At 41.5% G+C, this 122,609-nt stretch overlaps 2 protein-coding genes across 9 annotated transcripts; both read right to left on the bottom strand.

Annotated features, from left to right (window-relative positions):
• Positions 1-1,241: 1,241 nt before the first annotated feature.
• Positions 1,242-54,257, bottom strand: CAMSAP1 (calmodulin regulated spectrin associated protein 1). Of its 5 annotated transcripts, XM_075015779.1 has the most exons (19): positions 52,899-54,257; positions 52,365-52,431; positions 45,437-45,599; positions 32,893-33,155; positions 32,523-32,684; positions 31,319-31,399; positions 25,048-25,189; positions 23,139-23,278; positions 22,961-23,057; positions 20,272-20,449; positions 17,703-17,863; positions 16,333-16,417; positions 13,461-15,900; positions 10,695-10,831; positions 10,390-10,598; positions 10,172-10,274; positions 7,709-7,824; positions 6,749-6,867; positions 1,242-3,387 (listed from the first exon to the last, which is right to left on the bottom strand). In XM_075015779.1, the coding sequence occupies exons 3-19, from the start codon at positions 45,597-45,599 to the stop codon at positions 3,085-3,087; spliced, it is 4,899 nt and encodes a 1,632-aa protein (XP_074871880.1). In that variant the 5' UTR covers positions 52,365-52,431; positions 52,899-54,257; the 3' UTR covers positions 1,242-3,084. The 5 variants fall into 5 exon arrangements, with proteins under 5 accessions (XP_074871880.1, XP_074871879.1, XP_074871883.1 ...); XM_075015778.1 differs by lacking the exons at positions 52,365-52,431; positions 52,899-54,257 and adding an exon at positions 46,342-46,578; XM_075015782.1 differs by lacking the exons at positions 52,365-52,431; positions 52,899-54,257 and adding an exon at positions 46,342-46,578 and having other exon boundaries at positions 17,772-17,863.
• UBAC1 (UBA domain containing 1) lies at positions 54,257-114,364 on the bottom strand. 4 transcript variants are annotated; one of them, XR_012648394.1, is made up of 11 exons: positions 114,063-114,364; positions 107,866-107,986; positions 104,788-104,861; positions 102,834-102,941; positions 101,717-101,819; positions 99,634-99,742; positions 97,424-97,655; positions 87,965-88,051; positions 86,973-87,111; positions 83,831-85,281; positions 54,257-54,284 (listed from the first exon to the last, which is right to left on the bottom strand). XR_012648394.1 is itself a non-coding variant. In XM_075015784.1 (10 exons), the coding sequence occupies exons 1-10, from the start codon at positions 114,198-114,200 to the stop codon at positions 85,166-85,168; spliced, it is 1,227 nt and encodes a 408-aa protein (XP_074871885.1). In that variant the 5' UTR covers positions 114,201-114,364; the 3' UTR covers positions 79,446-85,165. The 4 variants fall into 4 exon arrangements, 1 of the variants encoding a protein (XP_074871885.1); XR_012648393.1 differs by lacking the exon at positions 54,257-54,284 and adding an exon at positions 79,446-82,108; XR_012648395.1 differs by lacking the exon at positions 54,257-54,284 and having other exon boundaries at positions 79,446-83,990; positions 84,084-85,281.
• Positions 114,365-122,609: the final 8,245 nt, after the last annotated feature.

Raw genomic sequence — 122,609 nt, 5'->3', positions numbered from 1 at the left:
GATGAGCCACAGGCAAGCTAACTGCAGCACTTTTGAAGTGCCACAGCCGGTGGCATGCTTATAAGGTGCTGAATATTCATTTCAGTGCCTCATTGGTATTCTTAGATTCGGCTGTTAGCATGGCCATTTCTAATTATTTTGTAAGTGTAGATGTAGCCTATGAGAACAAGACAGTACAGCCATTCTGCAGAAGGGCAGTTCTTTCTGGAATTCTTTGGGGATTATTCTTTCAGCTCTGCTGAAGAAGAAACTGAGGCATGAACAATGAGAAAAAAAGGTCATTAATCCTACAAAGAGTTTCTTCAATGAACAGAAATTTGAATTATTCAGTTAAGATTATAAGGAACAAAAATGTACAATACTGGATGCTAAATTTCTGAAAGGACCCATTTTTAAATTAATTTCAACCTGTAAAACAATCATCAGATTTACTGTACAATCTCAGAAAATTCAATTCTAAATCCAAAGGATCAGGGTTGTGTTTTTGTTTTACTTTTCATATAAAACAGACACCCAACTCAAAATAAACTCACAGATTAACACTGACGACCAGTTGGGGAAAACAGTGCTCCTGAAATTCTGTACGATGAGGGGGAAAAAAAACTCTAAAGTTACTTGAGGAAGCAACAAGGTCCAGTAGACGAAAGACAAGGCTCAATTAGGAGACCTGGGATTTCATTTTTAGCTCTGTCATTGACTACTTGTGTAACCTTGGCATCAATGGCTTAGGCTATGTTTATACTAGGGAAATAAATCCATTTCAGATAGGCAAATACAGTAGCTAGAATTGCATATTATTTATAGGCTTAGTCTCTAGTACAGTCCCATCAACCTCCCTTACTCCACGTTATAGCATGGTGTACAGGGGTCCTGTAGAGATGGATTTTACCAGATGCACAAAAATCGAACTCCAGAAGATCAACCCTCACTGGGTTGATACTCCCAGAAGTATAGATATACCTTTAGTTCCTGTAAGTATCTTATCACCAGTTTACACAAACTAATTTGAAAAGTTTCTTAAATGAAGACATTTTGCTGGAAGCCCCTAATGTGATTTTGGCCAAATGCTATTGTTTTAACAAGTGCAAGAGAACGATACTACGCTAATAACTCTAGCAACTTCTGTCTTATTAGAAACTTCACTACTTGTAAACATAGACTAGCACATCTTTAAAGCTTATGATTAGTTCTTTAACAGAATGTTGCAACAAAAAGGTACACATGAAATAAAAAGGGAAATCAGGTAATGATTTTTATTACATTTCTGTGCTTTGTAAAATAAATATGGTATATAATATCAAACAGTGAGAAACAAAGCGCAAGCATGAAAAGCATGATAACAAAAATTACACACATAATGGTATTTAATACTTAGCACTTTAGAAATCGTAAAGCCTTTAGTTATTTACACGCAACCAGCTATCTAACAAAATGTACAAAGTTGCAGCAGCCTATTTAAAAAGTATTGTGGGGAGGGAAAATTGAGAAGACTGCAATGGAAGACCTTCACTTTGCTCTAACTAGCATTTTATCACATACCCCTTTCCCCACCTTACGTACATGACTCAGTTTGTAACTCTCATTATTTGCAAAGTTTATTAAATAATTACAATGTATTGTATTGTAGAGCTTCAGTTTTATGATCCAGGATTGGAATAGTGCCCTCTGCACTACAAGAGATTTGTTCAAGTAACGCCTCAAATAAAAGTAAACATGTGCAAACCAATGTTACAAACCTACAAAATCCTCAGGTAGTAGTATCAAAATATGGTGTAGTAGGAACATGCTAACGGATAAGTTACATTGTAGCTACAGCACTCTAATTACTTTAAAGCATGGGCATTAAAGGGAAATGCGAGCCTCAACAAATAAAACTGCAAATATACCCCTTTTGCCCACCAAACACAAATTTGATCTGCTGAACACCAAAGATTTTTAAGGTCATAACTCAAGATTTAATATTTCAACATGAAATCAAAGCCATTTTACTTATTTGGGCTTTTGAAACAAATGCAAATTTCTGTTCAAAAACTGCTTTTAAATGAGAAAACAAGCCAATTTAAATATATATTAATATATCACCCCAAATAAGAAAAAAATGTACACACACCATTTTAGAGCATGCTGCTCATTCAGAATAAAGACAGGACAAAGAAAGTAGAATTATATTTCATGACTAATAAAAACATTAAAATTTGTGATCTTTAAGTGCACCATCATATAGGAGTAATGTGTTCAGTGGAAATGTTCTACATCTATCAGAATCTGTTTTTATTAAAGCAAACAACTCATTAAGACACTACCAGAAACTGAAATAATAACTGTGGTCCATTCAGCTTGCCTCAAGTTTCAAATCGGTCATATTCCAGCTAGTAGCACCTGCATACCTCTTCATGATTGTGTTCCAGAAATATTCATCTTTAAATTTGCAAACTTTTTTTTTAAAAAGACAAACTTTGCAATCTTTCAGTGCTTGTAGTGAACAGATACTGTACGTAAACTTTGATCTGAGCAGCATGGGATGGGGCTTTTTCCAGACATCCGAGCACTGAACTTAACGTTGGCAGCAGCTACAGTATAAACAATCTGATATATTACACAGTTCCTCAAAAAAATTCTCAAAAGATGCTTCTCGCAAAAAAACATTTTTCAAAAAACCCTCATCACCCTAGATCTGTTCTCAATTCTTCTACTGAAGTGCAGTGCTTGCCATCATTAAGAGTAACGGGGAAAAGAAGAAATGAGGTGGAGAGAAAAAAAAAAAATTAAATTATTCCCAATTTGTACCGACAGAGAACTTCAAGTAAAAGGAAATCCACTGATTAAAGATCTTGCTACATGCAGTCTCTCATTTGAAAGCCTCAGTAGTTAGCAATAGATGTAACAGCAGATTTATCATTCATAAAAAACACACTGGCATCGTTCCTTCATTCTTATTTACTTGTATCCATGGTTTTTGTTCAGAAGCCTCTTAAAAATAGTTTTATGGTTTTGTACATTTCATACCCAACTGGAGGAAAACGGTAAACATTTCTTCTTTCAACGTAATCCCATTCAGCAATCTTCTCCCCTAAAAATTCAGCGTCATTTATGAGTTTGAGTCTTCTTTGGCACTGCAGGTCGCTTGGCTTGCCACAAATAATTATGAATAGTAAGAGCATCCACGCTCACAGACATGGTTTTAGCTGGAATTAAGTTAAACTGTTTTCTGTCTGAGCTATATTTATAAAGTTTGTCAATCATTTTCTTGTTTATGCTCTTTGGACCTGTTCCAGTCAGCTTGTAGATTTCTTCAGTGTCAGGGTAGTAGCAGTAAAGTGCTCTGAACTGGCAGCCAGCATCACGGAACAAAATAATGTAGTGGTTGGCATCACATTTCTCTAGTTCCTACATTCAAGGAAAGAAACAAAAAAGGAAAAATGCTTAGACTGGTCATAAGACTATCAAATAATACTGGGTACTCATTAAATTAAAAGTATGAAGCTTAAAAGTCAGTTAACATTTATAAATGATATGGAGAAAGGTGGTAAACAGTGAGACGGCAAAATTCAATTATTCTAAACTGTTCAAGATAGTAAAGAACAAAGCACACCGAAGAGCTTCAAAAACATCTCAGAAAAGGGCAAATAACTAAGGCTGATAAATGCACACTGGAAAAATTAATCTCAGCTATACATACAAAACTACGGGGACTAACTTAGCCATAACTACACAAGAGGGAGGTCTTGGAGTCACTGCAGATACTTCTTTGAAAACATCCATTCAATGGGCTGCAGCAATCAAAAAAGCAAACAAACAATGTTAGGAATAATTTAAAAAGTTGATTGAGAATAAGACAAAGATTATCTTATTGCCTTCTATGTAAATCCATGGTATGTCCACATCTTGAATACTGCACATAGATGTGGTCACCACATCTCAAATAAGATCTACTGGCATTGGAAAAGGTTCCAAAAAGGGAAACAAAAATATTACAGGCTTGGAACAGGATGCCATAACAAGAGAGATTAAAGACAGGGGACTTTTCATCTTAGAAAAGAGGAGACGATGGAGGGATGTGATAGAAGCCTAAAATCATGACAGGTGTGGAGAAAGTGAATAAAGAGAAGTTATTTACTTGTTCACGTAACATAAGAACTAGGGGGTCACCAATAAATTAATAGCAGGTTTAAACAAACAAAATGTTTTTCTTCACACAGCTTACAGTCAACCTGTGGAACACCTTGTCAGAGGATGTTGTGAATACCAGGACTTTAACAGGGTTCAGAAAAGAACTAGAAATTCACAGAGGTTAGGTCTGACAATACTTATTAGTTAGGCTGGGTAGGAACGGCGTCCCTAGTATTTGTTTGTCGGAGGCTGGAGATGGATGACAGGAGAGGCCATCCAGCGTTGGCCACTGTCACAGGACAGGATACTGGGCTAGATGGATTTTTGGTCTGACCCCGTATGGTGATTCTTATGAACTTTTGACAAATTAAACACAAACAGTGTTCTATGCTATCTTCCCATGACCTCAGAAGTTGGAATTTTCAGATATAACACTAACACAGAGCACAGGAGATGCTGATCTGCTCTGTAAAAGTGGAATGTATTGGAGGTTAAGAGAATTCAGGATACAGAAAGAACTTTCAACTATTCAAAAAGGACACTCGAGGCTAAAAAACTAACATTCTGGGGACTTGATGACACACTTCCTTATCAACTTTTGCTGCACTTTTGCTTAATTTCACTTTTAACTTGACAATATTAAGTTTAGGGGAAAAAAACTTGAAAAAATTCCTATTGCACAGAATGGGGACAAAAAGAAAAAAGTGCCATCTAATCTATAAAAATCTAATCTCATGATCCAGCTAACTGAATTTCTTCTGTATCAGACATTAAAAGAACAGAAACCCTACACTGCAATGACAACATAGTGCTTAAGATACTGTATACAGTCACTGTAATTGCATCAGACTACAGGGAAGAAAACTGATGTTCTTAGAGCACCTCCTAGTGACTAATGTACAGGGAGCGCTAAATTTTTACTTTGGAGAATGCAATTGCCCGTTTAATATGGAAAGAGAAATCATTAAAAGTGATTTTTTTCTCAAATTAAACAAAATAAGCCTCCTTTGGCACACATCTAGACCAATCACGTTCCATCAGAAGAGCCACAAAATGGAAAAACCATTAAAACAGCATTACAGATTACCTTCTGTGAACACAGGTATGCAAATACTCGAGCATGCCCTGCAGAAACTAGTTTATGATTAAGTAGAAATTCTTGAGAGAAAAAGGGAACTATTTTTCTTATCCACACTGTTAGCAAAAGCAAAAATTGTATTGTATGATGTTGACTGGTACTGGGCACTTCAGTGATATGGACAAGCAACTCCTGTGAAAGCTGTATCAGCCAAAGAAAGCAAAGATGCTAACCAATACAGAAACTCAGAAGAAATTAAAAGATCTCAAAATATTATTTGAATTATTTTACTATAAAAAGAGACTTGTAGGAAGAGTAATAATTCAGAAGACCCTGGTTTGTTTCCTGTTCTTGCATTACCTAGATTATAACATTTTGCTTTGCAACTCATTATCACAGAAAGAATTTCACAGTATTAGAGTCTCCAAATATTTTTATTTTGAATGAATGTGTGGGGTTTTGGTTAACCCCTTTAAATAATGTGCATCTAATTTGTGGGATTATTAAACTCAAACACGATTATGACCATCTGTTTAGTCTGACCTGCCTATTGCAGGTGACAAATTCACACATTAACTCCAGCAACAGATGAACAACTCTTGGCTAAGTTGCTGAAATCTTCAACTCATGATTTAAAGACTTCAAGCTACAGAGAATCTGTCATTTATGCTAGTTTAAACCTGCAAATGACCTGTGCCCCATAGGGCAGAGAATGCTGAAAAATCCCCAGGGTCTCTGCCAATCTGATTTGGGGAAAATTACTTCTTCCTAACCTCTAACTTGTTGACCATTCAGACCCTGATCCATCCTCCAGACAATACAATTCTTGTATGTATATATGTATATCAATTACATCAGGACTTCTGGAAGTGCAGTCTTTGGGCATTTATATTTATTTGCTTTGCACAATAGATTTTTAATTTTTGCAAGACAGTGTACTTAGAACAAACAAAAATGAGTTTAGTTGATAAATCTCAGAAATCAACCAAATCCCAATCCCATGCCAGCAAACCTAGCCCCGATCAGAATTTTAGGACACATTTCCACAAACTGGACCTATACTTCTTTCCTCGTGATAAAAAAAGAGGAGGAAATTTCTTTTTAACTGTTGTCCTTTTGCCTCATCCTTCAAATCCACCTAATTTAGGTTTTTCTTTGACATAATCAATTTAACATTTAAATACTGAAATTCACTTTTCTTTCCTTCAGCCCTACTTTTAAAACTTTACAATACCAAAAACCTCCCACAAAAATGATGCATGTGTTGCCAATGGAAGCATCCACCTTTTAACAAATAAAACTGAAGTTAATTTTCAACTTTCCTAATAGTATAAATAGTAGCACACAGAAAATTCTTCTAAATGCAGACCTGAGGAGGCAGGTGAATGAGGAGGAAGAATGGAAGACCTTGTTAATGAAAACATGTTTGATTGCATACACAGGTTACGGGAACAGCATTCAAAGTAACACACTATTAATGGATTATGAAATATGCATTAAATATTACAGTATACTTCATGTGCATTATTAACAATACAATTTTAATAAGAAACTACTTGCCTCCAGTATTGAATTCTTATGGGGTTCATTCACTTTTCCAGCAAGACAGCAATGGGATATAGCATTATGAATAATTGGTTTGTTTGACTTGCTGCTGGGTTCTTTAAATAATTTTGGACCTAAGAAAGGTAAAAAACAAGTTACTAAATATCATAACTAGGTACATTTAATAACAGTTCTTAACTTTTAGTTCTATTAAATATGCAAAGCTAAGAGCTGCAGTTTCAAACTAATGGAAACAATGGCTTACAAGTTTAGAACACTATCACTTCATTAAGGAAGCAGGAATTTAGAACAATGTAAGTAAAACACGATTTTAAATAAAAATAGTTGTTCAGCATGTACTGAGGGGCTCAACACTCATGCATGGATTCTCTTTTCAGAACATAAACGCAAGGGGGCTCCTCATTTTATCATCTTGTACCTGAATCTTCACTAGAAGCTGGCAAAGTTCTAGTGGGAATTTTAGGTTCCTGGGATTTCCCTACCTTTTTTAGTAATCATTTTCTACTTTAAAATCCTTTTCCTATTCTCTCAGAAACCACAACAGGGAACTAACATTCTGGCCCAGCAACTAACAGTTAGGAAGTTCACAGGTAGTTAGCTACCAAAACTATAAGCTCTGTATTTATACAACAAATTAGCAGAAAGTTTCTCACAAACTTATCACAATAATGTCGACTTTACCTATCTAGTGCAGCAACTCCAAATACTGAAGGATTTTGCACTAATTACAGCAAAGAATAATACATTTATAATGAAACATCTGAAGATTTCCTATATCTAATATTTACCATTTAAATTAGATCACAGGTACTTTTAAAACATTCAAGCATTCTGACACACAAGCTTCCAGAAAGAAGAACTCATCATCACAATGTACTCTACCATTTATTATTTGACTGGCATTATTTAATATTTCTGGGTTAGAAATGATTAACCTACAGTCGAAGCATTTACCTGTGTACTCTGCCACTGAAGCAATTGAAGATGCTGTTGACGCATTTTCCCAATCTCTCTCAGTGTTTCTACTTGGATTCCTGCTCAATATTGGTAAGGATTCCATGGACTCTACTCTGTTGGAGAAAGTATGGATTTCTCAGTTTGAGCTTTTTTGTTAAACAAATAATTTCACATTCACCAGCATTTTCTCTTAATGAGAAAAGCATTTCTTCTCCAACATAACTGCCCCTACCAAAAGAAAGCCAGCTTCTATCATTCCTATTTTTAAAAGATCAATACAAGGTAATGTTCATTATAAAAATTTTTAGATGCAAATAAAACAGATGAGGAATCCCATCCAAATGCCATTTTATGCCTATATATTATTAATCTACTATATATTTAAGTGAGTTTGTCTGTTCAAGAACTCCTCCAAAAAGTAAGAGCTAGGACCACCAAATCCTGTATGCAGCTTCCCCTTATCATAACATTAATGCAAGGTAAGGGTTTAGCTGTGTCAGGAAAAATGGGATACACCTGTAATGGTATTGCTTCTCATAAAACCATACAGAAAAGAGACTAGCACCAGACCAGCAAAAGTGGCTGCTTGTGGATGTACCCCACTCGCCTATACAGGAATGCCCTATGCCTCCCACCCCCCAATTCCCTCTGGGTGGGCAGGGGGGCTGAAGATCCTCCCTTCCTCCCCAAATTCATATGGGGACGTTGCTGACTGTTCCCCTTTATAAGGGAACGAGGGGAATTGCATATTCGCTGCATTCCTCACTCTGGCTGGGGAGTGCAGGGGGCAGATGTACCTGGACCCCCACCTGGGGGACATGCACCCCTCCCCCGAATGTGCCCATTGGAGCTACAGCAGTCATGAGGAGTCACTTCTCCTCAGGGCAGCTTGCACACTGAATACCTCATCCCCAGCCTCAACCTAGAGCAATGATTTAAATGAAGCAAAAACACAACAGAACAAAAACAAGCCACCTCGTAGCACCTTAATAACTAAATTTTATTTATTATTAGGTAATGAGCTTTCATGAGTAAGACCCACTTCTTCAGATTCTGTAGTAGAAATGAGCAAACTGGGTAAATATATATAAGTGAGGGGTGAATAAAAGCGGGGGGGAGGAAAAAGAGGGGATCACCTATCATTAAAAGGACCTCTAGAAAGTGTAAATTAAGTTAAGTGGGACACCTGCCATTCCTGTGAATCTCAAATGTGCGGAAATTGTCCTTGTAATGCATATGATAATTGAGATCTCTGTTAAGTCCTCCTGCCCCAGTTAAATGTGTCAAATTTGCAAATAAATTCCAATCTGGATGTCTAACTTCATAATATGGTGTTAAAATTCCCTTGGACCTAAAGGTAACAGTCTTGGTACATTATTGTATGTCCTGCAAGATTACAGTGTTGCCGTACAGGTTTGTGTGTACTCCAGTTCCTGATGTCTGATTTATGTCTATTCATCCTTTGGTGCAGGGACTGTCCAGTGTGTCCATGTACATGGAAGGGACACTGCTGGCACATGGCATATAATCACCTTAGTGGATGTGTGGGTGCATGGTGTGGCCCTGTCAATTTGTTTCTTTACTTCTCTCAGTGAGTAAAGTTTTACAAATGCATGATAGAGATCTTGTAATTTTCGTCTGTCAGTGGGAGTGGAGAACTCTATACTGGAAAACCATGGACCACTATTCTTACCCACATGCCTCCAGCTTCCATATAGGACATCCCACACAATCCATTTTTTACAGTCAAGCCCTGAGATACAACCATATCTGTTCTAGACAAATACCCAGAAGCCAGCCACTTCATGACAGGCTGCAGAAGGGAAAAAGAACACCACTTGTCATCACTGACAGCCCTCACCTTAAATCCCTACAGTACATTATTGACACAATCTACAACCTATACTGGAATATGATCCCTCACTCTCATAAGCCCTGGGTGACAGGCCTGTTCTCTCCTGCAGCCAGCCAGCCACCCAAACTCCAGAAAATACTCGCTAGCAGCCAGACACCATACCTCAGAAACACTAACCCAGGAACCTATCCCTGCAACTAGCACCACTGCTTGCTGTCTACATATCTATACTAGAGACACCATCACTGGATCTAATCACATCAGCCACACCAACAGGGGCTCATACACCTGTACATCCACTAATGTGATAGATGCCATCATGTGCCATTACCTAACAAATAAAATTATTAGTCTTTAAGGTGCAACAGGACTGCTTTTTTGTAGGTGTGATACTACAGACCAACATGGCTACCCATCAGACTATCAAATGAAGCATGTGCATTTTCATTTTATTTTCCAAAAACCAAAAAATTAAGGACGCAAAACACCACCAGGTAAATCTTCTAGTAACTTTTTAAAAATAAGTTTTAAAGGATTCATTATATCATCAATATTTAATCTCAGTCCCGCCTCACAATATAAGATTTATATTTAGTTGTATTTACCGTTGAGAAGGAGTGCCACCAGAATGTATGCTTTCAGGTTCAGTAGTTGCTGCTGAAGCCAAAGACAGGCTGGATCCCGAATGAGCACTACTCAGATTATCAGCTATAGTGGGGGGTGGGGAAAAAAAAAAAAAGACATGAAATACGATTTTGCTAAAACTCGTTGCAGACTCAAGTGGGAATGGGAAAAAAAAACAAAAAAAAAAAAAAAAACTTACGTGTGGAAGAACACTTTGTTCCTGAATCGTTGTATGACTCCTCTCGATGGACTGATTTTGGCCTAGGTTTTTTGGGTTTTGATTTGGGTTTTCCAAGTCCTTGCTCTTCCAAAATTTGCTGCTGTTTTTTCCTCAGGTATTCTTGTTTGATGAGTTCTCTTCGGGCCTTCTCTTCCTCTTTTCGTATTCTGTCCTCTTCAGCTTTGCGCCTGAAAAGCAAATATGGCTTTTAAAATCTAGAAGTCATTTTCTCATGGAAAAGTTGTAAAATAATTCCTTGCCGTAGCACTTTGTGTCACGTTTACCGGGCTTCATCTCTTTTTTGTTCAACTTCTGCCTCAAGCTGCTGTTTTCGGATCCGAGCCTCTTCAGCTTTCCGCTGCTGTTTTAAAAGAAATGCTGCGCGCTTTTTTGCTAATTCGTCTTCTGCTTTATGCTCATCCTGCAGAATTGAAATTCCACAAAAAGATAAAGTTTTGGTAACACTAATAATCTCCTGGTGTAAAATCGTTTCAAGTTTACATTTTTCCTGACTTCACAACATAAGTTAAGGAGCTATGCACAAAACCATATTTTACTGTTTTTGCTCAGTAAGAAAATCTCATGAAAATTCACATATAGTGGTGACCCAAGGGGGAAAAAAAAAAGAGCCTTATAATCAATATAATTTCATTATTAAATATATATAAGGCATACTACATAAAGCAGGAGATATCAAAAACTGATATCTACTCTGTACAGTGTATTTCCCACATTGGCCAGGATATCCTGTATCAGAATTCTAATCTAAAGAACATACTTACCTGAGACAATTACTACTAAATTATACTCTACCCAGTGAGAAGTCAAATTAGCCTCTCTTTATAGCTAATTTAACTAAAATTGAAAAGGCATTATGAAGTTGCCATGCTTTTGACGAATAGTGGTATACAGAAAAGCAAGCACACACTTAGCAGTTACTTCAAATTTGAACAGCTGCAAAGAACATCTGAAAAATATTTAGCGCTTCTGTAAATATCACATTAATGTAATTCAGCACTAATAACTTGCCCATCCACATTCCAGTGCTAGTGATGAAACAAGGAAGACCTGTTAGTACATTACTTCATTTTAATATCTTTGGAGCAAGAGCCATCTTGTTATGTTTGTACAGTGCCTTGCACAACACATCCTTGGTTAGGACTGAGGCTCCTATGCAGTAACACAATACAAATAATTATAGCTGCTTGGAAAACAATAATTCCCCTTTAGCAGAGGATTTCAAGATATGGTTCTGCTCCAATGTAGAAATTTCTAAATAACCTGTGAAACAAAATTACTGCTCTCTGCTCACCATTATTCTTTTACCTGCCTACCACCCTGACAGCCACAGCTCTGAGGCAGCTCATGTGGTGGGCTGCCCTGCAGCATGGAAACCTTGGGAAGCGAAGGCAGCTGGTGAGCCAGCAGAATAGAATCTAGGCTGCTATGGAACTTGGAGCCTGAAAATCCAGCCCACCATGAAGGCTGCTGGGCAGGTAAGCTGACAAGAAACTAGACAGGTTTTGAAACCTGTCTTGGAGGCAGAGTCCTGTAACAATTGTGTTGAAGTTGGCAAGGTTCTGCCAAATGTTTTAATTTTGACAAACAAGCTAGTTCTGGTCAAAAATGCTTTGCTGACATTTTTACAAGTAATTCTATGCCCTGCCCAACTCAACAGATGAGCTGCAAAAAAACTGCTTCAATACACAAAAGACAGAATTTATGTTTTCAAAAGGCACACACTTGGGAAAAAGAAAAAAAAAAGTCTCCAGAAAATTTAGGATACAAGAAACCAATAAACAAAAGTCTTTTTCTTACTACCAGTCAGTAGATGGAGAAGAAAAACCTGCTCTCCATTCCAGCAGCCTGGACAAGGAAGAAAAAGATGTAAAGCTCCCACTCCTCCTCAATTCACCAGAAGTAGGAGGTAGGTACAAAAAAGTAAGTAAGATTATCAAACTTCTCATTTTCCAGCCGGTGGCCATATGGCACACAAATTTTTTCACCAGTACATGCATTTATATCTGCCAGTAACTACCAATGACCATATCCATCTTTTGTATGTCTGCAAACTCTTGGTGTGTGGTAAATATTTCAAGCTACAGTTATGTCTGGACACCAGCTAGATAGTCAAATTATTCAGAAATGAGAGAGATGAAGTATTTATTCAACCTCGACAATGCTTCTTAGTGCTCTCAGGGTGCAAGACAAAATGGTGATGACAGATTGGTCTTAAATCACCTCCTGGAGAACCCAATTATTTGTTTGATGGGATGTTAAACAAAAAGCAGTTCTTTTTGGTTCAGGTATTCCACAACACACCTTAAACAATAATGCAATTTATGTATTTGGAAGGTATATATCTTTAGCAAGCTTTTAAAATGTTTAAGTATTATTCACATTATTTCAGCCACCATTGTTCAAGTTATATAACCGAAGAGTATCAGATAATGCCTGGAAAATGAATCACCAGTAGTAAATGATAGTATAATATGCCTCCAGTAGCATGGAATCGAGTCATGGAAAAAGATTGCTGAAATTATATCCAGCTTTAACATCACATGATGAAAATCCATCTAATGACTACATAGTGAAAGTGAAATGTATTCAGCCAATCATTTTTTCTATCCCAACATTTGGGAGCAGGATGGTTAATGAGCAACAGTAAGTTACTTTTCTCAAAACATATATGTAATACAAGTAACATTCTTCCCATAGCATGTAATCTTCTAAATATAGAGAGCATATCCTGTGCCTAGCAAGTGATGAAGATTAGAAAATAAAAAATTGGATGAATTCCTGGCCACACTGAAATCAATATGAATTTCGTGATTGACCACAGTTTGGCCAGGATTTTACCAATGAGCTTAAAGAACTCTTTTCTCTACAGAGATCTTTTCACAAGCAGATTATTATCATAAAATTGCACCCACACTGTGGTGAGACAGAGCAAGGGAGTCTCAGGAATAAACAGATCTACTAGAGTCTAAAAATAAACAAATTTCTAATGATGTTTCATATGTATGAAACTGAAAATGTCCTGTGCTTACCTTGAAGAAAAACCCTACCCCAGACTTCTGATCACTTTCATTAATTAGGTCTGTAGAGCTACCCTGGCTTTCAATTTCTCCTTCTTCATCAGGCGCTTTTAAGTCAGATAGGTCAACTTCTATGAGATTAACCTTGCTTCTCAGTGGTTCATCCACAGGTACGTTTTCTTTTCCTGAGCCATCAGAAGAGTTTAGTGCTTCTTCTTTTAAGCTGCTATTCACATCTTTGCTCATTTCAGAGATAATATTTGCATCTTTGGAAGTGGAAAGAACAAATGCCCGTTGATTATTCTCATCATGGCGTCTATAGCTATCGAAGAAAAAGTCAGCTTGAGAACCACTTTCATGGTCTGGACTATTTTCAAAACCAGCTTCTGTTGGTGTCCTGCTTGGATTACTAGATGGAAATGGTCTTAAATGTGGTAATGTTTCTACACTTTGCGTTGGGGTTTTAATACGTGTTGAGTTTTGATGTCTGTCTTTAGCAACTTTCAGTTCACCTGGTCTTCCAGAGCGAGGACCCCGTCCTTGACCGAATCGAGGTGGTTTACGAAGACTGGTCATTCCAGTTGGAGAGAGGGGCTCAACAAAATGAATTGGTGGTTTTACCTTTTGGTCCTGAGAGTTATTTCTTGTACTTGATGATGGTACTGTTGGAGATTTCATAAGCAATTCTTGCTGGTGAGAAATCTTTAATATAGCTTGCTGAAGCGTAGTGATGGTTTCATTTAGTTTTTCAATGGAAAGATCACATTCACTGATATCGACCACATCAGCACCACTACCTTCTAGAAGGGCAGCAGAAATAATCTTGCTTTTTTCTATTTCGTGCATAGCAACAGATTCTTTTGGTTTGTGTAACTCAACAAAAGCTAAATTTTCTTGCATTTTCACCTTTGTTAATTCTTGTGAATCATAAAACATTTCTTCTCTCTCCTCCTCTTTTACGAGAAGCTCCTCAGATTTTGAACTTAAAGAAACATCATCTAAATCATCTCCATTATTCCGAGAGTATTCTTTTGCAAAGTGTTCTGGTTTAATAGGTTGCGGAACATCAACAGCTTTTCCTTTTTTAACAACATGCAAGAAAGCTGCCTTACCCAGCTTTAGTCGTTGCCTGGCAGACAGAGCCTCCATTTTTTTCTTCTGAGCTTCTATTGCTCTTCGCTTTTCCTCCAACTGCATGTGGAGCTGTACCAGTTCAGAAGCCAAGAGAGTGACATTATCTTTATTTTGTCTGGTGGGGCTTTGCTCTCGCTTTTGCTTCCATGTTGTTAATGGTGCTGGGCAGCTCTCTGACCCATCAGGTGTAGTCTTTTGGGAACTACTTGTACTGGACTTTGTTTCATAGCTATTAAGTCTTTGGAGCTTCCGTTCTGCAAAGTTAGTCATTCTGATACTCCCGCTAGTCATGGACACACTGCTAACTTGAGAAATTGTACTCAGACATGGACTTGAACGTCCACTAGCATCATCCTTATCTTCATGTTCTTTTACTTTCATATCCTCTTGTAACTTGGCTGATTCTTCCTCACCTATATATTTAGAGATTACTGGATGGTCATCTATTGCTACCAAATCTTGTTCAGTCACTTCTGTATCCAGATCGGAATCAGAATCTTGTCTCACCATGGTCCACGTGGGACTGGGAACACGTAAATTAGTACTTTTTACATAGCTGACATTGACCTTCCTTGTTACATCTTCATCAGTTTTGGCAGCATGAAGAAAGAATCCTCCGGTGGATTGCTCCTGGGATGAAGGATCTAAACTGCTACTAGCCAACGGTCGAGAAGCTTCTAATCCCATCTCAGAGAGTGTCGCTGCATCTGCAGTACAGGGATCTGCAACTGAGGTGAAATCTGAACTAGAAATTGGAGTAAAAGTCCTGTTGATATCATGGTCACCATGACTGCTATTTGCTTTTTTACGGACAATAGGATGGTGCCCCTCATTTAGCCTTTTTGTTATGAAGCCCCTTTGTTTCCCCTCACCACACTCATCCTCTTTATTGATTATTTGTTTTTCCTTGGCTGGTTTTAGGACTGCAGGCATTAAGGGTTCTAAGTAAAAACTATCTGTTTTGCTTTCCATGGCCTCACTTTGTGGTTTTGAAGACCATGCAGCGCCAATTAGGCTAGGTGCTCTGGATGATGCACTCTGCATTTCAAGGTCATCATGGTCTGGTATTTCATCAGATTTGATTATTGCAATAAGTTCTTCGTCTTCATCCTCAATTTCAACATTGTTCAGCAAGCTTTTCCCATTTGTTTTCGTTGATGAAGGATGAGACTGGTGTTTTGGGGTTAGACTGACAACATTTGAAGCTAGACTGTCTTTGCTGATTGATCTAGCCAGGCTAATGCTATCTCCAGATCCGGGGTCCACATCACTATTTGTTGCATGATGAAGAGCAAAGGGTGTTGGCTGAGACAGAGGCCTAGAAGAGACAGAGCCATTGAAAAGAATCTACTTATAAAAGAGCAAAAAAATTTGCAGCGACTACAACATATGACATCAAAATGTGCACTTAACTTTGAGTCTCCTATATCAAGAGCGATGAGTAATACCAGGTGACAATTTGAGATGCCTTGACCTTAAGAGGGTGGGCAGTGTTTGGCATATTCAGAAGAAATCAGAGTACTTTAAAGGCATTTCAAATCATTACACAAAGATTGAGGCAGCCTAATCACCTCTGAACATGTAGGCCAGTGTGTTTCCGTAAAGTTACCCTCCTACATATGCTTGGATCCAAAGAATTCAGACTACACACTACTGCAGTCAAATTATCATATAATCTAACCAGCCTATAATCCCCTTCCCCCACCCCAGTCTTCTGAACAAAAGGAGGCTCTTACATCAGAGCAGTTACCTGGGTTTTTTCTCTGGCCATGCAAGAACTGGACCTCGTGGCTGCCCGTCAACTCGTGTCAAAGAATTAGAACGATGTCGATGACCTAAAATATTTTTAAATGTTTACTGGAAGCTTTGGAAATGGTATTTTTATATTACCATTACAAAAATATAATTACAACAAACTACATTACCAAGAGATGGCAGCATATGAACAGGTTAAATTTAGTATACTAAACATAGAAAAAGGAAATAAAGGCAAATTCAACATTTAAAACGATCTATGAAAAGTAAAGCTAACATGCAACAAATGTGTGGACCCCAGAGTACACGAACGTAAAGAAATCCTTGATATCAGATACTAAAAAAAGTCATTTGTTTTAATTAAAAATGCTAAACTTGAATATGGGCCTTGAAAAAAGACACTTTTTAAATAATTCAACACATATTAAGACATCAGAACTTTGAATAAATCTGTTTTTATTGACAGCCATTTTATTTCCTAACCTTTTTTAAAAAAAAAATGTTTTCCAAACCTGATAAGCTGCTGCTTGTTCTTTTTTTTGCCAAAAAACTGAAGTTATTTGTCTTAATTTCTTGTACATTAAAGAGCACACTCACTTTAGAAACAAATTATTTTGACAGAACTCTGCTCTCTTAAAATACATTTCTTAAAGCTATCCTAATACCAAGAAATTTATATTGTCAATATTAAATTCTGCAGCAATCTCTAACCACAACAGATACATGACTGCATTTTGACTGGCTGTTTCTGAATGCAATTTCAAATTATTCATTTATGATCCACATAGAGTAACAAATGCAATTAGTCTTTGCAGCTTTCCCCAGAATTTGCTTATAATTGAGTAGATTTAATCGTTAAACTTCCTCTGATTGAGAAGTTAAAAGTTAAATTCAGAGGCAAAATGAAGATTACTACATTACCTAAATAATCAATATCTGTTTGAGACCTCATTCAAAATGTAATAGTGTTTATGCTGACATCACTTATTTAAATATACTACACTAGTTGATTTACCCATATCTGGGGCAAATACTGTAGCATACAAAGTTCTCCACAAATACAGGCTGAACCTTCTAATCCGGGACTTTGCTCCAGCAACATCTCTCGTCTGGCAGGACCATGGTTGTTTCTGGACCAGGGAGCCCTCTCCAGCTGCCACCTGGAAGGGGTGTGAAGGCATGGGAGGGATTGGCAGCTAGGAGAGGAGCCCAGTGGCTAGGTGAAAGAGGTCTGGCAAACTCCCTGGTTTGGGACTGGTCAAGCCTTAAGAGCACTGGGCTAGGGAGGTTCAACCTGTATAAAATGTTCATAAGAATATTTATCTTAGATTCTCTAAATTCAGAAAAACAATTTTCAGATAGTACCATGGATAGGTGATCCAGGGCAGAAAGCACACTGTACATTGTCATACAAATTTGAGATAGAAGGCTTACTGGAGTTCTCTTCCTCTTGCAATGATTTTTGTTGCTTCTGTCTCAAAGGCAGTAATGGATGAGATGGGCTAAAGGCAGGGCTCCCTTTGCCACTAAAAAAAAACAAAAAACACAAAAAACAATCATGAGGAAAAACTCTCTGGGAAGGTAGAAGGAAAGTGACATAATAGGAAAGTTACCTGACAGCAGATACCCTACCATTCTTGCTAAACAAAAATCACGATATTAAAGAACAGGTGAAAGTTATTTTAAGCCAAATATGGAAAATTAAAATCAAGATTTCAGTCTATACTGGAAATCTTCTTACTTATTCACGCACACAGATCTTAACATGCAACTTGTTTAACAATACACCGAAGACAAGAAAGAGGAGAGAGAGAAGACTGAATTATTTTTTATACTTAACACACATCTTTAAAAGTAACCTGGAGCAAAGATTTTACGATTAAGTCTAAAAGAACAGAAAAGCAGCCCAGAGAGGTTTAAGCCAATCAGAGATTCTACATATCCAAAAGAGGCTGTTAAACTGAAGCAGGCATCTATAATGCGTTCTGTGCCAAACTAACATGTCATGAATATGTGAAAATACTATATATGCAGCCACAAACGCTACAGGGTTACACGGCAAAAAAATGAAATGCCATGCTAGAGAAGATTTTTGTGGTTGTTATATCAAAAGACAAAATGAACAGACTATAGGGCTAACATCTACAGTTCTGCTAGCTCAACTTTCAAACTGATAGCGATCTTAAAACCCACTAAATTGTCCACAAACTAATAAGTCAGGGGAAAGACTTGCTTGGCATTGTAGATAGTTTAATGATCCCCTTTGTTTTACATGCAGCAGTTGTGAAAAAAATAAATATGTTAAGACTGCATAGGGATTACAATGGAAAGTAACACTGAAAACAATATATCACTAATATGCCCTCAACTTTTAGATTCCCTGAAAAGAAATATAGGAGTAACAAACAAGGTTAAAAAATGGCAATATAATTTATTAGAGGCATTAAAATAAAGTGTACATATGAGGATAGACTGAAAAGACTAGGATCACTGAGTGAGAAACAAAAATAAAAGAGAAGATAGGATCACTCAGTGTACTCCCCCCCCTTCATTATATATAAAAAAGGAGATATTGATGAATTTGAAAGGCTGCAATGTTAAAACTGAAAAATAAAACACACGACAATTCATCTGTGGGATTCACTTCCAAAATATATAACTGAGGCCAGAAACTTACTCGAATTCTTAAAAAGGATTCAACATTTTACATGAACACTCAGAATATCCATGGCTACGTGAGACAGGATTCAGTAAGGCAATTTTTACACCCTAGGTGTGTCACGATCAACAATCATGTGAACAGATGTTAGTCCTTGACTTTGTCTGGACTAACACCTACCATTCCTAGGCTTGAGCCCAGACTACTTCCTGCTTTCAATCCTCTTCCTTCCATTCTGAATAATGCTATTACCTCACATGAAAGCAGTCCAACAAAGAAGCATCCCCATTTGCTCTAAATCAAGAAGCCAGACCAGCCACTTGAAGAACAGCTAGATAAGCTGCCATTTTTGAAGTGAAAAGGTTTCACCATCACAGGGTTCCCAGTAACCATTAAAACAATTCTAAGTCTTATCAGCATAGAAAGCAAGTGCCAGAACTGAGCTCCAAACTAGACTCGTTTTCTTCCTCAAACGCTTCTCTTGCTTACCGTTCTTTTTCTTCTTCTGTCCGCACAGTGTATTGATTTCAGTTTGGGGTTTTATTTTGATTGTTTTCTATTTGGTCATTCATAGGAAATTACCAGTAATGTTGCCAATCCAGGATAGCTTTCATTTTCAGTTCTACCTAATAAGTAGTCCAGCTTCTAACAGTGTGATACTGCTATCACACACAGGCTGTGGCCACATTTGGCCAAAACTGCAAAATGGCCATGCAAATGACCATTCTGAAGATTACTGATGAAGTGCTGAATTGAATATTCAGTGCCTCGTTACCATTAGGACACTTCCAGCCACGGCACTTCAAAAGTGCTGCTTTCAAACATGTGGGGCTTGGCATTCCTACACAGGGGTCCTTTTCGAAAGGACCCCGTACATTTCAAAAATCCCCTTATTCCTGTCAACGGAGCCGCACCAAGGCACGCGTGTTCGAAAGAGGTGCTTTTGAAGCACCACGGCCAGAAGCATCCTAATGCTAATGAGGCACTGAACAGCCTCACTGGTAATCTTCAAAATGGCTATTTGCATGGCCATTTCAAAGTTTTGGTCAAGTGTAGCCACAGCCATAGTTTTTGTCCCACTCACGCTATGAAGATCACATAGATTACTGTGTCATATTTCCTTAAACTGAGAATTAAGCACATTTAGGATTTGGGTGCAACGACCTGAAACAAACATATATTACAAGATGAGATAATTTAGCAGTAACAGAAATTCCTAGATTACCCATCTGGAAATAGAAGCAAGATGGTAAATCTAGAGACAGAAAGACTTACAGATAGTCAGATTCTTCAGGGTGCAGGTAATACCTGTTGCAAGCTTCTTGGGGTAGCTGAACTGAAGGCTGCAAGTCTGCTGGACTTGTACTAGCCGGACTAGCCATGAAACTTCGTTTAGTTGCATTGGAAATAGGAACAGGTGGACGACTGCTCTTCTGCTGCAACACTGTTTTAGCTGGACATATTTGTGTAAGTGTTAGCATTACTTCAAGTTACAAGTTGAACTTCTCTAGTCTGGCACTCTCAGGACCTGAGCAATGCTAATTGAGAGAATTTGGTGGACGATGGGAAGTCAGTATTATCTAGCAGCATCACCAACACTTCCATTGCTTACTAGCCTCTTGGAAGACATTGGGATAAATTACAGCTAAATAACAGCAAAGAGCTAAACAACAGTAAAGACGACTCAGAGCCAGGACTGGTGGCTATAAACAAACTTTATGGGACTGCAGAAAACTTTTTTTAGATATAATTGGAGATACACATCTCCTAGAGCTAGAAGAGACCTTGGGAGGTCATCTAATCCAGTCCCCTGACCTCTTGGCAGGAACAAGCACCATCCCCAACATCTATTTGTCCCAATCTCTAAATGGCCTCCTCAAGGATTGAACTCACAACCCTGGGTTTGGCAAGCCAATGTGCAAACCACTGACCTATCACTCCCCCCTTGGCCACACCCATGATAAGTAGTTATCTGGCTAACTAAAATCATGCTGAATTATGGACATTACAGGAGTGCTGGACTAGAGAGGTTCAAGACATACAATAAGAATACTAGAAAGCACAAAAACATCTTTTAAGCCTCACTACAGAAGCTCAGATCAAAATATCAATATGCATACAATTTCTCTTTGGTGATATTTGTGATGCAGAATAGTTAAGACACAGAATAATAATTTCATTATTATATATGAAAACTGACACTGTAATGAGAAATCATGAACTATTAGTGAGAGCTAACTGGAATATCGGCTTTTTAATTAAAAATATCTGTCTGTGGATGAAGTACTTATCTCACTATATGTGAGACACATGCCAGCTTGAATCCAGATCTTTAGAAGCAGTAGTATAACACATAGTTACCTAATTTATTTTCCATTATGCTTGGATGCTCAAAGAAAGGTTACAAATTTAAAATTTTAAATAGTAACAGAAGTAATGCAAGAAATTTTGAGAATGAGAAAACTGGCATCAATTTCAATAGCTTCAGCAAAAAGATTAATGCTTCTGTTAAGTTTTAAGAATATGAATTAAAAAAAAACTTATTTTCATCTCATTTTCACTGCAAGTTAATTCAAATGAGTTCTGCTGCACTGCGAAACATTCAGTGTGATCTGATCAGCAGTTAATGAACTGCGCTACCTAAAATATAATCTAAAGTTTCATTCCTACTGCGTTACTAAATTGACTGTCAGTAGCATGCAATTTTCAACCAATACCAACTGACATCCCAGCTAGTTCAAGTTTAAAGAACAACTTGAATTAAGTTATAGATATTTGTGTGAACTTGAGTCTGGTGGTAGGCAACACTTGATTATACCTGAAGTTAACAGAACTAAGGGTATGTCTACACTAGACTAAGGAAGTTAAAAGCAGATATGAAATTTTAGCTATGCAGTTGGCAGAGCTAGAATCCATGTATCTACGCTCAGCAAACTTGTCCGTCTGTACAGGGGATGGTCGACAGGAGGTTTTTCCTGTAGACCTCCCTTAGTCCTTGCATCTCATGCAGAGTACTGGAGTCAACCGTGACCCCGACAGGTTGATTTTGCGTGTTCATACTAGACACATGAAATCAAACCCAGAAGACTGACCTCCAAACAGATAAAAGACAAAGACTGGACCCAATTAAGCAATGTACTAGTGTCTCAATGATAGAAACATGACTGAGAATTTTACATAAAATAACTTCAATTTAACATAGTATATATTGCATCCCAAAAGATCCAAAAATGCTTTAAAACCCAACATCCGAATACCAGGGGTAGCACTTGAAAGAGAGCCATAGGTAAACTCAAGAGAAATGATCTAGTGATCAATTTATTTTCATCATATCTGATCTGATGGTGATCCTATGATGTTTTAATAATTAACGAGTCCTTCTTATTCAAAGACGGGAATTTGCCAGAGGAATAATTTTAAAAAATGTGAAACATGACAGCAGATACTACAGGTTGAACCTCTCTAGTCTGGCACACCTGAGGACCTGACTGGTGTAAATGAGAGAATCTGCCAGACCACAGGAAGTCAATAGCGTCTAGCAACTTTACCAACACTTCTACTCCTTAATGGACTTTTAGTAAACATTTAAGCTAAATAACAGCACAGAACACTGATAGCCAGGATTGGTGGCTGTAAGGAAACTATATAGGACAATGGGAAACTTGGCTACCACCCATGCTAAGTGGTCTTCTCGCTAACTAAAATCATGCTGGATTACAGCTATTGCTGAACGAGAGTATGCTGGACTAGAGAGGCTCCGCCTAGATTATATATCTTTCAATGCAAACCTGGATCTCAAAGCAATTATTTTCCTGAAGATTTAAAAATTTTCACTGAACTTCAAAGACCAAATCTTTTGGAGAAAATAATGCAGTAGACCAAGCAGTTTTAGTAGTTTATATTTGTTTAAACAAACAAACAATGCACAGACTTAATATTTACCAAAAAGTCAAAAATATCTCACCATCTTTTATTTCTTGAATGTCCCTGGGCTGTACAAAGTCTGGCTTGACATTCTCAAACCACCAGAATAGCTCCGCAATGAAAACCATAACATTCGGCTTTAAAAAATAAAAATAGAAGTTTAGTTTAGTGACTTACTACATCTTGCTTTAAAATGTGTATTCAATTACATGTCTCACCTTCAGAACTAAAGGAGCATATAACATGTCCTCCAATGTAAGGTAAAAACATTTGTTTAGATACTCATTTGAAAATTCTCTAAGAAGCTGAATATTATAGAGGCTGTCTGCAATAGAGGTTACCTCCTTCAAACAGATATCTAATGGGGGAGAAAAAAAAAGTCAAGTATTACTCAAACTGTCCTAGTAAACTAAATACTGGTTCACAGTTTGTTTTATAACTACTGTACACAATACGTGCAGAAAAAGTTAGCCTCCAAGCTTCACAGCAGGGACAGAGGAGACTCCAATTCAGAGGACTGCTTGAACCCCTGGCAGGACACTTATGGACTAACAGTAACATTTATCAAACAGATGGACTTTAATCACCTTTGTAGCAGAGCTATGCCTGCTACAATCATCTCTGGAGACAGATTTAACTGGAAGAAGAAAACAGTTTTCAGAATGAAAAGCTGAGAATGTCTTAGACTATGATAACGTGGCACTTTGGAATATGTTAATGAGGTGCATAAACAAACATCCATGCCAACTGAATAAAAGATTTATTGCAAAGGAAAAAGCCACTAATTTAATTTTAAAGCTACGTAATCTCTAATAATGTAGTAAAGCAACAGAACACTTAAAGACTATGTATTTGAGTGTCAGACTTTACAATCTGTTAGCTACATACACTATATACTTTGACAATTATTAAACAAAACAGTCACCATCATACTACCTTTATTTTTCATGTCAAAACTTAAGAGTTTAAAAAATGGAATACGGTCCACATGACTTTTAAAACTTATTTTTAAATATTTGGTAGTTGTATGTTATTATCTATTGAAATGTTACTCTTTACTTTGGACAAACTGATCAAAAGGGAATGAAACTGAGGTAACTAATCCAGGAATTGGATTATTAAAATGGAAGAATCAAGTGAACATATTCTGAAAGTCAAAAGTGTGATTCTCCAATAACTTGAACTTTGTAAAATAATTTAGGATTGTGGAAAGAGAAACCGCTTCCAAACAAAGAAATTTTTATTAAAAATGGAAGTAAAATTGTAAATCATTCCACACGTATGTAAACGATGCCACAAGGTGGAAACTAAAACTGTCAGAAAAAAATTTAACAGTGTTAAACTTAGAAATATGTACAGTTCAATGAAGAAAATAAATCGTGCAGGAAAACAAAACTCAAAAAATAAATCTCAGGGTAGACTGATTTGTATATTCTGAAACATTTAAAAATTATGTTAAGTCTTATTTTCTCCATATACACACATTAAATGTAATCAGCTTATGAATAAATAGCAGAAATATTAAAGATAAAAAGACTAATACATGTATTCCTTTTCTTGAGCACAAAGCCAAATTATTAAAATAACTCCTTTTCACAGAAACACATTCACAGATATTCCTAGATTTGGACAACCCTGCATGAATATAAACCTCTGTAAAAACAATCCACAGATATCCATACCCACAGATGCACAGTGGATAACCGACAAATCTGCATGCTTTAGATCAAAATTTGTATACATCCACATTTGTGTCTGCAAAAATTAGCTGCAGATATCCATGGATATTTATGGATAAGAAAACAGATATCCACAGGTCTGCAGGGTCTGAATGTGTTAGATACTCAACTACAGTAGTTATATTGTTCATAATGCCTTTGGATGCAAAATCATGAGCAAAAATTATGTTTTAGAAGCACCAAATATTGAGTTCATGAAAAAAATTATTTGCCCAGCTTGAAATTAATTTTAAACAGATGAATCACAGGGTTATGCTACATTTTGTTTAATAAATACTACAACTCAGCACAAAAGATGACCAACTGCATATATTATAATTTTTATATCTGACCATGTTTCTAGTTGAATTTTTTACATTAAATAATTTTTAAAAACTTCCTCACATACCATCTAGCTTCATTTGTTCTGGGCAATAATAGTGTATCACAGCTAGAAGAGCGGCACCATCACTGCCATCCTTCATCAGATCTTCAAGTAATGGGAAATAAGGTAACTGCCTGCTTGAAAGATGGTCTCGTCGATAACGCACCTAAACAGAAAACAGGCAGTCATGTTTTGCTACTAACAAGTGAATGTTTTATTGCATAAAACTGAAATTCCTTGTGGTGCATCTTTAGTTTTAATGCATTATATCTATTGTGACAATAATTAAAAATATTAGCCTCTTCCCTCAACAGAAGTCAAGTTTGAATACTATTATATTACTTTTTAACATTTTTCTGTGACATGTGGGAGCATTTCCCAAAACCAAATCTAGCCTACATGGCTATGGCCACACTTGCACCTCTTTCTGGAGAGGCTATGTAATGTGGCACTTTGGAATATGCTAATGAGGCATAATGGCAGCTGCATGCACTTCAAAACTGCTGGTTTTGAAACGCATGCTGCCTGTGTAGCCACGGGCCTTTCAAAATGGCCATTTTGAAAGGCCCGTTCTTCCCATTTGGTTTTGTAGTACACGGGCAGCCTGCGTTTCAAAACCAGCAGTTTTGGAGCATGCGCATCTGCCATTATGCTAATGAGCCACTGCATAATCATAGAAGCACCTCATTGGCATATTCTAAAGTGCCACATTCCCATAGCCCCTCCGAAAGAAGGGCTAGTGTGGCCACAGGCTATACGTTCAGAACCTAAAAACTGAGTAATACAGGCTCCATCCACTTAGAGGCCTGAGTGCAAATAGATCAAATCCAAAAGACAAAGATGACAAGGTCAAACCCACTGAAAACCTGAAAGCCATTATAAAACTTAATCAAGGCCAAGTTGTCAACTTCTCATTTGCCCCGGCCAAAATCAACCCAAACCTCACAGGCAATGACTTATTTATTTTAAATTTCTTTTGAATGGTAACTGAACACTATAGGCATTTTCACCAACACAGTTTTGTGCAGCAGAAAAACAAATTGGGGTGAGATTTTCAAAAGTGCTCAGCAAATTTAGAGGCCACAGAAGCCAATGGCAAAATTCCCAGGGATTCCAACATGACTAATGATGGTGCACTTCTAAAACCCCACCCCTAAAGATTATGGGAAGTACAAGATGACTATTCAAAGTGGTCTAACTACAGACAGTAAAATCACTTGGAAGCACTGCTAGGCAATTTTCCAAAGTAAAAAATTATTAATACTATTAACATTAAATAAGTCACATGTGGATAAGTACCTCAGCAGTTTAGGAGTGTGCGGTTTAAGTTCTAGCTGATTAATGGAATGACATTACAAATGAGTACAAACTATGAATCTTAGCAGAAATCTTTTATAAGTGATTTTTTCTCTTTCTAAACATGGAGTCCCAAAAAAAAAAAATCTACATTTAAAAAACTATACTATAATCTAATATACTATGGAACTATATGCTAAATTTATGGGTTTTTTTAAAAAACATTTTTCCCCCAAATGATACTAAGCATTTTGCAAGACAGGTCAGGAAAGGCATGTTGATCTACATTCAATATTATTTGAAGATAGCGCTGGCTGAGAAAAAAAAAAATCTGTCCAATGGAACAAAGGTCACTCAATAACAAATTAAAAACTAAAATTAACTAGGTGACAGCATATGCCAAGTTAATTAAAGTTTAGCTTTAATTTTCCCTTGCAAACGTACAGAGCTCTTTAAGTCCGTTAATATCTATACTGTATGAAGAGAAGTAAAAAAAAAAAAAAAAGTATTTGCTACAAAGCTATATTAATTTTTTTGGTAAAACATTTATTTGCTTCACCAGGTGCAAACTTGCTTTTTTTTTTCCCCCAGCCAGGAGCTCTCCATACATATGTAATGGAATGTTAATCATACTGTACCACACGCGCATACTCCACTGGTTCCAGCATGCAGTGCGATAGGGCATGCATCAGATCAGGCTTACACAAAAAGAAACAGTAAGATGTATGATGGTGATTAATCAGAGTCATGAAACAATCAAATGCGTCATCAGCATCCAATATGCACTGGAAATGTAGTTGCTAAATCAAATAAAATGAGTACGTGTGCTAAAGTGATCTGGTTGGTTTTAAAAGCGTACTATTTACATATTATTCAATAGAGTTAAACAATTTAAAGGTGAACTTCAAAGATTTCTTTTTAAGCCTAAGATTAAAATGGAGAACTATTTTTATCAATTTTAAAAATAGTGGAAATTCATTTTTTAATTAAATTGAGAATGTCATTAGCAATTCCTAGCACTACAAAAATATAGGCTTCCTCATTTCCTTTATTGGAATGAAAGACATTACATCCACAATGAAAAGAGTCTGAATGATCCATTCCATTCTTGTTATTTTCAATGATAATACTGAAATGACTGTTTAATTTCAGCATAAAGTGACGTTTCCCTGTTATAAAATTAAAGCATTGAAAGTGATACAAAGTAGGGCACATAGTCCAGCAAGATCCAGGGTGGTTTACAGGGCATTGAACTGGGAGTCAAAGTTTTAATGCTTTGGGTAAGTCACTTTCAAAATTAGCATCTTTGTTTCCTCTCACGCCTTTTGCTGGCCTTGGCCATTTAAAGTAACTTCTCTGGGCAAAGACTGATTCTTGTCTATGTGTTGGTACAACACCTTTTACTATGGGGTTCCAAGCTCAGTTGGTGCCTGTAGGTGTTAATACAACTAGTTATTTTGACTGCTTTCTTGAAGCAGCACAGGGCATAAATCTCACATAAGCACAAGCAAATATGCACGGGGATTGTTATAAAGCATGAATTATTATATTTTAAACTGAAAATATTTATAAAATAGTAGAAATTGGTTTCTATTTTTGGTGACTGCACCATCATTATGGCAGAAAAAAGGGGGCCACTAACTTTCCTATGAGCTCCACCTGTTTTATGAAGTCTGGTAGCATAAAGCAACACTAAAAAGCAGCAGATCCAGGCACTGGAGAATTCCCACAGTGTATGGGAATTCCTACGTGAAACAGGATTGCCACTACAGTGCCTATGCCTGCCATTCTCATTTGTCGCAACTAAGCTGGTAGACTGAGGACCTGAAAGGAGTAAAAGTAACTTGCAGCCAACTTCGTGTCCCCCTCTGGACTTGCATCAAATACTTCTCTACACTACTGATTATAGCTCAGAAAGTCTTCAGGACACATTTCTTGAGTTCAGGAACAGCAAAGGATTGACCACAGCAAGGGGGGGTTCCCTACCCAATCCTTTCCCCCCCCATTACTTCCCTTATGACACAAGTGCTGGTGGCACTGCAGCTGCCATGCCTGGAGCATCAGGGCTGTGCCAGGCAGGCACTGGGACATGGGATAGGGCAGAAGTGGGAGGGAATCTGTTTTTACCCTGCTCACGTGGGAGATCAGGAACCAGACTGAAAGGTATAGCACACCAGATGTGGCCCACAGGCTACAGTCTGCCACCCTCTAGTATATAGATATGATCAGCACTATGTTTTAAAAGTTTTTATTCCTGTTTTAGGATCTTACAAATTATTCTGCTTTACAGGCCACTTCAAAAACAGAAACCCATTAGTATGAAGTACACTCATTTTAGCCTGTTTATGAAGCACTAAGTAAAAAACTGATTACAGTATCACTTGTAGTACAAACAGACAAAGTCATGGGGATGGGGTATAAGTGCAGAACTGATAACCCTATTACATATTCCTTTATTTCAGCTATTGAAAAAAAGTTAATTTGGACTACATAACTTGGTTCAAATAAAATAAATTAATGGTATGTGTGGGACTCAGCAAACTAACAGTTCTTTCCAGAAATGCAGGAGTGACTGTGGGATGAACAACTGCATTTACAGTACCCTGCCCTCCCAAATATGGTGCTCTTTCAAGTTTGCAACAAACATGATGGTTCCTATCCCCCCACTCAGCTTGAAGGTGATGAACAAGAAAGCATATACTGCAAGAAACAGGGAAAGAATATTACAGCCAAGGAGCAACTGAGGAACAAGATTACACAGGAAGTTCATATAACTTGTTACCCCAGACAAAAGCAATTAGCTTTGTACAAAATTCAGTTTTCATGCAGTTAATTCTGCCATCAGGTGAAGGAAAATCTCCCTGAATTGGGCCTAAAAGCATATTAATTACAGCTCTCCTAGTATGTTGCTTCTACTTCCATTAAAATCAATAAGGATGTAGTTCTACAAGCTGCAGTGACACTGCTCAAGTATTTTACCATCATGTCTTCTAAGCCACGCCACTGCACAATAGTGTCCTACATTTGCTGGGTTACCAGTGGAGTAAAACACCAACAAGGAAAGGCTCAAGCCTTTCAACTTAACTAAGTTAGGGTTCTAATGGAGTTACTCTTGTCAGGTTGTACCTGCAAAACATTATGGTCGCATCCACACTAGCAAGTTCTTTTAGGAAAATCAGGCTCTTTCAAAGAACACGCAGAGCACCCACACACAAAACGTGCTCTTTTGATTTCAGATTGAAAGAGCACGGCTCTTCTTCTGGAAGCCCTTTTCTGCTCCAGGATCAGGAAGAGCACCTCCTTTAAAAAGCCTCTTTTGAAAAAAGCATGTGTAGATGATCCCCGGGTCCCTTTTTTCAAAAGGGCAGTCCTCGGGGCACTGGATTTTTTGATCCCTGGCCTATCATTTTGAAGGAGCGTGGGCTGTGTGGATGCTCTCTATCAAAAGAGCGGATCAATCTTTTGATCTGCTTTTTTGTGTGTGGAGACACTCTTTCAAAAGAAGATCTTCCAGAACAGATGCTCTGGAAGATCATCTTTCAAAAGATCTCTGTAGTGTAGGCACAGCCTATATCAGGGAATGCAAGAAATGCATCTAATGAGTTATGAAACTTGAGTACCTAGTAAATTTAAACTGACCAGTTTTTATATCACCTTAGCGGCATAATAAATACCTACCCTGAATATAAAGCACAATTCTTGCAACTTCTGATTTTCCTCGTACAGTAATCTTATTTCACCTCACCCCTCACTCCTATATTTTTGACACAACTCTGAAGTTCTGAAATGCTGTATAGTGATGATTATTCTGTATGTACAGTACATAAAATCATGTTATGGAAGCTATATTTTCAAAAATCTTAAGTAGAAGGTTTTTAACTTTTTTGTCTAAGCCACATTTTAATGGATGCAGGTACTTTAAAAAAAAGTTTAAAAGCAATGGTTTTGTGGAAGACAACTGGTGTAAAAGTAGTTCACTTACAGGTACTAATTTCCAATACCATTTGGAAGGAGACTGCTCAGGAAGCAAGGAAGGGAATGTAGGAATAGGAGAGGAACATCAGCAGAGGAAGTCATACACAGTAATACTTAAATGCACTTAAGCAAAAACACTTTCATATTTTAATCTAAAATATCAGTTTTGAAGTACTACAGTGAAATCCAAGATGTTCAACTGATAGCCAGATTTTTAACTGGATCCACAAGACAACTTGTAAATCAAAAATAGCATATAAACCTTTAAAATTGAAGCATGTTATTCAGTGTCAAAGGATCTGAAAAAATAGTAACACTTCCTTAATATGGAGAGTAAAACATCTTTGCCTCATTTATACATATTACAATTGTATTCTTTCAACTGAACAGTGCCAATTTGAAGGATAAACAATGGAAAGCTATTTTTTCAGCTTGGTTAAGACAAATTGGTAATCTCAATATTATATTCATTTATATTTGAGGACAGTCCATTTTACATTCTCCAGTAATGAAAGTGTACTATACCTTTGCAACATTAGTGCATTGTGGCATAAGTTAAGGGAGTAACAAAGTACTTCACACATACACAGATATACCATTTGAATACTTAGAACATATTTATTAGTGTTAGATGAACCTCCTGAATTTTTTTTGTTATAGTCATCTTATTCACAATGAATTTGTTCCTGAGAGTACTTAAACATATTCTGTACATTTTGCAGCACTGAAATTGAATTGTACTTAACAAAATTATAGTAAAGGCTGTATAATCTATTTCAATACTAACCAGAACTTAAAAAGATAAATCAAAAGGCACTACAAGAATTAAAGGGAAGTAAGAGCATTGTGGATAAACAGAAGACAAAGTGTATACACAATATCTCAAATGAGTTTCTTTGGCAAGGAATCCTTGTATCAATTTTATAAAATGGTATTAAAAACTCATTTATATCCAATTCCACGGCATGATTTCAGTTTTAACTGTTCATAAATTTGGCTATTAAGAAAATTAAATATATTTTACCTTTTGGTGACCTGGGCTCTCCAGTAATTGCTGTTTTAATTTCACCTCTCTCTCTATTATCTCTCTCATTTTAAGGTTCACCTAAATAGTAGGGAAAAGATGATAAAAGTAAAATTGCATACCAATTTACACAAGATATTACTTAACACTATTATCAATCTATTCCTACCATTCTTGAAATACAATGACTCAGAATATCCATTGTTCACTTTATTCTGCTTCTAAATTGAACTGACATTCTCTGATATAGGTAGGTTTTACAACAACATAAAGGCAAGAGGTAGGGTAGTTAGAGCACCCCATGGCCTGGAGTCACAAGTGAAACACAGCCGCCAGGGGCTGTGCTCCCAGCCGCAAGGCTGTGTGGCTGCCCCACCTCTTCCATGAGCAACCCCTATATTCACTGCTCCCATCCCTGAGCTTTACTGTCTCAAATCAGCTATTTGCAGCACTCCAAGAGCTCTGGGAGGGCAGGGGAGGTGATGCTGAACACAGGGCCTCCAGCTTTTCCCATGAATGCTCTAGCCCTGGAGCATGCACAGACGGTGTCAGACATGGCAAATCCAGATTATAGAGGTTCAACCTGTATTTAAGATCAATTTTACTTCCAACTCCCTCTTGGTGTAAATTTGATATAATTGATAATAAATTTTGGTTCAAACTCCATTTACAATTTTGAAATATTAGTTTTGTTTTGTTTTTTGGTTGGCAGTGTGCCTGAAAGACAGCTGTCATGTAGTTTAAGGGGAAGCACACCAACCGCAGTGTTTTCCAATTTGGTTAGTAAACATACTGAGAATTTTAAGTTGATATTAAAAAGATAAAATGTATCATTGTGCCACCAAGAGAAAAAGTATTTCCCTACAAGTCTCCTCCTCCTCCTCTTGGCAAAATACTGATTTGCATTTAGAGATGGATGAGGAAACCAAGTGTGAAGAAATCTAAGGAAAAGCTACGTGTACAAAAATGAAACGATAACTCCTCTACATACAACATGAAGAATACATGTGTTGGCTCTCTGCCACTGCAAAAACCAAAACACTCTAAAGTAATTAAAAATAGTTTTCTTTTGCATCTGAAGAGGGAATTATAAGCAGTGAAACCCTAACCAAACATGAAGAGAAAGCACTGACTGAACCCTTTTAAACCATCAGTTTTATACATTATAGAGAGGTAACCAATCCTTTCTAAGAATCAGTTTTACCTTATTAATCCAGAAAACCATTGCATCTTCCAGATCATAGGGTAGTTCTTTTGAGGCACTGAATGTAGAAAAACGTTTGACACTAGCAACCACCTTTTCAATGCTGATCATTTCTACAGTGTATGCCATCATTAGGGAATCAATCATTGCCATATGAGAACTCTAAGGAACAAACCAAAAAGTATTTGCAGTCAAACATACATCAAGAAATAAACACCTTTTTCATCTTATAGATGCGTTTACAATATATTTGAATGAAAAACTGATGAGACTAGCAATCTAGAGGTAAAAAGTTCTTTACTCCAGTCCCTATCCCCAAACTCAAGGGTGAAATTTAATAATTAAATACATCTGTAAACTTTAAGCTAACCATTTTGATTGGTGCACAGGCAAGATCAGATTCAGACACAGGCGTATCATCGCTCTCCATGACGTAAATCCCTTTCCGAGACAGAGCCTGAATCACTGACTGGTGTCCCTGCAGAGCAGCCACCTGATCCCCTTTTAGAATGAGGCTACAGACACGACAGTATAGTTCACTGGACAGCAACAGCTTGATGGCAGGTGGTTTAATATGCTCTTGTTCATACTGGTCTACGTAAAATGGATCTTTCAGCTCATCTGGGATATTATCTGAAACAAAGAGAAAGAGTCTTAAATAAGGGGATTCAGTTAACAGCAAAAAATAAAACTTTGAATCCAGGTGCAAAGCTAACTTATGAGAGAGAAAGGGAAAAAAAAAACGACAATAAATTATACATTAAAAATAAACTTGGTGGTTTGCTTTGGCAACCAAAATATAAAATAACTGAATGGAAAAAATTAAGTCTATAGTTTAATATGCCCAATAGTTTCACTATATTTCACAGCATGTGCTTGATTTAAGTAGCAACATACATCATTCCTTCCTTCTATACACAATACCGTTACACGTATAGCTGTCTCTCAAATCACAAGAGGCTGAATTCAGCAAAGCACCTAAGCACATATTTAAGTCCCACTGATTTAATTTCAACTTAAACACATGCTTATGTGCTTCCCTGAATAGGGAGGGTCTCCTGTGACAAAGTCTACGAATGTGATAGGTAGCGCATGAGAAAATTACAAGTAAGAGCATCCAGGCTGCAGATGAAGTTTATAACGGATGTACAAAATACACAATTTCAAAGCAAAACTGTGCAGGTTGCACCTCCCAAAACCAGGGAAACTAGGGGGAGGAGGACTGACAACTGGAAGCCCTGCTGGGCGGGAGCCCAGTGACAAGGGGACTGGCAGCCTTGCACACAGCGAGCCCAGTTTGGCAGCCTGTCCATGCCAAGAGGCAGCATCTGCAAGGCCAGGATCGGTGGCAGTCCGGCAGACTGTCCACGGCCAGGGGCAGAGGTAGAAGCACAGCTGCAGGCTGGAGGCAGAAGACTACCCTTGGTCTAGCATACTCTCTTGTCCAGGACCTGTCAGGTCCTGATGGTACTGGAGTAGGGAGGCACAACCTGTAGGTTAATTCAAATAGCATCCACTTGATTCAAAATTATTGTACTGCTTAATTATTAAGCAGGGCTGAATGAACGCAACCACATAAAAACATTCTTACTCCAGGATTGAGAGAAGTAGATGTAAAAGCTTAAAATAACATCAGTTACCAAGAAAGTCAATAATCCAAATTAAAAAAAAACTACTCAGTTGCTTTATGTTGTTCACAAAACTGATTAGTCTTACTTTTTTTAAAAGCTGCCTCCCCACCCTCAACACAATGAAGATGCAGAAACTTAAAATACTAATCTTGAAGCGTTTTTTATTTATGCATACATTTAGGAAGGGAAAGTTATTTAACTGTAATTTCCAAAAATCAGCTCATTACCTTCAGCATGAAGCAACAAAATTTCCATAGTTAAATGTCCTATCAACTTGAACATGGGAACTTGAGTACAGTAATTTATATGTATTTGTAATTATTCCACCTTGTCTACAGAAGAATTTTTCCCCTTAAAACTTCCTACATTTGCGATGATTAGTGCAGCTCCACAGTAGCAGTGCCATTACAGACAAAGCACAAGCAACCACCAATATTTTTAATCACAGTGTCTCGGCAGGGTTAGATTACAGTGTTTAAAATATTTGCAGTCACCTGGAAACTTGTCTTTTCTCTTAGGGCGTGTCTACACTAGGCACTAACTTCAAAGTTAACTTCAAGTTAAGTGCTCCTTCGAAGTAGCCTGCAGAGAGTCTACTACACATTACCCTTACTTTGAAGTTAATGTTGAAATAAGGGAGCCCAACTTCGAAGTCTGTACTCCATCCCGGCAATGGAGCAGTGCCCTATTTCAAAGTTTAACTTTGAAGTAGGGTGTGTGTAGACACTTACTTTGAAGTACCGCTTTGAAGTTGAGCAACTTCCAAGTTATTTTTGTAGTGTAGACACAGCCTTAGTGTTATTAACAATTATGGATTTGAATCAGTTATACCAACACAGAAAAAAATTAGGGAAAACATCTTAAAGTGCACATTGCCTTAGTTACACTATTGTAATATCAGGTTGTTTTTGAATACACGTCATTTTAAGTCATGCTACTTTAATCTGATTTTCTGGACCAGATGCTAACTACTTGTAAAAATCCCACCAGTAACAAGAATTGTTTCCAGCCCCACAGAAGACAATTTCTGACCCTGAAAGACTTTTGAACTCATATTTATTTATAAAAGAAACAGGTATTCCATTATTTAAATATAGATTGCAGTGCATGTCATTTTTAAGTCACTCCGAAGACTGACCCCTCCCATATTCATTTCAACCATTTACTATAAAAATTTATACCCTCAAAGTTTCTAGAATTTCTGTAATTTGAACACATTTACATTTATTCTCCCCTTGCATTTCTTTAGAAATGGCTACTAATGGCTACTACCCCCGATGAGGTCTATAGTTTACCTTTACTAAATATTACACTATAAATTAATTTTCACATTTTATCTGCTTTTTGGACAGCAGCTACTTTAGACCCCATCATTTTATATGTGGGATTATGTTTTCCAATCTACATTACTCCTGCTTACATTGCACTGAGCACGCCACCACTTATGCTGGCAAAACGATAAAGTCTCAGATACTTAGAAACTTAATTTTTAAAAAAAAAAAATCTATACTATTGTAATAATAAATTTTGCCACTTTTCAAATAAAAAGCAATCCTACTTACAAATTTTTCCACAAACACTGTTTTTATAGCAAACTTTTTGATCAGTTGTTCCTAATATAACAGCAGAGGACTTTACAGCCTCCCAGTTGCTAGTTTTTACCTAATTTAGGTGCTCAAAAAGCAATCTTCAGAAATACTCATAATGTTCATTTACAGCTGGGGGTCTGCATAGCCTACCAGGGTAACCTGTGTCCGTTTGCAAGACATTTTTTTGTTTACGCTGATTTTCTGCAGGCAAGGCTTACCACCTGCAGCTCCCAGTGACCATGACTCCTTGCAGTCTACATGGTGCCCAGCATCTCTCATTTGTCAAAAACAGTGAATAAATAGGACCTGTGGGAAGCGGTGCAGGCTGCAGAGACATGCTGGCCACCGATTCCTGCAGCTCCCATTGGCTGTTACTCACCTTTCTCTGCCATTGGGAGACGGAGGGAGCTATGCCTCAGTTAATGTAAACAAAATGTCTTGAGGCCTGCCAGTGGATTACCCAGAGCAGACAACTGCCGACCCCTGATTCACAGAGATATGCAGAAATACACAGTGCAATCTGCAAAATTAGATGGGGGTGCGAGGAGAGGGAAGTCCCTTATCTTGCATGCTCTGTGAACTCTATTTTGCCTTAAAATCCAATATGCCAAATAAAAAAATAAGAGGTGGATTGATCTCCCTCATATATTTACTTTATCAAAATATCTCAGGGGCATACTTGGCTGCATAACTACATCAACAAGAGAACCCACTACAGAAAAACGATCCTCAGCACTGAGATCTCTCAATTTATCCAATGAGCCAACAGGAGTTATGAGGCAAGCTTCTGAAGTCTCAGCAGCACAGAACCCTAAGTGCTCTTGTTGCAATAAGTACAGCAGAAAGAGTCTGGTGAGCTATTTTCAGACAGAGGAAATACTCTAAAGTAAATTGGCATTATTCCTGAGGAGAAAGTTTTTATTCTAACACATGCTAATGAATTCTGTTTTTCCAAAAGGCAGCTGCATTAAGTGTAAATCAATCACCATACAAGAGATTTCTTAAAAACTTTAACAGCAACCAGCCATACAGTAAACCCCCAATAGGCATGATTTCGACTTGCGCTTAACTTGCATTAATGTGGGTTAACCACAAGTCAAAATCCTGGGGGGTTCCCAGGGGCTGGTAGGAGCACAGCTCCTCTGCCAGCTCCCCACTCCAGCCCCTGGCTCCCTCAACTGGGGGAAGCCAGGGAGATTCTGCTGTACCACCATCTGCCCGCCTGGCTCCCCCAGCTGGGGAAAGCCAGGTGGACAGACAGCTGTGCCACTGTGGCTTCTTCTCAGCTTTCCCAAGCTGCAGGAGCCAGGGACAGACGGCCATGACAGTGCAGCTTCTACCCAGCTTGGCTGCCATCTGGTTTCTGGCTCCCTGCCACTCTGGGAACCAGAAAACTGGCAAACGCTGGCACGCTGGTTAGTTTCTGGGCTCCTGCAAGCCCAGGGAAAGCGGGAGATGGGCTGCCACCTGGTTCCTGACTCCTCACCTACTTGCGTGAAATCTGAGTTACGCGAGGCTGTGCAGGAGCACAACCCTTGCATAACTCAGGAGTCCTACTTATGTTTTCCAGGTTCTTCCTCCTCCCTCTCACACAATACAACTTCCTTACCATCTCTCTCCCCCCCTTACAACTTCCTTACCATCTCTCTTACCAACCCCCGCCCACACACACACACAGAGAGCACGGTTAACGAAATCAAGCAACAAATCAAATGCTTCAAACTACCATCTAAACTGCAAAATCAGATAATAGTAAAATATTGACTTGTGGTATTGTGAAAATGTGGCATGACAGAAAACCAAAATCCAACCAATAATTTAATTTTATAGCAAATTTTAACTGATTAGTAAGTCTATGCAATCATCAGACTAGGTCATGTGGGTGTATACTTCAAGATGCACTAATATGCAATGAAGTATTAACCACTCTTGCTCTGCAATTAAGTGCCTGCCCACATTATGATCTGAAGTCATTCTAGCAGGTTTTCCTGATCAATTAGAAAAGATTTTTTTTTCTGATAATCATGTTCTAAAACTGTATTATGGACTCCTCCAAGTAGTCTATAATAATGTTATGTGGGAGGAAAAAACTACCCATGTCAGAGAACCCAGGCTAGAAAAACCTCAAACAGATGTTGCTACCACTGTCTCAAGAGTGATGTGGATAGGACCTAGATCCACTTTTCCTGTCAAAATGTAACAGTTATTTAATGACATTTTGTGCTCAAACTAAATAAGTGAATACCACAAATGTAGCTAGAAGTAGCATAGTAAACTATTAATTGATGACTTCCTTCCACAATCAAATTTGAATGTTTTAAAGTTGTGAAACTTCAATGAAAATGTAGTAATTTTACAAATGTTGAGAAAAGTATGTTTTGTAATGTAGAATCGTTCTATGTATTAATCTGGCAAAAGCTCCCAGAAAAAGAGATGGTGCCACGTCTTACAGCTAATGATGTAATGGATTTAAGCACAGATCAGGAAACAAACTCCATTCCATGTCTGCTCATAGTACTTGCCCCTTTATATCTGGCTTACCTATGTACACAGCAACTAATACCGAAACTAGAATCCAGGTCTGCCCTTCCAAGTCCTCTGGCCAAAGTACCAGACTACAGAGCTCCTAACAAAATCCTATTTAAAATAAATAAATAAATCCATTTCTCCATCCAAACAGAGGCAATGACATTTTTATTAGCCAGAGATTTAAAAAAAGAACTCTGTCATAGCACTCACCCAGGAAAGTTTCCATTTATTTCGTAGATTCTGAGTTTTCCTTCAAGAATTAAATTTCTCATCTTGGGATTATAAAGACTACTATATCACTTTACATTTGGAAAGTTTGGTCTAACTAAACCTACAGAGCTGCAATACCTGTATTGATTCTCATTCCCCCCCATGACTCAGAAATATGAAAACTGACCAGTTGTCAGCTTTGACTGATGCAATTCAGAACCCTGAGAGAAACAGTAAAACTGACAAAAATCAGGTTCACTTCACTTTGGTGCTTGGCAAATGTTTTTCAGCACATGGCCCCAAAGAGTGTGCAAAAACAGAACGCTTGGACTACCAACTTCCCTTACAACTTTCTTCCATTACTTTTGAAAGTTAGGGTGGGATTTTCAAAAGCACCTGACTCAGGCTGAACACCCAAACAAAGTGTATGACAACAGCAAACACTATATCCTTTGAGTTAAACAGCAAATGCCCCTTATATTACTCTGTATTCATGATGCCACCTTCAGGAACACAAATACATTATTCTAAAGGTTTCTTGTCGTATAAAGAATCTATTGCACTATTCTTCTAAAATATAGATAGAAAGCAAACAAAATATAAAATCATTCTAATATTTCTATACATACAATAACTTCATTATTCCTCATTCCACAATGAATGTTACTGTAGCTTCTACTTGTGCTCTCTTTTGTTTTTTTCCCTATTTCTTATTCTAGTAGTCATTCAGACAGTTTAAATCAGTCAGGAAAAGCATATCAAAGGCAAAGTGAGCCACTGTTTTTTTAACTGCTCATTTTGTCCTAAACACACACAAAAAAAGTCTAAAATTTCTTATCTAGCTCAAGGTTTGCCCAGCAGTTTGAGAGACAATCACAAATTGATCTTTGCTGTATTTTCTATACAAAGACCATTATAGCCTACACCTGAATGATTATGACAAAGCCAAGATAGAGCGCTTAAATTATCCCAGCTACATCTTAAAGACAATAGTATACAAGGATCTTGCATGTAGAACTCTCTCATCAACTTTCTGCTTTTCCACATAGAAAGTTTCATTTCATAAGCCCAACTGATCTTCAAGTATGAGAAAAAGATTGACTAACTTTTGATGGGGTGCATCTACACTAGGAACTAACTTCGAAGTTAGACATAACATTGAAGTAGCTAGCAGACAGTCTACACACATTTTCCCTTACTTCAAAGTTAACTCTGAAGTCCTTACTCCATTCCTGGGAATGGAGTAGTGCCCTACTTCAAAGTAGGGTGTGTGCAGATACTCTACTTTGAAGTTGCTTACTCCAAAGTTGTACTTCAAAGTAAGCAACTTGGAAGTTATTTTTGTAGTGTAGACACACCCATGGTGTGTTCATTTTACTTAAGAATTAGGTTTTCATTGCTACAGTTTATTCAATTTTTCCCCAACCATTTCTTTCAACTTTACCAAACGTCAGTGTATAAATTTATCCGAATTATCATGGCTAATCTCTTACCATTAATAAAGGTTGGACCACTGTAACCTGGGACTCTCTGGTCCAGTGTCATCCATGGTCCAGCACCAGGATGGCCAACGCGCGATCTTGAGCCGCATGCAGCTCTTTGAGCCACTAAATGTGGCTCTTCCTCAGCACCACACACGGGGAGTGCAGTCTGCTGCTCCATGCACGCACCTGAGTGCTTGGTGAGAGAAACATGGCACAAGGGGCAGAGGCAGCAGCTGCTCCAGTAGGAGTTGCTGGCATGGAATTAGAATGGGAGGTGGAGCCGGGGGTGCCTGGCTCCAAGGGAGGGTGAGGGCGTTGAGCCACGTATTACATATATTTTTAGATATCTAAAGTATAAAAAAAAATATAATGCATGTCTCTTTGCACTCCATCCACTGCTATTTTGGCTCTTCATCTCTGACTGGTTGGCCACCCCTGGTCCAGCAGGACCACACGTTTCTGGAACAGTCCCAGCAGCAGGGTGGCCAGCATTCAGGAACATAGGCAATGGTCGGTGGCCAGCAAGGGAGGAATGATCTCCCCTTGCCTGATAATTTCTCTTGTTTGGGACCAGTCAGATCCATTTATATGTTAATATGAAAAATGTAAGTAACCTGGAACCATAAGCACATTGTTAACCTAGTAATCCTATCATTATTTGCCCTCCTTCCCTTATTATATTTACTTATTAGGAATTGTCAATGTATGATAATGTGTGATACAAGGGTTTGATTTTCAAAGTACAGTAACTGGTTCATTTACTGAGCACATCAGGATGCAGAACCTGTTTTGGGTCAGGGCCACTGGTCCACAGGAAGAAAAATCACACACTCCTCACCGACATGGTCCCCAACTGAAAAACAAAACAAATAAAAAGAGACACACCCCTTATTCCCCTCACACACCTGGAAAGTTGGGGTGAGAGTCAAGAGGGGGGTACAGGAGTGGTCTAGGTGTGCAGTATTAGGTAACGGGGGAGCTTACCTGTGCAACACCCCAGGATGCATGTGGCTCTGTACTCCTCCCCCCACGGCTTCTAGGCACTGCCCTCCATCGCTCTGACTAGCTGGAATTCTGGCCAGAGTAGTGCGATAAAGCCTCTAGGCAGTGCTGCTGTTCCCCTCCCCTTTCCCTGGCTGCTGGGGGTGGGGGGGGAAATGGCACCAACCAGCAGTGGTGCCATCCAGAGCTGCTTCCTGCCCTCCATCCCCTGGCAGAGCTTGTGGGCTGCATCTGGTCCAGGCTTGCCTGACTCCACCCTGTAAGGCTTGGGGCTCCACATCCCGCCACCTGCCATGGCTGGATTCTGGGAAGCGGTGCACCAAGCCTTGCAGTCTGGACCCAGACAAGCCAAAGTCTGCATCTGGCCCAGGGGCTGGTGGGGTTTCCCAACTCTGAAGTAGATCATTCTGGTGTAAACTGAAGGTTCCTGGTGCACTTTAAAATGCACCAGCAAGGACTACACAGCCCAGTGATTGCACAGCACAGCACTGTGCTTTAGAAATCACAGCTGTGTTGTGCATGTTACACCATCACGTGGACAAGACCTAAAATTATGCTCTTTGGGGCAGGGTTGATGTTTTCCTGCATCGCTCTAAATCACCAGCAAAGTGGTGTCAATTTTCAGCGAGACCCTTGTATGCTATCCTAACATACATCATAACACAAATAATTATGTGGTACATTTGGGCTGAGGTAACAAAAAGAATGTTCAATTCAGGTCAAACAATCTTTTGATTCACTGAATTACACCTACGCAAGGCATCCTTTAGGACTGTCACCAGAAACCAATCTACACATTTGTACACAGGCATGTGCATTTATTCACAGAACTACTGAACCAAAATCCTGGCTTCTTGCAGGCAGTGCTCCCCAAATGCGAGCCAGAGAGAGAACAGGGACAACTGCAATATGAGAAATGCTGTGCTTCACAGACCCATCCCTTACTCAGTTTCCAATTTTCACTGTGGGATGCAGCTAGGAGACAGGCTGTTAGAAAGAGGAGGGTCAGCAATGCAGAAACCATCCATATAGGTCAACTCCTTCCTCTGCAGAAAGGAGAGTCCTTTATCCACAAATGCTTCAGATGCATAAAGTCGGGGAAAATGAAGCTCCTGTTGGTAGTAGTAGTGCTACTGTAGCACCTATGCTGCTATGATCTGTGGCCACCTAACCCCCTCCATTTAAGGAGAATAGTGAAAGGAAAACTCAAGAACAGATCCATCACAAAAATCACTTGCCCATTTTCACGAGAGGGTGTAATCTAGGATCCAGGAATACTTCAATATCGAGGCACAAAGATGCAGCTGAACTCCAAATGATCTGTCATGCACCCAAAGTTATCGTTTTCTTCTAGAAGTACTATTTTAGCAAGCACTGCAAACTTAGATGATGAGAAACACTTCAAACACACACACTCTGCAATATATACTGGAAAATAAAGAAACTGATATTTGTGAGCAGCGTGCTGACAAACGATATAATTAGTACTGGAATCCACAATTTTCAATCCTGAAAAAAAATAAAATGGGTTTAAATTTTTACTCACGTGAATGAAATTCAGCATCTGGATTTGCAAGATCAGAAAAAGTCAGAAAAACATTCACCTTAATACTCACATTTAAACAAAAATGAAAGAAGTCTACTGAGTGATTTCAGGCTCATTAAAAATTGTTAGTAAGCTACAAAAAACCCTATCTATTTCGTCCACCAAACTGACCAAAACTGCTGTGAAAAATATACTGCATATACAAATAAGGTCAGCACAATACAAATCACAATGAAATTATCTTGACTTCTCTAAACCTCCCCTCAGAAACCTACTGAGTAATAGCAGTATCCAAAAGACTCATATCAATTATAGTTGAGTAACCTACAAATACTCAGTTTTAAAGGATATTAAATTGAGAGAGACATCTGAAACTACCACGTTTAATAACCCTCCCACAGAAGTGTGGTAAAAAACATATCTGTCCCTGGATCAAAGATTTGGCATCCTGTACAGTAAACCCTTAATTGAACAGATCCCGATTTAATGGACTTGAGGAATAACAGATGCTGCGTACCAGGCCCTCCCCCTCTAAATAAATGCCTGCTCTGACTCACCACAGTCACCACCACTGGAGCCACCAGGGCTGGAGGAGCTGACACCATGGCTGGGGCCACAGGAGCCACAGCACTGAGCATGCCGAGAGCCGCAGCAGGTGGAAGAAGCCAAACTGTTGTGCAGCTCCTCTCCCGGTAATTGGGAGAAGGAGATGGAGGTGTGAGGAGAAGAAGGCGGCAGAGGTGGGGAACAGGACAGCAGTGAGTGATGGGCTGGGAAAGTCAATGCATTGTCTTACAGTATAACCATTCGGATTTAATGGTCTTTCGGCATTGACACCCCTTCCTCCCATTAGTCCATTTAATCAAGGGTTTACTGTATTTCAGACTATAAGTTTCTATTTTAAATGCTAGTTATAATTCTGTGAAAAATTATCTTCAATCTTCATCATATTCTGGAGAGACCACAACAAAATGTTATTTAATTTCACTCAGATCCACATCCTACTAACATTTCTGCACATGCTCAACTTTAAACACAACAACTGGTCCCATTGAAACCATACACCAGCAACAACAATTTAAGTCCTGGCACTTAACAATGTTTGATCCAAGCAGGTCTAAATGACAGTGGGGGGGGGGGGAAAAATTCCAGCAGCCACAGGAGTCTTCTCCATATAAATATTTCCACCACATCTATCATTAGAAATGATGTATGATTTGTAATGAAAGTAAGGTTTTTTTGGCAAAGTTTTAGTGTAGAAAAAGGCCATTTAATGATTTAACAATAGCTAGTTCTCTAACCGGTATACACTACAAATTTAGCAGACTGATGCAGGATTAAGGCATAAGCACAGATCCCTGAGACTACAAAATCCTACAGAGATTAATGCCGATGTAAACATAAGGCAGTCACTCATCCTTCCTCTGTACTGCAGGATTCATGCTAGAGGATCCTCAGGCAGGATAAGGTCCTTCTTTTGAAACAAAGCCAAAATATAAACAATGAACCTTTGTAATTTGCAAAGCATGTTTTATTTCTGCTCACTAAAAATGTCTTTAATGAGGCACTACAAACAACTAAAGCACTTTAAGTATATTCATGTAGGACAATGCCTGCTTAGTTTTCATGAGTATCCAATTATTAGCAGTGGTAGCAGTAGTCAACATTTATGTTACATCAACACCCCACAGACTGCATCAGAGGCTTTTTGTTCATATAATCATCCTACTGTTATTTTACTCTTAACTCCTCTAATAAATGCAATAACTTTACACTCTGTAGAAAGGAAAATACGTTTTAAATTAACAAAATCACCCCCCACACACACTTTTCTCTATAATGTAGAAAAATGCAATAGTGACAGAAAATACTGACAGCTCTGAACACACATGGGGAAGCAATATTCTTGTTCACAACAATCTAAAATATTTAAATTGCAGCAATGTACTGTTTTGACCAGCCCTGCCACAAAATAAACTAGTGTTAATCCAGTAAGCACATTAGTTTGGCAATCAGAGTCAGATTAACAGGGCTAGTTACTTTTCCAAAATAAGATTTTACATGTTTTGTATTATAGTTTGTTTAAAGACAAATATTCTCTCATGTTTATATCCAGCATAGATATCTATGATCAAATGTTAACAAGCAAAAATTCACAATACACAAGCAGTTGCATTTCAATGAAAAAAAAAAATCAGTAGATACAGATGCCTATGAAAGTACTGTAAGGTTCCAATACGTTGCACTATTGCCATGGGAAAATTCTTTGGCTTGTAATGATTTCTAACTTAGAACAGTTTTTAGAATGTACCTTCCCATCCTTTATCAGAGGCTACCTCCTCCCCATATTCTGGAATATAGGTAAATGCACTTGTCACTCAAATTATATTTGTTAAAATTTTTGGAGGGGAAAAAAAAAAGGAATAGTCTGCTAATACTTATATGGTGATTCATAAATGAAGGAGCTTCTTTTATTTTAAAGTTCACACCACAATCTGCGAAAAACAGCATCAAAATTCCAGCACCAATCTGCCAAAATGACTAGACCTGGAATCACAATAAAGCCTTCCGGGATGACAAAATCTGAAGGTTTGCAGGTATACCGAACAATTCTGTTTAGGAAAACCCTCTTCACTAAAAACTGTATGATTTCACACATTTGGTAAAGCAAATCCTTCACAGGGACAGTAGATAGCGTTCACTGTCAGGTTTCCTGATAATAAGAATAAACTGGAGTTTTTGCTTTATTCCCATTAGATGCACCATGAAACACTGAATTATTACAAGGGACTAGGACTGACACATTACTGATAATGAAAACAAAGGTGATTTAAGCCTGATTTAATTACTTGTGGGATGGCAGGGGAGATGAAAAGGGCAAGAATAAAGACAAGAACGACTGCTGGATGAAAGTGATTTTTACCTATTCCATAGGCTTTAGCACAGATCCATTGTAGATTAGCAGCTATTTTCGCTCTGGCTGAATCATAGAGCTCCAAAGGGACAATCTCGACTGCACTATCTGTCAGGGAATCCATTTTTCTTCTGGAGCTATCTCCAACAGCACAAACATCAACATCCACCATCTAAAACAAAAACAACACTCCAGTTTCCATTGCGTTTAAGACACACCAACAACACAGAATAAGCTTAGCGGCCTGAAGGGAGCATTCAACCCCATCACGCTGGGCACAACGCTGTAGATGGAACAACACAGGCCTTAAACCCTGGAAAGATTTGCAGGCGCTTGACCTACCTGACAATTTAAAATTCACCCAGGGCTCAAAGCCAGGGCCAGCCCAGCTTCTTTTTTGTTTAAGCCTCACATTTCTGTTTTGCTTTTAAATAATAATAATAATAATAATAATAATAAAAAGCCCTTGGCAGTTGTTATCCAGCCACGGCCACAGGCGCAAATCCCATTCGCATCCCAGCCGTTTAGATAAAGAAAAGCTAAGACTCAACCTCCAGCTCTCCCCAGGTACCTGGTAACTGCCTAACAACACAAGCGGGTCCCAAGCTGGTGCTGCACGCTGGTCCCGGCGCCGGGCTCGCTGCCCCCAGGAGTCTCCTGGGCTGGGCTGGACTGGGCGGGGGAGGGTGGGACAGGCCGGGGGCAGCACCTCAGCCTCCTGGCACTAAGAGGCCGAGATTTCTCGCCTGCCCCCCAGCACGCTGCTGAGGTGCCGCCTCCATCGCCCACACGCCCGCGGGCAGGGATGGGGCAGGGCCCAGGGATGCAGGAGACACGGGCTCGCGACCCACCTTGCAGCCCGCCCTCTCCCGCCCCCTCGCGGCCTGTAGGCCCAGCCGCCCCCGCCCACCTACCTCGCAGGGCTACGGCTGCTTCATGCCTCGGCCGCGCCCGGGCCCAGGCTGAGCGCGCCGGCTAAGCGGAGGCTAAGAGGCCGGGTCCCGCCGCGCCGCTCGCACAGGGGTAAGGAGCCGCCGTTAGCTCGCAGCTGGCTGGCGCGCGCGCGCGCGCCCTAAGCACCGACCCCCCTCCAGACAGCGCGCGCGGCCGGCCGCCGGCTCGCGAGGAAAAGGGGCGGGGGCGAGGCTGGCTCGCGCCCGCGCCGGGAGAAAAGGAGCAGAACCGGCGCTCGCGCTCTAGCTCTCGCGTGGGCAGCCGCCCCTCCTTTTGTGCACTGCGCAGGCGCGAGGGCTGGAGTTTGTCATTGGTTCTTTCGTCTTCCCGAGCAACCGTTCCCTGGTGATGAGCGAGGAGGTGTATGTGAAGACCTGTCCAGGCCTAAGCTGGCCGTACAGGCCGCCCTGCTGAGCGGTGGGGCGCATGGGTGGTGGTTGCTGACTGCCCACCTCTGCCAGGTGCCCCAGGCCAGAGGAGCCCTGGAAGGAGGCTCAGGTCTCTGTCCTTTCCGGGCTGGATCCTCGCAGGTGCCGTTGGTTAGGCATCTCTGCTGCAGCCTTGGACCCAAAGCCCTAGCATCCCTATCCCAAGCAGTAGCTTGCAGCACTGGTGCTGTGCGCGCACTGCTGCAGGGATGGAGGTGCTCATAAGGCACTTGGTTCTGAGAATATTTCGTCCCTAAAACTTAATTTGTGACTGTGTCCAGGCTGGAGTGCAGCCTCTGCGCATGTTGCCTACTCAGTGTTTGGTGTTTAAATTAAAGCCTTGGCTCCTTCTCTGGGACGCGAAAGGCAAGTGGCTGTAGCTCTCCTGGTGGCTGAGGAAAGCTGGAAACTGTGACTCCTACCGGCTCACAACCCAGAACACAAATAAAGCATTTTATTTGGTTTTGAATATCATGATTCTCAAGCCAACCTAATGATTTCTGGAAATAGCCTCATGATTTTTGAATACTTAAGGTTGGTAATACAGTTCTGTGTTTTTTTAACACCTCTATAGCCAATAATTATGTCGAAATCCAGCAGGAAACTAAAGTGGGTTCACAAATTATGTTGAAGTGCTCATTTTGTGCCCGTGGTCCTGTCTATATTTTCATAATAAATCTGTGACTCAGGCCCCAGCTTTGCAATCAGTTCTGTTAGCACTCTGTTTGGATTGTACCTGGGCTCAACTGGATCCATTCTGGTAGATCCAACTGCAGGATCAGCTTCAAAAATGACTTGTGTGCTGGAATTCCAACCAAGTCACAGAGAGCCTACTGTGTGCTTGGGCACTGCTACAAAAGGCCTTCTATATTCAAGCATCTCCACATATACTATCATACGCTTTTCAGATGAAAAGGATATGTTTCCAAGATGTCTGTTTCTGAAAGTTTTGATGATTGGTTTGCCAAGTGAGCCTAAAAATACTACTAGATGATTAATCCCACTGAAGTAAAATCAGAGACCTAATTGCAGGTTCATAGTCTCTTGTCTTTCACAGAACACAGAGAGCTACTGGAATTATCAGATTCTTTATAATATTTTTCTTCATCAGGTTATTTACCCAGAATAGTGTTTTCTTATTTTACTGATTTGGATGTGCCATGTCATATACAGGTGAAACCTCTCTAGTCGTGGCACTCTCTCATCTGGCAACATCTATAATCCAACATGATTTTAATTAGCCAAACAGCCAGTTATCATAGGTGTGGCCAAGTTTCCAGTGGCTCCATAAAGTTGGTTTACAGCCACTACTCCTGGCTCTCAGTGTTCTGTGCTGTTATTTATCTCTAATTTACCCCTACATGTCTTCTAAGAGCCCAACAAGCAGTAGCAGTGCTGGTACTGCTGCTAGACAATATGTTCACCTGAGCATGAATTTCCATGACAAAGCCATGGATGTAGGGGAGTAATGTTTGACAAGTGGAATCTTCTGTCTAGTCCTATAGGTGCAGTTTGGTTTCTTGTACTATGAATTAGAATAAAAGAAAATGAAACTAGCAGCACGGAACTGGAAAAATCCTGCAAGATCTTGCAAACATTGTTACAGCCTGGGCACGGCTATAGAAACACATGGTTTGATCTACAAAGTAACCACATGTGATTTACTGATTACGCCTTGGGCCTTTTGCTAGCATGGATAGAAAATACATTCTCTCATTGCTTTACAAAAATATGGAGTGGTAAATAGTGTTTTCACTTCTTACACTAAAATTATCATGGTATTATTTTACAGTAGTGTAAGTTTTTAGGCAGCATAGACAGGTAAAAAAATAACCCTTGCTTGCCCTGAGAAGCTTACCAAGGGACAGATCCTTGAATTCACATGGAGCCCTGCTGAAATCAGTAGGGTTCTGAGTACATAGGCAGTTTATGAGAGCAGGGCCCAAGATTCATATTCTGGTCTGGCTATGGTCTGAAGAAGTGGGTCTGTCCCACGAAAGCTCACCCAATAAACTATTTTGCTAGTCTTTAAAGTGCTACTTGACTGATTTTTTTTTTTTGCAGCACTTAAGTAAGTCTACTCACTTGATGAGCTCCACTGGTGTCCATTGGGCTACTCACATGAGTAAATTTACACACAGGATTAGATATTTACCAGTTTAGGCCCTTAATAAGTATGTACAGGATATTAAAGGTACTAACTAAGGATAATTTCTAAACTTTGTACAATTTCAAGGGGAGACAGGGTTGCTCTTTTGTAGATCTAGTATGTATCTGGCCAAAATTCCACAATTAAGTGTTTATAGCTGATTAAGAGTATTTTAGTGTGCCGGATTTTCTGTTCTCTGTTTGCAGAGTAGAATTGCTCCAGAAAAGCTTAAAGTAAATTGAGTATCCTTAGACAATTCCACATTTAAAAAAAAAAATTGAGATCAGAATGGAGAGCATTGAACTTCATATCATCAAGAAGTGTGTGTCTCAACTACAGAAGTGATCTCAGTCAAACTATAACTCTATATGCAAGATCAGGTAACAAAACCTGATACATTCACTGCACGTTGTGGTTGATGGGTAGCATATGTAAAATGAGTTGGTGTTTTCAGTCTATTTCATGCAGGATAGTTTTGTGATGTTGCCATCACTCTTGTTGCTAGGTTAAGAATTAAGGATGTGACCTAACTCACAATAGAAATCAATGAGAATGTTTCCATTTTCTTAAGTGAGTACTGGATTGGACCCTAAGCATGCTGTAGAAGCAGAATTATCCTCTGGCCACAGAGAGGATGGCTATGGGGTGGGATTAAGGGATGTTTTGCATGGGAAGGAGGAACTGCTGCTGCACTTACTGTATCTATTTCATTGGAAAACAGAGGTCTCTAGTGCCCAATTCCCCAATCAAGCACAGAAGTCACTCAAGAGTTACAAAGCATATTTTAAAAATTTGAAAAATTATCTATAAGAAGCAAAGTGTAGCTGAGCCAAACCCCAAGCATGTTGGTGGATAAACCATTGCAGAGTTTTGGCTTAAGTCTACAAAAACTGAAGCTATGGAAGGGTCTAACAATGAGCATAAGAAGTTTGTCCAGTTATACAAGCATGACCAATACTTTAAGCTGTATTATGGGAGATAACTTATTTGCATGTCCATTTACTCTAATATTACTTTGTACTCAACTACATTTTTTACCCTTGCTGTCTTCCACTCCTGATGCAAAATGTATTGTGTGGTTATAATAGTATCTTGTAACCACCTAACTTAGGGGACTTGTGTTCCACTATGGAAACAAAAATTGATGCTTATATAAGCAAGCTCTGGATCTGATGATTAATTGGCTTGTCAAACATTCAACCCTGCCGGATGTTCTGGTAATGCTGGCATTCTCAAAACCACATAAGTGATTAAAAGCCTGTATTTAAAATGGGAGGGATATCAGCGAGTTGTTAGACGTGTTTATTTTTGCTATGAGACAGTTAATAACTATCCCCTGTGCTGTAGCATTCAATAGTAGCAAGAGTTATTATTCACATATGAACTGCTCCTGCGCTTGATTTAAGACGCCGTTGCTGAAAAGCGTTTGTTTATTGTTTTTTTGATATGAGATCATTTTCCTTGATTTCTTTAGCATTTGTCAGAGTAGGTGTATATATGCACCTAGAACTGTTGTGCAACTCATTTTTGTTCAGTACTCTGAAATAATTATCTAGAGTATGCTACCTTTGTATCAAATTGTGGCACCTCTCCCGATGATATTCTAGACTGAAAGGCTGTAACAATGTTATTCATTCCCTCGTCTTTTGGGAAGAATGATTACAATATTAGGCTAGACTAGAGGGATTTGTTGGCAGAAGTTTTTGTCAGAGGATATCTTCTGGCAAAACTTCTGACGACAGATCACAGCCAGACTGCAAAGTGGATGGACAGAGTGATCTGCTCTGTCAACAGAGAGCATCTGGACTGCCCAGACACTCTATCAGCAAAACAGCCAACCAGAAGCACAGCAGAGGGGGTTGCCTGGTGTCCCAGAAGCCCTTTCTGTTGATAGAAGGCCCAACAGAACATCCTGACTGGCTTTTTGTTGACAGATCTCTCTACATTCTTCCTCATGGTGAGCAGGGTACAGCTGTTGACAAAAGTGCTGCATTCGGTCGACTTACTGTCAACAGAACACCCTTGGGAATCTGGACACTCCCTAGGTTGTCAACAAAATAGCAGTTTTGCCAATAAAACCCTCTAGTCTCGACAAAGCTTTTCTTTCTGGAGTTTTGGGTTTGTTTGTTTTTTTTAAAAAACACATACCAGTTTGGCTCACCCAATGGGCAAAAATATCAACCTATACCAGCTCAGTGAGGTAAATTCACAATGCAACAAATTGGTGTTTCTGCCACATTGCGACCATCTTCAATATTTTGTCATATACATCATGCATCTGCAGAGACAGGGGGATCTGACCCCACTCACTCTTGGCAATCTCATTAGTGAAGCCAGGAACTGAGTAGGCAATGGGGTACTAAAATTCCCTCAGCACTACACCAGAGCCTTTCAACCAGAGATGAGGCGTATTGGTGTGAGATGATACAGAAAGTTCACATTGCCACACATTGTCCAGCATTTGCTTTACGGCTAAGCTGAAGAGTCCAGAGGCTCAAGCTGTCAATTATGCAACTTCCATCCACATTAACATCACAAAAATGGGCAGGGAGAATTCGTGACTTGAGACTTCTGTCACACTGTATAACTCTGGCTAGTAAAGTTAGAAATTGTGCCACATCCAGTTCACCACCTCATAAGAGCACCCTGCCCTCATTCAGGTTTTTTTGGTTTTTGAATTATTGTTATACTGAGGCTATGCCATTTAATGGGGACAGAACACTGGTCTGTACTCAGAAGTCCTAGATTCTGCTCCTGGCTCTGCTTTCCAATCCAGTCATTGATATTGCACAAGTTGTCTCTCTGTGCCCATTTTCCCCTTGGTACAACTGGGATAATATTGACAGTTTTTCTCTCAGTTCTTCACCAGAATCTGAAGAAGGGGATCTTTCCCACAAAAGCTCACTACCTAATAAATTATGCTGTTAGTCTTTAAGCTGCCAAGAAACTGTTTGCTTTGTTTTGCAAAGATGCAGACTAACATGGCTACCTCTCTGAGAACAGTTATCACATGAAGTTCTCTAAGTACTTCCTCAAAAGTGAGTGTTGGTACCCGCCCCCCATTTTAGGAATCAGGGATAATAAGGAATCCAAAGAAAGAGCCAGACATAGGTCAAGTTGGGAAGCTTTTTCCCCTCCCATCCCCCTCAAAAATGGTCCATAATATAGCAAGGTTTTCCATACCCAGTGTAAGGTATAAAGGTTGGTTTCCTTCTGGCAGTTTGGCCCCAAAGCAAACAAGGAGAAAGCACCTTTTGTTCTCTCATATTCCAGCTCTCCCTTCCCTCCTGCAGGTTTATAACCCACATCCTTCAGGGAGTCAGCCATCTGCCGCTGGTTTGGTTCAATAGCATTTCCATGGGAGTACCTGCCATTCCTCTTATCCCCTTCCTGCATGGGTGGTTACCTTTATCTGGCAAGCTGTTTTCCTCGTATCCTTTCCTTAATCTCAGCACAACCTTCTTACCTCTCTGCTGTGGGGGGTGGAATGGGAGAGTGTCAGTAAAACAACAGATTTTACCATTGTCATAGCATTAGGTTTTAATATCATCCTAAAACATATACTAGATCAAGTTAGAAAACAGCTGTTAAAATTAAATTATACAGTGTAATTGTCTCACTGGAAATTTTAAATAAATAAAATGGTATTTAAGACACCACATTGGCAAATGGGACTTGATAATTCCCCATGACATGAATATGAAAAAAGGAATTATGCAGGGCCTTACTTCAGATGTTGCCTTGACAATTTTTAAAATGTATTTTTCTCCCTCCCTCTTCCCCCCATCTACAAAATCATATCTCATGGAAGTTCATTATATGTCCATCCTTTAGGAAGATAGATCAGAATAATATTCTTGGTAATACAGGAAGAATCATAGTGCAATTATCAATAAAAGAGGAACAGTTCCTACAGCATAATGCAATAATTGGTTATTACTTAGCTTCTGTCCCATAATACATAAGAAAGATGTGATAGAGTGTTTTCTTTATGCTTCCAGAAAATAAGAGTGGACCACCTGCAACAAACAGATGATTTTGCAGGAAAACGTGTGAAGATGTTGTAATAGCACAGACAAAATAGGCAAATTGTATCCTAATCCATTTAATAATTATTTAAGATATACAGTGTAAACAAACCCCAGAAACTACACTAATGGGACCCATGCAGTTATCTAGACATTTTCTATTTATTTCTCCCTCACTCTAAATGTGGTATATTTCAGACTGTCACCATAGTAACACTTACTTCAACACAATTTTCACTGTTTTTAACCCTGGAGGAACATCCCACCAATAGTATGTAGGGGACAGTCGTGGTCCCACTGCAGCATCCCTCTTGTATACTAACTAATTGAAATCAATGGATTTGACTTTGCTGGTAAGTGACTGTTTGCAGGTCTACAGTACCCCGAAAGATCAACCTACTGAAGGTCAATCTTCTGGGGTCCAATTTTGCACAGCTAGAAGAGGCACATGAAATCTACCTCTCAGGGGTCGTAATCGATCCCTGTACTCCTTGCAAGATGTGACAGGAGACTTTCCCCTCTGAAGACAGCCAAGTTAGCCATGCACGGATATGTCAGTTTTAGCTATGCAATTGCCATAGCTAGAATTGCATATCTGTGGTCAGTTGTCACAGAGAGGTAGCTGTGTTAGTCTGTATCTTCAAAAAAGCAGTCATGTAGCGCTTTAAAAATGAACAACATAATTTATTAGTAGATAAGCTTTCGTGGGACAGACCCACTTCTTCAGATCTGGAAATTCTGATCTGCAGTCAACTTTCTTAGCCTAAGGGATAGTGTGGAAGGTGTTGACTACCAACATGTTACAGAAAGGCCAGGGCACTTTACTACCTTCTTGTTCATTGTGCCAATACACTCAAGATCTGACTCAGAGTAATACTTCTACTAAGCACTTATCCTCAAAGAGCTTTACAAATATGAATGAATCAGTTATTGGAAAGGAAGCTGTCCTTTTCCCCTCTTTTTCCTCTAATTCTTTTCTCCCCCCACTTTCCAATTCTCCCTTTTGCTTTACCAAATATGAAGACGTGATTTTTCTCACTCAGAATTGTAATAGTACTTAATAATTAGAACTTTAATAAAATTTAAAACTCACTGTTTTCTTTGCTAAAATGGGCTCTATTAAATAAAAAGTACCTTGCATACCATTGGTTCGTGTGTTTCTTATAGCGGCAGAGTTGCATCACTTTGTTTTTCAGGAGCGTAATGATGCAACAAACCAGTCTGGTTTTCCATAAAGATTTCCATAAAAGATTTTTTTAGCATTCTACTTTTGCCAGTCTTGTTTCTCCAGTCCTGCCCTAGAGTTAAGGGCAGAGGTTATTATTTCCTGTACGTTTGGAAAGATTTTTGGGTGTTGTCACAATCTAATCAAAAAACATTAAATCAAACACAGCCAGGCAATTCTCAGGTGGACAAAATAGAACCCACATACTTTAATCTCTTTTTGGTGGGAACTGTTCTCTTGCTTTATATTAACTATGTACTGTGTTAGTCTGTATCTGCAAAAACAGAGGATTCCTATGGCACCTTAAGGACTAAGATTTATTTGGGCATAAGCTTTCACGGACAAAGACCCACTTTGTCAGATCTTCATCAGGCCTGGCAGAGTGGTTTTTTTGCCCACAAGAGCTTATGCCTGTATGCATTTTGTTAGTCTTTGAAGTGCCACAGGACTCCTTGCTGCTCTATAGAAATAGTTTTCTTCTGAGCACTTGTTTCCTGAAAGATACCTTGGGAAATAAAATTCTATTGTATTGTAAATGACTATTCCTAACTTTTATATTATTTAAATACACCTGAACCTCTTTAGTCAGGCAACCCTGGGAAATAGGGTATGCTGGATTATGGAATTTTCCAGACCAAGAAGGGCGCTGGGGAAGGGGAGGGGAACCACTGGAAGGGAGGGTACCTGAAGGGGGTGAGAGAGTGAAATACTTACGTGGCACCTTGTTCCTGGGATCACATATGGCCCCACACCTGTCCTGCCCACAACACTGTGGGAGTGTCCATGGAAAGCCTCCTGAGAAGCACATTGCTGTGCTGCCTTCCCCCAGCTGGTGAGTGGAGGAGGAGCAGTAGTGTGCAGAGCCACTTCCTCCTCCTTCTCCAGCATGGATCTGAACCACAGGTGTTCCTAGATTAGGGGCACCCCAAATATGGAGGTTCAAGTGTATTATTGAAATGCAATGAATAATTGCAGGGCGGAAAAATGAATCAAATATCTAACTGAAGTGCCACAGTCCCACGTACTCAGGTCCATTCCACTCTGGGTGGCATATTATAACAATTGGCATGTTTTGAACTACATGGTAGCATCTTCATGCCAATTCCAGACCACCTTGTTTGTGCACAGAGGTGTACAAATCTCAGAACATTGGCACACAGCAGTTCTAGTTAAACACCCCTGCACTCATATATCAGATATCAGGAATATCCAGGTTATTCTCAGCAACAAAGGTCTACAATGCACTAAACTATTACCTTTAGAAATTAAGTAGACTCCTGCCAACTTCTTTCTAAGGCTTATACAACAATTTTTTTTTACTTAAATATTCTTCATTCACTGAACAATTCTGTATAGAGGTGGCCATAAGAGTGGGAACAAGACTGGGGCAACTATGTTCCATTCTCACTGTGGGATGTGTAAAGACAATTTCCCAGCCAGATCTTGAGAAAGCACATGTTCTGTATCGATAATTTATTTCACCGAGACATTTGTAATCAGTTTCTACAATGGCCTGGGATGCATATGTAATATTTCTAGAGTTGGATTCCATTTCTACATTATATGAGTAGTCCCTGAGCAAAAGAATAAAGAGTAGAAAACAAATGGCCCTGGAGCAAGAACATAAGACTAGAGCTCCACTCCAGGGGAACAATAGGCTTCATAATGTGTGTGAGTTAAGATCAAGTGGTTTACAAAGAGAATCAAGAACCTCAGAATGAAGCTGAGCTGTCTCTCTTTCTGAGGCCATTTATGAATATAACAAGGGTTTTTGTAATACATAATAAGGGAGAAGACCTTTACAGAAAGCATTAGTATATTCTGCAGCATTTGCCTTAATTGCTTCAGGAACTCTAATATGAGCTGCAGATCATGTTGAATAATACCGAACAACATATTTTCCTCTGAAAGGCAGGCTTGGATCCAGAGATGGGAACAGGATAGAACCTTCTACCTTAACCTCATGGGTCTGAATTAAGCCCAGGCTCACACTGAGTAGCAGTAGCTACGGGATGGCTATCAAACAGCCTGCTGAGCGTATTGTGCTTGGTGGTCTGTCTGAACTAAAAGACCTGAATAAGTCCGGGGGAATGGACCCCTACTAGTAGACCCTTTCAACACAAAGTTCAGGCCAAATGACACCATGGCATAAACCTCTGAAGCCACCTCTACACAGCATTCATTCACTAAGGCATCACTTCCTTTTGGATTAGTCATTCCAAACTAAAATCCCTCTTCTAGCCCTTTCCAACCTGTGAAGTAGCTGGATACTAACATTGTGATTGGGATACAGCCTGCATTTAAACTGATCTCCTCCAATGATCTGCAGTCCAGAGTTTCCAAATACTGAGCCCAGTGTGCTGCAGTTCAATATAATGGCAGGCTTGCTATTGAGTTTAGAGGGAGCAGGACTGGGGCCTAATCCATAAACAAAGCACTAGACAGACACTGGAAAGTATCTCCAAGTGCAAGGTGCACCCCTTGACTTGCTTTTCCCAATAGGCTCTACTGGAAGGTGCTCAGATACCATGGTGAGGTGGCGGCATAAGAACCTACATAGAATAGAATCTTACTGCAGATTATCATATACCATAGAGACAAGCACTTATGCTTTAAATGCAATGATTTGATTGACTTGCCCTTGCATGTGGAGTCAGTCTTGCTCACTATTTTTAGCTTTCATTGCATTTGGCAAAATAGTCATCCATTTTTTATTAAGTGCTTGCAGATTCCTTTACTGCAGCAGACAACTTGCTGCTGGAGGAATCCTTCACTGCCTAATCCTGTCCCATCTCATCCTGTTTTTCAATCACGCCAGAATAAATACTATAATGAATCAAGCTTCTGACACTCTGCCAACTTCCACATGCTCAGTTTCGAGGCTGTTACATATGTTGCCACAGAAAAATGTTAACATGCAGCATTATTCACTGAATGACTCAGACTTATCAGCCTTACCTTATGTCATATACAGAGTAGTCCACAAGCCTTCTTAGTTATAGGACACTTAGATATTGCTCTGCACTTAACACATTCCACTGGAGAGCCGACCACCACCACCACCAAATCAAATTCTGCAGCTAAATCTTTTAACTGAATGCCTTTTCCATTCCCCATCTTTGAATGGCTCAACTGTATATAAAGAGGCCCATGAAAAGACATCAATGTTTGAAGACTATTGAGGTGCTTACAGCTTTAACCCCTGCTAAAGTGCCATGGAGTAGATAGATTCTCTTCCCAGGGTCAGTGGAGGACACCTTCACAGCAAATAATTTTGGCTCAGTTATAAACAAGATTGTACAGTCTGAGTTTTACACAGGTGAAATGCTCACAGAAAGGATTAAGAATGTTGCCTGCACTGGGATAATAGGGTCTGGCCCTGATTGCCAGTTGCAAGCCCCTCTTTCTGGACAACTTGTTTTTTAAACCCAAAATGTCTGCAAAGCTTCTGGGTTCACTGCACCTGGGTTTTCATGATCAACTATTTATAAACTACTGTAAAACTGAGAGACCTGAAGAAAGAGCTCTGTGTAACACAGAAGCTTCTCTTTTTATCTACAGAAGTTATTCCAGTAAATGATACTGCCTCTCCCAGCATGTCTCTGTAAACATTTGTGGGACTATACAAGGACAGGTCTGTGCCAAACAGAAAACAAATCAACACTGAGGGGTTTTTTGTAGTAATGAGGGAACATGAGGGTTCCTTTCAGATAGGCATACAGGTATTTACTTGAATGGCTTTCGGTTATTGCATGTTCATCTAATAACAAGGTCAAATATGGAGTAATCCATTTTTTTAACCTTCTATATTTACTACTGTTTCTACACAGTCTGAGTGACTGGCTCCTGCTTGAGAAATTATTTTTGGAGTTTCTTTTTTTTATGCAGAAGTGGTGGTGCTCATATATTCTCTGATAGCTAAAGTGTCTCTTTTATGCCAGATTTCAGCCTGGTACAGCTGCTTCACTTTTCAGCATGTTCTTAAAGAGATGGAGGGTACAGGTGATGCAGGTATTACAGGTGATATTCGTGGGGCAAGGATTTTCCATTGGTCTAGGAAGCACACCACTGGGTCCAATGAAATAATCACTGCTCACAGAACTCATCCATGTGCTTTTGGTCTGCCCTGGTGAAAACTGCATGTGAGCAACCTGAGAGGAATTGACAGAGCTGAAGGCAGGAAGACAGAGCGGCATAAACTCATGATATGCCCTCCCTTAACTTGTGGTATTAGATCCCACACTTTCAGGAACAGCATGTTAAATAAGTATACTGAAAAAAAAAGGGCTTATTTTAAGGAAGTTAGATTAGCCCCTCATCCCTGGGCTTATTTGTTTTAAACTGCAGGACAGGGAAACATTAGAGAAGAGAAGCCAACATTTGAAGGCAAATCAGGTGCTAACTCACAACCTCCTCTTGCACTGAGAATCAGGCAGTTAGACCCCAGCCCCCTTGCAAGAGGCCCTCTGACTCCACACATCTGCCATGAATTGGATTCTCTGTGAAGGATCCAGGCCTAACTGACAGATTTCTCCCCACACCACGCTTGTCCTGCTTCCTGTTCTTGCTTACAGCAGGGATACGCTAAGGCAGGGGTCAGCAACCCCTGCCACTCTTGGCACACAAGATGCTCTTCAGTGGCACATGGGGAAAGCTCAGGCCTGCCCCTCCTCTTCTCATGCAGTGGAGGAGCAGAGAGGGATAGGTGAGCCTGGACCTGGGCTCTGGGCCTGTGCTGGCCCCTCTGCAGGAGTGGTCTGGCTGCCCAGCTCTGGCATGGCCCCGAGTGCCCATGGAGGGGAGGAGGTAGGGGCACTGGGCACAGAGGGACCCTGGCAGGGGCTGACCCAGACCCCCCGGCTTTCCGCCAGAGTTTGAGGGTCAGAGGTGTCTCATGTCCACCCCTCTCCCCCACACAAGTGGGGCCAGGGCAGGAGTGTCTCATATTATCGTTTCTGGGACTGTACATGGAGGTCAAATGATCAAATTTCGGCACTCCACCTCAAAAAGGTTTCTGGTCCCTGCTGTTAGCTGTAGTCTTGTGGCTGAAGGGCAGCACTGGCTGTTACTGGATCGGTGTTTTATTTCCAATCCTGCCACAGACCATCTGGGAGATCTGGGTCACAGCTCACAACCTCACCTGGCCCTGTTTTGCCACCTGCAAAAAGGGAATAATCTTTCCCAGCCTGCAGAGCAATGTGCAGGGGAGCATGTGAGTGCTTTCAGACCCTTGGGTGGAAAGTGCGGTAGCAGGGTAAATTACTCACACTATTAACTTGGGCCTTTTCCGCCTGTATCTTCACAGTCTCCTTAATCACCTTGTACTCCAGCGTCGCCCTGCAGCTCGGAACCCAGCCTGCCTGTGACGCTTCCCGCAGCTGCTCACCGACCCAGGCTTTGGCCTCCAACCCACATTCTCTGACTCATTCCCAGTGAATGGCTGCTGCAGCAAGCGTGGTGGATCAGAGCACATGGGCACAGCAAGCATCCCCATGGCAACCGCAAATGGATCATGATCATTTTATAAGGTGACATCACAAAACATGGAGAGGGAGGGGGTGAAGGGGAGAAGTATTGCCAGGCAGAGCAATCTGCCTTATGCACACAATAGAGATAGCAAAGAGCTCAAGCACACAGAAGTGCCCTCTGCCTCTACTTGCAGCAGAGACAGAATGAAAACAGCAAGTGGCTTGGTGGGATTCTTTTCCCTTGTTCATTAAAGGAAGAACATTATGTCTGAAGAAGACAATTCAATTCTGTTTTCCTCCCCCAGGGTAACATTTTGGTTGCCAGCCAGTTCCTGGAGCATGGAGGGTATTTCTATTTTCTGTGTACATCTGCGTAATTAGGAGGGGCTTAGAATCACTGAATCCATTAAAATGTCTGCTTTGTTCTTCGAGAAAAGCTGACCTCAGGGTGATATTTTCAATCTGTGATGATAAGTCCATCTCCAGGGCAGAATTTAGGATGGGGGATCCAAATAGTACAGCCTCTGAGGTTACCACAGCAGACAGGATATAAGCCTTGCTAACATAACAGATCTTCTGTTCAAGCCTTCCCCCCAACCCCAACTGGTCTGATTTAAAACAGTAAACTCTTTCTTATCCAGCATCTCCAGGACCAGGAGGTTGCTGGATATTCAAATATTCTGGATAACAGAGAGGTATGCCTAGCAATGCATAACACTAAAGAAAAACAAAATTAGTTACTGAGAAACAAACAGAAATGCATGCAGAGTACTTTATTTACTAATAGTAGTATCGTACACTTTAAACATATACTGTATTTGGTATGTTTATTGTATTTTGTTCAGTATACTGTACTTAGGAAAACATAACTAAAGTTTACTTATGGTTAAAATGCCAGTAATTTGAGAGTTCTGGATGACAGACTGCCATACATGAAAGAGTTTACTGTAATTAGGTGGAAACCACCATAAAACATCAACCAAAATAAATTGCTCATTCAAATGCAGTTTTAGGTCTCATCTGCACTCATCTGGAGTAACTAAATCAATTTAAACATGTGCTAGCCCCTAATGTAGACACACTTAAATCAGTTTAACCCTTTACTTACTGTGATGTCACTTGTCTAAATTCCAGAGCTAGGAAGCTTTTAGGGAGAAAACTCTGCATCCCACTAGAGGAGAAAGGGAGAAATCTAGCTACCCACAGGTTTAATTTACATAAATTATAACTTTATTGATCCATAGTTCCAGATAGGCCAGTATCCCCAAACAATGCAATTGTATATGCTAACAGAACTGACTTTTAAGTCAGTGCAGTTAAACCAATGCACCTTTCTACTGTGGCCTCAGACTATTTTCACTGTAGATCTAGGGCATAATTCTACATACCTAGTACAAAAAGGCTGGTCTATGTAGGAAAATTTACCAGTGTTATTATACCAATACAATTATAAGGGTATAATTTCCCATGTGGACACTCTTATCCAAAATAAGGGTATGTTTTCACTACATGGAAGGTCAACATGGTCAGGTTCAATCTTCCAGGGCTCAGTTTCGCATGCCTAGGAGGGACACACAGAATTGACCTATCTGGGAGTGGCAGTCGACCCCTGTACTCCGCCATCTCGTGAAGAGTAAGGAGGGTTGAAGGGAAAGTTTCTCTCGTTGACCTCCCTCTGTGAGGACAGACAGCTAAGTTGATTGTAAATAAGTAAGTTCTGGCTACGCAATTCCCATAGCTAGAATTGCATATTTACAGTCAACTTTAATGTCTAGTGTAGACCTGGGCTTTTATTAATTTCTGTATAAAATAAAAAAAGGCCCTGAAAGTCTGAGCTGTTTGCACAGTGGATAGATATAAATATAATTATATCAATATAGTAAGGCTGGAAAATTTTCCCAGGCAGACAAGCTCAAATTCTCATTTACTCCAACTAACTAGAGTTTGAAGGCCTGGTTCTCCATTGCCCTATGTGTAATTTACAAACAATACCATGCTAATTTGGTCAATTGCACATTTCACACTTATTTTGCATGGTATAATTGATATCCCAAGGCACAGAACAATGAAAAAAAATCAGGCTTTAGGTGTTCAAGGAATGCACACCAGATCATACAGTACTTTGGAATATTTTAATTAGCATGTTGTTACCTCCTCTCTAGCCTTTCAAACAAGAGGTGGCTCCTGTAGTCTAGAGAAATGAATGTACAGGACTAAACTAAATTAGAGTAGTAACTAAGATGCTGTGTATCTAGAAAGAAGAAATGCTGATTTTGTCAATGAGCTAAGGTAAACAATCATGCCTTTAAACATGTAAAGAAAGTTGAAAGTTATTACTGGAGTGATAGTGACCTGATAAGTCAGCCAAGTAAAACAGATAAATTACACATTGAACTCATGGGAAAAGCTAAAGTTTGCTCTAAAAGAACATGACTTGATCATTTAGCAAGTCAGATGGTCTCTCTTGCCAATGCGATATATACCCATCAGGGGTATCCAGAAGATTTTATAAACAAAGCCCTTATCTATGTCACCAACAGTAGTTTTAGTTATTGAACCACCAAAACAGTTTTAAGTACGTGGTTTACATTTTAAATAATCCTCAAGTGGATAGCACATACAGATTCAGTTTTGCTTTCTGCTTCTCGTACATTGACACAATGCTGCAATACTTGGCTGCTGGGGAACTGCAGAACTGTAAGTCCAATCACAAGATTCTCTTCTTGCATTTTACAACACTTTTTCACATGATGCTTATATCTGGCTGCAAATTTTCTGAAAGTCTTTAAGAGCTTTTGATATTATGTACCGAGGCAAGTGGTTATTCTAGCTCCTTGTTGATACCTACACTTATTGTCTTTTTGTGTGTGCACTCTTCCTCCCCTGACTTGTGCTGGTGATGGTAGCCTAGCAACCCCTATTGACGGCTTCCCAACAGTTCTGCAATGACAGCCCCTCCATAACTGATACACTGGCACACTGGTGAAGGCTACTCCACTCCCTTTGCTTAGCCACTAACCCCAAGGAGTAAGAAAGGGCCAAAAGAGAGGAAAGATTTGTTATAGTCTATAAAACCTACTTCTTTCCTTCTTTGTGATTCAAGACCTGACAGTCAGCACCAACAGCCCAACCACTCACTGCATGTGCCATGCTCAGGGCAGCAGGTCTTGCATGTTAAATCATGAAATCCTCATCCTCCATCTCCTTTGAAGAAAGAAAAGTAACATGCAGATAACATCAGGTGAATGGCTGGAATGCCTGATAATGCTGGGATGGGGGTTATACGCCCTCCCTCACAAATGGAACTGAGACAAGCAGCCATCTGTTCAGGACAGGTTCCATCAATCTGACATTTCTGCCCCGGGGTGAGAAATAACTAAACCTATTGTGCCCCAGTCACCTAATTTGTGAATTTCACCATCAAATCTTTATTAGTGGTTATAATGAATGGGAAGATTTAGCAGTAACAATGGCAGCTTTAGGTAAACCCTGCAATGGATAAATCACTCCTTAAGCTGACATTAAAATGAAGGAGGATTAAAACAACATCTTGTTTTTTATGAGAAACTACCCTGCGGATCCTTTTGCTCAGGAGAAGCTGTGAAATCTTTTGATCTACAATGAAAATGTCACATCCTGTGACACATCTTAGCATTTTGTTCCTGGTCTTTTCCTAGGCCGTGCTCTATGCATGACTTCCCTCTAGAGCCTGTGTGGATACAAAATTGGTACCCAAGTCCTTATCTGCAAAATGATCCATGAACATCCACATCTGGGAATGTGCATCTCTGTGGATTTGCAGGGTTCACCTTAGATCCCCATATCCTGCAGGTTCATTTACAATCAAATCTCCCAATGAAGCACTGCAAGATTCAGCCAATCATGCACATCCAGAAGTCATTATGGGGCTACAATCTATTATATATTTTAGAGTGTTTGTGTGCGTGTGCTTGTTGGTGCTATGTTTGTTCAAGAACTCCTCAAACTGTAAGAGCTACCACCACAAAAGGTGGTATGCAGCCTCCTCTTACCCTAACTTAAACCAGGTCAGGGTTTGGTTGTGCCTGGAACATGGGAAATGCCTGAAAACCCAGGATATCCCAGAACATGGAAAGGGAGGGGCACACAGAGGAGGGGTGACATACTTCAGACTCACCACTGGGGGCAGCAAGTGTGGGAATAGCCATACTGGACAGTGACCACTAGGGGCAGCTGCAGCAGGAAAGCAGTGGCCATGTGGCAACCAGGCTCTCCACCTGGCCAGGAGAGATAATTGCCCCTCTACTTTGCCCCACCCCCCATCCACTTGGTCACAGCACCACATAGGAGGAGCACTGCTACCCCCCCCCCCAGCAACTCCCACACAGAATTAGCCTCCCTTCTGAGATGCGGCAACCACAAACCCTGGCCTTGCACCTCACCCAAAGCTCATGCCCTGGCCCACCCACCAACCCACCTCCTGGCCATTCTCCCTGGGGCCAGGAAAACAGCCCCAGCCCTTCTGCTGTGCCGAGGCCAAAGAAAAAAAGCTACAGTCTCAGTTCCAGGCCAGCCCCGCCCCCAGTGCCACTGGGCCAGGGCAAAATGCTATGGCTGCAGCCCCAGCTTTGTACCCCCTGATCCCCACTGCTGTGCCAAGGCTGGGAAAAAGATCTCTGACCTGCCTGGCCTCCCCTCCTGGCTCATGCTGGGGTGCGGGAAGAGCTGGTCTCCTCTTATGTGGCCTTCTTTGGTAAGTCTTTTAGTAACGCCAGAACTAAGTTTGTGTCTTGCGTGTGCACATGGATGCATGTGTGTACAAGCAGGTACAATGATGAATACCACTGCAGGGTTTATTTTGTAACCAAACGGTTCATCATTAAAGAGGGAGGGCAGTTTTAACTGAACCTGATCCCATAACCACACGGCTAATGAATAACTGGTGAGTACATGAGAGGGATGAGGAGCTGCCATGTAACAAGCTCAGCATACTGAGAGGTCGTCATTTGATGAACGTTGTAAGTGACTCAGTCAAGGAAATTATTACATGATAGACAATTAGATTTGTCTGTATGAAATACACCAATCTCACTTAATAGATGGCTCTGGAAAGATGGAACAGGAAGGAAATGGCTCACCAGAGGAGAACACCCCGGTACACACTTGACAGACAATGGCTTAGTTTTAGGCTCCAGGCTAAATTGTGTCAGGCTGAGAGACTGGAGAAGAAAAGCAGTTAAAAAGCCTTCCTCAGGACAAGCAGGGTCAATTGTCAGATGCTGCCCTGGGAGAAACCAGCTGACAGGGGAGAGATTCTGGAGGAGTTGTAAATCATTGGATCTTCCCCTAGATCTAGGGAAGCATGAAGCTTAGGGAAATGCAGTCATGCAGATAGTCTGGCTGACTATTTTCAAGGTCTGGGTTTTCTCTGAAGTGCTTTTGGTTTAGATAATACTGTGCTCTACGGTGGCTGTTTGATTTCTGGGTGCTATTATCACAGCTCCAGAGGGGGAAAAATTCTACAGGGTTTGAACTGAACTCAGACCTTCTGAGAGAATCACTGTTGATACACTGCAATCCAGGGGCCATTCTGAACATGAGATTGGTACAATTGCAGATGCCTGAAGGTCTAAGACTGGGCTTGGGGTAGGGTGTTTCAAGGGACCAGGAGTGGTCAGAGGTGTACTTTGTGCAGTAACTGGGACATATATGGAGTCAGTAGTAAGATGGGGACAGTGGTGAGGTGTCCAGAGCAGTGAAAGCAAATACTGCAGAACAAAAAAACAGAAAAGAGAAAGCCAGCCCAATATTTTTCCAGGATGGGTTACAAGTAACTCAAGGAAAGTTAGCAAGTGGAGGTATGCAGACAGGCAGCTAAATTCTCAAGAGTCAATTACATCAGTTAATGAACTCTGTGCAGATGGTCAGGAAAGGAAGCGAGGACCAGCACTGGGGGTTGAAGTGAGTGCAAAGACATCAGAGATCTGAGATGTTCTTGCTGCCAGGAGTCAGGATGCTGATGGACCAACTTCCTAAGGCCCAGCCACTGGCATGCAGCCAGGCAGCTGGCCACACAGAGCCAGGCCAGAGGAGGTCTGAGATGCTGGCCTTCCTGTGCAGCCAGCCAACCAGGAGGATTTAGCCCCAAAGAGGATGTAAAAGGTACATGCAACTGAATTCACACTTCAGCTATCTGTGTACCTCCTATGGGTGCGCACAGAGTAAAATACAGCCAGATCCACCCTAGAAATGTCCCTGCTTCTGGAAGGGAGGAAGCGTGGCTCATTTCTACTCAGCAGACACAGAACAAAGGGGCTCCAAGGTGTCCATGCGGGGTACAGATTCAGGGAGTCAAAGGACTAGTCCACTGCCAGGCCACACTGACGGAGCTGGGATATTGCCAGAGGGGATCCTGACTCCTGCCCACTCAGGGGAGAGGCAGAGAATGGAACTCAACTTGGGAATGTTTGAGGGCTCACACTTAGCAACAGTTGGGGACCCCTCATTTATGACAGGCGTTACATGGCTAAGGCCTGTCTGCAGGGGGACAAGCCCCTCAGGGCTGCCCCAACTGATGAGAAATACCTCTAGATGCTCTCCAGCAAAAGAAGGGAAGAGCAGCTTCAAGAGTCCTGATATTTTTAAGGCTCTGTCTACATTATGAGGGAGGGGAATGAAGCCCTGCTCCTGTACTCACACCCACCTTAGTTCCTAAAGAACAAACACAAGGAGAAACAGCAGCAGAGCTGCACTAGCAAAGGCAGCAGTAGCGGAGACCCTAGTAAATGCTAATACCTACAGTTCAGCCAGGGTTCCACTGCTCCTATCCTCACGACTGCAGCTTCACTGCTACGTGTACTCACGACAGTTCAATGACAGCCACTACATGTGTACACAGCCAGGGGATCACACCCCCACCCTCCTGGCACATAGTTTGGACAGAGCCTGAGAGCAACAAAATCCCATCAAACCTTCTTCAGAAAGCGTAGAAAAAAAAGCTGTTTTCAAAACTCCTGGGCACATCAACTGGAAAAAAGACAAAAGTGTTTGCTTCAGAAAGGCAGGGGAATAGAACCAAAACCTCCTGTTTAGAAGGGCCAGCAGAACAAGCTCTCTCACACGCCTCAGTCTGCTCTGCATTCTGGGGAGGTTAGGGGGGAAGTTCAGCCTCCCTGACATCTCTGCCCATTAAGATGTTGAGGCTATTTGTGATGCCTTGTCTTCTAGGATCTGCAGTTGCACCACTCACTAGTTACATTCAGGATTATAGCCTGGTCAGATAATGGCTGCTTTTGGTCAGAGGTTGTGGGGGAAAAAGTCTCTTGGAAATGCAGATGTGGCCCAATGTCCTGGCCCTTGAGAGCCTCTAACATGCTCAGAGTGATTATACTTCTATAGAGCTGTTTGGTTAAAGCACAGCACCGGGAGCAGGACTCTCTAGCGCTCTCTTCTGCTCTATCATTGACTCCTTGTCTGATCTTGGGCAAGCAACTGGATCCGTGCTTCCTATTAACCACCAAGTGATCTTACCTGCCTTACAGGGGCCTTGTGATACTGCCAAAGCTGAGTCAGCCCCAATCTGGACGTCTGCTTTGCACAGGTGGAAATCTTACTCATGCAGAACCCTATAGGGCCTACCTGGGTGGACAAGCTGCTTAGAACAGCTCCTAAGAGTACATCTACACTGAGGGGAAGATCACTGTGCTGGCAGTTGATCTTCCCAGGATTGATTTATTGCGCCTAGTGGGGTTGCACTAAATCAAACTGTCCCGGTATTCCCGGCAGTTGTGGAAAGTAAGAGAAGCCAAGTCCATGGAGGACTCCCGCTATGCGGACAGTGGCAAAAAAATCAATTTTAGATAAGTCAATTGGCACATCTAAAACTGATTTTTCCTCCTAATGTAGAGCAGGCCTAAGTTGGAAACACAGTGATCCTTGGCTAAAAGATGCTAAAGTAGTATTAAGATACACACATACCACTTTAAAGCAAATGCAGGACTAACTTCACACATTCAGAAACAAAGATTTTCATAACTGTTTGAGGCATTTCAAATAGTTTTAGCTCAGAACAACGCGGCTAGTGCATTTCTTATGTAACAGCTAAACAAAACCAGAAATACCAAAGCTACATTATCTCTCAGGCACAGGCTTTGTTTATTTCATCTCCTAGCCAGAGATGACAGCAAGAAATATTTTTAGTGAACAAAAATTCTGTGCTAGGCACTGCATTTAACATAGAGCAATAGTAGGAAATTAGTGAGAAGCAGGAGAATTGAATTCCTATCTAATCTAGAAATTACGAAATACTGTAATTTGAACAGCCTTTATTTCTTAGACAGCGATTTGCATGAGGAGTTACACACATGCAAGACTCCCCACTAATGCCTATATGCATGAATCCTCTCGCAGTTTTTCCTATGAAGCCAGGTGTCATGGAACAGAACCCTGCTCAAGTACCATAAGCTTTTATTTTTAGAAAGGGCAGCTATATACAGATACAGTAGTATCTGATAGAAACCTGATAGACATGTTAGCTTAGGAAATTTAACATTGACGAACGGCAGAATTAGAAAGGCCTCACTTTTGGGTCATTTCACCCAAGCAAAGGGACCTGGGGAGAATAATTTACATTTGATCCCACAATGAGCTGAGCAGGGGCGTATGGGTCCTATGGTATGGAGACTTTTGCAAATTAGGACCTAAGCTGACCCTCTTCTGCAATCTTCACCCAGCTGGCTTCTCTCTCTCCCCACTCCAACTCTGTTCTCACATATACGTTTGGCCAGTTATGTAAAAAAAAAAATCCATACACTTTACTTCCGGCTAGGTTGGAAGATGATCTTAAATAGGGGTCAGCAGCCCCTGGCATGCATGCCAAGAATGGCACATGAGCAGATTCTCATCAGCACACAAGGTGGGACTTTAAAAAGTATCACTGGTACTCAGACTGTACATAGAGGTGAAAAGGTCAAATTTCAGCATTGCACCTCAGAAGGGCTTCTGACCCCAATCTGAGATAATTCCAGACTTTTATATTATCAGGCCACAACTAGTGAGACCTCCTTCTCCCTCTGCTGGCAGCAATATTCCTTGACAGCCAGGACAGCAGGACACCACTGAGAGGAGAAGCAACCTCCAGGACCAAGATGCTATGAAGTTCTCTATCCCCTATTTCTACCGTTTTAGAGCCCTGAACAGATACAGGGACGTACAGACAGACTTCATGGAGCATTTTCCTCTTCTTGGGTGCTTGATTGATTGGGGGTTTCCTTCCTTTCCAAAAAGTTTTGTGATTGAAAGGAGGTAAATATTCTTGTTCAACAGAGAGAAGAGAACTTCAGTAAAGCCCAGCAGTCACTGCAAGCAACCTAGCAACAAGCTTTGGCCCGGTGTGGTGGTGGATTTAATACAATTTATTCTGCCCTTAGACCAGCGCTCAGCAACCTTTACCACCTCGTGGCACACGTCAGCACTTGTTATAATTTCACAGCACACCAAATGTATGTAACCCAGTCCTCTCCCCTGGAGTCAGGAATCCCCAGCTCTCCTGCTTTAACTCAGTGCCTGAGACTCACCTGAGCCACCACCACTGCTCCCACTGCCCCATAGCTACTGCAGTTGCCACCAGTTGCAGAGCATTGCACTAGTCCCAGCCCAGTGTGTGTTGGGGGGGAATAGAACTCAGATACCCAACCCCCCCTGCTCTAACCACTAGCCTCCCACCTGCACCCTGAAGGGGATAGAACCCAGGATTCCCAGCTCTAACCACTAGACTACCAACCTCCTATGGGTCGGAAGGGGGGCGCATTACAATAGAACCCAGGATTCCCAGGTCCCAGCACCCTGCTGGGGGTGACAGAACCCAGAAGTCCTAGCATATAGTCCCCTGCTCTAACCAGTAGGATCCCACCCTGCTCTGGGGGGTAGGGGTGGTATAAAACCCAGGATTCCTGGCTCCTAGCCTCCCTCTACTCTAACCAATAGATCACAATCCCTTCCTGGTACCAGGTTTGAACCCAGGGGTTCTAATGCCCAGACCCCTGCTCTAACCACTAGGCTCCCCCTCCCACCTCAGGGGAGGGAGAGGATAAAATCCAAAAGTCCTGGCTCAGAGCCTTCCTCAAATCTAACCATCTCCTGGTTCTGGGTTGAGCCCAAGGGTCTTGGCTTCCCGCCCCCTCCCCCCCCGCTCTAACCACTAGACTAGATGCTGCTGCTCCCCCTCCCCCGCAATTTAAAAAGCCATACCTTTTTGAACTGTGGACACTAGAGCTGGACAAAATACTTCAACAACACTCTCACCAGTGCCAAAGACCAATGTAAAAATCTCTCGGGAGTCTCCTATTCATGAATCCCAAGAATGCATTAGCTCTTTCGGTCACAGCATCACACAGCACTCTTGTTTAACTGAGTATCAATCAGGCACCCCCGAATCTTTTTCAGAGTCACTGTTTTCCAGGAAAGTTCTCCATTCTGTAAATATGGACATTCCATGTTACTGAATTTACATGTTTACTTTGCATTGTATTAAAACACATTGTTTGCTTGTGTCTAGTTTACCAAGTGATCCAGATTGCTCTGAATCAGTGACATCCTTATTCACTATTTCTCCATTTTTGTCATTTGCAAATTCAAGACAGTTACTTAAGGTTACTTTCTGGACTCCTGCTGACCTACAATATTTGAAAACTTCCCAATGAAAACCTTTCCACAGTCCAAATCAGTTGGTTGCTTACTGGAGCTGCTTTAAACTATCTAACTTGTACTGTGGCATGTGGTAGAGGCAGAGGAGAGGAAGAATTTAGGAACTGGGAGCCAAGCCATCCCCTTTCTGCAAAGGATGTATGGAAGATGATGGCAGAGTCCTTATTACATGCTGCAGGGTGCCCATTTCTTCTTTGCAAATACACTTCATTCATTCTCCTCTGTACATTTTGTATAAGTTTTAATAACTCTAAGATACTTTCCAGAATAGCCATCTTGCTTAGCTGTCTCCAAGGGAAAAGGACACAGGAAGACAGAAAGAAAGTCAGTCTTCCATTATGTTCCTAAATAGCTGCAGGATCACTGGTACTGCAGGTGTAGCAGCAGCATTTTAGGTAACTCATATCGAGTGCTTAGTCTGATGCATTCCACCTTACTTCTGAACTATTCCTATTTATTCTAGCTCCATTTCTTTCTAGCTTATTTGCCTGTCCGGCTTTGTCGACACTAGCCCTGAAGATTTACCCGCTCAGGGTCAATCTTCCAGGGTCTGATTTTGAAAGTCTCATAGGGACACATGAAACAGACCTCTCAGGGGTCATAGTCAACCCTTGTACTTCTTGCAAGGAAGGTTGATAGGAGAGCCTTCTTCAGTAGGGTTGGCCAAGTAAGCTGAGTGCAGATACATTAATTCTAGCAATTGCCCTAGCTAGAATTGTATATGTGCAGTCAACTTACTTTGCCTAGTATAGACATAGCTTCAGTCTGCTGTGACATGGCAGAGCATGTGGGATAAGACTTTTTTTGGCTCACCTGATCAACTAAGATTCAGAATAATCACTGGAAAGCAAAAATTAATCCTATGCAGAAAGCCAGCACAAGGTCTATGCTCCATTTAAGCCCTTAGGGTGAATTTCACCCTGAAGAAACCAAAGCAGAAGGAGGAATATTTCCCAGAGGCAGAAGTGGATTATTGGTATGTTACTGTGCTACTCACTATCTCTTCCAAGTTTGTTCAGCAGTAAGACTGGTCTGTTAATGAACCATTTACCGGTAGGCACACAGTCCTAGAACCCTTCCAATACAGACTGGTCAGTAAAGAGAAGTTACTCATCATAGTAATGGTAGTTCTTCGAGATGTCCCCCCGTGGGTGCTCCACAATAGGTGTCGGGCTCGCCCGGCGCCGCAGATCAGAAATCTTCCAGCAGTTTCTCCTGGATCGCGCATGCGCTGGCGCGCACCGCTCCCTTGCACATCCCCAGCCACGTGCGTGATCCGATCCCCGCCAGTTCCTTGACCAACTGCCTCGGATGCTCCTGAAAGACACTAGACAGAGATACGAAGCAGGGAGGTTGGGCAGGTAGTGGAGCACCCACGGGGACACATCTCGAAGAACCACCGTTACTACGGTGAGTAACTTCTCTTTCTTCATCGAGTGTCCCCCGTAGGTGCTCCACAACAGGTGACTACCCAGCAGTAACCCAAGAAAGGAGGTGGGTAATCGGTTTATGTGCAGCTTGCCCCTGAAAGGACTGCTGTCAAGAGGCGGGTATCCTCTTGGAATACCCGATGTAGGGCATAATGCTTGGCGAAGGTGTCATAGGATGACCAGGTTGCCGCTCTACAGATGTCCTTCAACGCGATGCCCTTAAAGAAGGCTGTTGACGCCGCCACCGCCCTGGTGGAGTGAGCCCTGGGCGGGGCCAGCAAAGGAGTCTTTCGAAGTTCATAGCACATTTTTATACAGGACACAATGTGCTTTGAGATTCTCTGTGAAGAGAGACCTTCTCCTTTTGATCTGAGAGGGAGAGAGACTAGAAGCCTGTCCGTTTTCCGGAAGGACTTAGTTCTGTCTATGTAGAAGGCCAACGCCCTCCTCACATCCAGGAGATGCAGGTGTGCCTCCTTGCTGGAGCTGTGAGGCTTCGAGTAAAACGAGGGTAAAACTATTCGTTCGTTAAGGTGGAACTCTGAAGAAACTTTTGGAACAAAGGCTGGGTGCAGCCGTAAGGTTACTGCCTCCTTTGAGAACACTGTGCAGGGCGGCATTGCCATAACTGCTGCGAGCTCACTCACCCTGCGAGCTGACATAATTGCAAGGAGGAAGGTTGTTTTTATCGTAAGGAGACGTAGGGGAACCGTGGCTAGTAGTTCAAAAGGTGGACCCCGTGAGCGTGCTGAGCACCCAGTCCATGTTCCACGATGGTGGAAGCGGTTTCCGAGGCGGGTACAGGTTTACCAACCCCTTCAAGAACCTGGTAACGACAGGATGGGCAAATACCGTGGGCCCCTCCTCTGTATGCCGAAAAGCTGATATAGTGGTGAGGTGGACTTTTAGCGAGGATAAGGAAAGTCCGCCCCTCTTGAGGTCCAATAAGTATTCAAGTCTTATTGGTATAGGACCGTCAAGGGGAGCTAATTGCTTGGCGGAACACCAGGCTGTGAATCGCATCCATTTCTGCTTATAAGTCTTCCTGGTGGAGGTCCTTCGGCTACTTTCCAGGACTTGTTGTACTCCCTCCGTGCATGTACTTTCTAAGGAGCTGAGCCATGGATTAGCCATGCTTGTAGGCACAGACTCCGAGGGTTCGGGTGCACTATGGACCCCTGGGCCTGCGTGAGTAGGTCCAGTGCCACCGGTAGAGGGAGCGGTGGGCGGTCCAACATGCGCAGAAGCAAGGGAAACCATTGCTGTCGATCCCACGTTGGGACTACTAGTATCATGCGAGCTCTCTCCCTTCTGGCTTTCTGCAAGACCTTGTGGATAAGCGCTGTGGGGGAGAACGCGTCAAGTAGGGGGCCCTTCCATTGAATCATGAATGCGTCCCCCAGGGACCCCCGCCCCACTCCTACCCTGGAGCAGTACTGGGGACACTTCTTGTTGTGCTGTGTGGCGAACAGATCGATCTGGGGAAACCCCCATGTATGAAAGATCAGTCGTAGCAGATCGGAGCGGATCTGCGATTTGTGCGTGAGTGCGAAGCGCCTGCTCGGCTGATCTGCTTTCACGTTGTGAGCGCCCGGCAAGTACGAGACTTTCAACGTAATGTTGTTGGCGATGCACCAGTTCCACAGTCGGACTGCTTCCGCACATAGGGCATGGGATCTGGCTCCTCCCTGTCGATTTATGTAAAACATAGTGGAGGTATTGTCTGTATTGATCCCGACTACTTTGCCATATATGTGTTCTCGGAAATGCTTGCAGGCGCTGAACACTGCTCTGAGCTCCAGTATGTTTATGTGCAGTGCCTGTTCCGCAGGGGACCATAGCCCTTGCATCACCTTGTCGCCGATGTGCGCTCCCCATCCTACGTGGGAGGCATCGGTAGTAAGAAAAATAGAAATTTGTGGTTGGTGAAAGGGCAACCCGGCTAGCAAGTTCTTGGGGTTTACCCACCACGCCAGGGATCTGCGCACCTCTGTTGTGGGTGACACCACCCTGTGAACAGTGTGGGATGCCGGTTTGTAGACGCTCGCCAGCCAATGCTGCAGGCTTTGCATGTGCAATCTGGCATTCTGTACCACAAATGTTGCTGCCGCCATATGACCCAGCAGCTGTAAGCACGTTAAGACCGGCACCGTGGGGCTGTACGTAATGACTTGCACCAGCGAACTGATGGCACGAAAGCGGGCGTCGGGTAGGTATGCCCTTGCTGTGATAGAGTTTATGTGTGCCCCTATGAACTTTATGTCCTGTGTGGGGTCGGTCTTTGACTTTGCGAGGTTGATGACTAGGCCCAGCAAAGAAAACGTGTCCGCTGTGACGCGTATCATGCGTAGGACCTCTGCCTTCGAGGCCCCTTTCAATAGGCAGTCGTCCAGGTATGGAAATATGAATACCCCCTGTCTGTGCAGGTAGGCTGACACCACTGCCAGGGTTTTGGTAAAGACTCTGGGGGCCGAGGAGAGGCCGAACGGAAGAACCCTGTACTGGAAGTGTTCCTTGCCGACCATGAAGCGGAGGAAGCACCTGTGTGCCGGGTGGATCGTTATATGAAAGTAAGCATCTTGTAAGTCGAGGGCTGCAAACCAATCTCCATCGTCCAGTGCCGTGAGTATGGAGGCGACTGTAATCATCTGAAAACGTTGCTTGCGCAAGTAGCGGTTGAGGCCCCGAAGATCTAAGATGGGCCTCCAGCCTCCTGTTTTCTTCTCTGTGAGGAAGTAGCGTGAATAAGATCCCTTCCCCTGGAATTGTTCCGGCACTCTTGCCACCGCCCCGATGAACATAAGGTGGTCCACCTCCTGTTTGAGCCTCGCCTCGTGGGTAGCGTCCTGGAGGTGGGGCCTGGAGGGAGGCTTCGTCGGTGGGAGCGACTGGAAAGGGATCGCGTAACCCGTGGCTATGATCTCCAGCACCCATTTGTCTGCGGTGATCTTTTGCCATTGGGATTGAAATGGTCTGAGGCGATGATGGAACATGAGATGAGAGTGGCATTGCGTGACGGGAGTGATAGTGCAGCCCTCGACATGCCCGTCAAACTTGTTGCCTTTGGGCCTGTCCCGAGGGTGTACGGCTTTGTTGGGAATGTCACCTGGGAGTTCTGTACTGTTGCTGCTGTTGATGTCACTCTTGGTCATAGCTCCGTCGATACTGCGCACGCTGTGGTTGGTACGGGTAGCGTCTTTGCTGAGGGTAATATTTTTTCTTCCTATATGGAGGGGTATAAATACCCAGGGTTCTAAGTGTAGCTCTCGAGTCCTTACTGGAGTGGAGGACTGAGTCGGTTGAGTCTGCAAACAACTTTTGCGTGTCAAAGGGAAGATCCACGATCTTTGCCTGTAGATCCCTCGGGATGCCCGATGTCTGGAGCCAGGATTCTCTACGCATGACCACTGCTGTAGCCACTGAGCGTGCCGCCGTATCTGCCACATCCAGGGCGATCTGGACTCCCGTCCTCGAAGCTGCGTAGCCCTCTTGCACAATTGCCTTCAACACCGGCTTCTTATCTTCTGGAAGTGAATCCATGAGAGAAGTAAGCCTGGAGTAATTATCAAAGTTATGGTTCGCTAGGTGTGCCGCATAATTTGCCACTCTCAATAGCAGGGTGGAAGAGGAATATACCTTTCTGCTGAACAGCTCTAACTTCTTGGCATCTTTGTCCGATCCCCCCGATTTGTACTGAGAAGTCTTTGACCTCTGCTGGGACGATTCGACCATCAGAGTTCGGTTGTGGGCGACTGAAGAGGAACTCCATGCCCTTTGCCGGGATGATGTACTTCTTATCCGCTCTCTTGTTCACAGGCGGAACGGAGTCCGGAGTCTGCCATATGGTAGTGGCTGACTCCATAATGGCTTCGTCCAGCGGGATAGCAATTTTGTATGAAGCCGGGGGTCTCAAATTTTTCAGGAGTTTGTGATGTTTCTCCTGCACTTCTGTCGTCTGAATGCCTTGCGTGAAAGCCACCCTTTTAAACAGCTCCTGAAACTGTTTAAGGTCGTTCGGAGGAGTGACATCCCCGGGGGCCATGGCCTCATCTGGAGAGGACGAGGAACCACTAGGGTAAACTTCCCTTGACTCTCAGGTTCCTGCGGCAGATGGTACACCTGCTCGCTGGAGGATTGCGAAGGAAAGTCTCGGGGTTCTAAAATTAACTCCCCTTGAGATAACTGAGTTTCCATCCCCGAACGGGAGTGCCCACGGGGGTATTGGACGGCCGGGGGGGACTTGCCCCTGGGCATAGGCCTGGGGTGTCTGTGTCCAGCATGATAAGAACGACCATGGCAGCACGGGCACAGGTCCGGGGACAGAGACCTGGACCACTCTCGGGGTGTGTACCCCCAATGCCTGGGAGAGCGAGACCTCCACGATGACACAGATAGCGGTGACACTGGTTTGTGATAGTACTCCAGTGGATCCAGGCCCAGAAAGGGTGAAGGTGGCTCAAGCCATGGTGACATTGGTTGGAGGAATGGAGAAGGAGGTTCTGGATTGGCTGGAGGAGACCCAAGCCTTCTGGGCGGCGTGTGTAGCACAGGGGGAGGGCTTGTTGCTAGCAGCAGCGCAGCCCTGTCCGGAGAAGGGCTGCGGTGCCGGGCTTTTGCTTTCACCTTTCCCCTCCCCTGCGGGGCTGGCACCGCCCCCTCCTGCGCCGGGGATCTCGGCCCCGCTGTCAGCGCCGCGCTCGGCCCGCTCAGCTGTGGTGCCGCGCGGATAACGTCCTCCAGTGCCTGCAGGCTCCGTGCCTGTTGGCCCTGCACCGCTGGTACCGTGGGGGTCGGTGCTGCCGATTCCGGCGCTTGCCTTGCCAACGCTGTAGGTGCCGCGCGTGCCGGCTGTTTCATAATCGGAGGCTCAGCCTCTGCCACGTGCGCTGCCGTGGTGCCGCCTGCCTGAGTATGTGGCTGGGGGCTGTGCACTCCGCCCGTCCCACTCACTGAAACCACCGGCAGGGATCGAGCTAGGGAGAGCTTCCTCCATTTTTGCACCAAGGGGGTGAGAGAAGCTGCCTTCCTTTTGTGAAACCCAGAGGGCCCTTCTGATTGCCTCTCTGGCACGTCTGGCTGGAGGGCCTTATCAAACAAGAGCATTTTAAGACGCATTTCTCTGTCTTTCCTGGCCCTGGCTGTGAGCTTAGCACAGTGGGAACACTTCTGGGTAACATGTGATTCCCCCAGGCATCGGATGCATTCACTATGCCCATCGGAGGCCAGCATAGCTTCGCAGCAGGACTCACACTTTTTAAAGCCTGAAGAAGCCATTGTGGTGAGTCTGTACTGTTAATAGGGTACTTAGCACCTAGTCCGTGCTTGTTTCCCTGACTCATGGACACCTGCCTGCAGGCAGCGGGCGGCCTACTGGCCTTCACGTCCACTCCTCTTCTCCGCTCCTCTCTCTCTTTTGTTATTTTCCTTTTTTTGCTCTTTGTCCTCTCTCTCTTTTTTTTTGTTTTTAAAAGAAACAACAATCTACACCTAAAAACACTGTCTAATCTGACTCTGGCCGTAGCCTGAGCGGATTCCATCTGCAGCCGATGGCGGATGAGAAGGAACTGGCGGGGACTGGATCGCGCACGTGGCCGGGGATGCGCAAGGGAGCGGCGCGTGCCAGCGCATGCGCGATCCAGGAGAAACTGCTGGAAGATTTCCGATCTGTGGCGCCGGGCGAGCCCGACACCTATTGTGGAGCACCCATGGGGACACTCGATGAAGCACCTTGATTTGTCAGCCCCATGGTATATTTTGAAAGGTCAGAAACAGCTTGTAATAAATCAAAAAACTTTATTATTTTAAGATGTTATAAATTTACAACACACATGACCAGATCATTCTCAGAGTGTGCGTGCGTAGGATTACAGACTCAGAGTTCATTCTAGTGACACTTATGGGTCCAACTCAGCCATACTAACTGGGTAACAGTTACCAGCAAAGCCACACTAAATGAACACTTTTATAGCCTCTCATAATAGGTTTCCTCAGATAACAGCCTGGCTGTTTAAAATGGACCAAATTAGTAGCAATATAGAATTGATTCTCTTTTGGTCAGATCATCATATTAAAGCAAAAATGGGAGACAAATGGTTAGTATTAGCACTAGTTGATGCTCAGTCTTTCTGCAGATGGGTAGCAGATCACTGACCCATACTAGTAAGTTTTAGAATGAACCCTGAATTCTATAGCTTTGTTGATATTCACCCAAGTCAAACTTCATAAAAGTAATATCACATCTTAAGAACAATTGTGCATGCCACACATCAGTGTAAATTCCATATAAAAACAATGGACTGTACCCAATTACATTATACACAGATTAAATGAAAAATGTTAAAATCTGAGTACCTTACAGTATAACTTCTCCAGTGCTACTTTGTGGTCAGTGCTTTATGGCAAATCACATTCTTGTACAGTTCATTAAACTAGAATAAAAAAACCTTGAAAATTTAAAAAGGTCTACACACCTTTTTTCACTTGCTGCAACAAGACAACACACATTTCATTCGGTAGGCTTAAACATTACCACTACTCCCCAGCTTTCCCCAATGAAGAACATGATATCAAAAAATAACACTAAATCATTAAATTCTTATTGAATTGGGCTTTTACATTGATTAAAGTTTGAATGTTTTGAAACAGGGATCTATATCTAAGTTCTTTAAGCCTGCAACAAAAGGTACACTACATGTTAAACATGTGTCTTATGTAATGACAAAAGGTTGGGATACAAGCGTACGCAACTCTTGAAACCACATACATGTAAATTGAATATGCATGGCTTGCTTTACTTCCATAGGATTTGCCATCCCAACTCAGACTAGCGGCATAGCTAACAATGGCTGCACCAAATGCTTCCAAGGAATAAACTGCCCATAAATGAAGATGCACTTAGTGGTTGGGTTACGCCACGAAGCATGAGGATTTATTTCCCTTTCAGATTACTTTATCCAATATACCTGTGGGTGTAAATATCCAGCTGTGGATGCTGTTATTCCAGCAGCTCTTTATAAAGTCCTAGGAGTAAACATCAGATGATAAAAAAAAATGTCACTCTAATTAGCAGAAAAATGAGGTATTTCCTTTGGATACTAATCTCACTGTCCTATACAGACTACTTCTGAAACTCAAACTATTGGGAACAAATTGTGTGCCTGCTGAATAGGCAAGTTATGCTGACCCAGTGATCAAATACAATCATTTGGTGTTGAATAGTAACAGAGAAAACACTGTGCTAGTCTATATACTATCAAGACAAAAAAAGCAGCCAAGTAGCACTTTAAAGACTATCAAAATAATTTATTATGTGGTGAGCTTTCATGGGACAGAACCACTTCTTCAGACCATAGCCATACCAGAACAGACTCAATATTTAAGGCACAGAGAACAAAAAAGTAATCAAGGTTGACAAATCAGAAAAAAAATTATCAAGGTGAGCAAGTCAGAGAGTAGAGGGGTTGGGGGGGGAGTCAAGAATTAGAACTAATTCTAATTGGAACTAATTCTTGACTCCACCCCACCCTTCTGCCCCTCTACTCTCTGATTTGCTCACCTTGATAATTTTTTTTCTGATTTGTCAACGTTGATTAGTTTTTCGTTCTCTGTGCCTTAAATATGGAGTCTGTTCTGGTATGGCTATGGTCTGAGGAAGTGGGTCTGTCCCACGAAAGCTCACCACATAATCAATTATTTCATTAGTCTTTAAAGCGCTACTTGGCTGCCTTTTTTTTTTTTTTTGATCATTCGGTGTTGTGCCAGTTTGCACAGTTGCTTCCAATGCGGTAATTCAAAGATTCTCAGCCCAGGGATTATGATGCCAAAAGATTGCAACTTGTTCCTACATTTGAATAAACAAAGCCACACACTTGAAGTCAAGGTTGGCTCCATATAAAATGGAGTCAAAGGTTCTGGGAAACAACTGTGACAGGCTATAAGTGGCCAAATGTGGAGTGATTGTCCAGAAATTTAAGAGCTCTTGCAGCTACATGTTCTTCAATTTGTAGCAGAGTACAGGTATATTGACTACTGTACTAGAATCTGTGCGAATTAGCTTTCCACTTCCCTGGATACACACAAAGCTGAAGTGTCCTCAGAACTGTGTAAGGTCAACAATGTGCAAAGCTGCAGTGTATTCTTGTGTGACTACTTCACCACCCTAAAGAGACTGAAGAGGAAAAATGGCGGATTCTTTGGACTTACCTATTACAGCAGTTCATCAGAGTCTCATGCTAGCTTGGTCTCCTTGGTTAAGACCAACCAACATATAAGTTACATAGTGGCAACTGACTTTCCCTCCCAGCCCAAATACATCCCTTTACATGCATTGCCCTATAAAGATAGCATAAATATGAAGCCCTGAGAACAAACTTCTATATAGAACATTTCTATTAAAAATATGAAAGCTTTGTGATGACAAAATTATAAGTTATATATGTTTAAATAAATAACTAGCTAGCTTTCAAGAATCACACAGTGTATCAAAAGGTAAGAAGAGATTGTCTATATCAACTAATGGGGCAAGTATAGACCCAGCATAAGAACAATTATAAGCCATCAACACTGCATCAGATAATACACCTACCTGGCCCATTTCCATATTATTTCATTGTTTTATCTGTCTTCCACTTTTGCAATGAAGCCAGCACTACTGCTAATCTCTTTGTTAGCTTTAATCGGGACTTTAGAGATGCAAGAACATGGCTCAAACCTGCAAATCATTACTCATGTACGTACTATTTACTCACACAAGTAATCACATTCATTTTTTAAAGTGTCTACTCATCTAACTCTCTCATATACTTTTGCAGGTTTGAACACATGGACCTTTCATAATTATGCTTCCTGGAGCCTGCACTCTGCAATGCTGAACCCCAGCCTAACAGTCAATGCAAGGATATTTAGGTTTTCAGAATCCTAGAAAGCACAAGAGAATTGGCAACAGCTGCAACCACAGTGGACTTAAAAAGCAATAGTAACTATCTTGGAGTAGAAACATATGCAGCTCACAGCACATGCTATTGGACTTCTCCCGAGTCACTGGTGGCATAGAGAGTGTCTTAGTGTCAGATATTCAGATTAATGAGCTCAATCAATTGATTCCATAAGTGGCATTCCAAGTTAAATTTGAACTGGTATAGTTAAGTACATCTTTATTCACTCCTAAAAGCTTGGTGAAAAATATTAAGCCCATATACCCTTCCACTAATGCAGATATTGGGCAGTGGAAACTTGCATTCTCCAAAGGCAGGCGGCATTTTTAAAAGCCATACCAAAAAACCAAGGCTGGAGGACACTTTATAATGATACCCAAACTCTCTCTCCCATGCTTATACTGTAAAGGTGTGAAGTTGTGAAATAACAGGGTCTACGAAGTGCATATCTTCAAACTTTTTAGGGTTTTTTTTTTTTTAAAAAAAAGATGCAGTATTCCTTTTATCATAAGTTTTCTTATACCATAAGTGACATATTAGTTTTATTAGGAAAGCAGATAAATAGAGCATTTCTGTCTGCATTTCAGTCTCTCTACTTCAGTTATATTGAAAGATCTCTTAAAAGACAGGGGGAACCTGTTCTGACATGCCAAGGGGTGCAGTTTTGATTTACTTGTGTCACCAAGCTAAACATGACATAGGAACAAATACATCCTGTTCTGTAACAGAAAGTGATGAAACCATACAATCTAACTCAAGTCCCTTGCCATGAGGATAATGCAGAGATATACAGGCAACAGCACTTGGAAGGCTGAAGTATGAAGGATATGTAGATAAAACAATACATTAGCTCTTTGTGGAATCTGTTAAATTACTTTTGAGAGTCTGCTCTTACAGCATGAAAGTAAATGGGAACTTGAGCCTGACTTAATGGGAACATAATCAGACCATAAGTTTTTGGAGGATATGCTGCCATCTCAACTTGACTCCAATATTTTCAGAAACACAGTCTGGAACATTTCCTCTTTAGTAAAGAAATCAGGATAATCCCATAATGGCGGTTCTACCTAGTATTGTCCTGTAGAAGCAAGCACTGATTATTTACAAGAACTTGGATAGCTGAGGGATTACCATATATATCAGTGCCTCAAATGCTTACAACTTCAAGTAATAACATCCTCAGGTAGCATTTCAAGGAAACCACTACAGAAGAGTGATAGAATGAACAACTGAAATCCTTCAGCATCAAAAAATAAATATTTAAATTTATTATATTTAAATATTCTTATTATTATAATATCTGTAACTCTTACCAATCTGAGTAGTTGCACTGAAATCAACTAGAACTTATTTGAGTCCTTATTGAGTGGAAAGATCCAGTTCCTAGTTTTTAAAACCAAAATTGCAATTAAATTTAGAAGAAAAAGGCAGGAGTGCTGAGACGTTTACTTTTGAATGTGGAACTCCTAAGCACTTACAGAAATTTAAATGCAACAGACCTACTAGGGTATTACAAAAGCCAAACATAAAACTTGGATAATAAATAAAGATAAGATCTGAGTGACTGACTTCCTCTCCCATCACATTAATTATGTGGAAATGGCAACTTCTCTGTCTCAGCTGCATTATATTACAGTTCAGATGCCATAATCAGGCCAAACCTTATTTATGGTTTAGGGCCATACCTAGCTGACCTCAGTCAGAATCATTTTAAAAGGTGACCTGCAAAGTTATGCAGAATACAGATAGTCCCTGAGTTACAAACGGGTTACGTTCTGAACACCTGGTCGTAACTCGATTTGGTTGTAAGTTGGAAATACCCTTATACGGTAATCCCTCGAGGTACACGAGGGTTGTGTTCCACACAACCCTCATGTACCTTGAATTTCGCGGAAGCCAGGGAGGGCTTGGGTTGGGGTCCTGGGAGGGGGCACGGGGCTTAAGCCTCGGGTGGGTTAGGGCAGCAGGGGTGGTGGAAGCGTGCAGCAGTGCTGGTGCTTCCTGGGGGTTGGACCCAGGCAAACAGGGAATTAGGGCGAGTTGAGCCCGGCCAGGGCGTTGGAGCTGGAGCCCTGCGCACCAGGGGTTGGGAGCCCCAGGTGCAGGTCGAAGCCAGAGCCCCACATGCTGGGGAGTGTGAGCTGGGGCCGTGGGGGGATTGGGAGGCGTTCAATGAGGTGAACCGGGGCTGGGGGAGTAGAACCTCATACACCTGCAGCAGCTGACATCTGGAGCCCTGTGTGCACTGGCGGCTAACAGCCCAGTGCATGCTGGTGGTGGTGGGGGGTGTCAGCTGGAGATATGGGGGGAGCTGAGCCGGACTGAACAGGGGTGAACCGGGAACAGGGTGGGTTGAGCTGGCAGGGGGGATAAAGCCCCTGTGCATGCTGGCAGCAGCCGACAGCTGGAGCCCCAAGTGTGTGCGTGCGCGCGGGGGCTGGGGATGAGCTAAGGCCACGGAAGGGAGGAGTTGAGCAGGGCAGGGTGGTTGAATGAGGGTGCACCGGAGCTGGGGGGGTTCAGCTGGGGCTGCGGGGGCTGGGGAGGAGGGAGGGTTGAGTCAGGTGGGGGAGGGGTAGGATAGAGGTGCACTGGGGCACGGTGTTTGAGCTGGGGCAGGTTGGAGTCCCGCGCATGCTAAGCCAGCTGCGTGGGGGGGAGGGGTGATCTGGGGCCACATGGGTTTGGGAGGGTGTTGAGGGCAGGGGGTGGGTCTGGGTTGGGGCATGGGGATTGGAGCAAAGCCCCAGGCATGCAGCTGGAGTACTCCTCCCCACCACTAGGGAGAGGTGAGCTGGGGTGTGCAGAGGGGGTGAGCTGGAGGTTGGTCGTAAGTACAAATGGTCATTAAGTTGATGTGTTTGTAAATCGGGGATCGCCTGTATCCTCTTACAAAACACATACATATCTTAATGGTAGGTACCGAGGGCTTTAAAGGTTTATTTTCTCATCATACTTTTTACATTAGAAATCCAGGTCTTGTGTTCCCTATCTTTCCAGAGGACATTTTTATTGCACTGAAAATACCACGTAAGTGAAACTTGGTTGAATGAAAAGAGAAGTTATTTTTAACTCCAACTATTCAAATATTGTCACTACCTGTACCTCAATGGCAGCAAAACTCTTCAAAGAAGACATCTCTGTAAGAGATTCAGCCTTTGTGCTCCTCTAGTTCTCAGGCTGACAAAGCTCACAATATCCATCTGACACCTCCAGTGAGTCTTCCAATAAAGACAAGGGAAAACAAGATCTGACACTGATATTTCTAAGGTAAAAAACAATCAGGAAAATTTCTTACTTGGAAGAGGACAATCATGGGAATTTTAAACAAGCAAACAAACAAAAACAGGGCACAAACCTCAATATCTTTGTGTGGATGCTCGTTTCACTTGGCAGGTGACTTTCCAAATAAAACCCAAGCAAGTCAGCAACTTTTTGGCATTGCTAGTGGAGTCTGAAATGGAAGATGCCCGCAACACCGAACTCCTTATTTCCTAAAATATATATTCAGAAATGAAAGCGACAGAAACATGTCACCTTTCAAACTAAGATATGTTAAAAAGGACAAACCTTGAATTGTAGCACTTGAAAAATCAAAGTGGTGAAATGGCCAGTTACATTTTTGTGAAAAGACATACTGCATCTTTAATCTACTTAATGAGATCTCCTGCAAACATATGAGCCCTGCAGGACTGGAAAACACTAATGCAGAAAATAAATAGGAAAAAGTAGTGCTATTTATTAATTAAAGAAATTCCATCTATGAATTATTCTGTTTAAATTAGAACACAAGACAGACAAGTTTAGATAAAAACCACGTTCTCTCAACATTTGGACTTATTTTAAAAAAACAAATTCTTAAGTGTCAATTTAAAAAGTGTTTTGTATTTTGATAGACATATATTAACACTGTATAGAGATGAACAATATGATTACTATCCTATGATAGTGGTCAATGACCTTTTGTAAACACTAAGCCAGATGCTATAATCAGTGGCTAGTAAAATTAGCTGTCACACGCCTTTTGAGTAAGAGAACTGAAAACAAGGCAATATCATCATATTACTTTCTGCCAATAGGATACTCAATTGTGTTCAAAGCCTTTTCCTGTATTTGGATATATATTTCATTTTCAACCTACCACCTGAAAGCAAAATATCCCCACAACAAATCTTCAAATCTCTTCCACTAAAACTAAATTCATAAGGTTATTAACTTCAAGATGGCCATAACTACACAGGCTCTTATTTGAGAGGTGCCTATCCAAACAACAACCAACTATTTTGCTTCTTCTGCTACCTTCTTCCATTAGTCCACCTTTATTCAACTCTGCCCCCTCTCTCCCCCCACACCCCCCAAAAAAAAAAAAATGTTCCCTCTCATTCAGGAAACATGAAGCTAGAGATAGCAATAAGTGACACAGTGGATCGGCATTCCCTTCTATGTGCGGTTCAGCGTCTGAAAGATTCGAGATATCTGTAGCATGACAGGTCCTGTCTCTGGATCATTCATCCACTGAGTGCTGTTTAAGGGGTTTTCAAGCATATCTTCAAAGGCTGCCAAAAGAAGATGGTGTCAAAACTCAGTAATGATGTTTTTATTTGGTCAATATTCAGTATTTTGGATGTTTTACAAAATGAAGTTAACTTAAATCACAGAAGATATCACAACTTGCTTTGATCTCCACAACTCAGGGCACAGGGCACAAGGCTCTTGGGAGGCCAGAGCCACCCTTGACAGACCTTGGTCTCCTGCCTAAACTCCAATGGAGTAGCACTGCCAGCAACACCTCCTGGCCATGGATACTGGGTGAGACAGGAAGATGGTAGCATAAAAGCCAGCTGTGTCATGTTCTATCTAGGTACTCAGACAGAAATTTGGAACACTCACTCATAACGGGCCACACAGAAAACACAAGTCTGACTTTTTCAGAAGTCATCTAAAGGTCAGTGTAACAATTTACTTAACAGTCTGGGCAAACTCTGGCACAGAGGTTAATGGCCCAATTTCCAAAGGTGATAAGCACCCAGAGCTACCCGTGAAGTCAACTGAGAGCTGTAGGTACTCAACAACTCTGCAAGACAGACTGTAAATATTCTGCCAAGGTCACAAAGCAGTTCTCTGGCAGAGCTGAGAATAAAATAAAGCTCAGATGCTTTGAGCACTAGAGCAGGCTTCCTCCTGTTGTGGGGAGAAGTAACAGGTTAAAATATTTTGAAGTAGAGGAGGACTAGGCATTTTTCCAATTAAATGCAAATATTCGTGTTAAAATGCATGACACTGGCAATAAGCAGAGTTATCATTAGCAACAGTACATGCTCTGATGCTGATCCAAGCTTTATATGTATGTGTACAATGACATTTCATTTTCTATTTTTACATCCTGAGCTGCAGCATGGAATGAAGATGCCACTTGTTTCAAAATCAGAGTAGGTGGGTTCAGTTCCTGCATTATTTAAAATCCATGAAACTTCATGGTAAACACAAGTGTTCAAAAAAATCCACAGCAAAAGAATTTATATGCAATCTTGATTTAAAAGCATGCCTTTTTATTTAAAGTCTACATACCACTGAAGCCAAAGACTAAGCACGTTTATATATGTTGCACAAAGGTCAAATTTGTCCCTGCTAAGTATCTCCCTGTGTGGCATTTCCTCAGTGTAACCCCATAGCCATTGATTTACATTTTAGTCCCTTTTGGACTCAATTAGTCATGTGACTTTCCCAGCCACAGATGCTTCTGACAGAGGAAAGAAAAGAAAAACAGATGTTCTACAGGGCAACATTCCAAACTCAGACAACCACTACACTCTGACTAATGAGCAGACTTCAACCTCTAGGAATTATACTACAGTATCCATTCTCTTCCACTTTTCTTGCAGCTACAGAACCCAGGACACTAAGCACAAATCTATATTTTCCCTGCCAAATTCTGGACATATTGGGTGCAACAAGTGTCCTAGATCCACGTCGACACTGTAGCCAGTAGCCATGACATTCTAGATGGTTGAGTTCATTCACCTAGACATTGACATTTCTGGGAAAGCCCTATGATTGTTCCCATGCCTACACTGCCTGTATGGTACCATACACACAGCACGCTATCATGCAGCATAAAGGGGAGATGAGAAGAGCTAACGTGAAGAGCTGCACCTGTATAAGTCATTTGGCTTCATTTAGAGTATTTTCTGATTGTCAGCAACTGTGGAAGCAATGCTTATTCATCAGAAGCAAGGACAGTACTTACCTAACAGCGTTTTAGGGTTCGTTAGTCCTAACTGTACCACTGGGTTTTCTAAGATGGCTTGGAAGAGAGGGCTAGTGGTGTCAATTCCCTTATCTAAATCTTCTGGCGATGGCTTTCTGTCTCCCAGCAGCCATTCACACTGTAAAAGTCAGCAGGCATGACAAGTTTATAAATTAGTTCCATTAAAACACAAGCTTGTGAGACTTCAATCCCTCGGGTAAATAAGACACAAGATAAACTTTCCTATCATTCCTGCATTCAATCCAAAAGACTAAACCACATTATCAGTTAACACATTAACTACTATTCAGTTCAGTCCTGCTCCGTGGGAAAGTCAACTGCAAGGTTCCCCTCACTTCAGTGGGAGCTGGACTAGAACCTGACACAGCAATAAAAGTGATTTTTGGCTTGCAAGTCCACATAAGGCGACATTCTATAGATCCCACTGGAAATGTACAGCTTGCTCCAGGACTGTCACCCTCCTATACCAGAACCTTCCAGGATTCCCCCAAATCCAAAGATGGAGGGGAGGCTCACGGATCTAACAGCCACAGGCTCATTTCAAAACCCCAGTGAGGTCACTTAAGCCCTTCTTTCAGGAGAGGATAAGATGAGCATTCCTCTGTGTATGTGCACACACCGGGGATAAGGGAAATCCTCCTTCAGATGAGAACCTCAAAAACCAGTTCCCACATCCCTGGCCAAAGGTCTCCATCTCAACATTTTCCCTCTGGAAGCTGTCCTCTCAACTTTCTGAAGGATGCTTGTTGACTGCCACTCTCCAGCCCAGTTTGAAAGAGACATAACATTTAATCGTATTTGCCTGAACTTCAATAAATGCTAGGGCTGGAACACTAAGAGCAAAGCCATGAAACATGGGGCTAGTCTGAATTAAAAGTATGGTCAAACATCATCCAGTTCAGCGATCAACAATTCTTAATTGAGCAAACGATCACCATAGCAATTAGGAATGAAAATAAGAGCATACTCACAGCTGCATTTTGCTGGTTGTTGTTTACTCGGAGTGCATCTATCACCTCTTTTTCATCAAAACCCATCTCCATCAAGGCAATGACAGCCTAAATCAGAATGCACAACTTATTACACGCAGCATTTAGCTTGATCAATGGCAGCTACAATATTCACAAGGAATGAATCATAGCCTTTCCCCTTCTGTGAGCAAGCTTTTCCTTCTCTGCTTACAACAAAGGAGCAGAAGGTGACTGTCTGTTTTAAGAATCACCACTGAATTTATTAAGCCATATTGTCCTCATTAGAGAAGCCAATGGGATGTTCTGTGTAACAGAGTAGATATAAACACAATAATTCCCTTCCAACTATTTTTTTTCTAAAAGACTTTTATTGGGTGCAAACTGTTGGCTAGCAGGAATTTAAGTGATTATAAAGGTCTATCAGCAGGTTGTAATAGCCTGTTTCCAATCCAATGGCACAACAAGGCCCTGATCCATGACTGGAGCCCTTACATACCATTGTAATGCAAGCTAATATATAAACAAATAGCAGCAGGCAAATCCTGGTTCTATTAAAGTACTTGTCGAAATTCCCATTTATGGAATTGGAGAAGGATTTGGCTCTAAAAAAGCAGGACTGGATGGAAAACAGGAACTCCTGTGTTTGTTTTTTTTTGTTTTGTTTTTTTGACCATGAGCAATTCACTCATCTCCACTGCCTGTTTTTACTCATCCTACATCAGTAAGTATGCTCAGACCACGTATTGCATTAGTGCTTTGTAAGGATAAAAGTTTGTGGAAGTGTTTGAAGATTAAGAGCACTAAGTATTGCTACACTGTTCCAAAGCACAGGTGAAAGAAGTGACTGAATGATCCCTTGTTATTATATTGTTCCGTGTCTATATCTGTGGAACTTAAAAGGGGAAGGTGGGGCAGAAGAGATTCCTCTCACTAGAGCCCTCTCTCTTTCCTGGTAACCTGGCGGTAATCTATGCCCTGCACCTGCTACTTACACAGAACATCTGGGTAAACACAGCAAAACCAATACAAAATTATCTATAAAAGTGCAACCCCCAGCACACAAGAGCTGAACTTCTCATATCTATTTCCTAAATATCAAACAAGCACTACAAGGACTCCTATTTCTTTTCCCCTTCTTGTTCCTACCTGGTCACACACCTAAACTACTTGTGGGAAGGACACGTTAAAATCAGAATGCATTGTTTTTAAATGAGGTTTTACAGTGTTAGAAATTCAATTATAGCCCGAGCCATTTGCAGGTTGTGGCATTAATTTTAGACTGGGCAATGTGACAGTTAGGAAAGGACTGAGATGGGTAGAAAGCCAGGCTAGAGAGTCTTTTACAAAGCAGACTGAAGTTTAAACCACATGTTAAAGAGGACAGTGCTTGAACTCTCACATTTTGTACAGAAGGACAGAAATCACTTGCTTTGAATCAATTTACTTCCACTACCCCTTTATCACTATACACTGTAGGGGTAGATTTTGCTCTCTGTTACAAAGGGTCAAATCAGATCAACCTCAGAGAGAGTTGTAGACATGTAAGTTTGCAGCACTGGCTGTAGCATGCAGTTTCCTTCAGGAATTAACACGGAATTAGGACAAGGAAGGTTGCTGTTTCCATCAGTCATTTCTAACATCTCCTCATATTCCTCTTCAGGTGTTTTGGTTTCCACTTCTATTTCTAAATATGGGATAATTTTATTCCTGTTTCCTCTTTGTGTATAGAAGTAGAAAGATATTTGCAGCTACTGTTAACAGCTTTCTTGAGAAACCCAGCTACCATCTAGTCTCCTCTAAGCAACAAGAACCCAAGATTCTACCCAATGGTGAAAACATGGCTCTATTTAAGTCAAGGGAAAAAAACTCCATTAACATCAATGGGGCCAGGATTTCACTCCTGTGTTCAAGGTGCTTCCTTTATTAACTGTTCTCACAACCCACGTACTCCAGAGGTTTATGATGCTACACGTGTAATTCCTAGACCAGGGATCAGCAACCTCAGCTCTGGAGCTGCAGGAGGCTCTTTGAGAAGTGACTTGTGGCTTGGAGAGCTAACTCCTCTGCAGCTCCAGATGCTGCAGTTAGGCTCACCATATGTCCAGTTAACTCTCTGTCCAGCTGGGCTTTTACAAAATCTGAAGATGTCCAAGATTTTGCTGAGCTCCTGCAACCTTTCTGAAGCCCCGGAGTTTTTCAAGGGTTGTGTTTGCCTCAGCTCAAGTTACAGCTGCTCCAGCTAGTCGGTAGGGAGCAAAGTCAGAAAGGAGAGTGCAGAAGCAGAGCTGTGTTAAAAGACAGTAGGAGGGCTCCCCCCTCCCTTTTTGTTTAGGGAAATAAGATCTGTGGGGGCAGGTTCAGGCTGGGAGCTCAGCCCCTCCAGCCTTCAGTGTGTTTGCAGCCTAAGCACAGCTCTCTCCAGCAAGGTAAACACCCTCATTTTAGCAGGGGCAGGATCAGATGGGGAGCTCAGCCCTTCCAGCCAACCAGCCCAGGCATTGCCACTCTCTGGCAAAGTAAGCACTCTCCTTGTGGGGGCTGGTTCTGGCTAGGAGCACAGCCCAGCAAGCAGAGTGCTTGCAGCCCAGCTGTGAATGGAGCCAGTGTAGGGTTGGGGAGAAGCAGCTCCCAGGGAGGCTGCATTGCTACAGTTACCACATACAGCTGACTTGACCTGATTGCTGTACAGTTACTGTTACTGTCAAAGTTTCAGACATTGTGCTCAAATTAATACTGAGATTTCCCCCAGGCTATGGCCTCAGTGGAGCAGGAAGGAAAAAAAGTGTTCAGTGTGGATGGCAAAAGAGGTCTCACATTCACCATGGGCTATTGGATTCTCTTCCACCTTCCTGCCCTAGGTCTCTGATGATCTAAGGCTCAGGGTCTGCCCACGATTGATGGGCTTTCAGCTTCCCTCCATGCTCTGGGCTACAGGTCCCGGCAACTAGGATGCTTCAACAGCAAGTTGCTATAGACTGCTAATGGGGCTCAAACAGATAAGTTTTGGTTCATTCTCCCAATATCTCTGAGACAGGAATTATTAATAAAGTTACTTCACAGATGGGGTAACTAAGGCTTAGGGAGAGCCAGGCTTACAAACTTGTGCCTCAAGAACAGGCTTTGGCTCACTATTTTGCTGCCAGTGTGCTTTGAAAGCCATTCAAGGACTCCTGCTTAAACCGAACTAATGAAATGCTGGTAAAAGAATTCATCTCCAGCTGCCTCAGCTTCTGCTCTAAGCACTAGACCAAGGCCATGAAATTTCATAATGGAGGCACAGTGCAATCAGCCTCCCCCCATGCGACCTCTGTGGGCTCCCCTCCTCACCCCTGCCATTGCCAATGGAGCATGCCACATAAAACTTATGGGAGACTGACACTCACTTCTGGAGCACTGGACAAGCTGAGGGAGGGGCCCTGCTAACTGCAAGGACAAAAAGTGAGCCCTAACCTAAAAAAGTTTGCTGACCCCTGCTATACTGTATGCTCCCCCTTGCGATCACCAGTTTATTTCTGGTAGTAACGGAGAGAAAGCCATGCTAGTCTATATACTATCAAAACAAAAATAAAAGCAGTCAAGTAGCACTTTAAAGACTAGCAAAATAATTTATTAGGTGAGCTTTCGTGGGACAGACCCACTTCTTCAGACCATAGCCATACCAGAACAGACTCAATATTTAAGGCACAGAGAACCAAAAAAGTAATCAAGGTTGACAAATCAGGAAAAAAAAAAAAAAGGATCAAGGTAAGCAAATCAGAGAGTAGAAGTGTAGGAGAGGGTGGGGGGAATCAAGAATTAGATTAAGCCAAGTATGCAAAAGAGCCCCTATAATGACCCAGAAAATTCGCATCCCAGTTCAAACCATGTGTTAATGTGTCGAATTTGAATATAAAAGAGTTGGCACATGATGGCATATATGATGTTAGTTGAGAAACATGAGAATGTGCCCATGATTCTGTGAATAACCTGGTAAGGTCCAGCGATGGGATCTCCAAAATAGATATGTGGACAAACCTGGCAGCGGGCTTTGTTGCAAGGAAACATTCCAAGACTGGTGTTCCTGTGGTATAGATTATGGCTGTTGGTGAGAATCCTCAAAGTTGGGAGGCTGTCTATAGTAGAGAACAGGCCTGTCACCTAGGGCCTTCTGGAGTGTGGCATCCTGATTAAGGTTAGATTGTAGGTCTTCAATAACATAACTGGATAGTCTGGTGATAAGGGTGCCCATACCTGAAATGATAGGTCGTCCAGCGTTCCCAGGTTTGTGGATTTTGGGAAGTAAACAGAATAATCCAGGATGGGGTGCAGATAGTGTCTCTGAGTAAATAAGGTCCCAGGTAGCAAAAAAAAAAAAAAAAAAAAAAAAGCCCCCAGCTCAAACCACTGCAACACATTATTAAAGACCTACAACCTATCCTTAATCAGGGTGCCACATTCCAGAAGGCCCTATATATCTATTCTGGAGATACCATCACTGGACCTAACCAGGTTATTCACAGAATCATGGGCACATTCTCACGTTCCTCAACTAACTTCATATATGCCATCATGGGCCAACAATGCCCAGATGCTTTGTATATCGGACAGACTTCAAACTCTCTTAGACAAAGAGTTAATGGGCACAAAACAGACATAAAAGCACTCCTGATCCACAAACCGGTCAGCCAACATTTCAATGGAGTGGGCCATTCTGTTAATGTCTTAAAAGTCTGCGTCTTACAAAGAGGAATTTTCACAGCAGTCTTGAAAGAGAGGCTTTGAACTCTTTATATTCAAATTCAACACATTAACACGTGGTTTGAACAGAGATGCGAATTATCTGGGTCATTATAGGGGCTCTTTTGCATACTCGGCTTAATCTAATTCTTGACTCTCCCCCCTTCCCGCACCGCTACTCTCTGATTTGCTCACCTTGATTGTTTTTTCTGATTTATCAACCTTGATTACTGTTTAGCTTTCTGCACCTTAAATATTGAGTCTCTTCTGGTATGGCTATAACCTGAAGAAGTGGGTCTGTCCCATGAAAGCTCACCTAATAAATTATTGTTAGTCTTTAAAGTGCTACTTTACTGCTTTTTTGTTTTATTTCTGGTAGTCATGCTACTAAATGGTACTGATCTTGGAGCCTACTAGGACTCAGAAAAGGGTTAAATATTTACATGGATCTGATTACAAATGGTGTGTGCACTGTTTTTAAAATAGGGGTTACAAAAAGTACAGTTTGAAGTTATTTATTAAGGACTATCTCATGTTCACATGCATTGTGGCTCTTGAAGTATGATTTCATAACCAAATTTGAAAAAATGGCTCTTCTTGCTATTATGGTTGCCAACCCCTGTCCTAGACAATGATCTGGAACTACAGTAAACGCTTCCATATCCAGAATTCTCAAATAACTGGCATTTTAACCATAAGTAAATTTTAGTTATATTTTCTATAAGGACAGCATAGTGAAAGTAAATGCAAATAAATACTGCAAATACCATGTAAGTTGAGAGCGTACAATACTACTGTTGGTAAATATAAAGTACTCTGAATACATTTGTTTTTCTTAATATTTAATCTTGTTTTTCTTTAGTGTTATGCATTGCCAGGTATACCTCTTTGTTATCCAGAACATTTGAGTATTCAGCAACCTCCCTGGTCCCAGGGCTGTCAGATATGAGTTTACTGTAGTCCACTTAACATCACTACATTTTTTCATTGTAAAGTTGGCAAACAGATTTCACATACAGGTGAGCTTCCTCATAGCACAGAAAGAAAACAATTTACAGACGAATTTCATCCAGGTGATTAGGACATTAGCGGTTAGGACACTGCATGGTGGGCTCTCCTAAACTATAGGCTGGCAAGACATGTGCAGCAAAAATAGACTAGTAGCAATCAAGTGTATTTAGGTGTTTTAAAGAGGGTTACTTGCCTGTAATATTCATGATTTAGATTAGACTAAGTAGCAAAATGAACCAGGTAAGAAAAGAGCAAGCAGAATCTGAAAAGTGTTATAGAATCATAGAGCACTAGAACTGGAAGGGGCCTCGAGAGGGCATCGAGTCCAGTCCCCTGCCCCGACGGCAGGACTGACCACTATCTACACCATCCCTGATAGATGTCTATCTAATCTGTTCTTAAATATCTCCAGCGAGGGAGATTCCACAACCTCCCTTGGCAACTTATTCCAGTACTTGACCACCCTGACAGTTAGGAACTTTTTCCTAATCTCCAACCTAAACTTCCCTTGCTGCAGCTTAAGTCCATTGCCTCTTGTTCTCTCCTCAGAGGCCAAGAAGAACAAGTTTTCTCCCTCCTCCTTATGACACCCTTTAAGATATCTGAAAACCGCTATCATGTCCCCCCTCAATCTTCTTTTTTCCAAGCTAAACCAGCCCAATTCTTTCAGCCTTTCTTCATAAGTCATGTTCTCCAGACCTTTTATCATTCTAGTTGCTCTTCTCTGGATCTTCTCTAATTTCTTCACATCTTTCTTGAATTGGGGTGCCCGGAACTGGACACAATATTCCAGCTGAGGTCTAACCAGCGCAGAGTAGAGCGGTAGAATGATTTCTCGTGTCTTGTTCACAACACACCTGCTAATGCATCCCAGAATCATGTTTGCTTTTTTTGCAACAGCATCACACTGTTGACTCATATTTAACTTGTGATCTACTAGAACCCCTAGGTCCCTTTCTGCTGTACTCCTTCCTAGACAGTCTTTTCCCATTCTGTATGTGTGAAACAGATTATTCCTTCCTAAGTGCAGCACCTTACATTTATCTTTATTAAACTTCATCCTGTTTACTTCAGATCATTTCTCTAATTTATCTAGATCATTCTGAATTATGACCCTATCCTCCAAGGTAGTTGCAACCCCCCCCAGCTTGGTATCATCTGCAAACTTAATAAGCGTACTTTCTATGCCAATATCAAAATCATTAATGAAGATATTGAACAGAACTGGTCCCAAAACAGACCCCTGCAGAACCCCACTTGTTATGCTTTTCCAGCTGGATTGAGCACCATTAACAACTACTCTCTGGGTGCGATTAGCCAGCCAGTTATGCACCCACCTTATTGCAGCGCGATGTAAGTTGGACTTGCCTAGTTTGTCGATAAGAATATTATGCGAGACCGTATCAAATGCTTTACTAAAGTCTAGGTATACCACATCCACTGCTTCTCCCTTATCTACAAGTCTCGTTATCATGTCAAAAAAGGCTATCAGGTTGGTTTGACATGATTTGTTTTTTTACAAAACCATGCTGGCTGTTCCCTATCACTTTACTACCTTCCAAGTGCTTGCAGATGACTTCCTTAACTACCTGCTCCATTATCTTTCCTGGCACAGAAGTTAAGCTGACTGGCCTGTAATTTCCTGGGTTGTTCTTGTTCCCCTTTTTGTAGATGGGCACTATATTTGCCCTCTTCCAGTCTTCTGGAATCTCTCCTGTCTCCCATGACTTTCCAAAAATGAGAGCTAACGGCTCAGCTACCTCTTCTATCAGCTCCTTGAGGATTCTAGGATGCATTTCATCAGGCCCTGGTGACTTGCAGACATCTAATTTTTCCAAATGGTTTTTAACTTGTTCTTTTTTTATTTCAAAAACTAACTCTACCCCTTTTCCACCAGCATTCTCTATGTCAGGCATTCCTTCAGACTTCTCTGTGAAGACCGAAACAAAGAAGTCATTAAGCATCTCTGCCATTTCCAAGTTCCCCATTACTGTTTCTCCCTCCTCACTGAGCAATGGCCCTACACCCTGTCCTTGGTCTTCCTCTTGTTTCTAATATATTTGTAAAAGGCCTTCTTGTTACCCTTTATGCCTGTAGCTAGTTGGAGCTCATTTTGTGCCTTAGCCCTTCTAATTTTACTCCTGCATTCCTGTGTTATTTGCCTGTGTTCATTCTTTGTAATTTGTCCCAGTTTCCATTTTTTATAGGATTCCTTTTTTAGTTTGAGATCATGCAGGATCTCCTTGTTAAGCCAAGGCGGTCTTTGCCCATATTTACTATCTTTCCTACATAGGGGAATAGCTTGTTTTTGGGCCCTTAATAATGTCTCTTTGAAAAACTGCCAACTCTCCTCAGTTGTTATGAAATATTAGTGAGGAGCAAGACCCAAGAAAACAACTACAGACAAAAGGAAGCAGACAGCAGAGTTTTTAAGCCAAATTCTGTTCTTAGCTACACTGGTGTAAGTCTAGAGTTCACTGAAATTACTCTGCATTGTCACTGGTGCAAGAGGATAGAATTAGTGCTGCATTCCCGAAACATGCAAGTTATGAGAACATAGCCATGATCTGGTATGTAGCCAGATGACTGGGATGCTGGCAATGTGAGACAGGGTTTTAGAACTTATACTTTATCCTCCATACCAAAGGCTTGTTATCTGGCAATAAAACACATGGTGTCATGTTTATTTGCTAGTTCTAGTCATTAGGTTTACTCCTGCTTCACATTAAAGATTTAAAATTGTGCATCTGAATATTTGCAAAGGTCTTTTTCAGACATGAGTAAAATTACTTAAGTCTTAATACTAGCTATTAAGTTGCTGATGAATCTCAAAGTCTCAGGAAACCTTTAGTGGCAAAAGCAAATCTATCTTGAATTCTAATTAGCACCTCTTGGTGAGTTTAAGGGAAAATAACCACATAAGATGTTCTGAATAGGGATCAATTTTCTATGCATTATATTTATAAGTTCAGATAAGCAGTCAGAAAATGTGTTTCATCATTACTTTTGCAAATTCCTCAAGATTCAGATTAAATGTTCTTTTGTACCTTATTATAGTAAGGCCATGTCTACACTACAAAAATAACTTTGAAGTAGAGCGTCTACAAACACCCTACTTTGCAGTTAAACTTCGAAGTAGGGTACTACTCCATTCCCAGGAATGGAGTAAGTTAACTTCAAAGTAAGGGAAAAAATGTGTGTAGACTCTGTTACCTACTTCAGTGTAGTGCCTAACTTCAAAGTTAGTTCCTAATGAAGACGCACCTTAAGAGTTTCCAGGGTACCATAACACATACTCTATGGTGCTTCTTTACCAACACATACAATTGCATTTTTTCCTTTGGCTTTAGTGGTGGGACAAGGTCATGATTACAAAAGGCTACATCAGGAGTTTAGTCCCACCACAGGGGCAGAAGAAACAAATGATGTTGATGATTTAGATGCACCTGCGTTACAGACTATGGTGTATAGGTACTGTGTAGTATCCCTTTAACTATTGTGATTCCTCTAATGGTCCTTAATGCCTTCTGTGTTTCAAAAGCCTCCAGAACCCTCCCAGAGCAGCAGAGTGTGTGTGTGTACACATGTACACACATATATTTTATAGGTATCCAGGCCTTATATATTGCATATAGTTAATAAGTTTGTAAACATGGTTATTTGGAGCCTACCGCATCCCTATTGACTTCCTTCATAATTTGTGGTGTAAAGAGTAAGACAGACAAGACATACTCGTGGATCAGGTCGAAATTCTCTTTTCCTGCGGATCTTCTTGAATATTTCTGTCAGTTCATCCTTGGGCTCTTCCCCACCAGCTTCCAAACTAGGACCAGCAATTGCTTCAGCAGAGGAAGAACCTGCTTCAGACGCAGCTTCTAATGAGGTTTGGCCTGGAAGCGGTGCATCAACCGTGGGGTCATCTGCGTGTTCTATCAACCACTCCATGGCCTGCGTCACTGACATACTAAGATATAAAGTTAATGGAAACCATTATGCGGGGGGTCAGCAAAGCTACACTGCACAACAGAGCAAGCCCCCCATTCCAGGTAGATGGATTCCCAACAGTTAAACTTTGTGGGCAATCCAGCTCCAGCAGAAAGACTGCCTAGGCACCCAAGCTCAGAGCAGGGGATTGACTGGGCGTCAGAGCCTCAGTTGCAAGGCCCACACTTAAGTCAATTGCATTATGGAGGTTTGCTCTCAACTGCAGGGTAGACAGATTATGAGCAAAACATTATCCCATATTTGTTTGGCTTTTGTTCCTAGGACTTTCAGTATTCCCAACTAACTTAATTCAGAGGTCTCAAAATACAAATTTGTTTCCATCAAAACCTTCCTTGTCTATAGTTGCAAAATAACTTTGGTACAACATCTCAGACTTGGGCTACATCTACACTACCATTCCTCTTTCAAAAGAGGCATGCAAATGAAGGCAATTGAAATGCAAATGATGCACAGATTTACATATCTGACACCTCATTGGCATATTTTTCAAAGAAAAGCCACGTATGTGTGATTCTTGAAAGTAAACCCAATTTTTGAAGAACCCTTCTTCCTATTTTTTAGGAAGAAGGGCTCTTTCGCAGATGGGGTTTATTTTCAAAAGAGCCACATCTACACTGCTTTTCTTCTTCCTAATGAAGCTCTTCTGAAATATGCAAATGAGGTGCTAGACACGTAAATGTGCACCTCATTTGCATTTTTGATTTCCTTCATTTGCATGCCTCTTTTGAAAGAGGAACGCTAGTGTAGACGTAACCTCAATGTTCCTGAAATACAATGGACTCTACAAACTGATTTCTCCTGAGCTATAGTGAAAGAGGAAAGGTAGAGACGGAAGAAAGCAAGGGTTCAAAAGGCGCTCAAGCAGCAAACTACAGAGCATTTTAAAACATGCTTTTGAGGGAGTCTGCTGTTCTCCAGCACTTCAGTTTCATGTCAACATAGAAAGCCGCTGTTTTATTTACAGTTCAGAAGAAATACTCACTTTGCAATTTTGAGTGAATTAATGCAATGTCTGCACAAATTCACACAAAACCTGAAACCACAGAATGGTAGACTGCCCCTATTCATCTATATGTAGTGTTAATTCAAATACTCAGTGACTATTTAAAATACCGATGCTGTTAATTTCACCATCAATCAAAGCATGTAAGTAAGGAAAAAAACCAACTTACTACACTTACACAATTTATGGTGCTTAGGTGAGCATAACCTCTTCTTTTCCCCATGCTTATGCCCTGGGGCCCAAAAGAGCATCCGAGTTCCACCAAGCAGAGCCTATGAGTATCTAAACTCCTCTGAAAAAGAGCCAAGCCCAAGGAGACCACTGGGATCATATTTTGGACATCTGCCTACCTGTTCTGCGTGTCATGTCATTTTGTACCTGAGGTAGGTGAAACTTGGGGTAATATCAGTGTATCACTCCCGTATGATGCCCTCGGGAAAATGCACACAAAGGGAAAAATCCAAACATGGGACTGGCACAATCACACACATAATTTTGTGACCAAATTAGAAAAGAATACCCCTTGATATCACTGGATGTGGGGACAGAAATGAATAATTTAAAATGGTTTTAGAAGTCTGAACTGTTTCTTCTGCAGCTGAAGGGGTGAATTGTTTTTCTTTTTAACAACTGTGTGTGAATTTAACACTCATGCATGAAGCCAAATATACAGGTTACTAACCACAGGCCTCCATTTATTCTCAGAAAAAGTTCAGCACAGACAGCAGCACAGTAAGGTTCCCTCACTTGACAGCCCCCTCACCCCCCAGACCCTCTACCCTGAGCAGGGTTGTTCCCTGTACTAATCCTTTGTCCTGTCTTGGATTAGGTGGCCTAAGAGGTCATTTTAAGCAAATGAATTATTATTCAAATAACATGCACCAGTTATCTCATTAATTAGTAATCCTGTACACTGGATGCTGTGAATACTTACTGGTTTAACCGAAGGGCTTTGATAGCTCGGCTCTCTGGAAACCCCATTTCTGTAAGCTGTCGCAGGGCTATTTCATCCACTCTGTCTTCCTCATCCTCATCCAGCATGGCTACCGATAAACAAACAGATTCGTGTTAGGATTGCAAGCCAAAGTCCATCCTTGCCCCCATCTGGAAAGATATTTGGTATGTCTGAATCCTTAGCCTTCCCTTCTCTACCTTAGCAAATCAGAAGGTGGGAGAAAAACATTAAGTCATCCAGTTCAACCCCCTTAGCTCAGCTAATAGCGGATTGGTCCCAGAATTTTGTTAGGGCTTTGTCAAGAACAGTGTTCAATGTCTCAATCAATGAGGAGTGGGTTTCTTCACTACCTTGAGCATTCTATTCCACTGAGGACTGAGCTTTCAAGCCTTTACACATAGGCAGTCCTACCCACACAAGAAGTGCTGCTGACTTCTTTGAGACTATTTACATGGTAAAGAATTATTTGAGGAGATGAAAAAAAGTAGTTGATCATGCCCTAATAAATCCCACAGTCAGGAAATTATCCATTTTATTCAGCTTATATTTTTCCCTCACTCCATGTAGGAGAAGTCTACATACACACACACTGTGTGTTCTTAATTTGGATTAAATACAGATGAAGATAGCAACTTAGGTTAGCAGTTTGAGTTCAACTCTATGGACTCCATAGTCTTTACCTCTTGCTGCTAACCCAAGTTAAGAGACAAGTTGCTAAGTCTTCAGTGCTAGTTAACCCCCATAAATTAACATAGGTTAGCCAAGTGAAGGTAAAAACACACTTTTTTTTTTGCAGTGTAGATGTACTCTTAGTGCCCTACACCATTCCTTACCACCCCTAGTGCTGCTGTTTGAGTGAAGGTTTACAGTAGTTATACTGGGAATAGTTTTACAATTAAATGGTACCTGTCACCACAAAGTGCCTTACAAATGACGACCAATACACAAGCAATGAAATTCTGCCCCACTCAGTGGAGACTCCTGCTATTGATTCTAAGGGGATCTGGGTTTTAGCTCAGGAGTGCTTCCCCTGACACTGACCTGTACACACCAGGAATGGAAGTTAACAGCTTATTTCCACAGCAACACTACACAATCAATGACAAACAGGGAGCATCAAGTACCAGAGGGATAGCCATGTTATTCTGTGTCTGCAAAAACAATGGGAAGTCCTGTGGCACTTTACAGACTAACACATTTTTTGGAGCATAAGCTTTTGTGGCAAAGACCCACTTTGTCAGATGCATGTCAAGAAGGGAGCGTCAAGAAAGCCAATTATTATTTAAGTTGGAATCTGGTAAAACAAAGGACTACGACCTCCTGATTTAGTGAAAAATGCAATAAAGTGACCATGAGCTGTCAATATCTTGGCTATGGTTATGTCTCGCTGAAAAGATGCCACATCCTGCTGCTCTATGGACCCTGCAGGCCCTACCAAATTCAGAGTCTGTTTCGGTCAATTTCATGGCCATAAGATTTAAAAAAGAGTCATAAGTTTCCATTCCAGATATTTATATCTGATTATTTCAAGGAGTTGTAACTGATCGTTACAGAGGGGTCAGGATATTGGCACCCTTACTTCTGCGCTGTCTTCAGAACTAGACTCGCAGCTAGCAGCCCATCTCTCCCCAGCTTCTGGAGATTGAGGCACAGTAAGAACCCCCAGCCCTGACCCTCCCCTAGATTTCATGGAAGAGATCAGATTTCACAGTCCGTGTCACACTTTTCACAGACATGAATTTGGTAGGGCCCCTGAGTATAAGACAGTTATATTTTTAAAAATAAGCTATCAATTGCAATGGGTTAGTCAGAAGGAAGAGTGCTACCTACTGATTATCCAATAGCACATCATTCCTCTGCACCCAGGTATTCCTCACAAAAGTCCCACTGGTGTCTTGACCCATCCCACTGCAGCTTAACTTGGGAAATATGAAGAAAATCACATCACAAGGCAGGAATAGCTAACGACCCTTTGTAATGGGATGAATAAACATTTTGGGTACTTTTTGACAAGACTAGTTGAACCATGCCTCTGTAAAACGCATTAGGGACATGTTCTTACCATTTGCCTTCTTAAATAGTTCAACTGCATCTGGGTTCAGTGCTAGCAATTTCTGTGCAACTTCTATAAGTGAAACTAAAATCTTCCGGAGCTCTGTCTGGAACTACAAGAAAGGAAACTGTCAAAACATTTAGACAGGAAGCTACCAATAGCCATCTTCACTTCATACATTTATTGTTACAATCTGTACACTCTTTCCTTACCCCCCTAGAGAAAGTTGCTTTACTATGACTTTGTTTCCACTTGTTTAGCCATTGTTGGCATGTTTCCCATTGAGAGCTGTATATAACAAAGGCCGTGTCTACACTAGCCCCAAACTTCGAAATGGCCATGCAAATGGCCATTTCGAAGTTTACTAATGAAGCGCTGAAATACATATTCAGCGCTTCATTAGCATGCAGACGGCTGCGGCACTTTGAAATTGACGTGCCTCACCGCCGCACAGCTCGTCCCGACGGGGCTCCTTTTCGGAAGGATCCCGCCTACTTCGAAGTCCCCTTATTCCCATGAGCAGATGGGAATAAGGGGACTTCAAAGTAGGCAGGGTCCTTTCAAAAAGGAACCCTGTCGGGACGAGCCGCACGGCGGCGAGGCGCATCGATTTCAAAGTGCCGCGGCCGCCCGCATGCTAATGAAGCGCTGAATATGTATTTCAGCGCTTCATTAGTAAACTTCGAAATGGCCATTTGCATGGCAATTTCGAAGTTTGGGGCTAGTGTAGACATGGCCAAAAACTGCCATGCAGAAAGTGTTACTTCTTCTATTGCTTTTAGTCCCATAAGAAAATGGCACAAGCTGAGAAAGCTTATTTCTTAATAGAAACAGGGGCTCAAACCTGTAAGCAGCTTTGTGTGGGCAGAGAGAAGACAGTGGGCCTCTGATGAGATGTTGTGCGGTTCCTTTCAAGATGGAGGACCTTGTTTCTCTTAAGGGATGAGCATTCTTGGCTAGTGGCATTTCCTTCCTACAACCAGCTTCTTGAGACTTACCCATGCTGGTCGGTCATGGACCCTACATTTTCTGAAGTAAGCAATATGTCCATGTTTCAGTGAAGTCTTCAAGACAAGAGGAACTAACCTATGCATGTAAATTAAATGAGAGAAAGCACCATACTTACATCCCTCATGTTGTGGTGAGCCACAGTGCGATCCACATTGCGAGAGGGCAAATTTGCTGTTGCTTTGAGAATAGCATCCTTATCAGGAGCTTTCTGTTCTTGCTTTCTCTAACCAAGAAAAGGAAGCATGATCAGATTTTGTAATTTGCCATCCACTGAAATTCAGTAATAAAAATTATTCTATAATTGACTGATTGTCTATTGTCTTATAACCAATTAAGTGATGCATCATAATTTATGACTAGGAACAGACTAGCAGAACAATTGGTTAATAACAATAGCAGCTTGAAATCATAAAGCCACACATTCTTCATAAAAATAAAATCAGTTTTCCACATTCTCCACAAGCTCACATAATGCTTTTCATCTAAATATCCCTCTTTCACAGACTGAGAAACCAAGTCACAGAGAGGGAGAACTAACTTGTGAAAGGTCACACAGTGATGGGAAATAGAATCCACGAAGCCCCATTCCCAGCCCCATGCTCCGACCACTATATGTTCTTTCCCTTTAGGGGATGCTTCAGATGTATCTGTTCTGTGAGTTGTGTGAATACTTCATGTGCTAGTTAATACTCTTAAGTGCTGCATTATGTGTAAACACTGTGGAAATACAGTGCCCAGGACTAGCTCCATGTTTTCAATGTACACTCCAAAAATGGAAGGCTTGAAGCCCTAAAAACAGGCACACAGAGGATATAATGAGAGGAAAAGAGCGTGATGCACAGCACAGCAAGACTCCAGGGAGGCAGCGCACTGGCAAATATAGACAACTACAGGAAGTAAATGGTGGAACAGAAAAGACACGATTCCATATACAAGCAGAGACCCACAACAATTCACAAGACCCAGCAGAGGCACAGTTTAGTGCATCTGCACAGGATGGCAGCTACACTGCCATCTAGACACAAGTGTCTTTTTGCGGAGCTCTGACCCACTGTAATAACTACACCTGGGGCCAGGGGGCAGGGAATCCACCCACTGTACTCCCAATTGAAGATAAAGTTGAAGTTCTAGCAGGGCAATGCTCATGGCCCAGGGTATGTCTATATGGGAGCTGGGAGCCAGACTCCCCATCCCATCTTGAACAAACTTTGTTACTGGTTCCTGCACTATACACTACAAATAGCCAGGTAGAGGTCGCAGAACCTGGGGTTTCAGTTAGCCCACCCTGCCACCCTGGACCTGAGCCCTCTGATGGTGCAGCAACATCCCCACACCTATTTTTTGCAGAGTAGAGCAAGCACCACTAACAGAAGTCTGTCTGCTTGAGCCGGGGGGCTATTTTGGTCATGCTAACACAAGCCATCTAGCAAAGTCAGTTGACCCAGTCTGGGCAGCTTGCTCCTCACTCCAGTACAGACAAGGTTACAGGCAGTGTCCTCTGTAAGCTGTGTGCCTGGGTGGCCATGCAGGGGAAATTTAGGTGCTACTCAACTGATTAGCGAAGCAGCCACAGCCACCAAAGCTGTTCCTACTGGTGGTGCACACTCACACATGCCTTGGAATACAATTTATTCTGTGCATTGACAGAAAAACAAAAATCAGAGTGACCACTGGTTACAGGGCTCAAGACCAAGAGACAGAAATTAGAGCAACTAGAGCTAGTTTTCTAAAGGGCAGTTTATCTGAAGATGCACATGACACTACCAAAAGTGATTTATTCTGTTACTAGACATTAAACCATCAACTTTAAAGCATTTCCAGAGAGCACCTCAATCCTGTCTGAGGCAACATTATTTTTAATTTACAATTGTAACGGTTATGGTATTCTCTGGCAAGTTTCAAAGGAATATGAATCCTCCTGAAAATAATGTATTTAATCTTTAATTCAAATGGACACATTTACCTCCATAAATTAATATGGAACAGCCACAGCTATGCTTCTAAGTTGTTAATAAAAGGGGAAATGCAGATTAGAAAAAAAGAGACACCCACAAATCTTCTGAACTCACTTTTTCTTCTGCTGATACTTCTGTCATTTTGGGAGGGGGAGGGGGAGCTCGCTTCTTTACCAACAGCAAGACATCTAGAAAGAAGATTCTGGAATACGTTAGAAGTGTCATGCAAGAGACCACTGTCAGGCAGTTTAGAATCCAACATTTACAAACTGTAAAATGGAGGATGTACACAGTTCTGGAAATAAATGCTCCTGTATTCCCTCTGCATGATTCCTTGAGGATACCCACTTAGAGCTTCCAAACACACCTCTCACATCTTCCCTCTCCATCCACTGTGATGCCTCAAAAAAGCCAATTTTCTGACACACTATGCCAGCAGCCCTATGCATTGCTTTTCCTCCCACAGGTCCATGAAGAGCACAATGTTAGTAGTTACCAGCTACTGTTCAGCTCTTTCTGAGCAAGCACCTTCATTCTTGAGGTAAAAGTATTACCCAGTAAACAAAACAAATGGAATTTTCTATACGCACACAAGATGCTTATCAGGTCACCCATCAGTCTTATGGATCTAAAAGGTGTCCCAACCCTCCCACAAGGGTTAGGGCACATGGATGGAAGGTCCTGCCCATCTGCCTAATTAGAAAGAAAGACAAAGTCACTTTAAATGCAGTTTTTTATGCCCCCAAACCTTTGTTGGTCTCTGGAAAACCCACTTTGCATCAATATATACTAGCCATCCCAGTGGATGGCACCTAGAATCATAGCACATAGAGCTGGAAAAGACCTAAAAAAGCCATCAAGTCCAGCCCCCTGCCTAAGCAGGGCCAAACCCATCAGATCAGCCCAGCCAGTCACCTCTTCCCAGGAGTTTCATCTAAGTCACCTCTTGCTGTTTTTGGTTCCTGGAGGAGGTTTCATAACTGTTCCCACTGGTGTTGCATACATAAACAGTCATACATAAACTTAGTATAATACAATCCACAGAGAGATTGCCAGGGTTGCAGACTGTCACAATAAAGCTTGTAAAATGAAGGTTTTTGTAGAAATGGGGATTTGTTTGCATTCTTTGCACAGTTTCAGGGATTTTCTAGATTTAGAAGAAGTTTTTGGATCCGAACATTCCTCTTCGTTTGCAATGCTTTCACTCCAGCATCATGCTAATGCAAGCTATCCAAATGCTATATCTTTGTTCGAGGGCATGAAAGTTAAAAAAAACCCCACACATTGACCATAAAGCACTGGACAAAATTAAATTGATTGGTCTATGGGGCAGGCTGAGTGACATACAAAGAGTAAATAAAATGCTGAAGAGTTAGATTTGAAAAATCTTTACAGGCTTAATAAGCTAAAATATTGGCTGGAAATGGTTTATTTTAATATGCTCAGTTAGACTAACAGATTTAATTGGAGCATCAGCTTTCGTGGGCAAAGACCCACTATGTCAGGCTTCTGGACTTTCCACTACATTGCATCTGAAAGTGGGTCTTTGCCCACAAAAGCTGATGCTCCAATTAAATCTGTTAGTCTATAAGGAGCCACAAGACTTCGTTTTTGCAGATCTAGACTAACAAGGCTACCCCTCTGATACTTTACACTCAGTTAAGAAGTCAGACCTTTGCAGCCAAATTATGACATCAGTTATACAATTAAATTATCCTGAATTTATAGTTATAACAGAATTCAGGACATGGTTCGTCATTACTTACCTACATGTTAAACCTGCTTATCTCCAATTTTGTTCCTCACCTCCCCACTTCCTACTCCAGAAAAAAAAAAGTTCCTTGGGCGCCCCAAATCCCCTAAGATGGATTGTAACATTGTTGAAAATGACAATTGAACCACCACAATAAGAATGAAGTAGCAATGTGTTCCCTGCCAAACCAGAGACTAGAAAGAAAAAAAAAACTACAGCCAAACCACCTGTAGTATCTTCTATACTAGAGATCCGCCCTAATTATAGTAATGAATACCCAACCACCTGTACAGCTACACCAGTCTGTACAAGTGGCATAAGCACACAAAAGCACTAACTGGTAAAACTTACCTCTATTCGAAACTAAGGTGTACATAGCAGCTTAGAGCAGTGCACTCAGCTTAGACTGAGCACTGATGCTGGTAATTGCCCACTAATGGTGATAACTGGAGCAAATCTGGGCAGAGAAGGGTAAATCTGAAAGATCTCATGGCACATCACATGCTTTCCTTTCAGCTTTTTATATTAATATTCTGTACTCACAAAGCACCTCTCTTCTAAGGGTCTCAAAGCACTTGACATCCATTGGCTTAATTAAGTCTCCAGTATCCATGTAATGTAGGTCATTAATATATCAATTTACAAGGGAAGGAGGGATGGAAACACAGGGATGTTGAAGCTTAAAATGGCATTTGTTAAAACATAAGTGCCTAATAGGGACAGACCCCAGCTACCTAACTGCTCTAACCTTTAGACTTATGTTTCATAGGAAGCCTTTTTGCATTTCATTTCTAGAGGCTAAATACACACATGGTGCAATTCCACTGGAGCTATCAGAGTTATACCAGGGATCCAGCCTGACCTACGCCTGAAAAGCACAACATAAGCATCCACTGCTATATTTGACTTGGACGCCTGATCTGATAAAAGGCAGTTTCCCTCTTTTTTTAATCTATTATTTTTATTTAACTGAGAGCTCAATATTCAAAAACACGATTTAAAATAAAATTATGCATGGGGTAGTATTCATAATGAAAATACTTAATTTGTGTTTACCATCCTTGAACGCAACTGCAAAGGGGAAAAGCTGTGTACCATTTGAACTTAGACATATCAGATTGCAACTGTAGTTCCTTTGTGTGTTAAACAGACTTGCAAAATAAAAATAATAATTTAACCTACTGGCTCAACTACTGTGTGTATAATTCATGTATGTTTCTTTTTAGAAACCATCAGTGTTTCAGAAGCAATATATGATAGTCCATACACTTTGTGCTTACATTTTAGGCATTTTATCAATACCCTTGTCTCAGAACCCAGAACAGGAATTAAGGTGCTTACAATTTGGTACACACCTCACAATAAAATACAGACTTCATGTTTCTAGACTTACAGGCTACGGATTGCATGAATGAGGTTTAACCATAAAGCTCTCCTACCTTTATCTTGAATGTTTTCCTCCAAGACTGTTTTTGTATCTGTCAGCACCTTCTCTGAAGTAGCATGGATCAATTTATGATGAGTTAGGCTTTTTGGATCCTCTAAGCTCCCAGGTACACACTAGAGAAAGTGATCAACACTGAGCATCAAAGGACAGGACTAATAAGCATGAAATCACATACTCGAAATACTGAAGGCTGCAATGCTGCTAGCAGGCAATTTCTTTAACAGGTGGCTTAAATGCATGAGCCTTATGCCTAATCCAAATGTGCACCTTCAATACAACGTGCAGTGATTTCAAGTATGTTTTGAAATCTTAGAGTCTACCAACAAAATTTATTTAAGGTCTAGAAAACAGGACCTATGAGAGAAGGCTGAAAAAAAATAGTTTTGTTTAGTTTGGAGAAAAGGTGACTGTGATTGGACTTAAACAGTTTTCATGTACATAAAAGGCCGATACAAAAAGGAAGGAGAAAAATTGTTCTCATTAGCCTCTGAGGATATGACAAGAACCAATGAGGTTAAATTGCAGCAAGGGTGGTTTAAGTTGGACATTAGGAAAAACTTCCTGTCAGGGTGGTTAAGCACTAGGATAAATTGCCAAGGGAGGTTGAGAAGTCTCCATTAATGGAGATTTTAAGAGAGCAAGTCATACAAACACCTGCCAAGGATGCTAGTTAATACTTAGCTCTGCTGTGTGTATGTGGCTGGACGAAATTACCTCTTAAGGACCCTTCCAGTCCTTTAATTCCGTGAACTGGACTGATGTAGATGATTTGCAATTTTTCTACCACTAAAAAAGCAAACGTTTTTTTCTAATTCCACAGACAGAAAGGGTTTGCTAAGAAAACTGCTTTAAAGCCCAACAATTCACTTTTAGTAGATGACACTTGAGCAGCTGCCTCTAGAACAACTGGAGGTGAAGGCAGTAAAAGTTAAAGATTTGCATTCAGTGAGCTAGCAACTGATCTGAAGTACATCCATGTAACTCTAGACTGGATTTTCACTGGTGTAAGAGCAGACTATCTGTGGTCACAGTGGTGAAGTCTCTGCACACTAGGGGTAATATACAAAATAGAGATGTGGGTGAAAAGACAGAGTTCAAAGGGTAACTATTGGACCTCCAAGTTAAAAGGCTGAAGAAAACCTTCACTAAGATTTCAAAACATACTTGAAATACTGAAGGCTGCAATGCTGCTAGAAGGCAATTTCTTTAACAGAAGACTTAAATGCACGAGCCTTATGCCTAATCCAGCAGTCACTATTCGCTCACACACTCATATGTAATGATACCTTGCACTTCTGTTGCACCTGTCAGAGGATCTCACAGTACCTGCAAACACTAAGCACAAGAACCCTTTGTTGTATAGAAGAATGAGCAAATGTAAAAGGAGTCTACGGTCACTCCATGGAATCAACCACAGATATAGCCTCATGACTCTTTCTTGTCTGGGTGTTGGCTGTAAATCACTAGACTGAACAGAGTTTTCTGTAGCTTTTCTTCATGATCTGAGAAATATTCATAGTACAGCTACTTTCTCCTAGTATTCCATGTCCAGAAATGCACCAACTGTTAAGAACTTAAGTAGGGTACTGGATCATTTGAGATTGTTGCAGCACGTATGACTGCATTCTCATTACGAAACCACATTCTCAGAGTGTCTGGGGTTATCATAGAAGTGATGCCATAAATTAGATTATAGCAGTGCCAAGCAATACCAGCATGTCTATGGAGCCTAACACAAACCCAGGGATTCTCCAGTTTCAGAAGAGAATCTGATTAGAATGCAGTACACCATTCACCAGCACCAATATATAAGCTAAGACTGTGTGTCAGGTCCACAGCAGGTGTAAACTGGCAAAATTCCAGTGAAGCCAATGGAGCTATGCTAATCTATACAAGCTGATGATCTGGCCCTTTCTGTCCAGATATCAAGATAAGACTGCACAGGATTAAGCTTTTGGTAAGCTTAGCAACGTAAGCATTTATCCTCCAAAGGTGCATACCACAGTGGAGCTTAAGAAAAGAGCTTGATGTTTTACTCTGGCTATTTTTGGATTGCAACACAAAATATGAATCCATCCCCACCTTGAAATTGCTCATTTTCACGCTAGAATGGTTCACTGACCCAGAGAGAGAGAGAGACTGACTCGCAGAACAACATGACATCAATGCATTTAGGCTTCTTATTTGTTCCCAGAGAAATAGAATATGGGACAGTTGAAACATTAAAAAGGGAGAAACTAAAATCACTGAAGCCACAAGAATGATGAAGTTACTCATCTCACCCAGGCATCTCACTGAAGCCAAGTAAAACACTTCACGACAACCTTGAGCAAGACCTTGCACAGATACTCTCAAAAAAAAAAAAGACAGCAAAGCTCTCAGAAGGAGATTTTCATTTTTATGTAATCATTTTTACTCTGTTCTCTGCAAGTGTCTTTTCCCTCCAGAAAAAGGGCATTTACCATCAACTTTAATAGAATCTATGGCACTTGTAAACATTTACATTAATCAAATTCAGGGTTTTCAGAATGGTACTAGACTCCATGATCCTTTTCCTGCTCTCCTCACAGTGTGATCATTAGAGTGTGTAACGGTTTCTTCCTCTACTTATACATCAAAATGCACCACTTTTTGTCTTAAGACTTCAGCTGATGATTTAAATTATTTCTGAACATCTCTTACACATCAATGGGGCCATAGTGAGAGATTGTTTTAGCTCTGTTTTGCATGCCAGTGACTTACAACTACCCCTTCCACATGTTAACTTTTCATCTAAAGCCAAAAACTCACTAGAATATAAAGGTCAATCAGAAGCTCCTAAAATTGATCTAATGAAGTATCCAAAATGCATGAGAAGAGACCATCTGTAGTTTGTTTGACCTCTGGACACCATAAAGATACTACTTTTACAAATCCTTGGGTTAAAGCCTCTGCAGTGAAAGAACATGGGCTTGGTAATTCTGGGGAAAATAGTTTAAACTACAGAGCTTTTCAACTATTGTTGTCATACTGGCATCTTGCTGAGAAGCAAAGGGCCACAATTAATCTTTACATTTTTGTTTAGCACACACAAAACTGTGTGTAAGTTACCTTAATATTTGTTTGTACCACTGTCTTCCTTAGTAAACAAGAAGATATTGCTGGGATTTTGTTTACATTAACTTTCAATTATTTTTCTGAAGTTCTGCTGTGTTGCTCTTCTAATTACAGCATCCAAACGTAAGTTGTTAAAATTTGCTCCACACACAATCTGATTCCAGGGCCATCTGGTTGCAGTGTACCATATGCTGGACACAGACTAAACATCAAGCCAGTCCACATTAAGAATTCAGCTACAGATTGATCTGGGAGGCACTTGACTTGAAAGTAGGCTACAACCTTTTGGGAGCTGTCATGATGATGAGAATATTATGTTTTGTGCAGAGTCACCTCTTCAGAATGACAAATCCACTGTACTGGACTCATGTATGCTATCCTCTTTGTCTTTGCTTAACACCTCTCATAGGACTTATTCTAAAATGTCTGCACCAATTGCAGAGTCAGTCATTTCCTAATTGCCAGCTTACCAACTGCTAAGGAGTAATGTAGTTAGGCCCACTTATGCGTGGCTGAACAAACTTTTCAAAAAAATTCTTTAAACACTGCCAGTTTCAAACCCAGAACTAGGCAAATTTGGGTCCTGCAAGGTGGTATGTGCAGGTAGATGATGGCACTAAGTCCCAGTGAAGTCTGTGGGGCTCTACACATGGGCAGGCATCTTTCCTCTCAGAGCAGATTATGGGACTGGGGCCTTGGGTCACAGATAAATGGGAAAAAATGCTTCTTTTGTAGGCAGAGATAAACAATTGCAATAGAATCCCCACCAAGAGGAAAGACAAATAGGGATTAAGAACTGGCCGCGGGATGAGAGTACAGAATTAGCTAGGAAAAGACACCAGGATACTTAATGGCAACTCTGGAGCTCAGTGACCTTTTGGAAGTTACTGAAGGGGAAGTGGGGGAGAGAGAAATGGCATGCTTCTTTTCTTTATTCAAAGTAGAACCATGTAATCATTTTTACTTTCTACTGCTTGCAGAGGCTTGGAGGAACAGATTAATTAGCATCACATTAGAGGTGGCTGCATCAGTTATCTGAAAGTGCTACCAAGATTCATTATAATATACCTATGATCACTAGTCAAGATTTCTCTACTTCCATTTTTCCTCTTCATAAGGTTATACATTATCCATAATGGTTATGCAAATCAACACCATTACCACTAAGAAGCAGACAAAATGAGACCAAACACCACTGCCAAGTTATCAATTGTCTCCTGCCCTGACTCACATTACTTGCAAGCACATCTTCAATTAGGCTTCCTGAAAATTAAAGGGTCTTTCAGATCAACACATATGCATGCAATCACTGTACTACCCTGCTTTGGCAATGTTCACACCACTCTTGTGCTTAATCGCTCGGTTGAGCTGAATAAGGACAGCAACGTGACAATTCTCCATGAGCTTTGCAGAATGTCCCACACCTATTTTATAATGCAGGAACACCCTGATTTTGCCAGAGAATACACTGGTACCTTACTAAAGGCCTCATCTGGATAAAATGAAGCTGTTCTCTAAATACAGATATGACTGTGGAAACTACAGATCCTAGTATGCTAGAAAGGTGAATAGATGACTCTTTGTATCAAAACAGAACAAACAGGCAGTCATGTAGCACTTTAAAGACTAAACAAAATAATAATTTTAGGTGATGAGCTTTCATGGGGCAGACCCACTTCCTCACATCTAGCAATAGATGTGAGGAAGTGGGTCTGCCCCATGAAAGCTCATCACCTAAAAATTATTTTGTTTAGTCTTTAAAGTGCTACATCACTGTTTGTTTGTTCTGTTAGGATACAGACTAACACAGCTACCTCTGTGTTACCTTTGTATCAAGGTGGAATATTGTACCTGGAGACCACTTTCAGGGGTTTTCAGCCCTAAAGACTCTGACAAACTGACCCACTTACTTGGTTAACAACAGCCCTAGACCCTGCCATCATCAAGACATGCATGATAAATGAGTAAACCAGGATGAAGAAACAAACAGTGTGGTCAGCCAATTTTCTACAATGACACCTATGCACATTCTCTCACATGCAGTTTCCTAAAGGGTAAAGGACAGTGAGATGTGTGACAGTCTGAATGGACAGAAGGCCAGAGATCATACTGAGAGGTCTCTTGCCTCCAGATTAAATTCACAATGTTACAGTGGTGACATAGTATGTAGTAATCTTGCAACATAAAAGCTGCCCCACTAAGGGCTTCAAAGACCTTGTATTTATTATCCTGTTTTTTGTGTGTATTCTGAAGATACAGAAAACCAAGGAACATACCACAGTTGCTTATAGGGAATCATACGAAGGCACTTCAGCTATTTCTCACAATATATCTCTTCCAACCCATGAAATATTGTTACTATATTAAGAGCTAGAAATACACAGTCTTGGGGTCCTAGGAATCCTAACTTCTGTGGTTAAAGGTTGCAGAACAATTCCCATATTAATCCCAATCCTACCCACGAACTCACAACTTCTAAAGCAGATAGTCATCTTATGGGCTGAAATTCATCATGCCTCTTTGAAAGTCGTAGGAGGGGAGGGAGCAGTTAGAGACACTGCTAAGCAGGGAGCAGTGAATGGAAAACAACCCTATATATACACAGATGACACTGGAGGACGGGAGATACGCAAAACCTCAAATATTTACACCACACCAGAGTATTTGCCCAGGCCAGCAGGCTGAGTTCAAATACTATATTAGGCTTTAAGATTTTAATGGCACCCCCTATGCAGGTAATTATTACACACCCACCCCGACAAAGACACACAACTATGAACCCCTGTCAAAGTCCACTGAAGACGGGATCCCTCCCACAAGAAACCTAGTCAAGGGGGGTTGCTGGGGGGAGGGGAAGAAGCAGAGCTGACGGCACTATGAGGTCCCCTCCCGTCGACGGGCCAGAGAAAGGGTGGATGGTACTACTGAGGGTCCCCGCCCCTGGTGCGCACTCAGTGCCTACTGCCAACGCCCAGCAGACCCCCCCGCGCAGCGGCGGCCCAGTGGGGGAGGGGCAGAGGGCTATAAATACACAGAGGGCCTCAGCTCCCCCTGCCACGGGCGGGGGGTGGGGGAGGGGAAGAGCTCACTTACGTGCGCCAAGCACCGCTCCTTCAGCTGCTCCACCGTCGTGTCCCCGGGCACCTCCTCCAGCCACTCGGCGCCCTCCATGGAGCAGACATGGAGCCGCAGCACCTTGCCGGCGAAGATCTTCTCCTCCTGCACGAACATCGCGCCCGGCCGCCGTCACCAGCCCGAGGGCATCGCGTCTACCTGGGGAGAGGAGCAGGGCCCGGTTCCGCGCTCTAGAGCCCCTGCCTCACACACACGTCGGGCTCCAGCTCCTGTCAGAGCTACCTTGCGCGCGCTCGCAGTCCCTGCTGGGGACTCCCCCAAGCGCCGCACAGCACCGGAAGTGAGGTCCGCACGGCATGCTGGGAGTTGTAGTTTTCTGTGGCCCTACCCTCCTTCACGAGGCACCGGAAATGCAGAACGAGGTGCCTGATGGGAACTGTAGTTCTTCCTCCCCCACCCGTAGACGGGCTGCCTACCCTCCCGCAATTAAAGATGAATTTTAATTAAAGATGATGTCATGCGCTGAAACGTCCAGGAATATGCCCCACTACAAACACAATTAATCGCTGGGCGGGAGCCCGGTGCACTCTGGGAACTGTAGGTTTCTCAACCGGAGTACTTGGGGGAGGAGGGAAGCCTCCTGGTGGCTGAGGGGGAGTTGAAGCTCTCACCTGAGGAAGGTCATTGGGCAGTCCCAGGGCATTGTGGGAATTACATACCCGCTCTCTCATACCAAAGGCTTCCACGTGCATTGTAAGGGCATGGTGGGATTTGTAGTCCCTCTTAGGAAATGAAACTAGCCAAGGGCAACGTGGGGAAGGGTAGGTCTTGTTAGGCGAAAAGAAACGTAACTCAAACATCAACAATACTTGTATCAGAGAGGTGGCCGTGTTAGTCTGTAGCTTCGAGAACAGCAAGAAGTCTTGTGGCACCTTATAGACTAACAGATATTTTGGAGCATAAGCTTTCGTGGGCAAAGACCTGCTTCATCAGATGCTTGCGTTGTGGAGCAGGTTCAGAGGCGTATTTAAAGAGTGAGGTCCCAGAAAAAGGGAGGGCCAGAGCTGACTAGGTCTATTCAGCAAGGTGGAAGTGGCCCATTGTCAATAGTAGGTATCAAAAGAGGAAAAAACAAGTCAGATCAGACAGGGGGATATGAGCCATTGTCAGAGTCTAATGGGGAGATCTTAACACCCAGGGCAGAGAAGCTGTCTTTGTAAGCTGCAAGCCACTCCCAGTCTCTGTTTAATCCTTGGTTAATGGAGTCAAATTTGCAAATAAATTGCAGCTCAGAGATTTCTCTCAATTTGATTTTTGAAATTTCTTTGTTTCAGTACTGCCACCCTTAAATCTGCTACTGAGTGTCCAGGGAGATTGAAGTGTTCCCCCACAGGCTTCTGTACATTACCATTCCTCATGTCTGATTTATGTCCATTTATTCTTTTACATAGAGCCTGTCCAGTTTGGTCAATGTAAATTGCAGTGGGGCATTGCTGGCATATGATGGCACATATTATATTAGTAGATGTGCAGGTAAAGGAGCCCCTGATGGTATGGTTGATGTTAGGTCCTGTGAGGACACCACTGGTGTAGATATGTGAGCAGAGTTGGCAGCGAGGACCGCTGCAGTGGCTGGTTCCAGGCCTAGAGCCACTGGTTTGTGATTTGTAGTGGGTAGTGAGGATTTGTTTAAGGTTGGCAGGCTGTCTGTAGGCAAGGACAGGCCTGCCTCCAAGGTCTGTGAGAGTGAAAGATCATCGTTCAGGATGGTTTGCAGATCACTGATGATACGTTGGAGAGGTCTTAGGTGGGGGCTGTATGTGATGGTCAGTGGTGTTCTCTTTTTTTTCCTTGTGAGGCCTGTCTTGTAGCAGGTGGCTTGTGGGTACCTGTCTGGCTCTATTAATGTTTCCTCACTTCCTTAGGTGGGTATTGTAGTTTGGGGAAACTACACCTTGATAAAGGTCTTGTAGATGTTTGTCTCTGTCTGATGGATCAGAGCAAATTCACTTCCTGGACACTACTGTGCAGATAAGCAACTGTCACATAAATACCACCCTATACTGAAAACCCATGGACCGCTATGCTTATTTACACGCCTCCAGCTTCCATCCAGGGCATACTACACGATCCATTGTTTACAGACAGGCACTAAGGTACAACCATATTTGCAAATTTGACTCCATTAACGAAGGATTAAACAGAGACTGGGAGTGGTTCGCAGCTTACAAAGGCAGCTTCTCTGCTCTGGGTATTAGATCTCCAAATTAGACTCTGACAATGGCTCATATCCTCCTGTCTGATCTGACTTGTTTTTTCCCCTTTTGATACCTACTATTGACAATGGGCCATCTCCACCTTGCTGAATAGATCTAGTCAGCTCTGGCCCTCCCTTTTTCCGGGACCCTATTCTTTAAATACCCCTCTGAAACCACCCAGCCCCCCACACTCATGCATCTGATGAAGCGGGTCTTTGCCCACGAAAGCTTATGCTCCAAAATATCTGTTAGTCTACAAGGTGCCACAAGACTTCTTGTTGTTCTCAAACAATACTTGTGTGCATTGTGGGAATTGTAGTTCCTTGTGAGAATAACTGTCTCTGTTAGACAAAAAAAATAAGGTGCATTATGGGAGTTGTAGTCCTAGTTAGGAAATGATCTACTGTGATCTGTCTGTTCTAGTGCTCCCAGATGTTTTTTCCCCTCATAGCTACAAGACAAAGTCCCACAGGCATCCACCTTCCCAGGAATGGGCTGGATGAGAGCTGGGAACTAGGTGCCAGAAATGTCCTAGTATTCTGCCCTATGAGTCTTTTAGTTTTCCTCTTGTTGAAGTATGAATAAAGAAGACTGTCATTTTACGAAAATTCCAGCCGACTTTCATTTTGCAGAACACGGTAAAAGAGTGTAATTTCAGGTCAAGTGATTTCACCTAGGGTTATCATGTATGAACTTTCAAAAGAAAGGGTACACTTGAGAGGGAGTGGTACCTGTATCTTTATCTACCAACTCACGTTGTATTACTGTTATAGTATATATAGTGCACTAATACAATGTGAGTTGGTAGATACACTACACATACACTCCCTCTCAAGAATGTCTTCTCTTTTGAAAGTTCAAATATGGTAATCCTGTTTCACCTGTTTGTGCCTCTGTTTCCCCATCTGCAGAATGGACAGAGAGGACAGTTCAGTGGGTAGGGCTCTAGCCTGGGACCTGAGAAAGTGGGGTTGAATACCCTGCTCCACCATCCACTTTGTGTGCGATTCAGGCAGCTCACACTTTGTGACTCTAGTCCTCACCTGCGAATAGAACAATAAATACTTCTAAGCCTCACAGGGCTATTCCAAGGACAGATATAATTCTTACAAGTGCAAGACACTAATATATTACAGTAATAGGGCAATATACATATGTTATGTATACAGAATTACTTATCTTCCATTCAGAAAGATGGCAGATGTTGTGATCTGAGGATTCTATATAGCAGATGCATGTTATAAATGTACAAACATCACCTTTCCTTTTTGTTACTTAATTGCCATATATTTTCCGAAATGTTAGTTATTGCAGACTACCAGAAAAAAAATAACCTGTCCTTATGTAATCAGATACTACAGTGATGAACTCAGTATAAATCTCTGGGTAGGCAGATGGATACTGGAATATATAAACAAAAACAACATTTTCTAGATGATGAAAAATATGCTAAAGTTATTTTAATTATTCTCTAAATACACCTAACACTTTAAGGGAATACATGGCTAAATACACAAAGTCAGACATACTGCTTGAAAAGGTGTTACCTTAAGTCAACTGGCATTAGACCAATTTAAGAAGAGACAATTAGAAACGTGTAGGTTAATAAATAAATAGATTGTAGCTATGTCTTCACTAGAAGCAACTCTCTACAGATCATATGTACACATAAGAGCGGTTAGATCTTTTGATTCACTCTGTCAACAAAAGGGTCCCCTGGAGCATCTACACAGCTTCTTTGGCAACAGTTTCTGTTGACCAAACACATTTTGTGTGTAGATGCGCCACGAGTTTTGTCAACAAAACCCTGGTTTTATCTACAAAACTCTGTAGTCTAGACGTAGCCTATGAGTATGAGACAAACAGAAGAAGTACAGTCAATTGTTTCCTCTTGAAATTATCTCCCATTGTACTTTGAAATTCCAACAGATGGGAAAAAGAATGAAAACAGTAGGTTTGAAATACTATGTAATCATCAATATTATTTTGCTCTCTTCCATTTCTGTAGGCACATTGGTTTCCTGTTTAAAAAAAAAGCTGTAGCGGTAACTATTATTTCTTTTATCGGTATTTCAGAATCTACTGCAAACCTCTTGGAAGTTGTAGGAGTTTATGGAATATTTCAATTTGGCCAGTGGGGGGAGACAATAAACTATATTTAGGATTTTTTTAAAGGAAGGATTCCTGGAAATATAAAGTATGGCTGACAGGTAGATGAAGCTTTCTGGAAAAAATAAATCCAAACAAGCGTCAGGAACAACTTTCCTAGGGGCTTGCTGGGTTTGTGCACTGAACATTAATTTGTCAACAGAAGGGATCTGGTCAAAACTTGCCAATGATTTTGAAAGGTCCACTGTATCTCCACACTGGTACATGTGCACATGGCTGTCAGCTGGGGTGCACACCATTTCTGATTGTATGCCAAACCTGTCTCCATCCTTTCAGTCCAACTGATGAAATGCACTGCTTAAGAGCTAGGGATTTTATTATTAATTATTATTTTAATTATTATTTCTTTTGAAAACTATTTTGCTACCATCTGCCTGCCCCAGCGGGTCCCTGAGAGTCATAATATGCACATGGTAGGGTGAAGGTGAATGTAGCAAAATTCAGAATGCTAAGCAACTGGTATATTTTTAGGATGATATGGTCTGGTCTTGAAAAGTTTACAAGCAAATCAGCCTCTCCATTGTTTTTATTCCATCTTCATTCTGGCCTGACCCCAGCTCAAGATCATCATAATAAATAAATACAGTGATAAAAATAGCAACACATGCTGCACATACATAGTACCTTGTTCACTGCAGAATCTCAAATATAGTATATCATAATGAAATGTATGTACCCTACCTGCTGTAATTTGGAGATGTTATATTTTATGAATTCCTTGAGCCACAGATAGTTCATTAAAGAGGGATTCTACTACATTATATGTCACATTAATAATAAAAATATGTGGGTACATTTATAGAAATTAAAATAACATTGGTTGACAACCAAAATTAATTAGTTATTCCCACTACTCTCATGTACCTCAAGATAATAAATACCTACCCAGCCATTAGCCAAAGTCACAAAGTCAAATGAAACAAATGTGCCTTGCACACCATCCTAAAGCCTCTGAGATCTCACCTTTAACAGCCCACAAGAGGGAGCAGATTTAACTTTAGATGATCCCATGCTACCTACCATCAATTGTGGGGAAAGACTGCAAGAGACTTCCCACTGATGACTAGATTGTTGTCATACATAAAATACCATTGCTGTCCCCTATCATCTAGAATGTGCTGCCTAGTTTTCCCTTCACATCTCTTGACAGGGCTTCCCTCCATTGTTACCGGAATAACAAAAGAGACAGAAAGAAAGGGCTGTGACATTGCAGTGTTATATCCTCCTTCCCATACCCAGGCTAAACACCCTTCACTCATGATGCCCTTGGCTGACAGTGCCAGAAATCGTCTCTCATTTGAGATTCTCTCTGCTCATCAATAAAAGTCATATAACCAAGTAATAATAGATACAAAAGCACTTTGTGGTTTTGCTTGCGGTTCAGTTTGGTGCTTTTACCTGGGCAGTCCTTAGCAGAAGGGGACCATTTACATTTCCTTTTAAGGAGTGTGTGGAGGAGGAGGAGTTTGAAAATTTGTGTATGTCTCACTACCGCTCTCCGTGGTGCTGAACAGCCCACCCCATCAAACACACACACACACCTTTTAGCAGTTTACCCATCACACAACATTTGGGCCCTGACCCAATTTCTACTGATGTCAGGATCCATTTTCGTATTGCCTTCAGTGGGAGGTAGATTAGCCCATGGGTTCCCAAGGCTTCCCATGCACACTGATATGCTCCATTACACTGGGGCCCTTCACCTATTTTTCTGCTAACGTAAAGCTTTCCCGCAGTTATACATCAATGCACTGCTGCTGCTGTGGCACAGGCTTTGCCAGGCCTGTTGTGGTTGCCAGCAACAGAATCAGTCTCCCTCCTGAAAGGAAACCAGCAGTCCTACTTTTGTTATCATTACCATTATTATTTCTTCAACTGTACTTGTATGGACACCACAATCCAGGGAGAAGGTGAAATTTCAGATTCTGAATGAGTAATGTAGTGAGTGGAGGTCCTCAGAGCTCCTCTCACCATAGCTAGGAGGAGCCAGTATATTTGGTTAGGATATGTTTATAAACAATTATCAGAGGGGTAGCTGAGTTAGTCTGTTTCTTCAAAAACAACAAGAAGTTCTGTGGCACCTTATAGACTAACAGATATTTTGAAGCATAAGCTTTCATGGGCAAAGACCTGCTTCATCAGCGCATGAAGCCCCCATTCATGCATCTGCCAAAGTTGGTCTTTGCCCACGAAAGCTTATGTTCCAAAATATCTATTAGTTTATAAGGTTCCACAAAACTTCTTGTTGTTTTAACACAGTGAAACTCTCAGGTAATTTCCACAATAGGCTAAATTCAGTGGTGAGCTCTAAACCAGTCTAAGCTGTGTTGACTTTCACACAGAGGTTGTCAGCGAGCCTTGATGAGGGGCTGCAATGATCTGCCCCTTCTCTGGCACACATTTTAAAACTGGTGTCTCCGGATCACTTGTACAGCCCTTTACCCTTCTAACTCCCTCTCAGAACACTTTTTTGTGGATATTGAGTGACTCTGGCTGCCTTTCCTAACTCTATTTCAAGGGCCAGAACCTGGGAATGAGTGACAGAGCATGAATCACTTAATTATCTCCTTTGTCCAAACACCTGCCACAGGCCACTGCCAAAAGACAGAATACTGGGCTAGATGGACCATTGGTCTGAATCAGTATGGCTGTTCTTATCATCCTATGACCCAACAGCTCTTTTCCAAACTCCACTAATTTATTATGCCTCTGACCTCTGGGTGTAAAAACTGATACATTTTTATTTAACCAGATTAAAACTAATAATAGTGGTGGGTGACCTTTCTGCTTCCTTCTCCTGGAGGGAAAGCCTAATCGTATAAGATCCCAGCAGGGATTTTGTTCCCAATCACAGTCAAGTTCCCTAACCCCCATTATAATCCTGCTTCCTGTCTGCTCTGCAACCTATCAACCACCTCTCAGATTCAATTCCCCAAAGTTCTGAACAAAAACTAAGATGGATTTTGCATCCTGGACTCCAAGCCTGTGTCTCTGGGCATCTTGAAGAATATGCTCTTCTAGGTATCATCCAACAATGTACCCCATAATACAATTTCACTTAAAAACATTTATTCCCAAACAACATCTTCATACTGCACAACTTGAAGTGAACCTAGCTCCTCCTGCTTAGTGGCTAAGGTGTGTTTGGAGAGGCATGTGGATCCACAGCAGAGAAAAGGATTTATTTTTGCATATGAATATTATTTGCCAAACTGAAGCAGAGTGGTTTATTTTCATGCTTTGAATACAGCCCCCATTTGCTTGACAAAATGTGCCTATAAAGTTGCAAATACAGGGCAATTTGGCAACTGATGGGTAATGCAGTATAAAGGCTAAAAAACTGTGAGCATTTAAAAAGAGTCTGCTTAAAGGAAGGACATTACCTGCTGTACTTGCCTTATAGCAGAATAAATAAATAATATATGTTTATTATGTTGCTATCATCCAAAGCCAAACAGTGCACCATGGGATTTTCTGCTTTTTATGACTAATACGCCTTGCTTAGAGAGACCAAATGTGTGAATGCTGAAAGACAGAAACCAAAATATTTTTTTTTCCTTTGAGAACCTGTATCTGCTGGTTTATGTCTCTAGTTCAATTATTTTAGGTGATTTGCTTTCATCAGCAAGTATTGCCTCGATTTCAGAGACTGGCCAAGCACTAGTTTCAAAAAAAAAAAAAAAAAGTTGCAAAGCTTCCATTGATTTAATGGGATTTGGATTTGGCCTGGGAGTTGCTCTAAATTACCTCATGGGACCAGACATGTTCAGAGGGGGAGGCAAAGACCACCCACCTTTGCAAGTTCATCTTAAGCTGTGCCATGTGCTTCTCAGTGGGTATCCAGGTCAGAAACACTACTTACCTTGGAACACATCCTCTGGTGAACTACTTACCTTGGGGGACATCCTCTGATGACACTTGATAATCGTCCAAAATAAAGGAGTAGAGTTGTCCTGGGGTTGTTTATGCCTCCCTGATTCTCTTCATAGAGATAAATGCAAGTCAGAGCAGCTTTAGAGCTGCCCTAATGTCTACAAACTGTTTCTGGTTCCCTAGAGCAGTGGTTCCCAACTTTCCCAGTAACATGGCCCACTTCAATGAGACAAACAATTCCATGACACACCCACTTTTTTCAGCT

The sequence above is a fragment of the Carettochelys insculpta genome, chromosome 21 (genome assembly GCF_033958435.1).
Source record: "Carettochelys insculpta isolate YL-2023 chromosome 21, ASM3395843v1, whole genome shotgun sequence".
Lineage (NCBI taxonomy): Eukaryota > Metazoa > Chordata > Testudines > Carettochelyidae > Carettochelys > Carettochelys insculpta.
Note: the sequence above shows the minus strand (reverse complement) of the source record. Positions and strands in the feature narration are given on the sequence as shown.

Excerpts from the sequence above, each read along its gene's own strand:
- CAMSAP1 (XM_075015779.1), bottom strand. The coding sequence starts at position 45,599 with ATGGTGGATGTTGATGTTTGTGCTGTTGGAGATAGCTCCAGAAGAAAA. Across the intron at positions 10,599-10,694 it reads CAAAAAAGAGATGAAGCCCG|GCGCAAAGCTGAAGAGGACA; the intron begins GTAAACGTGACA and ends TTTGCTTTTCAG. Across the intron at positions 10,275-10,389 it reads AACAAAGTGTTCTTCCACAC|CTGATAATCTGAGTAGTGCT; the intron begins GTAAGTTTTTTT and ends CCCCCACTATAG.
- UBAC1 (XM_075015784.1), bottom strand. The coding sequence starts at position 114,200 with ATGTTCGTGCAGGAGGAGAAGATCTTCGCCGGCAAGGTGCTGCGGCTC. Across the intron at positions 101,820-102,833 it reads CTCACCACAACATGAGGGAT|TTCCAGACAGAGCTCCGGAA; the intron begins GTAAGTATGGTG and ends CCTTTCTTGTAG. Across the intron at positions 87,112-87,964 it reads ACAACCAGCAAAATGCAGCT|TGTGAATGGCTGCTGGGAGA; the intron begins GTGAGTATGCTC and ends TGACTTTTACAG.